This window comes from Salvelinus sp. IW2-2015, unplaced genomic scaffold (genome assembly GCF_002910315.2).
Source record: "Salvelinus sp. IW2-2015 unplaced genomic scaffold, ASM291031v2 Un_scaffold2247, whole genome shotgun sequence".
In the NCBI taxonomy this organism is placed as follows: domain Eukaryota; kingdom Metazoa; phylum Chordata; class Actinopteri; order Salmoniformes; family Salmonidae; genus Salvelinus; species Salvelinus sp. IW2-2015.
The window spans coordinates 1-120,287 of record NW_019943576.1 but is presented as its reverse complement, the minus strand read 5'-3'; the positions used below and the strand labels follow the sequence as shown (position 1 = coordinate 120,287).

General features: G+C 42.9%; 4 protein-coding genes and 1 pseudogene across 6 annotated transcripts; 3 read left to right on the top strand and 2 right to left on the bottom strand.

Annotated features, from left to right (window-relative positions):
• Positions 1–5: 5 nt before the first annotated feature.
• Positions 6–37,258, bottom strand: ubr5 (ubiquitin protein ligase E3 component n-recognin 5; the record flags this gene model as incomplete). The annotated part of the gene is made up of 42 exons (XM_024140681.2): positions 37,024–37,258; positions 33,900–33,944; positions 33,661–33,742; positions 33,320–33,396; positions 31,040–31,162; positions 30,108–30,408; positions 29,679–29,838; positions 29,217–29,366; positions 28,387–28,598; positions 27,981–28,097; positions 21,370–21,635; positions 20,909–21,026; positions 20,546–20,730; positions 20,198–20,307; positions 19,726–19,838; positions 19,248–19,409; positions 18,927–19,038; positions 18,636–18,790; positions 18,295–18,492; positions 17,793–18,003; positions 17,372–17,498; positions 16,806–17,053; positions 15,375–15,495; positions 15,005–15,102; positions 14,620–14,777; positions 14,390–14,481; positions 14,107–14,253; positions 13,836–13,954; positions 13,574–13,700; positions 13,154–13,283; positions 12,659–12,819; positions 12,192–12,431; positions 11,864–11,987; positions 11,542–11,653; positions 11,283–11,414; positions 9,703–9,960; positions 9,190–9,458; positions 8,523–8,734; positions 8,140–8,373; positions 7,834–7,907; positions 2,893–3,065; positions 6–56 (listed from the first exon to the last, which is right to left on the bottom strand). Coding segments are annotated over exons 1-42 (6,366 nt in total), but the record flags the coding sequence as incomplete, so codon positions are not given.
• On the top strand, positions 36,744–52,925 carry LOC112073383 (Krueppel-like factor 10). Of its 3 annotated transcripts, none has more exons than XM_070440121.1 (4): positions 36,744–36,877; positions 50,367–50,615; positions 50,779–51,601; positions 51,922–52,925. In XM_070440121.1, exons 2-4 carry the CDS (start codon positions 50,376–50,378, stop codon positions 52,224–52,226), a joined length of 1,368 nt encoding a protein of 455 aa, XP_070296222.1. In that variant the 5' UTR covers positions 36,744–36,877; positions 50,367–50,375; the 3' UTR covers positions 52,227–52,925. The 3 variants fall into 3 exon arrangements, with proteins under 3 accessions (XP_070296222.1, XP_023996448.1, XP_023996447.1); XM_024140680.2 differs by lacking the exon at positions 36,744–36,877 and adding an exon at positions 46,028–46,228 and having other exon boundaries at positions 50,367–50,600; XM_024140679.2 differs by lacking the exon at positions 36,744–36,877 and adding an exon at positions 46,029–46,228.
• Positions 52,926–55,674: 2,749 nt separating this feature from the next.
• Positions 55,675–66,004, bottom strand: LOC112073385 (antizyme inhibitor 1). Its single transcript, XM_070440120.1, has 10 exons — positions 65,737–66,004; positions 64,856–64,978; positions 63,187–63,470; positions 62,558–62,731; positions 62,014–62,186; positions 61,752–61,886; positions 60,805–60,886; positions 60,622–60,672; positions 56,926–57,045; positions 55,675–55,746 (listed from the first exon to the last, which is right to left on the bottom strand). Exons 3-10 carry the CDS (start codon positions 63,286–63,288, stop codon positions 55,675–55,677), a joined length of 909 nt encoding a protein of 302 aa, XP_070296221.1. The 5' UTR covers positions 63,289–63,470; positions 64,856–64,978; positions 65,737–66,004.
• A 5,326-nt stretch (positions 66,005–71,330) lies between these two features.
• Positions 71,331–81,665, top strand: LOC112073382 (V-type proton ATPase subunit C 1-A-like; annotated as a pseudogene).
• Positions 81,666–82,196: 531 nt separating this feature from the next.
• On the top strand, positions 82,197–118,178 carry spire1a (spire-type actin nucleation factor 1a; the record flags this gene model as incomplete). Its single annotated transcript, XM_024140683.2, has 5 exons — positions 82,197–82,748; positions 89,565–89,593; positions 109,231–109,467; positions 113,155–113,280; positions 118,104–118,178. Coding segments are annotated over exons 1-5 (822 nt in total), but the record flags the coding sequence as incomplete, so codon positions are not given.
• Between the last annotated feature and the right edge of the window lie 2,109 nt (positions 118,179–120,287).

Sequence of the window (120,287 nt, the reverse complement as noted above, 5' to 3'; positions counted from 1 at the left end):
GACGAGTACAGGCCCTGACTAGGACGGCCAAACAGATCCTCCTTCCTTGCATTGGGCTGGGAGGTAGAAAAATGTAAAATAAGTTGCAGTGTCATATTATTGTAACAAACTAAAAAACAGAGTTTAGCAACGTATTGGTAGTGGTGGATTTATTGACTTCTAGAGTAGATTGCACAGCTTGCTCCATAAAGCTATAAGTAGGCAAAGAAGCTCTATAGCTGTGTTTTAACATAATTACTGTCGTAACACTGCATTGAGGATTGTGCAGAACAGGCTGTTTTGGGAGCCCGTTAGGACTTCACCTGCACATGTCACTTGAATTCCACTTTGTTAACTTCTTATGGATGGGGGGCAGTATTGAGTAGCTTGGATGAATAAGGTGCCCAGAGTAAACTACCTGCTACTCAGTCCCAGAAGCTAAGATATGCATATTATTAGTAGATTTGGATAGAAAACTCTGAAGTTTCTAAAACGATTTGAATAATGTCTGTGAGTATAACAGAACTCATATGGCAGGTAGAAACCTGAGAAAAAATCCAACCAGGAAGTGGGAAATCTGAGGTTTGTAGTTTTTCAACTCATTGCCTATCCAAGATAGTGGAAATTTGGTCCGATTGCACTTCCTAAGGCTTCCACTAGATGTCAACAGTCTTTAGAACCTTGTTTGAGGCTTCTACTGTGAAGGGGGAGAGAATGAGAGCTGTTTCAACCAGAGGTCTGGCAGAGTGCCATGAGCTCAGTCTCGCGCACGCCCGTGAGAGTTAGCTGCGTTCCATTGCATTTCTAAAGGCAAAGGAATTCTCCAGTTGAAACATTATTGAAGATTTGTTAAAAACATCCTAAAGATTGATTCTATACATCGTTTGACATGTTTCTACGAACTGTAACGGAACTTTTTGACTTTGTCTGGACCTAGTGCTCGCGCCTCATGAATTTGGATTTGTGACCTAAACGCGAACAAAAAGGAGGTATTTGGACATAAATGATGGACTTTATCGAACAAAACAAACATTTAGTGGAACTGGGATTCCTGGGAGTGAATTCTGATGAAGTTCATCAAAGGTAAGGAAATATTTATAATGCTATTTCTGACTTCTGTTGACTCCACAACATGGCGGGTATCTGTATGGCTTGTTTTGGTCTCTGAGCACTGTACTCAGATTATTGCATGGTGTGCTTTTTCCGTAAAGTTTTTTTGAAATCTGACAGTGGTTGCATTAAGGAGAAGTGGATCTATAATTCCATGTATAACATGAGTATTTCTGAAAATTGATGTGGCTCTCTGCAAAATCACCGGATGTAAACTGAGATTTTTGGATATAAATATGAACTTTATCGAACAAAACATACATGTATTGTGTAACATGAAGTCCCATGAGTGTCAAAGGTTAGTGATTCATTTTATCTCTTTCTGCTTTTTGTGACTCCTCTCTTTGGCTGGAAAAATGGCTGTGTTTTTCTGTGACTAGTTGCTGACCTAACATAATCGTTTGGTGTGCTTTCGTCGTAAAGACTTTTTGAAATCGGACACTGTGGTGGGATTAACAAGTATCTTTAAAATGGTGTAAAATACTTTTATGTTTGAGGAATTTTAATGAGATTTCTGTTGTTTGAATTTGGCGCCCTGCACTTCCACTAGCTGTTGTCATATCGATCCCGTTAGCAGGATTTCAACCGTAAGAAGTTAATAGAATTTCCCTCTTATACGTAGTTATCAATAAAATGTCACAATAAGATGCAGAGTGTTATATTTGCCTGCTGGGGGGCAAGGAGACCCCCAACTCCGTTAAAACCATTGACAACTAAAATCAGTTTAAGGGGTTGTTAAATGGTATTAAAACCAAATAGTTATAACATCACCTTGAAGAGTATAGTCAGAACTACACAGTTCAGATTACTCCACATTTAGCTCTACCATCAGAGTTATACAGCAAGTACCTGCATGCTTGTCATGATCAGTAAACATCAATTGATCATGTAATTTCAGATACGTGAAGGTAGACTCACAATATCTCAATATTGGCCACCATTAATTGGATAATTGAATTATAAGTGAACTACACCTGATTAGTATGAGTGGTTTAGGTTCACTTCACCATCCTTTGTAGGCTCTGCCTGTCAAGCAGCAGAAGGGCGCATTTGCCGACGTAAGCCTATTGTTAGCTGATAATGACTTACTTTGCAAGCCACAGGTACAAACTTTGTACAGTTGGCTAAACATAGTGCTAAGTAGAGTTAATGTACTTTTTTCTCCAACCAACACAGACCTACTTAGTGAAGTTAGCTAACATCAACCCTTTAACATTTTTTGGTGTTTAATCGCAATTGCTGCTGACAGACATGATTTATGGACCGTCAAATTGGCTAGCCAATAACAGATGACATCAATATGGCTAGTTAACAAGCCAACTTTCAGAGGATAAACTAAAAGTCTCTATCGTTTCATTTGCTTGGCATCTATAGAGGTGAAGACAGTAGTCCGAATGACAATTTGACAAGGACTTGCCGATGTCAAGCTCTTCCAAAAGCCTAACCTCTGATGAAGCAAGCTAAGGGAAACTTAGCTAGCTAGCTACATGCCAAATGATAGGCTACCTTCACGAATCTGAAAATACATGATCAATTGACGTTGACTGATCATGAATGCATGCAGTTACTTGCTGTATAACTCTGATAGAGCTAAATGTGGAATAATCTGAACTGTGTAGTTCTGACTATACTCTTCAAGGTGATGGTATTACATCCAAATAGGTATAACATTTAACAACCCCTTAACAGCATGTAGTTGTCAATGGTTTTAGTCGAGCTGGACCGTAACGCTCTGCACAGTATTGTGACGTTTTATTGATAACAACCTATACTGGTCAGTGCAAATGAAAGACATGTGCTAACCTGCAAGAGGTGAGGCTGGTCTGCCAGGGGGATGGCCTCAGCCAGGGGGACCTCGAAGGGGTTGGGGGGGATACAGCCCAAGAAGGTCATGGAGTCAGAGCGCCGGAAGAACGGGTGGTTCTGTCCCATCTCAGCAGGGACCGGGTCATCCTCCTTATCCTGGAGCGTGGAACCTGAGAGGGAGAGAGGTCAGCATTGCTTCCCTGCATTTCTCAACACTGCAAAAGACCATTGGGAAAGACTGACCAAAAAACGACAGTACATAGTTCAAACAACTACATCAGGGCTCTTCAACCCAGTTCCTGGAGAGCTACCGTCCTGTAGGTTCACGGCAACTGTAATCACAAGCACCGGATTCTAATAATTAGATGGTTGATAATCTGAATCAGGTTACTTAACTGGGGTTGGAGTGAAAACCTACGAGGGTAGCTCTCCGTGAACAGGTTTGGAGAGCCATGACCTACAGTAACGTGAAATTATTTGCCCCTTTTCTGATTTTCGCTATTGAATGTTATCAGATCATCAACTACAAGATAATATTAGATAAAGTGAACCTGTGCTTACAAATAATTAAAATAAGTACACATTTTGGTTAACAAAGTGACGCAACACCCAATTCCCCTTTGTGAAAAACTAATTGCCCCCTTACACTCAATAACTGGTTGTGCCACCTTGAACTGCAATCAAATGCTTCCTGTAGTTGTTAAGTCTCTCACGTCGCTGTGGAGGAATTTTGGCAAAATCAAAGGATGTTTTGGAACTTCTGAACCTAAGGCGCCAATGTAAACTCAGATTTTTGGATATAAATATGAACTTTACTGAACAAAACATACATGTATTGTGTAACATGAAGTCCTATGAGTGTCATCTGATGAAGATCAAAGGTTAGTGATTAATTTGATCTATATTTCTGCTTTTAGTGAATCCTCTCTTTGGCTGGAAAAATGGCTGTGTTATTCTGTGAATAGGCACTCACCTAACATAATCGTTTGGTTTGCTTTCGTCGTAAAGCCTTTTTGAAATCGGACACTGTGGCTGGATTTACAACAAGTGTATCTTTAAAATGGTGTAAAATACATGTATGTTTGAGGAATTTTAATTATGGGATTTCTGTTGTTTTGAATTTGGCGCCCTGCAGTTTCACTGGCTGTTGAAGAGGTGGGACGCCACCATCTCACCTACCCTAGAGAGGTTAAACATATCTTGTAAAAAAAAATCAATCTTAACATAATCACTAGTTAACTACACATGGTTGATGATTTTACTAGTTTATCTAGCTTGTCCTGCGTTGCAAATAAACAATGCAGTGCCTGTTAATTTATCATCGAATCACAGCTTACTTCGCCAAACAGGTGATGATTTAACAAGCGCATTCGCGAACAAAAGCACTGTTATTGCACCAATGTACCTAACCATAAACATCAATGCCTTTCCTAAAATCAATACACAAGTATATATTTTTTAAACCTGCATATTTAGTTAAGAAATTCATGTTAGCAGGCAATATTAACTAGGGAAATTGTGTCACTTCTCTTGCGTTCTGTGCAAGCAAAGTCAAGGTATATGCAGCCATTTGGGCCGCCGGGCTCGTTGCAAACTGCGTGAAGACCATTTCTTCCTAACAAAGACCGTAATTCATTTGCCTGAATTTTACATAATTATGACATAACATTGAAGGTTGTGCAATGTAACAGCAATATTAAGACTTAGGGATGCCACCCGTTCGATAAAATACAGAACGGTTCCGTATTTCACTGAAAGAATAAACATTTTGTTTTCGAATGATAGGTCATTAATATAGTAAAATCCGTAAACTAAGGCTCGTATTTCTGTGTGATTAATATATTATAATTAAGTCTATGATTTGACATTTCATAGAGCAGTCTGACTGAGCGGTGGTCGGCAGCAGCAGGCATTCATTCAAACAGCACTTTCCTGCATTTGCCAGCAGCTCTTCACAATGCTTGAAGCACAGCGCTGTTTATGTTTTCAAGCCTATCATCTCCCGAGATTAGGCTGGCAATACTATAGTGCCTATAAGAAAATCCAATAGTCAAAGGTAATGAAATACAAATGGTAGAGAGAAATAGTCCTATAATAACTACAACCTAAAACTTCTTACCTGGGAATATTTAAGACTCATGTTAAAAGGAACCACCAGCTTTCATATGTTCTCATGTTCTGAGCAAGGAACTTAAACGTTAGCTTTTTTTCCATGGCACATGTTGCACTTTTACTTTCTTCTCCAACACGTTTTTTTTTGCATTATTTCAACCAAATTGAACATGTTTAATAATTTATTTTAGACTAAATAGATTTTTATTTATGTATTATATTAAGTTAAAATACGTTTTAAATCAGTATTGTTGTAATTGTCATTACAACAATATATATAAAATTAAAATTAAAAATAAAATAAAAATCGCCCGATTAAATCGGTATCGGCTTTTTTGGCCCTCCAATAATCGGTATCGGTGTTGAAAAATCATAATCGGTCGACCTTTATTTTTGATACTGACTGTTAGCACTTGGTGGCCTGTAGCAACACCAAAAGAAAAGGCTTTAGATGTGCCAAGTGAACTTACAACCACAACACTTAAAATAACACTTGACATAAGGTCTTCTCTAAGCATTACAGGGATAYGGCTCTGAATATATACAGCAACTCTGAGGACCAGACAGGTAATGTAGCCAGGACTCTTACAATAAGTGCCATGGGATCTTTAGTGACCAGAGTCAGGACACCCGTTTAACATCCCACCCGAAAGACTGCACCCTACACAGGGCAATGTCCCCAATCACTGCCCTGAGGCATTGAGATATATAAAAAAGTTAGACCAGAGGAAATGGTGCCTCCTATTGGCCCTCCAACACCACTTCCAGCAGCATCTGGACTCCCAATCCAGGGACCGACCAGGACCAACCCTGCTTAGCTTCAGAAGCAAGCCCGCAGTGGGATGCAGAGTGGAAGCACAGCATGTGGTGTTAGTGTGATAGTTTGGGGATGCTTTGCTGCCTCAGGACCTGGACGACTTGCCTTAATAGAAGGAACCATGAATTCTGCTCTGTATCAGAGAATTCTACAGGAGAATGTCAGGCCATCCGTCTGTGAGCTGAAGCGCAGCTGGGTCACGCAGCAAGATAATGATCCAAAACACACATTCATGTCTACATGAAAGTGGCAAAAAAGCAACACATTTTAAGTTTTGGAATGGTCTAGTCCTGTGGTTCCCAAACTTTTTATAGTCCCGTACCCCTTCAAACATTCAACCTCTAGCTGCGTACCCCCTCTAGCATTAGGGTCAGGGCACTCTCAAATGTTGTTTTTTGCCATCATTGTAAGCCTGCCACACACACACACTATACAATAAATTGATTAAACATGAGTCAGTTTGTCACAACACGGCTAGTGGGAAGTGACAAAGAGCTCTTATAGGACCAGGGCACAAATAATATCAATACTTTTGCTCTTTATTTAACCATCTTACATATAAAACCTTATTCATCAAAAATTGTGACTAACTCACCACAGGTTAATGAGAAGGGTGTGCTTGAAAGGATGCTCATAACTCTGCAATGTTGGATTGTATTGGAGGGGGTCGGTCTTAAATCATTTCACACACAGTCTTTACGAGTTTGTAACACGACTGGCCTCATGCAATCGGTCAGACAAGTGAAAATTATGGTAAGTAAATAAAACTAAGCTTGTCTCTCAATTCCAAAAAACGTGTCAATACTTTGCCCCTTGATAACCAGCGCACTTCTTCTGTATGTTGTAAAAGTTTTACATGGTCACTGCCCATATCATTGCATAATGCAGAAAATAAACGAGAGTTCAGGGGCCTTGCTTTAACAAAGTTAACCATTTTCACTGTAGTGTCCATAACATATTTCAAGCTGTCAGGCATTCTCTTGGTAGCAAGAGTCTCTCGGTGGATGCTGCAGTGTACCCAAGTGGCGCCGGGGGCAACTGCTTCGCCCGCGCATTACCACTCCACTATCTCCCTGTCATGGCTTTTGCGCCATCTGTACAGATACCAACACATCTTGACCACCAAAGTCCATTTGATGTCACAAAGTTGTCCAGTACCTTAAAAATATCCTCTCATGTTGTCCTGGTTTCCGGTAGTTTGCATAAGGATGTCTTCCTTAATTGACCCCCCATAAATGTAACGGACAAATACCAGGAGCTGAGCCAGGCCCACCACGTCTGTTGACTCATCCAGCTGTAACGCATATAATTCACTGGCTTGTAAACGAAGGAGTAATTGTTTCAAAACATCTCCTGCCATGTCACTGATGCGTCGTGAAACAGTGTTTGATGAAGGCATTGTCTGTATAGTTTTTCTGGGCCTTTTCCCCCAGCATTGTCCCAGCAATATCCATGGCAGCAGGAAGAATTAAGTCCTCCACAATAGTATGGTGCTTGCCTGTCCTAGCCACTCAGTAGGTCACCATATAAGACGCTTCTAGCCCCTTCTTATTAATGGTATATGTTGATTTCATACATGTCTTACTACTTGAAAGTCGTCTTTATTCTCGCTCAAGAAAACTTGCTGTATTTTTCAAATTGCCCGTTTCATTTCTAAATGTCTGCGCAAGAGTGAAGGTTTCCTGCGAGAGAGTAATGGTTAATGTGATTGGATGTTAATTATTTGACTAGGTTTCCTGTATTTAACATTGTGTTGTTATTTCGATTAACACTAGATGGTTTAAGTCTATTAGTGGCAGTGAAACGAGGCTACTCAGGTGAGAAAACCTCACCCAGATGTATAGCCCCGTTGGAAAACATAAAATGTACTGTTTGGAAATGTCAAGAATTTATATATTTTTTGGTGTCAAACTGAGATGAAAAATAATAGGTTAAGACAACTGTATGAGAACACTTCAAACAGCACACACAAATATAAAAGCATATCATTCATATTTCGATTAACTTACTTTGATTGGTGTCCTCGTCATTCTCATGTTCAGAATCTTCATTGTCCAGTCCCAGTTCCAGAATCTCTCGGCTCCTGTGTGGTAAACGAATAGAGTTAAATCACACTGAATATTTGACATGCGGGTCATTTTCTAATGTGAGTCAGTGGCTCCTTCAATTAGGCTTTCCTTGATTCCTCACGTCCTTCTCAAAAAGCATTGCAGAAGAAGCCAAGGTCAGAGGTGAGGAACCATGGAGGAATGGAGAAAAGACAGTAGAGAAAGAGTCAGTGTAAACATGTCCATCCATTCCAGGGGAGTCAGTACCTCTTGCGGTCCATCTGTGTTGTGTCTAGAGTTGTCTGCTGGTTCATGGCTTTGATCCAGTAGATGAGGGCCTGGAAGACGTAGGCCACGTGTTTGAGAGAACACACATCCAGCACAGGCAGAACGTCAGAGTGCTCGTCATTATGGGAACGCATCAGAGACAGGGCGTAGTTCAGGAAGTCACCCCGCGCTGACATCATCCCCTGACGCACTGTCAGCAAAGTGGCCGCACGTCTGGGAGGAAGAAACACACGTCAGCACAGATAGTGACTTGAAATATAATCCATAAACAATTAGAAACTAGTGGTGGCCTATGAAACACTGCTGATTGCAAATAAAGCATTCTATTCTCCTATTTTGGGTTACACTTATTTTACCCAGACCTGCGTCCCTCCAAGGTGCGGAGGCTGGCTTCCTCACGGGCAGTCATGCGCTCCCTGCGGGCAGAGTGCTGCGAGGCGTGGAGGGGGTGGGATGGGTGCCCGGGGTCGCCTGCTGAGGACAGGGCCGAGCCGTAACGCAGCTGAGCCTCTGTAGAGTCCATGATGGACACCATCCAGTTCCACGTAGGGATCAGCTTCTCCTCAACAAAGTTCTGGTGGTTTAACACACAGATAAGGTTGTTTCAGTCAGATCGTCAATAACACTTGTGTAGTGTAAAAGTCCAAATGTGCATCTCATCAAATCAGTTTGATTCAGAAAGTTGTGGCTTCTTATCCCATAGGTACAACAGAATAATTACTATATAAAATACTTCCAGAACCACTTTGTTGACACCAACATGTGACCATTGGTAGGTAACATAATGCATTTTTTTATTTAATTTTTAACCTTTTTTTAACTAGGCAAATCGGTTAATTAAGAACAAATTCTTATTTTCAATGACAGCCTTGGAACAGTGGGTTAACTGCCTTGTTCAGGGGCAGAACAGATTTTTACATTGTCAGCTCAGGGATTCGATCTTGCAACCTTTCGGTTACTAGTCCAACGCACTAACCACTAGGCTACCTGCCACCCCCGCAATGTGATCTGTATGTGGGTCTGTGTCACCTGCAGGTTGACAGCATCCTGGTAGGTGAGTTTAACTGCAGCAGGGTACTGGGAGTAGACCAGGTGATTGTACTTGGGGATGAGGCTCATCAGGTCAGAGATCTGTCTGATGACGATGCTGTAGGCCCGGGCTAAGCTGGAGGCTGACGTCAGGTAGCTGGACGAGTTGGAGGCCTCCAGAGCTGCAGCCGCAGCGGCCGCGCTGGTGCTGATGGCACTGCTGCGCCGCAGGTTGGACGGGTCGATGTAGATCAGACCTGTGGAGCTCGCTGCCGGGCAGAGACATGAGCGTCAGCACAGACAGACCTCACCAACATAGTCCCCAGCAAAACATAACACCAAAAAACTTCCCACTGACTCAGTCCAATATGCTCTTGCGATAGAATGACAGACAAAATATATTTTAAAAAATCAATACAAGACTGTCCTAAATGCAGTCCATCTTGGATGTGTCAATATGAGAGTACTGGTGTGTGCGGCACAGATTGTGTGTGTAGTAGTATTAGTGCTGACCAGCAGGGGTGGAGGAGCTGGAGGGGGCGCTGCCCGTGGCTCTCTGGCTGGGGGTGTTGCGTACAGCCCACTGCATGGAGCGCGGCGCCTGGGCAGCACTGTTGACGTGGGAGGCGGTGGTGGTCCTCTCCAAGGGCTCGTCCAATAGAAAGGTCTCCTGGTCCACGTCGTCGCTCTGGCTGCTGCTGCTGTCCGAGTCGCTCGAGTCGTTGGACTGGGAGTCGTCCTCTGAAAAGAAGGCAGGGACACTGCTGGCACCTTGGAGGAGAGGGATGGGAAGAGGAAGGGGAACAGGAGGAGAGGAGGGATGGGGAAACAGAGGAGAGAGGAGTTTGAGCGGCTGCTCACCTTGCCAGGTAGCAGGAGTGCAGGTTAGTGTTCCACAAGACCAGATATCACCACTGCTAGCTAGCTACCACGCTACATTGAGAGGCTCAACTCAGCACAAACAACGCTGCTTCGTGTTGTTCAAATTAGGCTAAAGTACCAGTTACACCAGGGCGCAGTTTTTCAAAAGTTATCTGATTTCACCTATAGGATAGGAATAACCACATAGAAATAGAAATTAGTGAACAGACAAATCATTGACTTTAAAAATGGGGACTTGTTTTATTCATTCTGTTTCCAGCTATGCATTTAATCCAATCTGATGGGCTAAATCCAGATCGATCACGCTGAAAAACTGGGCCCAGGGCATTGGTTCCATCATAGGTTTTTATTTCTATTGTTTGTCTTATTTCTGAGTGATCTCAGTGTCTGAGGGGATGAGACACCATAATTATAAATATTTCCTGCCATTTCAAACGCAATTACAACCACAAACAAAGAATGAAAGGCAAAATGGAGATGAACACCAGGGGGGAACCCCACACCAGTTAGCAAGACTAAAGATAGTGATTAGTTTGTTATTCAGGGGGAAACGCCAACAAGACAGTTAGACTTGGGAGTAAGACATTATTAGTTGATGAGAACCATGGTGATGTGTAAGGATGGAGGGCAACTGTGAGACCTCCTTAGGAGAAGCTATGTGTGCACCTCAAAAATGTCACTCTAGCCCTGACATTTTATGCATTGTAGTAAAAAACAGCCCATACCAACACTTTGAAAAGCCAGGGACATTCTACTTCCTGCAAATGAAATACATTGAGTATTGAGTAATGATACTCATGGAGTAATAAGCCCTAGTAGTAGACTAGTTTGTCCGCAGTCTTAAGCCATGTTGTCAACAGTGGTAAGAACAATGTGACCTAAAAAGGAACGTTTTGTTTTTGTATCAAAAGGGCCTCTTCCCTTTTACTGGCTGGTGTGACGRCCAGTCAAGACTGGTGATAATGTGACAGAAAAATAATTAGTYAGCCTGAACAGCAACTGAATATTAAAGAGGGTGGTGAGGCAGAAAGCRATTTCCATTTAGCAGTCTCTAGAACTCATGTAGGATCGTTAAATGAGGYCATTTAGACGGGTGGCTGGCCAGTGGCCACATCACAGAAGAAAATAAACCAGAGATTTAAATTTAATTAAAATGACAAGGACTTAAACTACAATGTGAATACAAAAGACAATGGTGGGAATTATAATACCTGCTTCGGAGCCAGCAGTTGCTGCGGTGACAACACTCCTCCGACCGCTGGCATTGTCCTGGTTGCTATGGTTACTCTCGCTGTCACTCTCTGTCTCCGCAGCAGCCAGCAGATCCAACTCCATGTCGCTTCCTAGAGAGGAAAGGACATCACCCTCTTCAACCGCCATCGTCATCATTGTTAATCATTTGTAGAAAGATTGTATTATTCTACCACATTAGTGGTAGAAAAAAAGATGGAGTCCAGTCTAGGTTCTCACCATCCTCATCATGTTCATCATGCTGTCCCTCTGCCTCAGCGTTCTCCTCTCCCTGTTCCTCCTGGTCTTCATGGTGATCCTCCTCCCCGGCAACGCCCTCGACAACCTCTACCTGCCACAGACAGAGGTAGACAGCTGGGAATCAGTACAGAGAAAGCACATGACAATCAAGTGTTGGGCTCAATTCCATTTTAATTCAGTCAATTTCAGAAGTAAATTGAAATTCCAATTAAACTGACAGCAACCCTGATTACACCCAAAACTTTGATCTTTGCCCCCCCCCCCCCAAGTGATATGTTCCTTTTCTAGTTAGACTCTTCACCTCTTCAACATCAGCAGACACAATGTCATCCTGCTCCTCGTCTCTCCCTCTGACCGGCTGGGACTGGCTGCTGCGGCGAGGCTGGGGGTTCCTGATGATGTAGGACGATGCAGTCTGACTAGAACTGACACACACAGACAAACAAGACCATTTGAGTTAACAATGCCAATTTCTAAATCCAAGCCACTTTAAACCAATTTATACATGACAGAAATGTTTCCCTAGATTATATTTTCCCAGAGGAAGGTCACAAAGACCTCCAAATCAACAGAGCTGGGGAACACAGTCTACATGTCTGTCTGTGCGAATGCAGAGTAAAACCACTCACTTGCTRGACTGGTCTGGGGAGGGTCTCGGTGGCAASGGTTCCACAGAGAAGAGTTCCTCGCTGCCCTGCACGGCGTCGATGCTGGTGCTGGCCAGGGTGAAGGGRGCGGTGGGCCGGGCGATGCCCATCCTYACAGGCACGATGAGAGACTCCGCCACGTTGCACAGCTCCTCCACCGCATAGGGCAGCAGGGCCTGGAACACACGCCTGCACTTCCCAATGGGCTGGGGGATGAAGTTACTGGAAGAAACAACGAGAAAGGAGATTAGATGTAAACAACTGGAAGTATCAAATCAGTCCTTGCTGCTATGTATATATTCACCTAGGAGTGGGGAGGAGTACAAGACAAATACAATCTGTGTTTAAATCCACTAAAGGACTAGTCCAGTCCTTTAAAACCACCTAAACTAAAGGACTAGCCCTGTACAACAGGAAAATGGAGCTCAATCTAGATTTGGCACTCATACTTTTTCTTTTTGGAYGAAGCCATCTCGACGCTGAGGATGACAAACACCCTGGCCACGGAGCGCAGGAACCTCCTGGTGACGACGATGGCCTCCTCTCTCCGGCCAGGAGTGTACTTGTTCTGCAGCTCCTTCACCAAGGTCCCCAGCAGGGTGTCAATAAACTACAGGAGACAGAGAAGATTGAGGGATGGTTAACTAACACACACGGACCACCTTCAAGGTTGACTCCACATCGCTAGAACACCTAGAGGGATAATGTTGCACTTGCCACATAGATAGATGGTGTACCCTCTGGGCAAGTTTCTCTGACCCAAATTAAATTCTCCAATGAAATAGGTGGAGTCCAGGACTACGCTTAATCTGTGTGAGAATCCGACCCAGAGAGAAGACTTGCAACAGAAGATGGGAGGTGCGTCCTGTAGGTGTTACAACTGTGGTTGACTGACTCCAGAAGATTTGAGTAATTTAAGGGGGGGGTAGACTGACCCGACTTACTGTAATGTCAGGGGCACACTTGACRATGAGGCAGTGTGTGAAGCAGTCCAGGCGGATGGTGCCACTCTGCTGGTTCAGGTACACCTGCTCCTCTGGAAGGAGATGGGCGATACGGCTGCTGGCACTCAACCTAGAACACACAACCAGGAAGCCAGAGTTATAAAKGTGACACTRYTAAGAGGACTCGTAACTGGTWAAACAGCTGSTCATCCGATRWGGTACATTTCMKGAAGAAAATGTGCRTGCTTGCTTCAGCTGTCTAAAATAGTTAAGGTAATGGAAGTATAAATTGGACAAATTAGAGGGATGTACACAAAGGTTGGAGGGATGGCGGGATAAAAAGAAAGAGGTTGGAGGAATGGACAGAGGTTTGAGAGGTGACACTGAGCTGGTSAAGGCAGGCAGGGCTAGAGAACTCACGGGTCTTTATTCTCCTGGGATCCGAACATTATCATGGACTTGAGAGCATTCCAGTCCTGCAGCACCCTCTCCAGGGCCAGCTGGGCGAAGCGCGGAGGCTCCAGGTCATGGTCCGGCATGTCAGAGTCTGACACACAGGGAGGACAACATTAAAAAAACTATTAGAATTGATGTGAATGAAAATAAACATTGAGCCATCATGCTAGATTTGCAGTGTTGCTTGAAGTGAAACCAGGCCTGACAACAGTAGTAAACCATCCACCTTCAGCATTGGCAGCCTTGCGGTTCCTGTCCTCTCTGATGCGAGGGGGYCGGTACTGGCAGTGCTCCACACTCTGCCTAGCAACAGTCTGCACCAGGAACAGAAGGATATGCTCCCCCCTGTTGACCAGCCAGAGGAAAAACACATTACTAAAGCCCCTGAAAAAACACCTTACAGTTTGAATGAAGAGAACCAACATTGGATTTAAAAGAAATACATGTTGACACTGAACACAAAATACAGCCTACAGTCAGTCAGTGTGTGTGTTTACCGGCTGTTTGGACTGGTGACCAGGTTAGTGGTGGTGAGCAGTCTGTACAGCAGGTCCAGGCGAGCAGCTTTCTGTCCAGCAATCAGCGTCTTACACTTACACTTCTCCCAGCAGTCACAGTACGCAGTGGGAGAGGTCCTCTTGAGTCTGAGGAGAAAGACATTAACATTAAAGGCCTGGTGCAAATCACCTGTATCAGATGCAGTGATGCATTACAACAGTATAAAACCGGGATGTAAGTAATGAAATCCACTAACACCAGTATGAAGAGTGAAGTACATACTTGCAGTCGTGTCCTTTGTGACACACCCTGGCGCACTCAGTGCAGCAGCAGAGAGACTCCAACAGGCCGCAGGTCCGGCACTCAAAGATATCCTAGATGGGAGAGAGAGTAAATGGTCAGCAAAGATTCCCATCTGTGAAAAGGTAAACCAGTGTGAACGGCTGACTCATTTGTTGTGCGTGTTGCATTGTCCTCCCAAGTGACCCACCTGGTGTGTGTGTCCCCCTCACCTGGTTGATGTGTTCAGCTCCTGTCCAGGTGAAGCTGCAGGTGTCGTTGCAGCAGAGGACGTAGAGAGGAGAGTCGTCAGGGTTGGTCCCCGAGGGACAAATCATCTCCATGAACACAGAGTCTGCATCCACCTTCTCAGTCATGCCGGGGTCTCCSACTACACAACAGGTTTTGCAACGGAATATTAAAATCTGGATTTTGGTAGTATCTCCCCAGTTTTTTATTCTGCTCTCCTTAAAACACAGCACATATATAAATCACTTAATGTATAAATTAATGACTTCAGATGTCATTACATCAACATGTCAGCGTTTATATCCATTAGTAGTGCTGCCAAAGTCTCTTTCTCAACTAAAGGCATGAACAGTGTAGTGAGTGACATACCCTTGGCCATTTTCTGCGCAGCCTCCAGAACAGTAATGGCAGCTGGGTAAGCTCTCCCGCTGACTGCCAGCATGAACGGGGTCATTCCACGGGCATCCCTGTCAAACACAGTTTAGCAACATAAAGGGGGGAGGGGGGACAAACAAGAGAAAGCATCTTTTGAGCTTGAGAGCAATAGTTTAGTTCAGTATTTTAATGAAACAAGGCATTACTGTGTTATAAAATTAAAAAGGCTTGCCCAGACCCACTGGCCTTATCTCTCAATCTCATCCAAATCTCCTTCAAATCACACCTGCCTATATCATAAACAAAACAAGAATGGAATGCTCCTTCCGTTTTTTAAGGAAAGAAAAAAACAATGAGTCTTTACTTGGCGGAGAGCAGCTCGCGGAGGTGTGGCCTGAGAACCATGCTGTCACACATCAGTTTGAGGATGAGGTGGGCGTTGGCCTTGCGGTCTTTAGACTCCACCACCGAAGGCTCAGAGGGGCCTGTGGCAGGAGGATGGAACAGGTCAGAGACATTGGGGAGAGTTGGAGAACAACAATAGGGTAACCCCAACTAACTCCACATCTGAGCATGTATGGTGGTATAGTGAGGAAGTAGCTAGTCATTGGTTGGTTCCAGATGGAACCCTATTCCTTATATACAGGCTCTGGCCATAAGTAGTATTCTAAACAGGGAATTCGGTGACATTTAGTACCACACAGGCTAGGTATTTGACCTGGTACAGTGGTGGAGTAGCTAGCTAGGTGTGGTTGTATGTTGAGGAATAAGTTATCTAGATAGGTATCTGACCTGGTATAGTGGATGTGCTGGGGCCCTGGCTGGTCCCTGTTGAGGCTGTGGTGAGAGATCCCACTGCAGGGGCCAGGATGAAGTCTATGTCACCGTCTGGGTCCATGGGAGGGGGGTCGGGCACCCAGCTGGGAGGGGCGATGGGTGGGGACACGGGGTCCTGGTGGTCGCTGGAGGAGGGGCCGGACTCGTGACGGCCAAGCCCAGCTGCTCTCAGAGAGCGCCTCATCATCTCCCTCAGACGCAGCCTGCGCCAGACAGAAGACACTTAACAGGTTACATGAGTGGTGGAAAGACACAATGGGACTGACATGTAGACATAAATGGGCACCAAGATAGTGTTCTTGGTCTCAAGTGTCCTAAATGGCATCCTGACAGGTTTTCTAAGAACGGAAAAAAAGCCAATAGGCTCAGTAAACTTATTTCACTTATTGGGCTTTATGGAACAATCAGTTAGTATAATCCAGTTCTTCAGTGTTTTTCATCATGAACATGTAGCCTGAAAGAAAATAGTCAACCTAAAAACTTGTATAAGTTAGTTACCCTCTGCTGCTAGAAGAGCCGGTCCTGTTCCCAGAGCTGTTGCTAGACACCACAGAGATAGCATTGGCGATGGCCTCCACTGCTGACAGTCTCTCTGCAAACGTATTCCTCTCAGACCGTTCAGCTTCTGGAAAACACCAGCCCAACAGTTACCACACATATACAGACACAGGGAGANCGGAGGTGTGGCCTGAGAACCATGCTGTCACACATCAGTTTGAGGATGAGGTGGGCGTTGGCCTTGCGGTCTTTAGACTCCACCACCGAAGGCTCGGAGGAGGGGCCTGGGGCAGCAGGAGAAACAGGGATGGAGCAGGTCATTAGAGACATTGGGGAGAGTGCGGGAGGTGTTCTAAACAGAGAATTGGGTGACATTTGGTACCACACAGGCTAGGTATTTGACCTGGTATAGTGGTGGAGTAGCTAGCTAGGTGTGGTTGTATCTAAATAGGTATCTGACCTGGTATAGTGGAGGTGCTGGGGCCCTGGCTGGTCCCTGTTGAGGCTGTGGTGAGAGATCCCACTGCAGGGGCCAGGATGAAGTCTATGTCACCGTCTGGGTCCATGGGAGGGGGGTCAGGCACCCAGCTGGGAGGGGCGATGGGTGGGGACACGGGGTCCTGGTGGTCGCTGGAGGAGGGGCCAGACTCGTGACGGCCAAGCCCCGCTGCTCTCAGAGAGCGCCTCATCATCTCCCTCAGACGCAGCCTGCGCCAGACAGAACACACTTAACAGGTTACATGAGTGGTGGAAAGACACAATGGGACTGACATGTAGACATAAATGGGCACCAAGATAGTGTTCTTGGTCTCAAGTGTCTTAAATGGCATCCTGACAGGAATTCTGACAGATTTTCTCATTGGAAAAAAAGCCAATAGGCTCAGTAATATTATTTCACTTATTGTGCATTATGGAACAATCAGTTAGTATAATCCAGTTCTTTAGTGTTTTTCATCATGAACATGTACCCTGAAATAAAATAGTCAACTTAAAAACAGTACACTTAGATTTGTATAAGTTAGTTACCCTCTGCTGCTAGAAGAGCCGGTCCTGTTCCCAGAGCTGTTGCTAGACACCACGGAGATTGCATTGGCGATGGCCTCCACTGCTGACAGTCTCTCTGCAAACGTATTCCTCTCAGACCGTTCAGCTTCTGGAAAACACCAGCCCAACAGTTACCACACATATACAGACACAGGGAGACGGAGAATGGTGAAATAATGGAAGTCAAACAGGAGACGGGAAAGATAACAGAGGATGGCTCAAAACTGACACTGCGTCTTGAGACTTTAGGAGTCTTGACGCTGGGTTAACCTCACAGAACGTTCAGACTGGAATATATTGTGTAGAACAGATATGATTGTCTTTCAGGTAGAACTCCATTTGTTTGACTTTGCAAGGTTTCATCTCGCTGTATACACCACCCAGCACTCAGGCCGTGGTTTACCTTCCTCCTCCTTGGTCTCCTTGTTGCTGACGGGGAAGCAGACGGAGACGCAGGCGTGGAGGATGTTGCGGTTGCCGTCGCAGCGGTGGCCCAGGAAGGAGTGGAGGACGTGGGGACTCTGCTCCAGTAGAACAGCCTGCTCCAGGTTGACCAGGTACTGACGACAGGCCTCAAAGTCACAACGCAGCACGTGCTGCATCAACGTCTGCTTCTGGAAACACAAGTTGAACAATGTTAATTAAAGCGCATCAGCACAGCGTATCAATACACTTTACAGCGGGAATAAAAACATGCAAAATACAAAAGCATTTAGTCATCAAAAGAACACAATAAGGGACATTTTCTTGGATTAAAAACACTTTCAACATAGATCCTATATTGAGCATGTTTTTGTCTAGAAGTAAGCTCAATCTAGGGAAACCTGTGAAAGTTATGATCCTCCCAGTAACAAATTGACCATCAACTAAATAATCCCCATTGACCTATAAATCATTTTGCTAACCTCCACAGCTAATATGATAATAGCAGCTTTCTTCTTGATGGTTGAGTTGGTGGGGAGGTTGGCCAAGGAGTGTACCCCCATGCCCAGGCTGGCGATGGGCGGCAGGTCCAACCACTCAGGGTCTCGGATCCCGCCCATACAGTCTTTGGCCATTGGGTAAATTGTGCCGTTTCCATCCCGAAGGATGACTGGAGAGTCCTGGAAATAAAATGATGAAAATCAAAATGTGCTTAGAAAATGGGGAAATTGTTGGATATGCAATTGCCTACACAACCTTTTCGCAATACATGAAGCATGGCTATATTAGAAAAGGTTGTATTGAGTACTGGAGAAGTGCTGACCTGTCCTGCGGTGAAGATTGCTACATTGCGCTCACTCTGCCCCAGGAAGGCCAGGTTACTGGTGGGGAAGTTATTCTCCTGCTCTGCTTTGCCTGTGGCCAGGTCAAAGATACAGTACCTCACCCAGTTACCAGTCTTCAGCACTGCGTGAACTCCTGAAGGGGCAGATAACACAGCAAGACAGAAATACACAGAATTCATTAATATCCACACTTAAACACCCAGTAGTACATTATCGGCATTCGGCACCAACATGAATTACTACATTGTATTGTTATGCAGATGTCTTACCTTTGGAGTCAACATTCACAGCCAGAATCTCAGCCTTCTCTGGGATGCAGAGTTTTTTAGGTGTACGCTGGAAGCAATCTGGAACTTTAGGAGTTCCACCAGTTTTCACCACCTGTTGATTAAAAGAGAGGCACCAGTTTTTAGACAACAGATGTAACACTACAATGACAGATACTTTTATTGTAAAATTGTGCTTAGATTCATTAAATAATTGCACAAACATTAAACCATCACTGAAATAACACATTTGTATGGGAGTAATAATAACTACACTATAATGTTATAAGTATGTGAGTGTAAGTGAGCGTCCAGTAGTCGTACCTGTAACTCGTCTATTCTGAGCAGCCTACAGTCCTGCAGCAGTGAGGAGGGGTCAGAGTCAGTGATGGGAGCTGGAGCACTAGGTAGACTCGGCTGTGTGCTCACGCTGCTTGACGTCCCTGGAAACTTCACAGCTACATACGCGCCGTCCACTTTCAGCACCTGAAGTTAAAAGATGGAGCTGTTGCAAATAGGGCCGTCGTGAAGACACCACAATAACACAACGAACAGACAATACACAGGATACAAAACATGAAACTACGGCTTTGAGTTCTGCTCTTAGGCATTTCTTTAAATGTAATGAAAACAGAAATATTAAATTACTCTGAAAAATATAGACTAGAAGGTTCAAGAAATAACTATAAAATATGTGATAAAACTAAATATTTTACAGTGTTAATAAAAACAAACAATGGCGTCTATCCCCCAGCCTGCCAGAGAGTGTTAGGGTCTGGTCCCTTCCTGTAGCCACACCCACCTTTCCCACAGGGACGTTTTTAACATCCTCCACAAACACCACTTCCCGAAGAGGCCACTGCTCCTCGTTCACCTTCTCCTCCTCTTTGGGAGCCGGGGTCGAGCGTCTTCGTTCTGTAAGGGCAGACGACACGTTAGGATATTTATACAACAGCAGACCAGACCTGGGTTAACAAACATGTAAAATACTTGAGGTGTGCTTGATTTAGCTTGTCCGCTGTGCAAGATGGGCAGCGTTTGCAATTTTAGCACTAATCTATTGGGGTTCCATTGTACCAGGCAAGCTAAAAAAGTATTTAACCCAGGTCTCATAAGCCGATATGGCAGATTTCATTATCAGACACAACTAGAGACATTTTTTTAAAGTTTGTCTGTTTGTTTATATATAAATCTTAAATTAAAAAGAGACCAATGAGTCATGACAATATTACAGCAAAACAGAGGTTAGTATAGTAGCTAGTAATGTGACATACTGTAGGGCAGCGAGGCACTGCTAGCAATGGAGGAGGTGTCACTGCAGGTGGAGGCCGGGGAAGGAGGGGGCCCCATCTCAGTCTTTACCAACTCCGGCTTGCTCTCCGTTCTAAGGAGAGAATGGGTAGGACTGAGTTCATCATGAGTGTTGGAGACGAGGGCCATTGATTTACATTTGTAGTGGCTTAAAAAAGGGAACAGCTGGACCCAATTCACTCCCTAGCCCTTCCCGTTGGGCCTAACCCTTTGATATTTGCAAATCTGCAAACATAGAAGGGTTAGGGCAAAAGGAAAGGGGCAGGGAGCGAATTGAGACCAGCTGCTCTCTGAAATGGAAGCTAACTCACTTGATCTCCTGTGTCTTGGTGGTCTTGTCCATGTTCTTGAGGCTCTCTGGTGATCGCAGCTGGAACCTGCAGCTGTCGTTCATGTTCCAGACAGACTCGAGGAGCAGTCCCACCTTGGGGATCCCAGCGTTGACAGAAAAGGCAACGGCACCGGCGTGGTAGAGGGGGTTATTCCTCAGGCACACCTGGAGAGAGGACACAAACACCTGTTCACATTCGTTCAAAAGCAGTGTACGAGTGTACGCAACAGACATCCAACCGGATTCACAGGTGCAGAGAACAAAAACATTTCAGGATGAAGGAACATTTATACACAGGGTTCTAATGCTCCCATAGTCTTGGTTTTATGTTATGTTTTGTCACCTGCGTTCCCACGGTGATGTTGGGTATTGAGGAGATGCCGGCACTCGACTTTGGCTTCTTGTTCTTGGCTCTAGCCTTTTCAAGCATCTTTTTCCGTTGACTAAAAGGCACAACACCCCTGAGGAAACACAAACATTTCAAAACATAAACCACTAACATCCAGCTTAACCTTCTTGTACGCATATATCTCTCAAGGACCGAGTTCCACATTTGCACTGGACATTTGAGTAGAGCAAGGGCCTCTGGCCAGCCACTGCCTGAGTTCAACCAGTAATTGTTATTTTTCTAATACTTTAGCTGCACTTGATTGAGCTTGCTTGGCACAATCCCAGTGCAAATCCAGCCAATCTGGCACTTCAGGAAAGCTCAATCAAAATGCAAACTATTTCAAGAAAAACAAATACCATTTGAACCCAGGTGTGCCACTGTCCGAGAGGAGAGGATTAACTGCTGTAACTCACCACCAGTACAGGCTGCTCTCCAACTGGGCGCATGTGTAGAGGGCACAGCAGTGCAAAGACACAACGCGCTCCCCCTGCAGCTCAGGGTAGGCCTGGGCACTGTGCTCCAGCTTGGACGCCACGCTGCTCAGGGTGTCATCCAACCAGGTCGCCACCTTATTTGTTTCCGTGGCCACGGTGGCTCTGATGCTGTTAGCAGACAGCAGGGTGATCTTCTCATTGGTCAGGCCCAGGAAGGACACCCGGGGGTGGCGGATAGAAGGGTTCTGATTGGAAGAGTTGATTTAGAATATATATATAGAAATATACACACACATACAGTTGAAGTCAGAAGTTCACATATACCTTACCCAAATATATTTAAACTACGTTCTTCATAATCCTGACATTTAATAGTAAAAATTCCCTGTCTTAGGTCAGTTAGGATCACCACTTTATTTTAAGAATGTGAAATGTCAGAATAATAGTAGAGAATTATTTATTTCAGCTTTTATTTCTTTCATCACATTCCCAGTGGGTAAGAAGTTTACATACACTCAATTAGTATTTAGTAGCATTGCCTTTAAATTGTTTAACTTGGGTCAAACGTTTCAGGTAGCCTTCTAAAGCTTCCCACAATAAGTTGGGTGAATTTTGGCCCATTCCTCCTGACAGAGCTGGTGTAACGAAGTCAGGTTTGTAGGCCTCCTTGCTCAAACACCATTTTTCAGTTCTGCCCACAAATGTTCTATAGGATTGAGGTCAGGGCTTTGTGATGGCCACTCCAATACCTTGACTTTGTTGTCCTTAAGCCATTTTGCACCAACTTTGGAAGTATGCTTGGGGTCATTGTCCATTTGAAATACCCATTTGCGACCAAGCTTTACGTTCCTGACTGATGTCTTGAGATGTTGCTTCAATATATCAACATAATTTCCCCTCATGATGCCATCTATTTTGTAACGTGCACCAGTCCCTCCTGCAGCAAAGCACCCCCTCAACATGATACTGCCACCCCCTTGCTTCACAGTTGGGATGGTGTTCTTTGGCTTGCAAGCCACCTCCTTTTTCCTCCAAACATAACTATGGTCATTATGGCCAAACAGTTCTATTTTTGTTTCATCAGACCAGAGCACATTTCTCCAAAAAAGTACAATCTTTGTCCCCATGTGCAGTTGCAAACCGCAGTCTGGCTTTTTTAATGGCAGTTTTGGAGCAGTGGCTTCTTCCTTGCTGAGCTGCCTTTCAGGTTATGTCGATATAGGACTTGTTTTACTGTGGCTATAGATACTTTGTACCTGTTTCCTACAGCATCTTCACAAGGCCCTTTGCTGTTGTTCTGGGATTGATTTGCACTTTTTGCACCAAAGTACGTTCTTCTCTAGGAGATGGAACGTGTCTCCTTCCTGAGCGGTATGACGGCTGCGCGGTCCCATGGTGTTTATACTTGCGTGCTATTGTTTGCACAGATGAACGTGGTACCTTCAGGTGTTTGGAAATTGCTCCCAAGGATGAACCAGACTTGTGGAGGTCTACAATTTTTCTACAAGAGGTCTTGGCTGATTTCTTTTGATTTTCCCATGATGTCAATCAGAGGCACTGAGTTTGAAGGTAAGCCTTGAAATACATCCACAGGTACACCTCCAATTGACTCAAATTATGTCAATTAGCCTATAAGAAGCTTCTAAAGCCATGACATCATTTTCGGGAATTTTCCAAGCTGTTTAAAGGCACAGTCAACTTAGTGTATGTAAACTTCTGACCCACTGGAATTGTGATAGTGTCTGTCTGTAAACAATTGTTGGAAAAATTACTTGTGTCATGAACAAAGTAGATGTCTTAACCGACTTGCCAAAACTATAGTTTGTTAACAAGAAATGTGTGGAGTGGTTGAAAAACAAGTGTTAATGACTCCAACCTAAGTGTATGTAAACTTCCGACTTTAACCTCTTGAAGCTAGAGGGCAGTATTTTTATGTTTGGAAAAATAATGTTCCCAATGCAAGCTGCCTATTTCTCAGGTCCAGATGCTAGAATATGCATATAATTGACAGATTAGGATAGAAAACACTCTAAAGTTTCCAAAACTGTCAAAATATTGTCTGAGTATAACAGAACTGATTTTGCAGGCGAAAACCTGAAGAAATCCAACCCAGAGGTGCCTCTTATTTTGAAAAATCCCTGTTCCATTGCCTGCCTTTCCTCCATTTAAAAGGGATATCAACCACATTCCTTTTCCTATGTCTTCCACAGGGTGTGAACAGTCTTTAGACATAGTTTCAAGCTGTTATTCTGAAAAACTAGCGAGATTTATCAAATCGCGTCAGTGGACTGCCAGATGTCCTTTGATTAGTTCATGCGCGCGAAAGTGGTAGCTCAACATTTTCAATCCTGAGGATTGATTACAAAAAACGTTTGACATGTTTCTACGAACTTTACAGATACTATTTGGAATTTGTCTGCCCTTCATGGCAAAAGCCTGTGGATTACTGAACATAACGCGCCAACCAAATGGAGGTTTTTGGATATAAAAATAATCTTTATCGAACAAAAAGGAAGATTTATTGTGTAACTGGGACTCTTGTGAGTGCAAACATCCGAAGATCAAAGGTAAGCGATTCATTTTATTGCTTTTCTGACTTTCGTGACCAATCTACAATGCTGCTAGCTGTTTGTAATGTTTTGTCTAGTGATCGATAAACTCACACAAACGCTTGGATTGCTTTCGCTGTAAAGCATATTTTCAAAATCTGACACGACAGGTGGATTAACAAGCTACGCTGTGTTTTGGTACAGTGGGGCAAAAAAGTATTTAGTCAGCCACCAATTGTGCAAGTTCTCCCACTTAAAAAGATGAGGCCTGTAATATTCATCATAGGTACACATCAACTATGACAGACAAAATGAGAAAAACAAATCCAGAAAATCACATTGTAGGATTTTTAATGAATTTATTTGCAAATTATGGTGGAAAATAAGTATTTGGTCAATAACAAAAGCTTCTCAATACTTTGTTATATACCCTTTGTTGGCAATGACAGAGGTCAAACGTTTTCTGTAAGTCTTCACAAGGTTTTCACACACTGTTGCTGGTATTTTGGCCCATTCCTCCATGCAGATCTCCTCTAGAGCAGTGATGTTTTGGGGCTGTTGCTGGGCAACACRGACTTTCAACTCCCTCCAAAGATTTTCTATGGGGTTGAGATCTGGAGACTGGCTAGGCCACTCCAAGACCTTGAAATGCTTCTTACGAAGCCACTCCTTCGTTGCCGGGCGGTGTGTTTGGGATCATTGTCATGCTGAAAGACCCAGCACGTTTCATCTTCAATGCCCTTGCTGATGGAAGGAGGTTTTCACTCAAAATCTCACAATACATGGCCCCATTCATTCTTTCTCTTTACACGGATCAGTGTCCTGGTCCCTTTGCAGAAAAACAGCCAAAGCATGATGTTTCCACCCCATGCTTCACAGTAAGTATGGTGTTCTTTGGATGCAACTCAGCATTCTTTGTCCTCCAAACACGACGAGTTGAGTTTTTACCAAAAAGTTATATTTTGGTTTCATCTGACATAATGATATTCTCCCAATCTTCTTCTGGATCATCCAAATGCTCTCTAGCAAACTTCAGACGTGCCTGGACATGTACTGGCTTAAGCAGGGGGACACGTCTGGCACTGCAGGATTTGAGTCCCGGGCGGCGTAGTGTGTTACTGATGGTAGGCTTTGTTACTTTGGTCCCAGCTCTCTGCAGGTCATTCACTAGGTCCCCCGTGTGGTTCTGGGATTTTTGCTCACCGTTCTTGTGATCATTTTGACCCCACGGGGTGAGATCTTGCGTGGAGCCCCAGATCGAGGGAGATTATCAGTGGTCTTGTATGTCTTCCATTTCCAAATAATTGTTCCCACAGTTGATTTCCTTCAAACCAAGCTGCTTACCTATTGCAGATTCAGTCTTCCCAGCCTGGTGCAGGTCTACAATTGTGTTTCTGGTCCTTTGACAGCTCTTTGGTCTTGGCCATAGTGGGATTTGGAGTGTGACTGTTTGAGGTTGTGGACAGGTGTCTTTTATACTGATAACAAGTTCAAACAGGTGCCATTAATACAGGTAACGAGTGGAGGACAGAGGAGCCTCTTAAAGAAGTTACAGGTCTGTGAGAGCCAGAAATCTTGCTTTTTTGTAGGTGACCAAATACTTATTTTCCACCATAATTTGCAAATAAATTCATTAAAAATCTACAATGTGATTTTCTGAATTTTTATTTTCTCATTTTGTCTGTCATAGTTGAAGTGTACCTATGATGAAAATTACAGGCCTCTCATCTTTTTTAAGTGGGAGAACTTGCACAATTGGTGGCTGACTAAATACTTTTTTGTCCCACTGTTATTGCACTTGTGATTTCATGAATAAAAAAAAATATAATTATCCCGCTAAAGGGATCTGTGCGCCAGAGGTTTTTAACTATGTATGCATATATATCGGTCGACCTCTAAATGTGTATGCATATACAACATTTTAGAGGTCGGCCGATTATTTCAAGTTTTCAATAACAATCGGTATTTTTGGACACCGATTGTGGACAATTGTTGTTGTTTTTTTTACTTTATTTAACTAGGCAAGTCAGTTAAGAACACATTCTTATTTTAATGACAGCCTAGGAATATGGGTTAATTGCCTTGTTCAGGGGCAGAGACAGACTTTAATCTTGTCAGCTCGGGGATTCGATCTTGCAACCCCCGGTTACTAGTCCAACGCTCTACACCACCTACCTTACATTGAGCACCACGAGGAGCCGTGTGCAGGCTGACCACCTGTTACGCGACTGCAGCCAAGAGGCCGGGTAAGTTGCTAACTAGCATTAAACTTATCTTATAAAAAACAATCAATCTTAACATAATCACTAGTTAACTACACATGGTTGATGATATTACTAGTTTATCTAGCGTGTCCTACGTTGCATATAATCGATGCGGTGCCTGTTCATTTCTCATCGAATCACAGCCTACTTTGCCAACAGGTGATGATTTAGCAAGCGCAATCGCAAATAAAGCACTGTCGTTGCACCAATGTGTACCTAACCATAAACATCAATGCCTTTCTTAAAATCAATACACAAGTGTATATATTTTTAAACCTGCATATTTAGTTAACATTGCCTGCTAACATGAATTTCTTTTAACATGAGAAATTGTGTCACTTCTCTTGCGTTCTGTGCAAGCAGAGTCGGGGTATATGCAGCAGTTTGGGCCGCCTGGCTCGTTGCGAACTGTGTGTGAACCATTTCTTCCTAACAAAGACCGTAATTAATTTGCCAGAATTGTACATAATTATGACATACCATTGAAGGTTGTGCAATGTAACAGCAATATTTAGACTTAGGGGATGCCACGCGTTAGATAAAATACGGAACGGTTCTGTATTTCACTGAAAGAATAAACGTTTTGTTTTCAAAATGATAGTTTCCAGATTTGACCATATTAATGACCTACGGCTCATATTTCTGTGTTTTATTATGTTATAATTAAGTCTATGATTTGATAGAGCAGTCTGACTGAACGGTGGTAGGCAGCAGCACGCTCGTAAGTACTCATTCAAACAGCACTTTCCTGCATTTGCCAGCAGCTCTTCGCTGTGCTTCAAGCATTGAGCCGTATATGACTTCAAGCCTATCAACTCCCGAGATTATGCTGGTGTAACCGGTGTGAAATGGCTAGCTAGTAAGCGGGGTGCGCGGTAATAGCGTTTCAATCGGTGACGTCACTCGCTCTGAGATCTTGAAGTAGTTGTTCCCCTTGCTCTGCAAGGGCCGCCACTTTTGTGGAGTGATGGGTAACAATGCTTCGAGGGTGGCTGTTGTCGATGTGTTCCTGGTTCGAGCCCAGGTAGGGGCGAGGAGAGGGACGGAGGCTATACTGTTACAATGGCAATACTATAGTGCCTATAAGAAAATCCAATAGTGAAAGGTATATGAAATACAAATGGTATAGAAAGAAATAGTCCTATAATTCCTATAATAACTACAACCTAAAACTTCGTACCTGGGAATATTGAAGACTCATGTTAAAAGGAACCACCAGCTTTCATATGTTCTGCGCAAGGAACTTAAACGTTAGCTTTTTTACTTGGCACATACTGCACTTTTACTTTCTTCAACACTTTTTTTTGCATTATTTAAACCAAATTGAACATGTTTCATTATTTATTTGAGGCTAAATTGATTTTATTGATGTATATTAAGTTAAATGAAGTGTTGATTCAGTAGTTGTAATTGTCAATATTACAAATAAATAAATAAAAATTATTTAAAAAAAAAAGTAAAACAAAAAAACGGCCGATTAATCAGTATTGGCTTTTTTTTGGTCCTCCAATAATCGGTATCGGCATTGAAAAATCATAATCGGTCGACCTCTAATACACATACACACATTAATGAGGTGGGTTTGCTAATAAAACGTGTATTTGAATGAAAACACTTATTTGCAAAGTAGTCCTCAGGAGGAGAGTTGGTGTTGTTAGTGTACAGCACTGGTCTCTGATAAATCATTTGAATTTTATTTGATAAAGGCTGCTGCTGAATCCTTCACATTTTTCATGCAATCAGTCCTGTTGGATTGTTGTACAGTACAGATGTTTACCTGTGTGTTTCTGTATGGTTCTGGTTCACTCCACTTCCACTGGTAGAGTTCCCCCTTAGAGCTCACTGCCACCAGCTCAGAGAACAAGGACCCGATGCTCACAAACTTCACACCATCCTGGACCAAAACACCAACAGAAACATTACCTAGAAATATTTGCTAACCTGATCTGTGCATATTAATTAACCCAAAACAATATTGAGCATATAGACCTAGCGAAAACTATTAAAACATACTGATATAAATAAACCAAGTGGGAAATCCATTAATGTGATAAATGAATGCTGTCATGTTCCCTGAACAAGCTTTATTGACATCACATCTGAATGAACACCAAAATGAGTGGACCTTCCCCATTAATCAAATTATTCCATCAACCAATCGATCAATGTCCCTATCCTCCCACCTTGTCAGGCCACCACTGCAGCTCCTCGCCCAGAGAGACAGGGCTCTGGACAGGGATGTTCTTCTTGTCCAGGCTGGGCTCCCCCTCGCGGCTGGTGGAGCCCCTCTCTGTGTCAAACGAGGCCCCATCCAGCCACCTCCGCTCCCGCAACCTCAACACAGACTCGCGCTCACGCAACAGCTCTGAGTCACGCTCTAAGGGAAGAAGGAGAACTGGTATGGCAATGGGGTCACACCAGTGGGATAAAAGTAAGCCACTCTCTGGGGAAGACCCGTCAACAATTTTTTTTTTATTATTATGCAAATAAGAGGGTTTTGGCAGTAAAACGGTGAAAGTTAGTTAATAGTGGTGTCTGTCTGCACGCTCACATGTTAAAATGTGAGGTAGGAAGACAGGTCAGGATAGATTAGAGATAGACATGCATTACGAGGGAGAGGGTTTATCCTACAGCATAAGGCTGCAGTAGAGAGTGGTGCCTGTAATGACAGGGTCTAGCGGGCCTTTCTCAGAGGGCTCACTGAAGAACAGATATTGTGGCCATGCAGCACATTCACAACACCACACACATTCACAACACCACATCCACATGGGCTTTGCCGACAGGTTGAAAAGGAAAGACTAGCTTTGACTTTAACGATATACCTCAACTATCAGAGAACTAAAAGCATATACTATGTATGGTGAAAAGTAATCTTACATCCATTTAGATAACTTGTTACTACAACTACTATTATTTAGGAAGAGAAATATGATTTAAATCTCAACCTCCTGACTACAGAAGAGGATGATGGTCCCTAGGCAGCAGCTCTGAGTGCCGTATGGTCAGTTACCTCGCGAGGAGCCCAGGCGGGACAGGGAGGAGCGTCTGAAGGAGGGGTAGCCAAAGTAGCTGATGTCCTCAGAGAACATGGCGTCAGCATCGATGATGACACTGGGGTGGGCTGAGTGGATGTCAGCATCCAGCAGGGACATCAGGTCCTCTGTAAGGTCCAACACAAAAGAGGGATGTTTTTGACATGACTATTACTGTCCCATCAGGCAAGGGTCAAACCCATAGGTTAATAGAGACTTTTGCATTTAGAATTTTTGGGACAACTCCATTGGTTCCACAAATGTAGCAAATACCAACTATCTACATAAAGCTTTCACATAACCCCCTTAAACCAGACCAAACTGTTTAAGAGCCCTCTGCTCATTCATACAAAGCTGTCATGTTGAGTCTTTCTTGCAATAGAGATTATCTTAATGAGACAAAGCTGTAGAATACACATCAAGGTGAAATAAAGTGGTACCTCCAGGGAGGTAGGACTCGCTGGCTGTGTCATCGCCATCGTCACCGTCCTCATCGTCTCTGCTCAGTAGGTTGTTGACGGCCAAGTTGACATCCAGGTTGGTCCTCTGGAGCTCCCGGATGATCACACTCCTAGACTTCCCCTGAAGGACCACCTGAGCCTGGGGAAGAGGGGAGGCAACATGAAGATCACCACCCAGAAATCAACCATGTTGTGACGGTGGTGACTGAGCACCAGAGAGAAGTGAAGGCCATGTGTTGAGGACCTTGTTATAATTAACGAGGGGCTCTGGTCAAGAAATAAATCGATCAAATCTGATTTGTTAAGTGTTTCTTTAAAATGGTATATTCAGTGATAAGAAACTCTCATATGGTGGGGTCACTTCCAGAATTTAAATCAATGTAGTTGAGGACAGACAGTGGGTCTAACCTGGGAGATGAGTTCTTCTGGGATGACCGAGGCAGGGATGACAGGCTGGGGCTGGCTGCCTAGGAGACCAGAGCCCCGGTCCCTCCCTGTGCGGATCACCCTGGTCTGACGTCTCGAGTCCCTGGCAGCTGTAGACGACCTCCCAGAGGAGCCTCCACCACCTCCTCCACTGACAGCTCCTCCTACACCTCCACCCCCTGCACCTCCTACACTACTGCTGCTGCCGCCGCCACCACCACCACCTCCTCCTCCTCCTCCTCCTCCACCTGATCCACCATTCACCCCGGAGCTCCAGCGACTCCTGTTATAGCACAAGGCGAAGGTCAGGCACAGCAGTCAGCCACACAGCAGAAACTCTCTCAAATCAACACACGGCTGCCTGCCTGCGCACTGGATTAGCAATTAACTGTGGGACAGCTGGCTTTCACAGAGAGAGCAGAGGTCCTAGGGTATTTATGCATACTGCAATTTGGAAGCAATAGTTTGGTAGCAAATGTCTTTTGTAATTTGAGAGATGAATTTGACCACATTAAATCTCATAATTTAGGGGCCAGTAAGGTAAGAAAAAATAAGGAGGAAAAAACAATGGATGGTAGATTGCTTTCACCTAGTGTTATTCAAAATCAGCCCACTTCTATCAAAGCTCAATAGGCATTTTATGTTTATGCCTTTAACCTCAGAGCTGCTGCTGCCTTGGTTTGAAGGTCCCAATTTCCAGGACAACTCTGTAGTACAAGTAGATTCTGACTGCGCCATCTCATTTTACATGGACAATACCTGAATCCTGGATAATAATAATGGCTTCAGCTGTCCTCCTGCAGCAGTCTTTGTCTAGGCCTAAGTGGCGCTAATGCACATGAAGCCGTATAACGACTTTACCTGAGTGTGTCTAGGGGAGGTTTTTCCTGAGGGCCCTTACTGCCAGAACTTACCCAAGGGTGTTGCCTGCCAGTCTGCCCAGTGTGTCAGAGCCAGACAGGAACCAGGGAGGATCACTAGTCCTGCCTGGCCTGGAGCTCCTTCCTGTCCCTGAACCACTGCCACTCAACTTTGAACTGGAAACAAAAGACGGGAAGACGGGAGATCAGATCAGTTACTACAAACCTAGTAGTCCCACATGGGACCAAAAATTAAGACAACCTGGGAGTGGAAATCCCAGGTTGTGGCCCATGTCTAGGGCTTTTACATTTCTATGTTTAAGGTTAAAAACAACAGGGGAAATGGAGGCTAGCATGGCAACACCCTCGGGAATCAGAATTGGCTGCAACTCATTCCGCCTTCAAGACTTATTCCTTTTTAAAAGGTACTTGTTTTTTTTAGGGCTGCGATTGCTAACTCCTACAATAAGATAATATGATCGGAGTGTATTGTGTTAAATGTGATGTCTATTGTACATGGATGTATGAATTTGCTGCAGTCTACGTTTAATTAAGTCAACTGCATTACATACTTGCCACCAAATCATGAACAACGCCTGAGACTGACCATAACAGCATTGTCCTGTCGGATTCAAACCCATGACTCCTTTGTACATAGTATCTCAATATATTGGTAATTGCTTCCCAATGAAAGAATGCAGATAGATTTTACTATTAGGCATTTTAGCAACACACAAAATATAGAAGTGTTTTATTTAGCAACTGAGTATAGTAGGCCTAACAATGAATTGTGCAGACTTCTGCAGAAATAAAATATAAATAACCTGTAAAAATGTACATTTGTTTACCATTTATTACACTGTAAAAACTTGAAATGCATAGTGCGGAGTGTGACTGGATAGTATTCCGAGTGGAAGCTTTGTTCCGTCAGCTGTCAAAGTTACTGATTGAAAATGTGCAGTGCTCGTTTCCACAGTAAGGCTTTCCAGAAACCCACAATGCGGCTGACTGCAAAGCTATTACCATCTGAAACCATCTCATTTTCTTTTGAAAAGTTCAGCTTATTTCACCGTACCAGGCAACAAAACATGTGCTCTGCAGAAAATCTTAAAGTATACCAGTCACATTATTCACCAGTCTTTCTCAGGCTGATTCACTTGCATGCTTTGCAACTAGAGGGCCTAGTTCACGGTTTGATGCTGTTCTGCTGGTAAGACATATGGGATCAATGAAACTCACAAATGCATGCTGGCCACCAACACAAACCCTAGCAACAGCTAAAAAGGCATTCTTGCTCATACAAAATAAAATAAAAGCAAAGAGCAGATTCATAAATGCAATTGGCTTTCAGAACACGGCCTTGATTTCTTAAGTGCTAAGATACCATTGCGAGCTTTGTTTTGCCTAGTTTTTTGGGGGACAATAAATTGCAGAAATGGAATAAAATACCAATTACTTATCTATAGAACATACATTGTCCATGATGCAAAACACCTCAACACAGTCAACACTTTCTGGTCTTTCATTTGTCATAGTGTTTTAAGTGACTAAATAATAACACATTGAAACCGTTCAACTAGTAGGCCTAAGTACTTAGTAAGAACTCTGTGGAACTCAACTCGCAGGACTCACCATTGCTAGGCAGCAGTCAAGGCAGACAAATATCTTGCTGCGTTTTGTAAATGCAGATCTAAAACGCTTCTTATTGTCAATTCTGCTCAGCTTCAGTCAGGATTCGCTCTAAATCAAGAATGTAAAAGGACTCATTTTGTGCTTCAGTTGCACTTCTCCACTCGGATGAAATATCTTTGCTCTCTCATTGGATCGCCAGACAGCGCTCTGACTGATGTGATGAGTACGGTACTTTCCTCCGGCGTAGTATTTACAGTAACAAGTTACAAAGCAAGATTAACATCAAGCAAAATGTTAGAAAGAATGTAGCCAGCTACATTTCCTATGACAAACATCACAAATATGATGGCCACCCATCGTTTTTGCAAAAAATACCTTGCTTTTTCATTGCAAACTAATTTACTAGCCTAATAGCTTTGCACTTCTGTGGTCATATGATGAAAAAATTATACCGAATGTGTTGCAATAATGTATTTTGTGTGAAGAAATACTATGTAGTTACACACCCCTTATCACTCTACTGAAGCAAAAAAAAACTTGACTTTCAATATAAAAACGCATGTGAAATGGTTAAAACGCAGATTTTTTTATGGTATATGTTTTGAAAATACAGATTTCTGAAAGCTAATGCAACCCTTGGTATAGAAAGTTCTCTTAAACTCCACTAGGATGAAACTATTTTCCTAGTGTAAACAGTCTCACCCATCGTTGCCATCTGGTTTGGTCAGCTCTAGACGATCAGGCTGGACAGCAAAGCTGATCCGACACACACGTCCATCCTGGAAAGAAAGAAATTACTCCATATTATCAAAACAGAAAAGGTGATGGCATGTCACAAAAGACGGCACTAAAATATATTTTTTTATTAACTCATGGTGCTCTTATTCATTTTTTTTTTAAGTGGACACTTGACTTTTTACCCCAAAAGTAGTGCATTGTAAGTAGTGCACTTTTTAGTTCAAATCACAATCTCCATCAAAAATGTAGAGGCAGTACAGCTCAAATGTTAATGATTGTAATATACATAAATCCTTCAATGTTACCTCAAGCAGAAAGCCAGCATGGTTTGGTCCAACTACACACTGTTTTAAGGTGGCCTGCTCCAGCAGGTTGAGGTGTGGATGACTGCATTGGAGACAGACAATGTAGTGAATGTTAACATGTAAAAAAGCTATAAGATCGCTATATATCTGTGGAGTGTGGTCCCCGCTGAAAGACATGGCTGAATAATACATTTGCTGATAATTCCACAGTTAAAATGTAATTTTTTTTAATGTCTTACCTGTTAAAGTTGTATTTGTTGAGTTTCTCCGACACTTCACGAAGTCTGTTAAGTATAAAAATTCAATAAAAAACATTGACAGTGAGATCGTTCATTTCCGTTCACGGTGTGAATTTGTGCAATTAATGGTCTGGAAATTCATGGCCAATAAGGACATTTCTACTAGTCTGTACTCTGTGTACACTATAATGAGCATGGCATCTGCTTACACGACGTTAACAAGAAGTCCAATGAGAATCTCAAATACATGAATGCTGATGACAACAGTATCAAAATTACTCACCAGCTACAAAAGAAACCATCTAAATAACAGTAAAGCTAAACAGTTAGAGCATGGTGCGTATAACCATCTGCACTGCATTGGGACTGTTGCCTTCACTCACGCAGAGGATACTAGTGGGTGGGTAGGTCATTCCCCCAGTCAAAGAAACAGGGCATGTGCAGAGCTACATCCAACAGAGGAGACATCAGTACTATTGTGACCATTCTTTTTAGTTCAAGTTGAGCAGAGTTACTATTTAGTACAACTCCAAGTCCTTAACTGTCACCTTCCTAGACCAGAAAAATCTTTGATTGTAGCGAAGTCTAAAAAACATGTCACGTAAAACATGACAGGCTGACAGCTTTACTTATTGTTTCAGCTCTAGCATCTATTCTCTCAATGAGTGAACCAGGCACATGCCTTACTCGTTTTGCCTGCTATGAAATGAGAGGTCAAATATGGTCAACAATTGTTTAAACAGCGCTTCAACTGCTATAGGCTACACTACTGAAAGCATTGATTCTCATTCTAATGGCTTAAGTACAACAATGGTTATGGTGACAGGAAACAGGTGACGTGAACAAACATTTAATGAATCTATATACTCAAGGGAGCAAGACAATACACAAAGGCTGTTATCATACAAAAAGTCAGCCACAGAAAGTGGACAAATCTTGTCAAAGATGCAATATTACCTGTTGCAAAGGGAGGAAAGGATATCAGACAGTTGCATGCAAGCTGTAAGGGGTGAAAATTCAAGTAATAGGCCTACGCCAAATGACATTTTCTGTCAAGCAAGCCCAGTGGACAAGCCAATGGATGGCAATGACTTATAAGGCATGGCCCAGCCGGTTGTCCAGTGACAGTAACCAGTCCCTCTGCAGAAGATAAACAATGAGCCAGCCACACTGTCTTGATATATGACACACACCACCCAGAGCCATTAATAACCAACATCAACAGGACAGAAGGGCTCCTTTAGTCTGCAAGAAATGTGTGTGTATACTAAACCTAATTTCCCCTCCTAACCTGTACAAAAATAATAAATACTGTTCTATCCATGTGGGTCAGAAAAGAATGTGTGTCCTCAGCCAGGGCATGAAAAGACATCCTAAACAGTCGAGGCACGAGCAGTACATAAGACTGGCGTATTGTGAGTCACAACCTATTCTTGTAAGCAAATATCTTATTTATTTGGGATAAAAGTATGCCTCTTGACAACTAAGGTAAGAAACACCTCTTTGGTAAGACAAATAACTGCAGTTGAGCAGTAGGGGGATATATTAGCACATGGTGACCATATAGCAAATGTGAATGCAAGCCATTGCCTGTGCTAGCAGCTTGTAAAAGATATAGCTTACTTGGGGATTGATTGTCATTCCACATCAGACAATTCTATCGCTAGATGAGTGAACATGATTGTATTAGGAACCAGTCAAGTCAACTTAACCATCTTGATGGTTAATTAGGCCCAAGCAGGTGGCCAATGGTACAGACCCTGGGCTCTACACAAGTACAAAATCCTATCTTCAAATGTCATATCCTGGATTTTAATTTAATGTCGTTCAAGATGTGCTTTTCCAACTTCCCAATCTCTGTCTTAAAGTATAACGGCCCATTAATCAGTTCAATCTCAATGGATGATATAAATAGGTTTACTATATATCACCTGCAGAGCAAAATGCAGGTCACAATACACAGTCAACTGTTCATAGCTAGTCCTTGCCTCTCTTAAGCTAACGTCTGTGAAAATGTTTTGTAATTTAAAGGCCAACTCCACCACTTTCAACCTAATTTATATTTGTCCAGCATATATGTGAAAACGGCGCATTTCTAAGTTTTGTACTTATAAAATAATAAAGTTAAAAAGTTCTAGCTACCCGATGACATCAACATTGATTTTCAAACAGTGATTCACCCTGACATGGGGACCAAGAAAATACACCCTTGGCCTAGAAACTCGTTGCAGGTTTTGAAAATCATTATTTTTTTTACTTTTAATCTTACCTGCAATGTCACAGAGAAACATTTTTAGGACCTTTATATTTTTAAACCACAGATCATAGAAAAGCGCTGTTTTCTCATACTGTATGTTGTATGCTGGAGATTAAGAATAAGAGGTTGAAAACGAGCTGATGTTTATTCACGAGGAACAATATTAGTTGGACGACTAACGTTAGTTAGCTAACTAAGTCGAAGCAAATAAGCAATCCAATGTTAACTTACAATTGGTTGGCTGGATAACGGTACCTAACTAGCAAGCAAACATATTAGCACAAGTGTGGCTAGTTTAGCTAACGTTATCAAGCAATGACTAGCTAATATATTAGCTATTTTATTAGCCACTTAACTAGCTAACTTAGCTACATCTTCAATGGTTCCGTTGAGCTAGCCAGCTGGATAGTCGACAATAAGATATCCAAAAGGTAGCTGACATGACATATACAATGTCAAATGCAAAAAAAAACAACAATGACGGATCATTACAATGCCATAATCACGGACGTTCCCTCTTTTTTCCCCCCCATCCCCCAACCCGCATTGTCCGTCTCAACTTTGACCATCGGCCAATCATTCCAGGCAGAGTCAGAGAACGAACGAAACAGCTCCGTTAACTGCTGCTAGCTCTGGCTAACTAGCTTGTTAGCCTAGCAGACTAGCTAACGTCGTTAGCTACGTTGAAGAGGCTTGTTCAAGATGCCGGGCCTTGCTTCAAGTACGGTAATGTGGTCGAAAATTGTTTGATTGAAATACACATGACAATATTAATATTGCAACGAAACAAATAGATAATCGTCGGTCACCACACCCTACACATATATATTGATTTAAAACCTTATTTTCCACGCCCGCAACAAATACCTGTCATTGAGCTGGTCCTCAGTCCCGGGCAACGGGTGAACCACGAAGTGTATGGATGTCATGGATCCAATCCAAATTAACACACAAATGTGTCAAGTGTGTGGGAAATGTTATTTTCTCGATATCTGTATATGTAAGGATTCATATAAATATTTTATGACAAAAAATCCCGAGCTTACAACTACAGCCTCCTCACCCACATGCCGCCATCTTAACTCTACCAAGCTTTTTCGTTCTGTATGTTGATTAACGTTAGCACACACGAAAACTGGACGCTGGTTGGACCTTGAACAGAAACAGGGAATATGTTAAACGGAACGGGATTGGTTTAAAGAAGAAAGGCAATGAAGAGAAAGGAAATGAACATTTCTAGACGTCTAGCTCGTGCTATTTTAAATGTTTTATTGGATTGTGATAAGTCTATTGGATAGAAAGCAATAGTTTCATGATCTATGTTTTGTTACAGACATTGTCTCTATAACATCTTTATATACATTGGTTGACAATTTTGCCAACAGTCTAACAAGTAAGACAAAAACAGTTCCCCCAGGGACACTGTCTGGAGCCTCTCCCTATTATAAGTCTCTAAGTCTACCCTAAATAAAAAGGAACAATAAAATAACACCAAGGGTTCACTCAGAGTTTGAGTGTGTGTTATTTGGGTATTTTATTAGGATCCCCATTAGCTGTTGCGAAAGCAGGAACTACTCTTCCTGGGGGTCCAAACAAAACATGAAACGTAACACAGAATGACATAATACAAAACATCAATAGACAAGAATGTGTTCATATATGATGTCTAGGATTAGTAGACTACAGTTTAAAGGAAATTGCTACTGTTTTTTTTATATTGGTCCTGATGCAAGAGGTAGGATAATTATGGCAGTCTCCTCTCCTAGAATGAAATCAAAATGTATTTGTCACGTGGGCCGAATACAACAGGTGTAGGTAGACCTTACAGTGAAATGCTCACTTACAGGCTCTAACCAATAGTGCAAAAAAGGTATTAGATGAACAATAGGTAAGTAAACAACAGTAAAAAGACAGGCTATTTACAGTAGCGAGGCTACATACAGACACGGGTTACTCAGGCTGATTGAGGTAGTATGTACATGTAGATATGGTTAAAGTGACTATGCATATATGATGAACAGAGAGTAGTAGTACCGTTAAAGAGGGGTTGGTGGGTGGCGGGACACAGTGCAGATAGCGCGGTTAGCCAATGTGCGGGAGCACTGGTTGGTCGGGCCAATTGAGGTAGTATGTACATGAATGTATAGTTAAAGTAACTATGCATATGATAAACAGAGAGTAGCAACAGCGTAAAAAATACGGGTTGGGGGGGGAACACAATGCAAATAGTCCGGGTAGCCATTTGATTACCTGTTCAGGAGTCTTATGGCTTGGGGGTAAAAACTGTTGAGAAGCCTTTTTGTCCTAGACTTGGCACTCTGGTACCGCTTGCCATGCGGTAGTAGAGAGAACAGTCTATGGCTGGGGTCTTCTACAATTTTTAGGGCCTTCCTCTGACACCGCCTGGTGTAGAGGTCCTGAATGGCAGGCAGCTTAGCCCCAGTGATGTACTGGGCCATACGCACTACCCTCTGTAGTGCCTTGCGGTCAGAGGCCGAGCAATTGCCGTACCAGGCAGTGATGCAACCAGTCAAGATGCTCTTGATCTTGCAGCTGTAGAACCTTTTGAGGATCTCAGGACCCATGCCAAATCTTTTTAGTTTCCTGAGGGGGAATAGGCTTTGTCGTGCCCTCTTCACGACTGTCTTGGTGTGTTTGGACTATTCTAGTTTGTTGTTGATGTGGACACCAAGGAACTTGAAGCTCTCAACCTGCTCCACTACAGCCCCGTCGATGAGAATGGGGGCATGCTCGGTCCTCCTTTTCCTGTAGTCCACAATCATCTCCTTAGTCTTGGTTACGTTGAGGGATTGGTTGTTATTCTGGCACCACCCCGCCAGGTCTCTGACCTCCACCCTAAGAAGGAAGATTATACACAATGCCTCAAGGTACAAGATAAGGATACACAAAGGAACGCTGCCAACAAATCCAAGGATGTTTGAGATAATCCATAATAAATTTGGAGCTCTGTGGGGATTTAGCAAACAATGATAATAGGTGCTTCCTCTGACAATGACAAAACTGGGTCAATAGAGCAAACAAAATCATGTTTTACATTCAGACATTTCCTTTCCACTCTGTCATTACTTTTCTGAAAAATTAACATTCTCCGTTATGCAAACTGGTATGTGGATACTATAACACGGAGATTGAGGATCACTGTCCAATATGAATTTTGTGGAGGTGTATATTAACCAATGACTGTATCCCATGCCATGTATAATCCCCATGCTCCCTCTGCTGGTTGACATCCCCACAGCTCAAGAGAAGAATTACATACTGGGCACAGACTTCAATTAAACGCCTAGTTTTGAATTACATTTGGTTGAGTTGTCAACTAACATGAATTCAACATGAAATCAAACAACATTTCACCCTGTCATAGGATTTAAGTTAAAAGTTGTGTGAATAAAATACGAAATTCTCTTATATTGATGACTTTTTGCAAATCCATTCAGTTTTCCACATTGATTCAGTCATCACATAATTTATTTTGGTTGAAATGATGTGGAAACAATGTTGATTCAACCAGTTTTTGCCCAGTGGGTATAGTGGCGTAATGAAAAAGGTCCACAGATATAGCACCTGTCTATAGACCTTCAGTAACCACTGTCAAAATCATACATGTGTCCTACGTTCTTTCAAAAGTGTTTTCTATTTTAATGCATTTATTTATTACTTCCTCCATTTAAACACATTGAAAACATTTGCTGTTTTATAATGCTATTCTAAACATTTTGTCAGGAGGTTATGAGAAAACGCTGCAGTTTTAAAGCTAATTTCCTGCATGTCTACACATTTTTCTATGGGTCAGAGAGAAAAATGTGCTATTGCTCACATTTTACCATGAGGCTGAGAGAGAATTATGATGTTCTAAATTCTACACATTTTGCTATCATAAGTTATCTGGGTGGTCCCCGACCTACAGAGGGCCCACAACCCAATTTGTTCATTTTTTTGGTGGGGGTTGGGGGCCCCCTGGGGGTCGAGCCCTGCATGCCTGTTCAGTAATCCGGCCCTGTTAATATTTAAATATCTATACATGAAAATGTAATATATTAAAGAGCCAGAATAACCAAAGGGACACTGGATATGGTTGGTTAAAAATACAATACAGATTAAAAATGCAATTCCTCTTCCTGAAATAATTAAAAATTAGGGAAATTGACAATAGAACAGCAGAGTAACCTTAGGCCAGCCTAGCTACAGTAAAAGGCACTCCTGTGCTGCTTGATTCATGTTGCCCTGGATATGAGTGCTGTGCTGGCCTAATAATGGCAGAATCCCCAAAAGAAGCATGGCAGCAGGAACCAATGGTATAATTATTTTAGCCTGTTTTGACATTTCCACACAGCAATAAAAACATGATGACAGGCTTTCACTACGCCTCCAGTGTTGTGGGACTATATGTTACAGTACATCTTTTGGGGGAAAAAAGAATTAAAACATTTTGATAGACCTGCTGTAGTTTTTTAGATAACTCTATTATGTAGCAGAAGCATTGATTGCATATACCTACTCATCTAGAAACAGCTTTGACAGCTTCAGCAGTATAGACCTATGGTCTTGAAGTTTGTTTTTTATACCAACAGATGGCAGGCTTTGTCTTTCACCATTTAATTATTTGTATTTTTTTCACCTTTTGAGAAGTGTGTTGTTGGCTGCTGATTGAGTATCCCAGAGACAGGGCCCAAATCCTACCCTTATGATTAGTACCCAATAACGCTTTGTCAAATCACAGGTATTTGCCTGTTTCTTAAAAAATAGTACCTTTTCAAGAAATATTGTCTTTTATGATCACAGTATCAGAAGAATAATTAATTTATGAAGGAATTTAATACAGAAAATAAAGATTTCTATATTTCTCCAAAAAGAAAAGATACAGTATATGCTCTGTGTTAAAAATCAACACAAATGGAAAAGGATACATCTGTGTTCTCGGGGTATAAAATTATCTAAACTGTATACAACTGCTCGTTTGAATGACAAAGAGAGGCACATAGGTAATGCTACAGGTTTGTCTGTTCGTCATCACTTTCTTATTCATCATCAGCCTATACAGTAGAGGAAATTACTAATACTCTGAAATTCATGACTGTACAGCCCCTTAGAGTATAGGAGTGGAAAATAAGGGAATAGAGAGCTCCACTTCTCTCTGCCTGCCCCTGAGGTGAATGAGTGGAGAGAGAGTCCTTCATCTGACAGACTCTCTCATTCCCTCAGAATCAACATAAACTGCAAAATTCCCAGTGAGTCAGCTGCTGTGATCTGCTTCATACTCACTTGCTTTCTTCAGTAAAGTTAGATTTGGTACAGCTGGTTGACAATTCTCTCAGCGGTATTGCAAAATGTTTCTACAAAAAAAGAAAAACATGAGGACAAATCTGGTTTATGTGGCCATTGGTCTGGTACTAGGTGTACACATAAAGTAAATGTGAGGTGAACATGTTTTAGTTTCTTATGTTGTGTTATAACCTCTATGGTCTATGGTTATAACAGGTTTATAACAAATATACGGTTTGTTTTTTACTTTCACTTCAGGTAATCTGCATTTTTGTTTTCTGAATTGTCAGTGGCAAGGTCACGTTATATATGGGGGCTTAGTTTACGTGATTAAATACATTGTTAAGATGTTGTTAAAATAGTTGGATGACAGAAAAAAGGCAAATTGATTATTCAGATGATGTACACTACCTTTCAAAAGTTTGGGTCACTTAGAAATGTCCTTGTTTTTGAAAGAAAAGCAAATTTTTGTCCATTAAAATAACATCAAATTGATCAGAAATACAGTGTAGACATTGTTAATGTTGTAAATGACTATTGTAGCTGGAACGGCTGATTTCTTATGGAATATCTACAAAGGCGTACAGAGGCCCATTATCAGCAATCATCACTCCTGTGTTCCAATGGCACGTTGTGTTAACTAATCCAAGTTTATCATTTTAAAAGGCTAATTGATCATTAGAAAACCCTTTTGCAATTATGTTAGCACAGCTGAAGGGTTTTCTAATGATCAATTAGCCTTTTAAAATGGTAAACTTGGATTAGCTAACACAACGTGCCATTGGAACACAGGAGTGATGGTTGCTGATAATGGGCCTCTGTACGCCTATGTAGATATTCCATTAAAAATCTGCCATTTCCAKCTACAATAGTAATTTACAAAATTAACAATGTCTACACTGTATTTCGGATCAATTTTATGTTATTTTAATGGACAAAAAACATGCTTTTCTTTCAAAAACAAGGACATTTCTAAGTGACCCAAACTTTTGAACGGTAGTGTATATATTTTGCAGATTATGCTTGCTAACTGTTGGACAAGACATTTTCCTAAAAATATCACCTGCAGGATAATTACCAGGAGTTTAACTGAGATTGTATAGCTGGTGGAACTGTCGCCAAAACATGTTGCTCTTCCAGAAATCCACTGTGTGCCTCTGTATATTCCTATCCTGAGGTGGTTGAACTCCATGCCAGTACCACTCTGTTGCCACTAATCCTAAATGTAACCCTTTATCAGAGCCAAGTCAAACAAGAACATAGAAATATCACTGTTATTTTTAGATTACGGGTCAATATGTTATCAAATGGCCTAAAATGGTGATCAATATGGACATACTGATAATAAAACAAACAGCAGGAAACTTGCGTCACTGTAATGGGTGCACTGCATTATACAATGCAGTAATGTAGTGCACATCCTTCAACTTTCACCTCACATATTCACATTCACATTGGTTATACAATTTAGATCAGATTACAACCAAGGCACTTAAAAGCTTAATTTGATGGGGCAGTAAAGAAGCGGAGGAATACTGTAGTTAGAGCCATATTGTGTGCGGGAGTGTTTGGAGTAAAACCCTGGTGTCCTTTACTTAAAGTAATCCACACCACACCTGGTTTCAAATAATATTTGTTTACAATGATAGACAACAAAAACTTTAGCTGCACTTGATTGAGCTTGCCTTGCACAATGGAACCAATAGAATAGCCCCAAAAGTACAAACGTCACCCATCTGGCATTCCAGGTGGACTAATTGAAATGCTCAAAAGTATTTGAAAGAAAACTAATGCTATTTGAAACGAGGTCTCACCCATTCACACAGGGGGAAGGCATCAGTAAACAGTGCCAATGTCTCCAGGATTTAAGATTTACATTTTACAGTCATCCAATGCAGAATCTGAAGACGAAACGCTGAGCGTCTCTACACTGCTTTTTCACCAACACTAAACAAGCCCACATCAGCTGTGACGACACCAGCTCTTGTCACTCAGGCCAGCACAATAAATATGAGTTATTTCCAGCTCAGTAACAAGATAGCTCACTAAGGAGTGAGGCTTTAAAATAACTGATCTGTACTGCTAGCTGGGACTTAAAAGAAAATATTTAGTTTAGGACCGGTCAGTGTGGGATAAACTGGAATAAGTCTGCGTCTAGTGTTAATGTTAGTAATCTAGTATGGGTCTGTCTAGGTCTAGAGGCATGCAACCACCTCTCACTACTCCACCCCCATGCACTACGATCTCACAAGCAACCCAGCTTCAGAGTTCAGGGTAATGTGACTGCTGGCATATACGTGAGAAAGGGGGAGGGATGGACGCTGATGGGCTTTTCCTGGTCTCTTCTTCTGAGAAAAAGGGATACATTCAGGGACTGTGCCCAGGCCCTCTTGACACGCCTCCATTCCAGCAATAATCTCAGATGAACAGCAGCAGCTCAGATAGCCTATAAGGTTCTGATCACAAGATACTGTACTGGCAGTTGCCTCAAGCCTCAAAGTTAGCCCAACACTTCAGATACGACCCCATCTATTTGCATTACAACTTGAATCTAGGACACACTATTTGGCCGAGATGTACAGTACATAAGCTTGGCACCCAGAGCTAGAGACCGCTGGCCGTCTGGAGACCGTGCATTGACACTACATGATACTGTGAACTAGTAATGGAGTTAACTCTTTTAAGGAACACTGTTCTTGATGGAAAGAGTCCAGTGAGTCACAACTGACTGGACTGAATAAAATATTTTCTTATTTGATTTATAGTCAGTTATTTTAATGGAGGTAAGATGTTAAATATTATCATTCAGTGTCAGATAGACAGTACCACCACCCAGAGGCCTGGAGATGCCGTGCTGCCTGGCTGTGGTTGTGTACCAAATAGCTCCCTATTTTCTGTATAGTGCACTAGCCTATGGGCCCTGGTCAAAAGTTGTGCATTGTTAAGGGAACAGGGGGCCTTTTGGGAGGCAGTCTGTGTGTATGTTTCACTATTGTCTCTGTCTGCAGCCTCCCATTGTTCCCAGTCTCTGACCCATGGAGGAACGTCTAGACAGCTGACACTTACCTTATCCATACAGGGAACAGATAGACCCCCCCCCCCCCATCTCTGTTGGCAAGAGAACACCAGACCTACTGAGGGCAGCAGTCCAAAAACCGCAGACACTTAATAGGGTGATGTCTCTCTCTGTACACAGCCACATTGGGGTGGCAGGTAGCCTAGTGGTTAGAGCGTTGGGCCAGTAACCTAAAAGTTGCTGAATCAAATCCCTGAGCTGACAAGGTAAAAATCTATCGTTCTGCCCCTGAACATGGCAGTTTACTTTCCCCTGTAGGCCGTCATTGTAAATAAAAATGTTTTCTTAACTGACTTGCCTAGATAAATACAATTTAGCCTTTATCTATCCAGGTTTAAATCCCTTGAGGTTAAAGGGAATAACGTAAAAAAGCTTTTGTCTGTAGCAGGTAGAGTTAAGTGCCTTGCTCAAGGGGACAATGACAGGAACACTTGAACTCCCACCAGATTGTTCCTGTCAGCTGGGATTCAAACCAGCAACTCTCCTGTTGTTGGAAACCAGATATCAAAATCAGATAGTGTATATGCAATGTGGTCTCAGAGCATTTTGTATTATTCTGTATCTGTTTGTAAATCCGAGACAATCCATTTAGTATGATATCTTACGTTTCGTATGGTATGTGTTAATTTGTGGATGTCCATCATCCATTTCAAACGATATGTTATGAATTACACTTCATATGATATGTTATGAATTGCAATTCATACAACATGTTCCGAATTTGCAAAATGTACAATGTTAGGAATTTGCTAAACGTATGATATGTTACGAATTCCAATTTGTTGTGGCTAACGTTAGCTAGGTGGGTACTAAGGCCAACATTAGTTAGCTCTAGGGGTTAGGGGTTAAGGTTAGGAGTTAGCTAAAAGGGTTAAGGTTTGGGAAAGGGTTAGCTAACATGCTAAGTAGTTGCAAAGTAGCTAAAAAGTAGTAAGTAGTTGCAAAGTTGGTAATTAGCTAAAATGCTGAAGAGATCCATGATGAGTTTTGAACACACAACCTTTGAGTTGCTAGATGTTCATGTTATACACCTACCCAACCACCCTCCTTCTGTTTTATGTAACCATACCAAATGTAATATATCATACAAATTTGGTATCCCGGATTTACGTTTACTATATTATGTCTAGTCTATGAGACCAGTCTGCAATATAATATTGGATTTAGTCTTTATAAGTCAAGTATTCTAACCTTAAAAAAAAATATATATATATATATATAGCAATCATGTGTGTAAACGGATGTAATATAATATAACAACTAAAGTATCATCAGATGTAGTTCAGTAGACTGGAAAAACTGAGATCTTTCAAAATTCGACAATTCGTCATGTTGGGGGTTTTATGTGGCTCACTCAACTCGGTATAGGAGGATTCGCAGCGTTATTTTCACACGCTGATGCTGTTGTGTACCACGCTGTTTCCACGGACCACATCAGCCCCTGATCACGCGTTGATTCTTCTCCTATTGGTTCCTGTCTAGCACACCTTTGTGTCTGATTGGCTGAAAGTAGAGACCGGCCCCTCTGTATCCACTGTATTTGAAATTATGGTTGAATGGAACTAGAAAAAGGAAAAGGGAAACATATATTATAACATTTACCACAAGTCCGACTGTCACACATCACTTCATTAACACAGTGAAGTTACATTCGATACATTGTCTTCGAATATGAGAAAATGTATGTCGTCCTTTGTCGAGCGCCACAACAATGTAAGTAGCTACAATCGTCATTCTCACTGAAGTATTCAGGAAACCACTAACGTTAGGGTGATGTTAGATGATGAATTTTTGTTTAAAAAAAGTGCATCTTTCTCTTTGAAATACGTTTAGAATGTAAACAGAACTTTTTGAGATCTGTTTAGTAATAATAAGTGGATGTTGAGATTTAGTTGAATTTGTTGAACAGTAGATTTGAGTCCCATCTCTCTGCGTAGCCTGTGAGAGGGGGCGTGGGACTGTTAGTATAAGCAGCACGCCCGGTGCATCTGCTGGGTAACTGGGTTAAAGGCCAAAGTGCTGGGAAACACTAGCCGATCACTCACAGTTCACTAAATTCTGAACTTTGATATGGGGGGGTTAATGAAATACAAATGGTATAGAGGGAAATAGTCCTATAATTCCTATAATAACTACAACCTAAAACTTCTTACCTGGGAATATTGAAGACTTATGTTATAAGGAACTACCAGCTTTCATATGTTCTCATGTTCTGAGCAAGGAACTGAAACGTTAGCTTTCTTACATAGCACATATTGTACTTTTACTTTCTTCTCCAACACTTTGTTTTTGCATWATTTAAACCAAATTGAACATGTTTTATTATTTACTTGAGGCTAAATTGATTTTATTKATGTATTATATTAAGTTAAAATAAGTGTTCATTCAGTATTGTTGTAATTGTCATTATTACAAAGAAATGTAAAAAATCGGCCGATTAATCGGTATCGACTTTTTTGGTCCTCCAATAATCGGTATCGGCGTTGAAAAATCATAATCGGTCGACCTCTAATCCCAATTATTCGCATAAGGAAGCGACGCAGAGGAAGTAGAGCCGGATGCCTTGTCCGGATCCGCAGAAGGCGAGTAGGAAAGCTGCCGTTACCGTCAATATTACTCGCCAACGTGCAATCATTGGACAATTAACTAGACGAGGTACGATCACGAAAATCCTACCAACGGGACATCAAAAACTGTAATATCCTATATTTCACGAAATCGTGGCTGAATGACGACATGAATATTCAGCTAGCGGGATACACGCTGCACCGGCAAGATAGAACAGCACACTCCGGTAAGACGAGGGGGGGGCCGTCTAGTTTTGCTCACCTGAAGTAGAGTATATTGTGATAAATTGCAGGCCACACTACTTGCCTAGAGAGTTCTCAGCTATACTCTTTGTGGCTGTTTATTTACCACCACAAACAGATGCGGGCACTAAGACCACACTCAGTCAGCTGTATAAGGAAATAAGCAAACAGGAAACCACTCAACCAGAGGCGGCGCTCCTAGTGGCCGGAGACTTTAATGCAGGGAAACTTAAATCAGTTCTACCAAATCTCTATCAACATGTTAAATGTGCAACCAAAGGGAAAAAAATTCTAGACCACCTGTACTCCACACATAGAGACACGTACAAAGCTCTCCCTCGCCCTCCATTTGGTAAATCCGACCACAACTCTATCCTCCTGATTCCTGCCTACAAGTAAAAATGAAAGCAGGAAGCACCAGTGACTCGGTCTATAAAAAAATTGTCAGATGAAGCAGATGCTAAACTACAGGACTGTTTTGCTATCACAGACTGGAACATGTTCCGGGATTCTTCTGATGACATTGAGGAATACACCACATCAGTCACTGGCTTTATCAATAAGTGCATTGAGGACGTCGTCCCCACGGTGACTGTACGTACATACCCCAACCAGAAGCCATGGATTACAGGCAACATTCGTACTGAGCTAAGGGTAGAGCTGCCGCTTTCAAGGTGCGGGACTCTAACCCGGAAGCTTACAAGAAATCCCGCTATGCCCTGCGACGAACCATCAAACAGGCAAAGCGTCAATACAGGGCTAAGATTAAATCATACTACACCGGCTCCGATGCTCGTCGGATGTGGCAGGGCTTGCAAACTATTACAGACTACAAAGGGAAGCACAGCCACAAGCTGCCCAGTGACACGAGCCTACCAGACGAGCTAAATCACTTCTATGCTCGCTTCGAGGCAAGCAACACTGAGGCATGCATGAGAGTATCAGCTGTTCCGGACGACTGTGTGATTACGCTCTCCGTAGCCGACGTGAGTAAGACGTTTAAACAGGTCAACATACACAAGGCTGCGGGGCCAGACGGATTACCAGGACGTGTGCTCCGGGCATGTGCTGACCAACTGGCAGGTGTCTTCACTGACATTTTCAACATGTCCCTGATTGAGTCTGTAATACCAACATGCTTCAAGCAGACCACCACAGTCCCTGTGCCCAAGAACACAAAGGCAACCTGCCTAAATGACTACAGACCCGTAGCACTCGCGTCCGTAGCCATGAAGTGCTTTGAAAGGCTGGTAATGGCTCACATCAACACCATTATCCCAGAAACCCTAGACCCACTCCAATTTGCATACCGCCCAAACAGAACCACAGATGATGCAATCTCTGTTGCACTCCACACTGCCCTTTCCCACCTGGACAAAAGGAACACCTATATGTGAGAATGCTATTCATTGACTACAGCTCAGCGTTCAACACCATAGTACCCTCATAGTTCATCACTAAGCTAAGGACCCAGGGACTAAACACCTCACTCTGCAACTGGATCCTGGACTTCCTGACGGGTCGCCCCCAGGTGGTGAGGGTAGGTAGCAACACATCTGCCACACAGATCCTCAACACTGGAGCTCCCTAGGGGTGTGTGCTCAGTCCCCTCCTGTACTCCCTGTTCACCCACGACTGCATAGCCAGGCACGAGTCCAACACCATCATTAAGTGTGCAGACGACACAACAGTGGTAGGCCTGATCACCGACAACGACGAGACAGCCTATAGGGAGGAGGTCAGAGACCTGGCCGGGTGGTGCCAGAATAACAACCTATCCCTCAACGTAACCAAGACTAAGGAGATGATTGTGGACTACAGGAAAAGGAGCACCGAGCACGTCCCCATTCTCATCGACGGGGCTGTAGTGGAGCAGGTTGAGAGCTTCAAATTCCTTGGTGTCCACATCAACAACAAACTAGAATAGTCCAAACACACCAAGACAGTCGTGAAGAGGGCACGACAAAGCCTATTCCCCCTCAGGAAACTAAAAAGATTTGGCATGGGTCCTGAGATCCTCAAAAGGTTCTACAGCTGCAACATCGAGAGCATCCTGACTGGTTGCATCACTGCCTGGTACGTCAATTGCTTGGCCTCTGACCGCAAGGCACTTCAGAGGGTAGTGCGTACGGCCCAGTACATCACTGTGGCAAAGCTGCCTGCCATCCAGGACCTCTACACCAGGCGGTGTCAGAGGAAGGCCCTAAAAATTGTAAAAGACCCCAGCCACCCCAGTCATAGACTGTTCTTTCTACTACCGCATGGCAAGCGGTACCGGAGTGCCAAGTCTAGGACAAAAAGGCTTCTCAACAGTTTTTACCCCCAAGCCATAAAACTTCTGAACAGGTAACCAATGGTTACCTGGACTATTTACATTGTGTGCCCCCCCCAACCCCTCTTTTACGCTGCTGCTACTCTCTGTTTATCTTATATGCATAGTCACTTTAACCATACATCCATGTACATACTACCTCAATTGGCCCGACCAACCAGTGCTCCCGCACATTGGCTAACTGGGCTATCTGCATTGTGTCCCACCTCCCGCCAACCCCTCCTTTTACGCTACTGCTACTCTCTGTTCATCATATATGCATAGTCACTTTAACCATACCTACATGTACATACTACCTCAATAAGCCTGAGTAACCCGTGTCTGTATATAGCCTTGCTACTCTTATTTTCAAATGTATTTTTACTGTTGTTTTATTTCTTTACTTACCTATACACACACACACACACACACACACACACACACACACACACACACACACATACCTTTTTTTCGCACTATTGGTTGGAGCCTGTAAGTAAGCATTTCACTGTAAGGTGAACACCTGTTGTATTGGGCGCACATGACAAATAAACTTTGATTTGATTTGTCTCCTCCCCTTCATCTTCACTGATTGAAGTGGATTTAACAGGTGACATTAATAAGAGATCATAGCTTTCACTTGGATTCACCTGGTCAGTCTATATCATGGAAAGATCAGGTGTTCTGAATGTTTTGTACACTCAGTGTATATTCCTTTATCTGTTAACAGAGTGACACCATGGAAGTTGATGAGCTGTACTATCCTGGCCGTCAGAACCATGAAGAGTCCCAGTGTCACCCTATGGCTGTGGGAGACATGGAGGCGGTGGAGGCTCTTATGTTTATGAACACCCACTGGAAAGCCAGGACTTCCAGGAGCTTCAAGCATAGACAGTTCCGACCTCTGACCCCTTCCTCTGACTTCTCAGAGGATGACTCTCGTCTCTCATTTGAACCGGCTGAGGTTCGTGATTCTCTGGTAAATTTCCTGTGTTACTTGTGTGTGTTCTCTCAAGTTCTGTCACATACATTCACTGTGATAATCCTCCATACTAAGTGAAATGTAATAAATATAACCTCACACAATGTAGAGATTATATCGTTTCGAAACCACTTCAGGGTTTTTTCCCCCTCCGTCTCAGTGTATGACCCCGCCATACAGCCCGCCAAACTTTGAGGCCATTCACAGTCAACCTGGTCCAGAGACAGTACAGACCTCCTGGTGCCAGAGACATAACCCACAGCCAGCACAGCAGGGCTTGACACAGCCACAGATGGTCAGCCAGCCCCGATCACAGGCCACCAGTGTGATCCGTCACACTGCAGACATCTGTCCAGCCGCCCCCCTGGAGCAGAGACTGAACCAACCCCTGCCTCCCCAGCCCCAGCCAAGCCCAGACAGCATCAACAACCCCCTGGCAGATAGGCTATCTGGCAGGTGCTCCAAAGGGAACATGACACCCCTTGACTCCTCTGCTGAACCGGCTGCCATCCAGGCTCCGGTTACTGTGACTCTGCCAGCCTCTGTTGGTAAATTCCACCAACCTACATCGGTGTCCCCTGTCAACTGTAGGGTTTCTCCTGTTCCGGTTTACTGCCAGATACTACCTGCTGTGCCCATTGCAGCGAACAGTCATATTCCAATGGTAGAGACCAGTCACCAACAACAGTCAGCAGCAGTTGGTCCTCCTTCAGTCTTCTTCATGGGCGACCAGGTGACAAAGGGCCCTATCATCTTCTTGGTTCCCCGGCCAGTTGTCGGGATCCAGCTGTCAGTGCTGACATCTGGTGGCACCAAGCTGCCAGCCATCGCCCCAGCGCCAGGCTTCACCTCAGTGGTCCAGCGGAGCAGCCTGCAGCCCGCTGAGGTGTCCAGAGTCCGCAGCCATATCTGCCCCCAAGAGGACTGTGGCAAGACCTACTTTAAGTGCTCCCACCTCAAGGCTCACATGAGGACTCACACAGGTAAGACAGGGCTTGTGGGGAGTCTATTTTAAATGTTAGAAATTCAGGTAGTGGCCTTTTTGTTTACAAGTAACACAAGTATTACATATTGTGGGAATAACAACAGAGTTTATCTCAGGGTTTAAAAAAAAGTCAGTGTTCTTTTCTTTGGCTTCTTATTGCTACCTTATTGGTGCTGTAATTGCACTAAAGCCACAATGTTCAAAGACCTCCTTACATGCCGTAACAACAAGATCAGGTAATCACCCGCTTAGCCTTTATGGCTGACTGTGTGTGTGTCCTGCTGTAACACTAGTCTTTCCTCTATGTGTTCTGCTCAGGTGAGAAACCTTTCAAATGCAGGTGGGAAGGCTGTGAGAGACGCTTCGCCCGATCCGATGAGCTATCACGCCACCGTAGAACCCACACGGGAGAGAAGCGCTTCGCCTGCCCCATGTGCCACAGCCGCTTCATGCGTAGCGACCACCTGGCCAAGCACGCCCGTCGACACCTGGCCACCAAGAAGGTGCCCTGTTGGCAGATGGGAATCTGTCACAGCGTTGATGTTACACATGCGGTGTTTTCAGCACCGTTCCTTCGTCCTCTGCCCGGAATAAACTCTTGCCTTAAAGACACTGTAGAATAAGCTGTTTCTTCATTAGATGGGAAGGAACTCATTCACTGTGATACTGCTCACTGAAGATTTCAATGCACATCAATGCAATTAATTACATGTTGAATTCTTAAAAAACTAAAGTTGTTTGACATGTGTAAAATTTCTTGACTTACAGTTTCATATTTCATTCAGGTCCACTTGAGATTACATTGTTAGTGGCAGTTTAATATGTGATGAATGATAGCAGGGTTTTACTCATTTACATTAAGTTTGATCAACTCTTACTTGTTGAAGATTATACTAATATTATCGTTTACAACTGTGCTTTAAACTACTGACAAGACAAGATCAACCTCTTTGCATGTGGTTGTAGTGGTGGCAACTGTCCGCTCTTTCTGTGGCAACCTCCAAAGTGTGGAGCAAGGTACAGAAATGTAGAAGTCAAATCTGTGAACAACTAGAGGCTTAGATAGACTCTTTCTGAATCTCTGAGCCTACCAAATAAGTCAATTACCGTTATGGATTGCAAAACTATGCTTAACTATTAGATCTTGTACATTAATTGATTTTCTACCTAGTGAATGTGTTCAATACACTGTATATTTAATATTCATGAGAATTGTTTGGCCAAAGAAAGAATGTTAGAGAAGAGTTTGTATATTTAACTTGACTAAATTACATACATTTTCATTGTTTTGTTACAGGTGAAATAAAATGTGTAAAACTTTACTAGTTTGTTGTATTTGTGTTGAATTCAAATCAAATGTTATTTGTCACTTGCCAAATACAACAGGTGTAGACCTTACTTTGAAATGCTTACTTACAAGCCCTTAACCAACCAACTGGTACCGAGTCAATGTGCGGGGTTACAGGTTAGTCGAGGTAATTTGTACAAGTAGGTAGAGGTAAAGTGACTGCATAGATAATAAACAGCAAGTAGCAGCAGTGTAAAAACAAAGGTGTGGGGGGGTCAATGTAAATATTCCGGGGGGCCATTTTATTAATTGTTCAGCAGTCTTATGGCTTGGGGGTAGAAGTTGTTAAAGAGCCTTCTGGACCTAGACTTGGCGCTCCGGTACATCTTGCCGTGCGGTAGCAGAGACAACAGTCTATGACTGACACGCCTAGTATATAGGTCCTGGATGGCAGTGATGTACTGGGCTGTACACAGTGAAGCAAACGGTCAGGATGCTCTCGATGGTGCAGCTGTAGAACTTTCTGAGGTTCTGGGGACCCATGCCAAATCTTTTCAGTCTCCTGAGAGGGAAAGGGCGTTGTCATGCCCTCTTCATGACTTGGTGTGTTTGGACCATGATAATGTGTTGGTGATGTGGACACCAAGGAACTTGAAACTCTCGACCCGCTATACTACAGCCCCGTCAATGTGAATGGGGGCGTTCGGCCCTCCTTTTCCTGTAGTCCATGATCATCTCCTTTGTCTTGCTCACGTTGAGGGCGAGGTTGTTGTCCTGGCACCACACTGAGAGGATATGTGTTGCGTTACTGAACTGAGGGGTATACTACAAAGCAAGATAAAGGAGTTAGCCAGCTAGAAAAATAAACTTGAAATGGGCATGGTCTAATTGACTCAACAACCAATAACACATACACTACATGACCAAAAGAATGTGGACACCTGCTTGTCGAACATCTCATTCTAAAATCATGAGCATTAATATGGAGTTGGTCCCCCCTTTGCGGCTAAAACAGCCTCCACTCTTCTGGGAAGGCTTTCCAATAGATCCCTCAAACTCAAATCTTGACCTCGCAGCCACTTCCACTGGTTTCTTTTCATTGTTCCCCTCTAATCAGGGACTGATTTAGACCTGAGACACCAGGTGTGTGCGATTAATTATTAGGTAAAACAGAAAACCAGCAGGCTGCGGACCTCATAGAGTAAGAGTTGAATACCAATGCATCGGACATTGATGTTGGGCGATTAGGCCTGGCTCGCAGTCGGCGTTCCAATTCATCCCAAAAATGTTCGATGAGGTTGAAGTCAGGGCTCTGTGCAGGCCAGTCAAGTACTTCCACAACGATCTCGACAAACTATTTCTGTATGGACCTCGCTTTGTGCACGGGGGCATTGTCATTCTGAAACAGGAAAGGGCCTTCTCCGAACTGTTGCCACAAAGTTGGAAGCACAGAATCATCTAGAATGTCAGTGTATGCTGTAGCGCTAAGATTTCCCTTCACTGGAACTAAGGGGCCTAGCCCGAACCATGAAAAACAGCCCCAGACCATTATTCCTCCTCCACAAAACTTTACAGTCGGCACTATGCATTGGGGCAGGTTGCGTTCTCCTGGCATCTGCCAAACCCAGATTCGTCCGTTATACAGCCAGATGGTGAAGCGTGATTCACCACTCCAGCTGACGCTTGGCATTGCGCATGGTGATCTTAGGCTTGTGTGAGGCTGCTTGGCCATGGAAACCCATTTCATGAAGCTCCCGACGAACAGTTGTGCTGATGTTGCTTCCAGAGGTAGTTTAGATCTCGATAGGGAGTGCTGCAACCGAGGAGAGATTATTTTTTTACTTGCCACACGTTTCAGCACTCGGCAGTCGGCAGTCCTGTTCTGTGAGCTTGTGTGGCCTACCACTTCGCTACTGAACCATTGTTGCTCCTAGACGTTTCCACTTCACAATAACAGCACTTACAGTTGATCGGGGCAGCTCTAGCATGGCAGAAATTTGACGAAGTGACTTGTTGGAAAGGTGACATCCTATGACTGTGCCACATTGAAAGTCACTGAGCTCTTCAGTAAGGCCATTCTACTGCCAATGTTTGTCTATGGAGATTGCATAACTGTGTGCTCGATTTTATACACCTGTCAGAAACGGGTGTGGCTGAAATAGCCAAAATTCCACTAATTTTAAGGGGTGTCCACATACTTTTGTATATAAAGTGTATCTATGTTTAGCTTTCTTAATGAACCAGAAAATCACCTGTTATTTCTGGTTGTTTATTAAAGTTAGCTGCCCAAAGCTCATTGATCCTGCTTTGTAGTATACCCCTCTTTCTGGGCACATATCTGTGTCAGTTCAAGGCGGTGTTGAATAGTAGGTGAGAGGTCACCGGAGTTTCCTTCCATTGAGAGGCATTCACTTTCTGTGTAGTGTAAACATACAACCATTTACTCAACATCGTTAACCTCAGTCAAAAATAGACAACACATCCTGTTATATTGGAATATACACTCAGTGGACAGTTTATTAGGTACACCAGCACATTTCCGGAATTGGTTTGCTGATTCATGTGGCGTGCTATATAAAGCAGGCAGTCAGGCATCCAGTTACTGTTCAATTGAGCGTTAGATTGGGCAAAACGAGTGACCTAAGCGACTTTGAGCGTGTTATGATCGTCGATGCCAGGCACACCTGTTCCAGTATCTCAGAAACAGCTGGCTTCCTAGGCTTTTCATGCACGACAGTGTCTAAGGTTTACCAAGAATGGTGCGACAAACAAAAAACATCCAGTCAGCTGCAGTCCTGTGGGCGAAAACTGCTCGTTGATGAGAGGTCGAAGGAGAATGGCAAGAATCGTGCAACCTAAAAGGTGGGCCACAAACAGGCAAATAACAGCGTACAACAGTGGTGTGCAGGACGCATCTCGGAACGCACAACTCGTCGGTCCTTGTCACGAATGGGCTATAGCAGCAGATGACCACACCGGGTTCACCACTCCTATCATCTAAAAACAAGAAGAAGCGGCTCCACTGGCCATGCAATCATCAACACTGGACGATTGAGGAGTGGAAAAACTTTGCCTGGTCTGACGAATCCCGGTTCCTGTTGCATCATCCTGATGGCAGAGTCAGGATTTCGAGTAAGCAGCACTAGTCTATGGCTGTGTCAATGGTACAGGATAGTGGCGGAATGGTGTTTTCCTGGCACACATTAGGTCTCTTGACCTTGCTTCCAGACAAGCTAAACACCTTCTTCACCCACTTTGAGGATAACACGCTGCCACCGACGCGATCCGCTACCAAGGACTGTGGGTCCTCCTTCTCCGTGGCCGACGTGAGTAAGACATTTAAGCGTGTTAACCCTCGCAAGGCTGCAGGCCCAGACGGCATCCCTAGCCACGTCCTCAGAGCATGTGCAGACCAGCTGACTGGAGTGTTTACAGACATATTCAATCTCTCCCTATCCCTGTCTGCTGTCCCCACTTGCTTCAAGATGTCCACCATTGTTCCATGAAGTGCTTTGAGAGGCTAGTTAAGGATCATATCACTTCTACCTTACACCAAGACCCACTTCAATTTTCTTACCGCCCCAATAGATCCACAGACGATGCAATCGCCATCGCACTTCACTATCCCATCTGCACAAGAGGAATACCTATGTAAGAATGCTGTTCAGAGACTATAGCTCAGCATTCAACACCATAGTACCCTCCAAGCTCATAATTAAGCTCGGGGCCCTTGGTCTGAACCCCGCCCTTTGCAACTGGGTCCTGGACTTCCTGACGGACCGCCCCCAGGTGGTGAAGGTGGGAAACAACACCTCCACTTCGCTGATCCTCAACACAGGGGCCCCACAAGGTTGCGTGCTCAGCCCCCTCCTGTACTTCCTGTTCACCAATGACTGAGTGGCCACGCACGTCTCCAACTCAATAAAGTTGGCAGATGACAACATTAGTAGGCCTGATTACCAACAATGACAAGACAGCCTAAAGGGAGGAAGTGAGGGCCCTGGGAGAGTGGTGCTAGGAAAATAACCTCTCACGTCATCAAAACCAAAGAACAGCAGAAACAGCAGAGGGAGCACGCCCCTATCCACACCGACGGGACCGCAGTGGAGAAGGTGTAAAGCTTCAAGTTCCCAGGCGTACTCATCACTGACGATCTGAAATGGTCCACCCACAGACAATGTGGTGAAGAAGGCGCAACAGCACCTCTTCAACCTCAGGAGGCTGAAGAAATTTTGCTTGGCCCCTAAAACCCTCACAAACTTTTACAGATGCACAATTGAGAGTATCCTGTCGGGCTGTATCACCGCCTGGTACGGCAATTGCTACGCCCTCAACCGCAGGGCTCTCCAGAGAGGTGCAGTCTGCCCAACACATCACCGAGGGAAAACTACCTGCCCTCCAGGACACCTACAGCACCCGATGTCACAGGAAGGCCAAAAAGATCATCAATAACATCAACCACCCGAGCCACGGCCTGTTCACCCCGCTATCATCATGAAGGCGAAGTCAATACAGGTGCATATAAGCTGGGACCGAGACTGAAAAACAGCTATCTCAAGGCTATCAGACTGTGAAATAGCTATCACTAGCCGGCTTCCACCCGGTTACGCAACCCTACACCTTAGAGGCTGCTGTCACTTTAATAATGGAACACTAGTCACTTTAATGTTTCCATACTGCTTTACTTATCTTATGTATATACCGTATTCTATTCTACCGTATTTTAGTCAATGCCACTCCGACATTGCTCGATCTAATATTTATATATTTCTTCATTCCATTCTTTTACGTGTGGATTGTTAGATACTACTACACTGTTGAAGCTAGGAACACAAGCATTTCGCTACACCTGCAATAATATCTGCTAAATGTGTATGTGACCAATAACATTTTATTTTGATACCAATTGATCAATGTTTCCATGCCCCAAAGAATTCAGGCTGTTCTAGAGGCAAAAGGGATCTGACCCAGTACTAGATGGGTGTACCTAATAAACTGTCTACTGAGTATGTTTGGGTATAGTGGCTCATGTTACCGGTATAACAGCGCTGTTAATAAGCGGTGGGTGAAAATTCACATTTTACCAGCAAGAACAACATATACACATTATGATTCAGAGAGCTTTTATATTAATTTACTTTAGACAAAACTGGAGACCAATTCACAGATGTTGGACAATTCTTTCCACAGAGACTTGTAAGGAAGAGGTATTTAAAAAACAAATGAAACATCAATGTTGCATTATGATAATAGTCTCAAGACGGTTTATATTTAGTGTGAGCACATTATCAACGAGATGTTAGGTGAATGATATTCTGTACTCATATTGCTTGAATCAAATAGAGTTCCCCTTCATCTGAGGCACTGTACTGTTATATGCATCCCAAATGACTGTTCCCTAGATAGGGATCTGGTCAAAAGTAGTGCACTATGGGCCCTGTTCAAAAGTAGTGCACTAAATAGGGAATAGGGTTCCATTTGGGATGCATAATTGGCTACTGTATGCCCCCTTTTAAATACTGACTGATCATAAGTGCCAGGGGATCAGAATTCATAGCACAAAAAAAACCGACAACCAACAAAACCATAAATAAACATAAATATGTTTTAGCAAAGCATCCAAAAATGGCTTTAAAACATCAGGTTTTGTTAACTGCTCCACTTTGAGTAGGTAGACAATTGAATTTACAAGACTGGCAAAAAGGAGACGTGTAGGCAATATAATACATGTTTCAAATATTAACTTTTAAATTCCATTGTATGTATTTACTGTATGTAAACTGTAACCGCATGGGATACCCACACAGGTGGGAGTTCCATCCCTACAGACTCATCCATTTTGTTGCATACTATTTTATATTCTTGATTGAGTTATAAAGGGTGATCCTGTCTTTATGAGATAGAGAGAATTTGGTATTAGGGTTGACCCTTGCGATAAAAGTTTATTGTTATTGATTAGATGATATGAGAAAGCTTTTAGAGCAACCATCCAGATTAGGGTTTTTCTCATTGTGGAATGTTTCGGACAGGTGAGGTCAGAAGTTGAGAGATAAAAAGTGGTGATTTAAGGTATTCGCTAGGCAGAAAGAAGGGGACGTTTGTTGGTAGAGAGTAGTTTTACTATGGACAGGGCTTGTTGATGGCCGAGTGGAGAGTAAGGAGAATGTACTCTCGGCGAGGTTCTTCCTCGATGGTCCTGTGTCGGTCGTGCGAATTCAAAGTGTCAACGAAAAAAAAAAGAAATTGTTAAGATTTCTTTCAAATGATACGAAAAAGAATGTAGAAAAAAAACTGGCAAGAAAAGGTTAATGGACTATGACTGTTTAAAATAAGGCGAAATAGTAGGTCCAATAAGAATAATGAGAAATTTATCCGATTGAGTGGTGAAGTAGCATTCATAATAAGTGGGCGGAGAACGTAACACCTCAACTTAATAAAACTCGGGATTAGATAAAAATCGTAAGTGGTTATGTCTTAACGGGGAGTGCAGTGGCAGTGCTTCTTGTTCTACCAGTCTTATGAGATGGTGTAGTGAACGGGGGTCGGGTGAATTGTGAGAAGTGGCGGAGGGCAGGGTAATAGGCTCAGCGTTGTTGAGATATGATTCCCAATGAGAGAGCTCTGGTAAGCAGACACTGATAAAGCGGAGGCTGGTCACAGCTAATTAGTATTGAGATACGAAGACTGCTGGGAAACACAGGGAATACGATTGAGTTGATACAGGAATCAACGTATGACATGGGAGTCATTTCTATGCGAGCTTTGGTGGATAGTGTAGTATAAGTAGGAATAGGGTTTCCATTTTTGGGATGCCTAATTTCACGTCCAGGGTGCAGGTTGATGATAATGGTAGAATTGTTATACGTAAACATCTGGTTCGCGTGTGCAAAAATCAAAAAATGGAATGTTGTAATTGCTATGGGATCTTTCACCTGTCTATTTGTTTAGTTTATTATATGGAGTTTGGCTAGGCTTGAGCAACTGCCATTGAGAGAGCGGAGTGATTAGTGTGTTGTAGAACTTGTGTGAAGAGGCCGTGGAACAAAGCAAGTTATGATAGATAAGAGGGATGATTTTGGTATAAGTATTGGAAGATAGGTTATCTGCTAAAAGGGGCTAGTAGAAGAGTCGTGTGACGACAGATAATGAGAATGTGTGTGCTGGTCGTGGAGAGATTCTAGGTTCTTGCTAGCGGTTTACTATAGCATTGATCATATTGACCGCAGCAGGGAATCTGGCGTTTGATGATATCTGCTGAAGCTAGATGATTTGTGATGATTAGGCTAACTGTGCATTGATAGACTGGTATTGATGAAGATCTTCGGCGGGTATTCTTAGGATGATGGTTGGAAGCAGTGGTGGGAGGAGGAGTAGTATAGTGTTTGTACACGCATGATGAGACGGCAGAGAGACGATGCTGGGAAGTAAGGTCAACAAGGCCTGATATGGATGTAATTTGTTACAGAGGAAAATAGTAGGTCGTTCGCTAACAGGTTTAAGAGTGTGTTTGTGTAAGATTCAAAGGTAGTTGCTGTAGAAGGAGTTTCCTTGAGAAAATGCTTATTTAGTACAAGGCCTGACGTAGAGAGGTGAAGTGGTTTTGTGACTTGACTGATGAGTGTATTGTCTCTGAATGTAGTGGTGTGCTCTCTAATAGGATAAGGTTTATGTGAGAGTAGGTAGTGGAATATCAATAATGAGCAATAATAGCATGGTTTTTCGTTTCTGGCGTTGAATCCACCTCCAATATCCAGGATTGTCATACTGAAGCCAATATCCTCCTGAAAACAACATTAAAAGAAAAAGTAAATTACAAAACAAAATATAACAGCAGGGCGGTTCATATTTCTGGCTCTCTCCTTTACATATTATGCACATTCAAAGTCCCATAACGTAAGCACTAGCTAACTCACCCCCATGTCAAAGACACAGCGAGCGTCAGACACTGCATGGCTGTATGCCTGAGGGTCGTCACAGGAGCTGGGAATGTGGAACCTGCATCATGGGGATAATGATGACGTCATGAGAATACCATATAAAATCAGGGATTGACTGAGGAACGTAAACTGAGTAGTCGGGCAAGTTGAGTGTGCTCGGAGGTCACCCAAAGTGAGAAAAAAAAAGGGAAACAACAAAACTGCTAAAAACTCCAGTAAACCTAAAACTGATTGTCTGGTTCATCTCCATTGTTTAAGTGAAAGACGGCCAATATACGGCAGCCAGGCAGCTTCATTAGGCAGGTGATAAAAAGAAAAATAATTCCAGTAGCCATGTGTAGGGGCTACACTGGGGATTCTGACCGGCTTAACTGGAAGCTTAATGTGTGGTCAGAGCACAGAGCGCTATCCACTATGTCCTATTGATCTCGGCGGTGAGCTGCACGTTGAAATCTTGAAAATAGACCCAGAATGTAGTTCAGCGCAAACATCTTGGGGAGCAGCACGCGTACACCCAGGGTTTTGTTGAAATTAATAGGAGTGTCTCTCACACTGCGAAAGTTATACATCCAATGTAGCAGGCCCGTAAAACAGATCTCTCTACTTCCTCCCTATTGTTACGTGACCGACAAGTTACGGCAATTTGGGTGTAAACAAATATTTTCTCATTTTCGGGCAAGTGACCATATTCTTCAGGCAAACAAAAAATACTGCTGAATTATCCAATGGTCAATCCCCAATGATACAGTAAAATATTTTCTCCTCAGGGTGAAAATAGTACTGGACAGACAAGCATACAATTCTGCTGTTTGCATACAGTTTAATTTATTAGCACTTAATTAAAAGACAATAAAAAAGAGAAAAACCTAGAATATAATAATGAACTCTGACCAGAGGAACGGTGGCGTTGCAGAAGGACTCACCTGACCCCCACCACCTGCAGGCCCTGCTCTTTGGCACTCTCCAGCAGGTGTCTGCAGTCCTTCAGCTTGGAGCCAAACGCCATGCCCATTTCATCACCCTCGCTGGAAGCCTCTGTGGCCACCTGCAGCAGCAGTCTGAGCAGAGACGAGGGAGATTATCGTTTTTAGGTATTTCATATTCATACCCATTGTAGTTGTATTGTAGAGAGTATGAAATAGACTTTTAAAATAACGGTCTAATAACAGTTACATGGACACCTACTTGGCACAGGGATGGCAGCGAGCGATCTTGCGTAGCTCGGCCTCGTTGTCACACACCAGGAAGTCGATGCCGTTCTTAGCGGCATACTTGATCTGGGAGAGCTGCTTACACACACCGCTGTAGATAATGTCTTCAGAGGGAACGCCATAGCCCTGCACAAGCTCCAACTCATACTGAAAAGACACAAAAACATCAACGTTGATATTACAGCTCTAAGTTGTGAAGGAGCAATGCGGTGGCAGCGAGACATTTCTCCACTAGATGGCGCTCCTTCCTATTTTCTGTGAGTAGAGGCCATTCAACTTATGAAGCAGTTATAAAGCAGTAATTGGCCCAACAAAATGGTAAATCAGAGCTGTGAGAAGCTGCAACTGATGTAAGCCAAGAATCTATAAAAATGTATTTAACTGAAACACACATCCTAAAGCTGTGGAAAAGGACCAGTAAGTTAGTCTACACTAAAATGCAATTTCATCTGGACAGGTTGTTTGTTATGCTATTACAGTGTTATAACAGTAGTAGTGGAAGAGAGCGCTGTAGGCACCTTGTTGGTGCAAATGAAGCCAGTGCCCAGAGCAGCTAGGATCTCAATGACAGCCAAGCTGCTGTTGGCTTGGACAGCGTAGAAGGGACGCAGCTGGGGCATGTGGGTTCGCCAGCGAACATGTTGCCTCATAAGGACCCCCAAGTCTGCCACGAAGAACGCATTCTTCTCAGCCTGAGGGAAGAAAAACATGACACGACAGGTTTACTGGCTGTTTGGCCAGCTATGATGTCATTCACCTGTATCTGTCAAGTACACAATGACTGATTATTCTTACTGTCTCTCATCAAACACCATACAATTACATAAGAGCGATCCGCAACCTCATTTTTCCACTGGTGTGAATAGAAAGCATATAGAGTGTGGTCAGCGTTAATGACTCATTAACTTGCCACTTCAACCAAGTGGGACGAGACTGGCACACAGTTTTACACAGCAGCATTGTACTTTGTCACATCCTCAATCAATTTATTTATGTGGTGATTGCTAGAATTTATCAATCTATTTCTGGATTAGGCAATCAACTAATCTAATTTCCAAGGGCACAACTTCAATTCGCTATAAAGTAGCAAGACTTCAAAATGTGCAAGTATTTTAATGTACAGAGAATGTCTCTTCACAGTACTTACCAGTGTTTGTTCATAAATGTGATTCTCAACCACGTCGCTGAGGGCCGTGGCTCCCTCCAGCAGGGCGACGGAGTAGTTTGGTTCGTCAGCTAGTCCCTTCATCTCAACTGCTGTCTGCTTATCTGCCAGTCATAAAGAATTATGCCTGGGTGAAGTGGTCTCTCTCTGATCCTCTGTGTGAAGTGGTCTCTCTCTGAGCCGCTGGGTGAAGTGGTCTCTCTCTGAGCCGCTGGGTGAAGTGGTCTCTCTCTGAGCCCCTGGGGTCCTTGATAGTATGCAGCAAACTGGAAAACACAGGAAGAGAGGCAGCGTGAAATATAGCCCTAACTATTGAAGTGGATGGGGAAAATGAGTTCCATCTAATCATTACAAAAATGGAGGGAAAGAAAGGGAATTATTTTACAGAAAAAGGCAAAAGCAGTTGGTCTACTTTTCTCTAAATGTTACACTTAGTTTGACCAGTTAAGCCTTTAGGATGGTTTGTGAACCGGCTGTGAACCAAGATAGTTGTGAGGGCAGCCAATCAGAGGTCGAGGTGGAAATCACGTTATGGGGCTGTGTATGGGAAGCCCTGGGTGTCTGGACAGCCACTGTGAAAACAAGATCTCTGGGGCATGGAGTTTGTTTACCTTACCATCAATTACTCCCGACAATTAGGATTAATCCCACTGGCAGTGACCCATAAAGGTTTCTTTTGATGGCATTATCTGGGTACAATACCAGCGGCATGGGATGTCAGATCTCTGCATTCGATAATGTTAGATAATACGTCAGTCAGTAGTGCATTGTGGGCCTGTGTCTGTGGGCCTGGGTGTGTGGGGTGACACAATGTCTGGTTGGTTGGCCTCACAGACTGCAATGTCTGACGGCTGGATTGGACCAGAACACTGTCTGTGATCAGAGAGGTGCAGTGTCGCACAGCCAGGTTGGACTATTATGATCATAAGGGTGCTGTGTGTCTCCCTGTCTCTATTCTGTGGCTGGGAGCCTCGTACTGGCAGTTCAAAAACACAGAGACAGCTTCATGATAGCAAGCTGGAATGGCTCTAAGAAACAGGACAGCCGTGGCATGACTAAAACATCTCAGCAGTCTGAAAACACTGACAACAACCCACTACAATTAACACAAAAGATCAAAGGTCACAAATTATGGTCTCTTTTTGGTTGATGGATAAAAACATTTGTGCAGCTTTGAAAAATGCTTAACTCTACAGACCACCAACTTCATTGGGGTAAAGACCTGGGAGGAAATAAAAGCATATCACAAATCTAACAGTAGGCTTACAACATGACATACACAAAGAAATCATAACATGTAGGTTACAGGTGAAGACAGGAAACATTGTGTTACAACTATGACTCATAGCTGAGAGGCCCCTCCTCTCTGTTACTGGATCTAACCAGTCACCAGTAAAAACAGGGACAGAGAGCATCAGATAAAAGTAGCACAACACTATGCTATTGTTATTTCAACAGTCACCACAAGGACATGTTTGGGTTATTATGGTGTCAGCGTGACTTGGACCCATATTCACAAAGCGTCTCAGAGTAGGGGTGCTGATCTAGGATCAAGGTCCCCCTGTCCATAGTGTTTTATAATTACTATGATCCAAGAGGCTAAACTGAACCGAGATCATTACTCCTCCTACGTGACCTGATGTCTACTCACATGGACGAGTTAGGAGATGGAGCTCCCCCACTATCAGCTAGGATCCCAAGGTGGCTCGGCGTTGAAGTCGAACGGCTCTCGGCGGAGAGCCGCCCCTAAGCCCTCTGGGTAGTAATTGTACACCTGCACAGAAGACAAGATACAGTTGAGTCAAGAGGAAAGAGAGGCAAAGCTGGCTCTGAGGATTAGATGAGATCAAATTAAATATTGAATGGGAAAGCAAGACATAGGTTAATTGATCGTTAGGGACTGGTGGTTTTCACAGCTATAACAGGTGTGATTTTTTTTAAATGTTGTTATTGTTTTCATAATCCTAAATCATTTCTCAATTTTGAATGAATGCAAGTGCCACGTTGTACCTTATGTTGTCGAATATGCTAAATGTTGTTAACTAAATTCCAACCTCAACTAAATAGCTATTGATTGTACCACTGTGGTTTTCAAAATAACAACACTAAAATGTCAAAACAAACCGTCCATAGCTAGCCAGCTAACTTAAATTACATGCCAACTCAGCAGGCGAACATTAGCTAACCCTGTGTGATAAATGGCTGTAAATAAGATTGCGAGTGCTAGTTATACAGCGTCTAACGATTCGCTAGTTAGCTAGAAACACCCCGATACCGTTTTCAAAGTAATTGTAGTTAATGTTAATTATCTAGCTAGCACAGTTAGCTAGCTAGGATAATATATAATAAACTAAAATAGCTAGCTAAATAACTTTGATGAATGACGACAATAATGACAGTCAGTCGTTAGCTAGTTCGTTCATTACCTAACTATCTGCGGCTAACGCTAGCTAATTTCCCTCCTTAAACAGTTAACGTGAGCCACTTACCTAGCCAGTTAGCAAGCAAGCTAGGTAGCTAGAAGGTACTTACGTGAGAATAAAACCCAATATTTGGGGTGGATCGTTTTTTCCTTTTAGGTGGAATTTTCAAAGAGTGGCGGGGGCACTATAGGAAAGAAAAAATGCCATCAAAGCGGAGGTGCAGATCGAGATTTGAAGCTAAATCGAACCCCTTCGTAGCTACGCAGCGAACAAAACTGCCGAAGTCGACAGAGAGGAAGAAACACAGATAGAACAATGAGGCAGATATTTCACCGGATGTTTAAATGTGAAGCATTCGCTTGGCGTTTCCACTGACTACCAAATCTGGTAGTGAGAGGAAGCCCAGTGGCCAGCAGTGGGAGAAGATGGATGGAGATGGATTTTGCACTAAATTCTGCTAATTTTCTCATCGATTAAACATTTGATCTCAATACAGTTTTCTGTTCCCAAAACTAGAATCTGTTTTGAACAGAGTGGACCAAGTTTTGTAGACTTTTCCATTTGTAAACGTTTTTAAAAATCGCGTTGCTTATAAGGAGTGCAACGGCGAATTGAGTTATTGCACACGCGCACTTCATACAGTAGGAGTTCCCCAACGGAAATATGCCGATGTAGCTAGAACATGAAAATAGGATCTCGCTAGCTCGTGCTTGGCTCTGCCCACCTCTTTCCTTGTTCTTCCCACTATGACTAATTTGTTCCTATTGGAAACGACAGGCTGTGGTCTATCTTGGTTTAGTTATAAAAATCTTTGGAAAGAAAGGGGAGCGGAAAATAACGTCAGATGGGCGGGGTTTTCGAGCTGTCAAAGCAAATGAGAGTGATAGGTAAATTGTTTGTATTTTATTTCTAAGCATTATTTTATTTTATTCATGTGTGATATCTAGTTTTTGTGATAATATATACAACTATACCTATGCTATTGATATGCTGAGAATTATGTTTAAACAAACTCATATTATTTATAATTTGTATTTATTAAGGATAAGCATTTTAAAAAGTTTACTTTTAAATGAACGATCTCTACCGATCGATTATTGAAAAATAACTCATAAATGAGCTTAGTTCAACTGCCGTACCCTATCATAACCCGAAATATTTTACTTTATAGGCAAGTCAGTTAAGAAGAAATTCTTATTTTCAATGACGGCCTAGGAACAGTGGGTTAACTGCCTTGTTCAGGGGCAGAACGACAGATTTGTACCTTGTCAGCTCGGGGATTCGAACTTGCAACCTTTTGATTACTAGCCCAACGCTCTAACCACTAGGCTACCTTCCGCCCCCTAAGCTTGTTTACCACATGTTTTGTAAACAAACACTGTATATATAGCCTCAAAAGTCATTTTTATATGGTCAGAACATTTATTTCATCCATAGCTCTGTCTATGAATTTGATTTCTCCAGCCCCATTCCTCAGCTATTTACCAAAACAGTGGCGAGATAGGTGGATTGTTATTGTTTGAAATGCAGATTTCCCCTTTAATATTATATTATTTTATATTATATTCAATTATTGCCAGAATAGACTACTACGGTTCTGAGAATGTAATGTCTCAATCAGATAGTATTGTTACCTTGGTTACGTCTTCATGCTTTTTCCCATGGCACCGCGATAAATGTAAATGTTGTCCACAAATTGTCACTGGTACTCCTTTCTTGTATTCTGGCAACACATGCTTGAAGTTCAACAGTGTGAAATTAGATTGCAGGTGTTTTAACAACCTCAGCCTTGTCTGCCGAGAGTTTGTGAAGTTTTGCTTCCCTCTGAAGACGCAAAGGAGTATATTACCCACAGATGAATTTACACGCCACCCTTCTTGCCTATTGGTGGAGAAGGATGTCTATTTCAAATTGGAAAAATCAATGAATTTAGTTTCAGACAGGGGGACTGGGTACCTGCAAATTGACTCATTTGACAGTTTTTTTTATCTACCTGTTGACTGTTGTCTCAATGATAACTTGGTTATGTAGGTAATGTTAAATTTTGTTGTGATGTATTTAAAAAAATATATGTTTTTTACAGAAAATGGGATTCATAGAGTAGTTTAGTGTAGTCATCAGGGATCTGTCTGAACAGCCATCCAGACTATCCTAAAACTTGCTTCTCCTGCAGCCATAAACCTATGCTGCTCTCTGCGTACAGAGATTGTATGCGTTTACATTGTGGTATGGGCTATGATCACCTTTAGAAGTTAGTCATGGCTCCTAAGGCTTAGACACACCACCAGCATACTACACATACAGGGTTTCACAAGTGGTGTTTATCAGTTGATAGGCTAAGTGCATGTGAGAATGAAAATAGCACTTCATGAAATTGTATATTCTGAGAACTGTTTTTTATATTATATTTAGAATATATAAAAACAGGCTACTGTTATTGTACCCTTTCTTATTTTCATACACGTTGTCTTACAGGAATCCATATCAGCTGTCTTGTTTTGTGGTCAATGTCCATTTTCAGCAACCACAGTAGATGTCCACAGTACATGTTCCTTTGGTCAAAATTGGAGGCATCCAGGGCGGAAACAATGAACGTTGAAATGAAATATATGGATAACTGTCTCTTTTTGCATTACAATTCAAACATTACATTGCAATTCAAACTGTAATAATGTACATGTTTTTTTTTATAGCTAAGAACAATTATGATACTAATATTATTGGTCCCATATTATCCTCAATTGGCCCTGATCACTTTGTATTTAGCCTGCAAAGGACCAAATATGATTTAAATTCCTTATTATATAATGATGGAGTAAGTTTAGGACATGCACTTAGCTCCTATGAATAGCCACCGGTACATAGCTTATGTGCAAAGTCCAAACCCACACATGTGGCCTGTTTATCTTAGATAGACGGTGGTTAGAGGAGTGTGAACTCATAATGTCAGATGAGCTATGGGTATTGGTAAGGGAAAAATACACAATGGTTCTGTTTGTTATGCTCAAACATAAATGTTTCTTGGCCAATTGTCAAGACTTGAGAGCGAAAGTTTATCCTATGGACCAGAACACAAAAGAATCTGTTCCGAGCTTTGTGTCTGTTCTCCAAGACTGTAGATGAGGGTATGCATTGAGTCTAATCATAATCACACATAGCATCTAAAGTGGCTTCCAGAAAAACATAATGTTTGATTTCCATTGTTGTGATCATAATAGCCCGGGACACTGAGCACACTTGCTGTCGTAGTGTATACCGCCCACAGTGAGTGAAAACACTCCAGTGGCGTGCATTGTGCAACTGGAATTCTCATTTGCAAACCGGGGCCAGATTACATCAAAATATCACCCCACTGAAGCCTACATTATATACAGAGTTATTTAGTATGACCAACAGCCAGATGATATGAACACAATTACTGTTGCATGAGCAAACACCACATATTTTACACACAATGAAAGCTCCATGTTCTTTTATCAGAGGACTCTATGGATTGTGATAATAAATCATAGTGGAACTTAAAATAATCAATAACCAATGTATGTTATTGTTATTGTTCCTATAAAAGGGAAACCTATTTGTGTTAATTAGTATCCATCCTATTTGCCTTTTCAAATCACTACACCTCCAACAAAAATATAATAGTTACATTTGAGGACAAATTAAAGTATTCCTCACAGTTCTTAGATAGTGTTATGTTATGCTGCAACAAAGCACAACATCACTAGACTAGTGAACCTAGTGGAAAACTAAATTCTTCATTGAATAACTGGTATCACAGTGGTTGTCTAAGCGCATGGCCTTTGGTAGGTCAAGTGAATCCCTCCACTCTTTGTTGTGTAGAAGAGGTATGGGGAGGTTGAAATGGCTAAATCCAAATGAATATAGTCAATCATCAGTCCCTGCATTATACAATGGGGCTTGATCTAGTACTTGTTTCTAATGCTGTGAGTTGCACCATGGTGTTTCAGCCTTACGCATTTGCCAAAGAATGTTGATAAGTAAAACTACCTCTACACAGACCTTTTCTCTGAGCTGAATTTTGAGCAGGGTCAAATACAAACTGTGTAAATCCAGTAAATAATAGTAAATAAAAGCTACTGCATTCTGCTAATTTACTATAAAATACCAATATACTATTCTATTTTATTCTATATATAAAAAGTGTTTTACAGGTTACAACTCTGAATAGACACCTTGAAAAGGAAACTGTAAAAGCACTCCAGTATCCCTCTCTTCTCAAGTCTCTCTAACATTTTCCTGAAGTCAATGAGTCTGATTCTGGACTCGAGCCTTGGACATGTTGGCCTTGTAACACTAGTATCAGAGAGGTTGACAAATAGATCCAATCTGCCACTGAAACAATAATACAAGATAATGCTTATCTCACACAATTTCCCTCTTTAAAACCTTCCTCCCCCTTTCTGCCCTAGGCAGTCCATAATAATTCAGACATACTAGATTAGATTTACTGTAATGTCCCTCAGAAGGCTCAGAATAACTAGCTGGGAAAATAGAACTAACCTGAATACAGTGAAAGAAACTGAGGATACTATATGGGTCTTGAAAGTTTGTACACAGTATAAGGAATGTGTAGTTGTATATTATTTTGTAATTTACAGTTTAATCATGTCATGTTTTTGTAGTAGGATGTTTTGTCAGTGTCATGGTCACTCAAACTCATGGGTAAAAGTTCAAACATGTGATATGTAAAGTTAAGCACTGTATACAAAGCATTAGAACTAGAGGGAGCATGTGACACATGTTTCTGTTGGTAGGACTCAACAACAAACTTGGTGCTCTATTTTTGTGTAATGCTTTGGATATATTAAACCATGTAACTGAGATGGGAATGATAGAGAATGTTGACATTCATCTTTGAAATACACAAAGTTGCAGCAATGACCTTCATCCATAGGTTTTTCAGAGCTCTCACACTGTATGAATAACTTGTATTAGAGGAAGTTTTTGTTGAGGACACACTCAGTTAATACCTCTCCTCACATCATCATCCCCACTCAATGACCCAGACCCAGTCTGCGTGTCGGTAGCCCAAATGAGAGTGATTACAGTCCATGTGCCCAGACATGTCGCTGTAGACTGGCCTGCGGCCAACAGTGGGCAGCCCACCCTGGTCCCTGGCCTGTCGTTTGATCAGAGGGGTTGGCTGGTCGGCTGGCTCCAGCCAGACCAGGCATTGTATCCCAAACAATGCACCCCAGACCTACTGAACTATAAACATGTCCCTTTGTGGGGTTTTCCTTGAATTCTGAGCAGGGAGACACCCAGAGTCAGGAAACGGCTGGACTCCTGTCCAAATATAGAACGTCTACACCCCAAATTCCAGCTGACTGGGCATTTGAGACTATCTGTACCCTCAGAACTAAGATAGCAAGAATGTCACTGATATTATGGAATATCATAGCATGTACACCCACAAGAAGTACAGTACATTCTTGAGGGGATCATGCAACTACAATTCAATGGTTAAAATTACTAATTGTAAATAAATAGCACTCCTAAATTTAAATGGATCAACTGACCCCAACCCTGCTACTTTTTGTAAACGATTTCTGTAAGAAAAAAATCGTCCTACTCTGTTTTGAAATGTCGATGCTGTAGTACCTCCTCCAAACCAGCTGAGGTCGTCTGTCAAATATCGTGACGTCAAAAAGTTCCCCTCCCCCACGAGAGGCCTTTCTGTTCCTCATCTGATCAGCTGACATGAATGTGATGCTGCTGGAAAGATCTCCAGTCTTACGATTTGATTGGCAGTTATGAATATTGAACCATAGGAATTGTACGGTAGTAATTGATTAGTGTTCGAATAGTTTTGTCATTAGATCTCAGGTAAGAAATGTGAAAACTGTATTTTTTTTACTGTAAATCTACTTGATATCATGTGATGCTAGCTAGCTAGCTATGGGTCATGTTTCAATCAACTGAGAATGTCACTTGCAGTAACGTTAGTGAGGTTTAGCTAACGTTAGCAACTTTTGATGTAAAGCATAAGAAGACAAATATCCTTTATCTTGCATGCTCTCTAGCTAACCAGATATATCAGCAACACGTAGATAAGACAGGTTTGGGGAGACAGAGATTGATTAAATAGCAGTCAATGTTGTCTTGCTACCATTTATTTACTGATGTATCAACATGAAATAGAGAATAACGTTGCGATTGATAATATTGTACTACAAATTAAGTCCTGTTTAACAAGTAAAACAGTTTTTTTTCTTGTCTTACAGCGCCCATCTCTGTGCATTTTGTTGTGAGGCTGTAGTAATCAGTGTGTAGCCATGACAGAGTTCTGGTTGATCTCAGCTCCTGGAGAGAAGACCTGCCAGCAGACATGGGACCAGATGATGGTGGCCACCACCCGCAACAACAACCTGTCCACCAACAACAAGTTCAACATCCCAGACCTCAAGGTTAGCATGCAGCAGTAGCCATAGATAGTAGCTGCTACATTACCATACTAACTTGTAGGGCTGGGCGATAGATTGTGAATACCGGTATGGATTTTTACGATACCGTCTATAACAATATGTTGACAGTGCTAAATAAAATAAAAAGTTATTCACTGTCAGTTCTCCTAGTTTGGTTGAGAATAAAAATAAAAAAAACACTTAGAATTCACTTGTTGCTATCCTGCATGCACTAGTCAAATATACCATCAAAAGTGAGAAAAATATTGAATGAAAATGGCCATATCGCCCAACTAACTTATACTGAACAAATATATAAGCGCAACATGTTAAGTGTTGGTCCCATGTTTCATGGGCTGAAATAAAAGATCCCAGGAATGTTCCATATACAAAAAAAGCTTATTTCTCTCATCCCTGTTACTGAGAATATCTCCTTTGCCAAGATAATCCATCCACCTAACCGGTATGGCATTTCAAGAAGCTGATTAAACAGCAGGGTCATTACACAGGTGCACCTTGTGCTGGGGACAATTAAATGACACTCTAAAATGTGCAGTTTTGTCACACACACAATGCCACATTGTGTTGTGCAATTGGCATGCTGACTGCAGGAGTGTCCAACAGAGCTGCTGCCAGAGAATTTAATGTTAATTTCTCTACCATAAGCAGCCGTTTTAGAGAATTTGGCAGTACATCCAACCGCCCTCATAACCGCAGACCATGTGTAACTACGCCAGCCCAGGACCTCCACATCTGTCTTCACCTGCGGGATCATCTGAGGAAGGGAAGGGGGTGTGCTGAGGAGTATTTCTGTCTTTAGAAAAACTAATTCTGATTGGCTGGGCCTGGGCCTGGCTCCCCAACCCATGGCTGCGCCCCTGCCCAGTCATGTGAAATCCATAGATTAGGCTCTAATGAATTTATTTCAGTTGACTGATTTCCTTATACTGTAGTAAAATCTTTGAAATTGTTGCATGTTGTGTTTATATTTTTGTTCAGTATACTTACTAGCTCCTCTACATTCCTATGTGGGCTTCCACGAAACATTGCCATAGTTTACTCACAAATCAAATCATATTCCCCATATTACTCCAAAAGCAACTACAGAGAAATAAGTATTTTCTGCTCACTGCTCCCAATAAGTGATCTGTTAATAATGCTATGGGTCAAAGCTTTCTCCTTTCAGTACTCCATAAGTGCCATCCATCCAAAATGATTCAATGGCCATTATATTTCAGGGAAAGTATCCAGAGTCCCTAGAGGATGGTTGATGGTTATCCTCTGTGACCCTACTGACCCCTTTGCCACTTGGGGTACACGGCACGCGACGGAACATTTTGCAACACATGAAGGGGTCCCGACAAAAGCGCCGCCATCCAAAGCACATGGGCCCCTGAATGTCACTGCTGGGTGACTGACTCTCAGATGTCACTGAGAAAACAAAACACAGGCAGGCAGCACAACCAGACCCCCTGACCTCAGGACTCTCATCCAGTCTTTGCCATAGTTTGAGTTGGCCCTAGTTTGATCAAAGGCCCCCAAAGCAACATTTAGGCCTCTGGCATCAAGCCAATGAACCGATGGGCTCAGCCCATTTATAAAATGGGCTCGCCCTGGGTATATGATGGTATGGGAAATACTGTTTGAATCAAAGCTTTGACACATTTGTCCTTTTTGCATTAACAGGTGGGGACGCTAGATGTGTTAGTTGGGCTGTCAGATGACCTGGCCAAACTGGACTCCTTTATTGAAGGGTAGGCTTTTTACTACACTGCAATTTCCCCTTTCAACATTAAGTATCACTTCAGGATTACTGTACAAAATATCAAATTCATTACTATGTATACAGCTTGTCCATTGTGAATGTGTTGTGATAGACATATTATTTTTGTCAAAGTGCCTCACAAACCAGTGTGAGTCTGATGTCTTCAGAGTCCAGTCAATTCTGTAATCCCTCCGTGACCCTAACCTTGCTACAGTAAGGAATTTCACACCAACGTGAGGCTAGCAGGCCCACAGACTAAAGTTAGCAATTTACAGTTTGGTGACACACCAGCATCTCTTTACTCAGTCATATTTATCGCTCATGACTTGTGTGCTGCTGTTGGTTTGAAGTTTATTTATAATCCTTGGAAAATCTCGACGTCCAAAAATTCACACATACTAAGCAAGCCCTGCTTCCTCTGTAGACATTGACTCTCAAAAAATGCCAACATTAGCAACCCAGTTAACTCTCATAGGGTAATATCAGCCTTGTTTTGGAACTCGTCTGTAGGAAATCTGAAGATGCGAAAGCTCATGCCAAAGTAACACCTTTACAGACTGATTTTGGATTTGCTTAATCTGACCGTGTTATTAGGTGTCAGTTGTGTAGACAAACAAGCCTGAGGCTTATTGACATCAAGCATTCTGTCATTGCATGGAATTTAGTTTTTCTCCGTCATCCACTGATCACACATCAATTGGAATGTAAGCATATCAAGTATTATCCGCATCATTTTGGTTCAGGGAAGGCAACTACAGTGCTAAAAAAAAATGTTACAATCTATTTCTGTGAATAATAAGTAGTAGGCCTACAGGTCCATTTTCCATTTAAAAGGTCTTTCAAATGTATACTGTATAATGTGCACAGTTGTTAGTCTGGTGCTGTAGATGCATAAACACTCATACCCTGCCCAATGAACAGTCTGCTTAGACTTTGATGTCTTGAGCAGAGTGCTATATGAAAGCATGGTGTATTTAAGCAATAAGACCCGAGGAGGTGTGGTATATAGCCAATATATCACGGCTAAGGGCTATGGCGAACCATCAAATTCAGCAAAGCGTCAATACAGGATTAAGATCGAATCCTACTACACCGGCTCTGACGCTCGTCGGATGTGGCAGTGCTTGTAAACTATTACGGACTACAAAGGGAAACCCAGACGCGAGCTGCCCAGTGACGCTAGCCTACCAGATGAGCTAAATGCCTTTTATGCTCGCTTCGAGGCAAGCATCACTGAAGCATGCACGAGAGCACCAGCTGTTCTGGATGACTGTGTGATAATGCTCTCGGTAGCCGATGTGAACAGAACCTTCAAACAGGTCAACATTCACAAAGCCGCTGGGCCAGACGAATTACCAGGACATGTACTCAAAGCACGCGCGGACCAACTGTCAAGTGTCTTCACTGACATTTTCAAAATCTCCCTGACCGAGTCTGTAATACCTACATGTTTCAAGCAGACAACCATAGTCCCTGTGCCCAAGGAAGCGAAGGTAACCTGCCTAAATGATTACCGCCCCATGGCACTCACGTTGGTAGCCATGAAGTGCTTCGAAAGGCTGGTCATGGCTCACATCAACAGCATCCTCCCGGACACCCTAGACACACTCCAAATCGCATACCGCCCCAACAGATCCACAGATGACGCAATCTCAATCGCACTCCACACTGCCCTTTCTCACCTGGACAAAAGGAACACCAGGTGAGACTGCTGTTCATTGACTACAGCTCAGCGTTCAACACCATAGTGCCCACGAAGCTTATCACTAAGCTAAGGACTCTGGGACTTAACAACTCCCTCTGCAACTGGGTCCTGGACTTCCTGACAGGCCGTCCCCAGGTGGTAAGATTAGGCAACAACACATCTGCCACGCTGATCCTTAACACTGGGGCCCCTCAAAGGTGTGTACTTAGTCCCCTCCTGTATTCCCTGTTCACCCACGACTGCGTGGCCAAACACGACTCCAACACCATCATTAAGTTTGCTGACGACATAACAGTGGTAGGCCTGATCACCGACAACGATGAGACTGCATATAGGGAGGAGGTCAGAGAACTGGCAGTGTGGTGCCAGGACAACAACCTCTCCCTCAATGTGAGCGAGACAAAGGAGCTGATCATGGACAACAGGAAAAGGCAGGCCAAATAGGCTCACTTTTAACATCGATGGGGCTGTAGTGGAGCGGGTCGAGAGTTTCAAGTTCCTTGGTGTCCACATCACCAACGAACTATCATGGTCCAAACATACCAGGACAGTCGTGAAGAGGGCACGACAAAACCTTTTCCCCCTCAGGAGACTGAAAAGATTTGGCATGGGCCCCCAGATCCTCAAAAGGTTCTACAGCTGCACCATCGAGAGCATCCTAACCGGTGCATCACCACCTGGTATGGCAACTGCTCGGTATCTGACCGTAAGGCGCTACAGAGGGTAGTGCGAACCGCCCAGTACATCACTGGGGCCAAGCTTCCTGCCATCCAGGACCTATATAATAGGCGGTGTCAGAGGAAAGCCCATAAAATTGTCAGAGACTCCAGTCACTCAAGTTTTATAGACTGTTTTCTCTGCTACCGCACGGCAAGCGGTACCGGAGCACCAAGTCTAGGACCAAAAGGCTCCTCAATAGCTGCTACCTGCAAGCCATTAGACCGCTGAACAATTAATAAAAATCACCACCGGACAATTTACATTGATAACCCCCCCCCTTGTACGCTGCTGCTACTCGCTGTTTGTTACCTATGCATAGTCACTTCGCCCCCACCTACATGTACAGATTACCTCAACTAGCCTGTACCCCCGCACACTGACTCGGTACCGGTGCCCCCTGTATATAATGTAGCCTCGTTATTCTTATTGTCTTACTTTTTTATTACTTGTTATTTTAGTCTACTTGGTTAATATTTTCTTCTTCTTGTACTGCATTGTTGGTAAAGGGCTTGTAAGTAAGCATTTCACGGTAAAGTCTACACTTGTTGTATTCGGCGCATGTGGCAAATAAAGTTTCATTTGATTTGTTCTTAAGCACGACGCAACGCGGAGTGCCTGGATACAGCCCTTAGCCGTGGTATATTGGCCATATCACAAACCCCCGAGGTGCCTTTTGCTATTATAAACTGGTTTCCAATGTAATTAGAGTAGTAAAAATAACTGTTTTGTCATACCCGTGGTATACGGTCTGATATACCACGGCTGTCAGCCAATCAGCATTCAGAGCTCGAATCATCCAGTTTATAATCCCCTTTTGATGAGGGCTTGCTGACTGCAGCCTGACTGTGTGAATGTCTCCTGGCTGTTCACAGTGTGGTGAAGAAGGTGTCTCAGTACATGGCTGATGTGTTGGAGGACAGCCGCGACAAAGTCCAGGAGAACCTGCTGGCCAACGGAGGTACTTATCATCACATACAAGTTACTCATATGAAAACAATGCAGCTAGTTATCACATACAAGATACTGGTATGAAAACAATGGAGGCAGTTATTATCGCATAAATATAATTACAAGAATGGCCATTCCCATTCAAGTTGGTCATTCTATTTCTATCATTATCATCACATACAAGTTACTCATATGAAAACAATGGAGGACATTAGAGATTAGCTAGTTAGTTATCATCACATACAAAGGACTCCTGAAAAACAATGAATCCAGGAAGTGTGCTGCTACCTCTACTGTGCACATTGATTGACTAAGCAATTATCCTTTTAACCTGTTAATACGAAGTACTAAGGAATTACCAGCACATTTAGAAATGGTTGATAAGAGTATCTTGCAATTACCCATAAAGCCATGCATCATAGTATAAAAATGTCATTCTAACAAGTCCTTTCCTCAATAACAATGCTTTGATTCCCTCTAGTGGATCTGGTGACCTACATCACACGGTTTCAGTGGGACATGGCCAAGTACCCCATCAAGCAGTCACTGAAGAACATCTCTGATATCATATCCAAGGCAAGTCTTTCTCCTACCCTCCTCATCTGATTCTCTTGATAATTAGCTAGACGGAAACCCTTTAAAAAAATAATTGTCATGATTTCGATAGCGCATGAAAGTATATAGATATCAACAAGTAAATGATATTTCAATGGTATCAATCAACTGTATTTTCTCTACCTCTTGAGTAAATTTGTTGTTAAACACTGTGTACACAGTTTTTACGTGGGTCATATTCTGAGTACTTGACCTCTTCCTCTCTACAGCAAGTAAGCCAGATTGACAACGACCTGAAGGCCAGAGCGTCTGCCTACAACAACCTGAAAGGGAACCTGCAGAATCTGGAGGAGGACGAACGCGTGAGTCAATTTCTTTTGCTCGAGGGCATAACTATATTTCCACTGCTGCTAATCTAGCCTTCAGTGAGAATATATTTTGAACCAGTGTTGAGGAAAAGTCTTCCAATGCATATTTGCTTTGTTCAATTGTTTCTTTCAACATTTGTTTACATTATCATTAATATATCATACAATACCATGTTGTCTGTAGGGGAGCCTGCTGACCAGGAGTCTGGCTGACATTGTCAAGAAGGAGGACTTTGTGATTGACTCTGAGTATCTGATCACTATGCTGGTGGTTGTACCAAAGTAAGTACAACTTTTTCCCAGTTTACAACAGTGTCATATTTAAACTTTTTTTATAACATCAGTTTGCTGTCTAACAATTCCAAATCCTCCTAGGACGAGTTATGCTGACTGGCAGAAGACCTATGAAACGTTGTCTGAAATGGTGGTACCCCGATCCACTAAGTAAGTTTATAGGAGATTCAGAGCCCATGGTGAATGCATGTTAAATAACTACTTCAGTACATAGTCTCTTCAATCCATATCTTTCATATCTCTTTTAGTATTTTCTGCTCAGGAGGGATTTCATTGTGAGTCCATCATGCCTGTCTGACTGTTCTGTTTTGTCCCATTATTACAGCCTGCTGTTTGAGGACCATGACAGTGGTCTGTTCAGCGTCACCCTATTCAGGAAGGCCATTGATGACTTCAGACACAAGGCCAGAGAGAACAAGTAAGACACAGCACCACACACACACACACACACAACACACACACACACACACCACACACACACACACACACACACACACACACACACACACACACTCTTCTCCATATGTAATTATCTTGCTGTTTCTATCAGGTACACAGTCAGGGACTTCCAGTACAACAGCAGGAGATGAATGCGGACAAAGAGGAGATGACACGTCTCTCCACAGACAAAAAGAAGAAGCAGTTTGTAAGTCATATGACTAAAAATGTGATGCCTGACAAGGTATATGTGACCAAAACGTTACACTGTAAAGAAATGTTTCATTGCAAGTACACTTAGTGTTCGGACATCCCTGCAACCATTCTGAGGATGGGTGGGTGAATACAGTACAGCTACACCATTGGGTGGATGGAGCCTCTAACCCTAAGTGTTATTTCCCTCTGTCAGGGGCCCCTGGTGCGATGGCTGAAAGTGAACTTCAGTGAGGCCTTCATCGCATGGATTCACATCAAGCTCTGAGGGTCTCTTGTGGAGTCTGTCTTAAGGTATGACGATCACCACTGTACTAACAGTCGTCCAATTGTTAGATGTTTGTTGTGAGTGACAAGATGCTTGTTAGTGACAAGAAGTCAACCTGAATACAAATAAATATCTAACTGACTGCGTGCTGTGCCTGCTGTTAGTGATTTAACTGCCCTGCCCATGCTCCCACAGATATGGGCTGCCCGTGAACTTCCAGGCCATGCTGCTCCAGCCCAACAAGAAGAACATGAAAGAAACTGAGGGAGGTTCTCAATGACCTATACAAACACCTGGACAGCAGCGCTGCAGCTGTCATTGATGTGAGTAATTAGACCTGAATATACTGCCGTTCAAAAGTTTGGGTCATTTAGAAATGTCCTTGTTTTGAAAGAAAAGCAAAATTTTCGTCCATTAAAATAACATCAAACTAATCAGAAATACAGTGTAGACATTGTTAATTTTGTAAATGACTGTTGTAGCTGGAACGGCTGATTTTTTTATGGAATATCTACAAAGGCGTACAGAGGCCCATTATCAGCAATCAATCACTTCCTGTGTTCAATGGCATGTTGTGTTAGCTAATCCAAGTTTACCATTTAAAAGGCTAGTTGATCATTAGAAAACCTTTTGCAATTATGTTAGCACAGCTGAAGGGTTTTCTAATGATCAATTAGCCTTTTAAAATTGTAAACTTGGGTAGCTAACACAACGTTGCCATTGGACACACAGGAGTGATGGTTGCTGATAATGGGCCCTGTACGCCTATGTAGATATTCCATTAAAAATCTGCCATTTCCATCTACAATAGTAATTTTACCAAAATTAACAATGTCTACACTGTATTTCGGATCAATTTATGTTATTTTAATGGACAAAAAACATGCTTTTCTTTCAAAAACAAGGACATTTCTAAGTGACCCAGAACTTTGAACGGTAAGTGTATATACCTGTTGTGCCCAGATAAATACCCGTTGTATCTTTGTAGTAATGGGGCATTGCGATGCAAAACAAATGTGTGTATTAAAAATCTGGTACATTAGCTAAATGAGATTTGATATCGTCTGGTTCAGCAGACCTGTTAGACAACCACATTATCCCTGTCGTGTAATGTATTACCACGTAAGCTAATGGTCTGTGTTTCTTTATTCCCTTGTAGTCTGCCATGGATATCCCTGGTCTGAACCTGAGCCAGCAGGAGTACTACCCTTATGTTTACTACAAGATAGACTGYAACCTGCTGGACTTTAAATAGATTTTCACTGTACCTGACCCYTCTGTTCTGTCTTGTCTTTATGCTGAGTACACACTAACTTGTGTTTTCCCGTAAATTTTTCTCCCAGTCTTGCTCTTTTCTCCGTTCTCTGCCCTGCTATCTCCTCTCCTCTCTAATCTTCCTCTCCTCATGTCTGGGTGATACTGTTTATCCTTGCTCTCCTCAGATGTGCATGCTCATTCCTTGTGGTTTAAAGCACTTAAAGTGACCCCCTCCATTTGTACAAACTGAGGACAAACAATGGCTTGATGTAAATTTTGTTGGTTTTGTTTACAGATTTTTTTTTTAAACAGCATAATCAAAGTACACTGTATTTAAAGGCCCAGTGCAGTCAAAGCTGTGATTTCCTGTGTTTTTATATAGATTTCCACACTGAGGTTGGAACGATATTGTGGAATAAGGCCATTTTAGTGTAAGATAGGCTGAAATTTGAGTCTGTTTTGGTGGGATGGAGTTTTCGCCTGACTGGTGACAAATGAATTAATAGACCAATATGAAAGTGTTCCAAACCTCTCTGCCAATAACAGCTAGTTTACAGTTTCCATCCCCAATCCAAAACAGTCCTAGTCAAATTCTTGCTTGAGAAATTGCTCATGCTAAAATTCTATTTTTTGTTACTTTTTGACAATTTTCAATTTTTTATTGAAAACAATCACAGTATTTAATTGTTACCCAGAAATTATTTGATGTTGAGATAAAATGGCTGCATTGGGCCTTTAACTGTGTGCTGAAACGAATAAGATCTCTAAATATTTATTTATGGTAGTTTATGCATTTTCAATCATTCCATGTCTGTGTTGTGCATATTGATAGCTACATCTTTGAGTGGTACTATTCATAGATACTTGTGTATGTGACCAATTTGTTCTTTTACCTGCACATCCAAGCACATCTGGTACATGTTCATGAGGTATTGGTTCACCTTGGCAACAAATAGTGTAACAAAGATGCTATATTTGTGTGTTATCTGATGTTGTGTATATTTGATGTTAAAAGAGATATATGTATGTGTAAGCATTATGTATGCCATGAATACATAAAACAGTCAATATGAAGAAAATTGTCTGTATTTTGTCCGTGATTGGGGTTAGAGGTTGTCTGTGTTGGTAGGCTATATCTGTAGGTAAGGTTGTAAACATTACATATTGACAACATATTACAATGAACGGCCCTGCAGGAATCTTCCACGCTTACAGTTGTGTGAGAGAAAGAGAGTGAGTCATGCTTGGTCTCTGCAGAACTAAGTGCAGGGTAGTTAGAGGAAGTTCCTCCATAGAGAAGTAGGAATGTACATAACCCTTAAGAAATCCCTGCCTTCAAACATTAATATGAGGAATTCAATATGAATATAAATGTGCTCCCAAATCCATCATTGAGAAATAGTATTTGTTTGAGAGCATAACATAATTGCCAGAGTAGCCTACACGTTGCCTAGATGTATTCACATACACCGTACTCTATCAAATTGGACAGCAGATGGCACAAAATAACAGGGAAAGTGGGAAATAAMRTCCTYTAGCTGCGCMTGTCAMCTATKTATGYATTCCYCTGAAGTCGACCGAAACCTGACAGGCRTTYAGACCATGCAAACAATSCGTCATATGACTGGTACCCATACGAAAACACTGCAAGGCGGGGGAAATAATAATCATTGTCGGTGGTGGTGCTGCTGTTGCAAGGGAACCGCATCTTTTCCGATGTCTTCAGGCTGCCCGGATCGTTTGTTTATCTGCGGCTCCCCGTTTATTAGTGTCATCACCGGCCCTTCTCGGTCGATAGAATGAAAGAATGGCCAAGCGGCGAGATGCGGACAAGGAGAGCGGAGAGCTGATCGGCCCTGCTGCGGTCCAGCGAGATGAGACGCCGTATCCCGGGATGGCAAAAATGGACGGAATGGAGGAAAGAGGGGGAAGTGAACTGTCTTTAGAGGAGATTTTAATGCTCTACAGCCAACCGATAAACGAAGAGCAGGCTTGGGCAGTGTGTTACCAATGCTGCATAAACCTGGCTCAGGGACATAGGAGGAATTCTGGCCCAGCTGCCGGTGCATCAGTGGTGGATACTCCGAAAAGGATTGAGGGACCTCGGGATGTGAGGATTCAGAAAGACGGAGATGTCAAATTTCAATATGAAGGCTGTGATGGTAGGTACAATAATTATGTAATGATGATGTTTTGCAATGCGTTCATGATTTTTTCTGTCTTTTTTTAATTTCTCCAACACATTGGTAATATTACCAGTTCCTAGAATGAGAAAATCTGTAATAATGTTTTATTTATGTAGAAATTGGGTCAACAAGGCAGCTGGACACCGACTGATAGATTCATATGCCATGTTTTCCAATTGTTGGCTATTGCATTTAGTCAGCTGGCTCAGCTGTTGTTGTTTTCCCCTGTCACACATCACATGTTCATGTTCATCATTCACACTCTATAAAATAGCCTACTGAGAAAATGAAAAAACAACATATTTCCATGGCACAATGTGTTGCTGCCCAGAGTGACATACAGGGCATTCGGGAAAGTAGTCAGACCCCTTAACTTTTTCCACATTTCGTTATGTTACAGCCTTATTCTAAACTTAATTAAATAAAAACATGTTTTCATCAAGACACACAATACCCCATAATGACAAAGTGAAAACAGGTTTTTAGACATTTCTGCAAATGTATTACAAATAAAAAAAATGGATACCTTATTTACATAAGTATTCAGACCCTTTGCTATGAGACTCGAAATTGAGCTCAGGTGCATCCTGTTTACATTGATCATCCTTGAGATGTTTCTACATCTTGATTGGAGTCCACCTGTGGTAAATTCAATTGATTGGACATGATTTGGAAAGGCAAACACCTGTCTATATAAGGTCCCACAGTTGACAATGCATGTCAGAGCAAAAAACAGGCCATGAGGTTGAAGGAATTGTCTCTAGAGCTCTGAGACAGGATTGTGTCGAGGCACAGGTCTGGGGAAGGGTACCAAACTCATTTCTGTAGCATTGAAGGTCCCCAAGAACACAGTGGCCTCCATCACTCTTAAATGGAAGAAGTTTGGAACCACCATGACTATTCTAGAGCTGGCTGCTCAGCCAAACTAAGCAATCGGGGAGGTGACCAAGAACCCGATGGTCACTCAGACAGGGCTCCAGAGTTCCTCTGTGGAGATGGGAGAAACTTCCAGAAGGACAACCATCTCTGCAGCACTCCACCAATCAGGCCTTTATGGTAGAGTGGCCAGATGGAAGCCACTCCTCAGTAAAAGGCACATTACAGCCCACTTGGAGTTTGCCAAAAGGCACCTAAAGGACTCTCAGACCATAAGAAACAAGATTGTCTGGTCAGATAAAACCAAGATTGAACTCTTTGGCCTGAATGCCAAGTGTCACATCTGGAGGAAACCTGGCACCATCCCTATGGTGAAGCATGGTGGTGGCAGCATCATGCTGTGGGGATGTTTTTCAGCGACAGGGACTGGGAGACTAGTCAGGATCGAGAGAAAGATGAACGGAACAAAGTACAGAGAGATCCTTGATGAAAACCTACTCCAGAGCGCTCAGGACCTCAGACTGGGGTGAAGGTTGACCTTCCAACAGGACAATGACCCTAAGCACACAGCCAAGACAACGCAGGAGTGGCTTTGGGACAAATCACTGAATGTCCTTGAGTGGCCTAGCCAGAGCCCGGACTTGAACCCAATCAAACATCTCTGGAGAGACCTGAGCTGTACAGTGACACTCTTTTATTTATTTTTTATTTAACCTTTATTTAACTAGGCAAGTCAGTTAAGAACAAATTCTTATTTACAAATATGGGTTGCCCCGGCCAAACCTGTGCTCCGCCCTATGGGACTCCCAATCACAACCAGATGTGATACAGCCTGGATTCGAACCAGGGACTGTAGTGTCACCTCTTGTACTGAGATGCAGTGCCTTAGACTGCTGCACCACTCGGGAGCAGCTCTCCATCCAACCTGACAGAGCTTGAGAGGATCTGCAGAGACGACTCAGTAGGTTTTTGTATACGTTTGCAAAAATGTCCAAAAAACAGTTTTTGCTTTGTCATTATGGGGTATTGTGTGTGGGGTGATAAGGGGGGAAAACAATTTAATCCATTTTAGAATAAGGCTGTAACGTAACAAAATGTGGTAAAAGTCAAGGGGTCTGAATACTTTCCTGAAGGGGTCTGAATCCACTGTACAATGGGTGGGGGGGTGGAGTTATGCTACCTTGACTGATAAGATGTGGCCCCTTATCAACCTTCTTTTTTGTTATTTTGGACTTTTTTTATGGAGTGCTTTCATTGCCCCAAAGACCCTCAACCAATGGTATGACTGCATGATGGCCACAAGCCACATCATCATCACTGTAGTCATCGATAGCCTTAACAGCTAGGGCCTAGCTAAACTGTTGACATTGTCTTGTGTCACACCTGATATGACACAGCAAGTGATGTGTGTAGTCTGGGTGTGCCTTTGAAACTGCTTGGCTACCCATACTCCTTGCTCCGGCCAAACCCTAGCCTCTGTCAGGTTTTCGGGAAATGGAAAGAGAGCCTGTGACGTTAACAAGGCAACGCCAACTTAACTCCTCCTCCACATGTACTGGATTGGTTGAACAGTGCAGAATATAACCTCCCCGACAGTTTTTTTTTTTTCTCGTCTAGTCCAGTATGTAAGGGATCTAGTTTCAGACGTTAATTTTACGCCTGCTACGTTAGGTAATGCGAATGCGAACACATTCGGGGACGTCTGATTGGTCCAGAGACCAATGGATTGGGCCAAAGCCAGAACAAACATGGGTAAAGCGGTGGCTTGAAAATGTGTCATTGGCTTTCATACTCTGATAGGGCAGTGGGTAGTTTAGCGGTTAAGACCGTTGGGCCAGTAACTGAAAGGTTACTGGTTCGAGCTGACTACCTGAAAAATATGTCGACCTGCCCTTGAGCAAGGCACGTAACCCTAATTGCTCCTGTAAATCGCTCTGGATAAGAGCGTCTGCTAAATGACTAAAATGTAATTGGTTAAAGATGATCCAATCGCTAATGACTTTATTTTGTACAACGCCCCTCGTCAGCACAAACTATTTCAACGATGACAGTCTCAGACTAAAGTATGTAGCGAACAACAGAGCAGTGAAATAATTTACTGTGAGTCATCAGGCTACCTGTGAAAGTGACTATGAATTACTAGTAATGTGTCTTGTCTTGCTTGTGGAGAGTTCCTGTCGGTCTTCCTCCTTGCTAGTATCCTGTAATCAGATTCCCAGATACAGACTCAATTTCACCCGGAATATGTCTTTATTTATTTACCCATGGTGTCACAGGGAAGCTGTACCCTAGCTCTTCCTCAGTTACACACCTTGAGTCAATGTGTGCTGAGTCAATTTGATGGCTTATTTGCTTTGGACTCAATGTACTCCATACTTAATCAGCTTTTTTACATTTACATTTGAGTCATTTAGCAGACACTCTTATCCAGAGTGATTTACAGTAGTTCGTGCGTACAGTTTCGTACTTTTTCGTACTGGTCCCCAGTACGTGCTGGCGTTGCAAGCACCATCCTCTGCCAGCTGAGACACACATGACGTTTTTGGCATTTATGAACGGACTGTGCATAGTAAGGGTGGAATTTGTGGTGTACTGTATTTTATTTTTACGTGCCTTGCAGTGTATTAGTAACTCAGTAATAGTTATTGGGGATGGGAGGTTTTGCATGGTTTGCTACTGGTCTGAGGATGGCTACTCTACAGGCAATGCTGTTATTAAATGTGGTATCATCATGTGTGTTATTACACTTTATTAATCTGTGATTATTACATGAATATGACTAAAGCTAATCATCTGAGTTAATGTAGATAGACTAACTTTATTCTTACGACGCCTTTCTTTCTCTGGTGCCTTAAATTCATTATAATATCTTAAAACACTGATTTGTCACATCATATCCATATTTGATGGATTCTCAGAAGGACTGACCACTCTGATGTCTGGTTAACTGGGCTACAGAGCAAGGGGTCTCCCCCAAGGCATATCAGCCACCCCAGCTGTGTTCAGAGAGACATACAGAAAGAAAAACTGAGAGAGAGCATTCTTCCAACCAATTTGTCACAGACCCACCAACCATGTCACTATTCCAACTGACCAACTAGATGTGCCACAAAATGTAGCTACTCTTTTACTCAATTTCCCCAGTTTTCTGATCTTACCCAGATTGATACCATTTGTCATAATGTCTACTGTGTCCTCGCAGTTGTTTAGATTGTCACGCTGTAGCTCTGTGATGGATAATGCATTGCATGAGAGAGAGGGGGATAGAGAGAGAGAGAGAGAGAGAGAGAGAGAGAGAGAGCACAGGTTGTGGAAAAGGAAAGTGATTTCCTTTTCTCTGTGTGTCTGAGGCCTTGTATTGAGCAGGATTTGTCCGTTGTCTGTTTCCTGCATAGCAGTAACAAAAGCAAGTTGTTTTGTCTTACTTTGAGTGTCAAAATAAGCCTGGTTTCTTCCTAGGTTCCTGCCTTTCTTGGGAGTTTTTCCTAGCCACTGTGCTTCTTTCTACATCGGCATTGCTTGTTGTTTGGGGTTTTAGGCTGGGTATCTGTATAGCACTTTGTGACAACTGCTGATATAAAACAGGCTTTCTAAAATAAATTGGATTTGAAAATAAGGACCATTGGACATTGGTTGTGAGTAGGTCTGTTGGTCTGTTGATGTCCTGAAATATTAGGCTTCCATCGTGTTTTTTCTCATCAATGAATGGGGCAGTCACAAGCAAATGATTTGAACATGTTGTTTTGCAGGATGTTGCATTACAATAGAGCTTGTCATTGTGTATGTGGAGAGGGTCAAAAAATAATCTGCTTAGTCACGTTATTGAAGTTAATGGACATTTCATGACGATGACGTGGTGGCTTGGAGGAACATTTAGGCCTAACCAAGAAGTTTCTTGAATAAAGTCTATTGATGAATTTTAGCTGTGTGTATGCAGGCAGAGGCGGTGACAGAGGCTGACTGGCAGAGGCAGTGACAGAGGCTGACTGGCAGAGGCTGACTGGCAGAGGCAGTGACAGAAGCTGACTGGCAGAGGTAGAGGTAGAGGCAGTGACAGAGGCTGACTGGCAGAGGCAGTGACAGAGGCTGACTGGCAGAGGCTGACTGGCAGAGGAAGTGACAGAGGCTGACTGGTAGAGGGAGAGGCAGAGACTGACTGGTAGAGGGAGAGGCAGTGACAGAGGCTGACAGGCATATGCAGTGACAGAGGCTGACTGGTAGAGGCAGTGACAGAGGCTGACTGGCAGAGGTAGAGTTAGTGACAGAGACTGACTGACAGAGGCAGTGAGAGAGACTGACTGGCAGAGGTAGAGGCAGTGACAGAAACTGACTGGCAGAGGTAGAAGCAGAGGCAATGAGAGAGACAGACTGGCAGAGGTAGGGGAAGAGGCAGTGACAGAGGCTGACTGGCAGATGCAGTGACAGAGGCTGACTGGCAGATGCAGTGACAGAGGCTGACTGGCAGATGCAGTGACAGAGGCTGACGGGCAGAGTGAGTGACAGAGGCTGACGTGGCAGAGCTAGGTGACAGAGACTGACTGGCAAGAGTTGACAGAGATGACTGCAGAGGCAGTGACAGAGGCTGGGACTGGGACAGTGACAGAGACGGACTGGCAGAGGTAGAAGCAGAGGCAGTGAGAGAGACTGACTGGCAGAGGTAGAGGCAGTGAGAGAGACTGACTGGCAGAGGTAGAAGCAGAGGCAGTGAGAGAGACTGACTGGCAGAGGTAGAGGCAGTGAGAGAGACTAACTGGCAGAGGTAGAGGCACTGAGAGAGACTAACTGGCAGAGGTAGAGGCAGTGAGAGAGACTGACTGGAAGAGGTAGAGGCAGATGCAGAGACAGGGTGTCATCAGTAGTCACATGCCACCAACCAAGTGGTGAGAATGAACTGCTGCTTTCATTGACTGTGACCCAGTTAATGATGTTGTCTTCACGACACATTCCTCAATCTTCTTCCTTCTTCTTCTTCTTCTTCTTCTTCTCTTTCCATGGACCCTGTTTTTCCTGGTCAGGTTTACGGTCATATAAATAATCCTGGCCCTATTACAGCATATAGGCAAGGTTAGACCCATGGTAGTCTGTGTTATAATGCACTTGTATTGTACTTTACCTATTTTGCTCAAGATGGTGGTTCCGCCTCACTTGATTAAACAGCTTTCGTTTTCTGACGGTCTGATAATAATAACCTTGTTTGACTGAGCAGATTATCTTCATGGCTGATGGCCACTTAGTGACCCCATCATGGAGTCACCGTAGCCTTTGTTGTTCGTCGACCTTCTGACTCGGGCTGGTCGGCGTTTGAGTTCCCAGTGAGTTGCCGTGGCAACTGCGGTCAGCTGCCCAGGGGTGGTTCATGTGCGAGACCTAAATGCATACAGTATCTCATGACATATTAGGCCCAGATGAAATCAATAAAACAGGTAAAGGGGGAAAACACACTGCAGGTTCAGTAAGAATGTTCAGGCTGTATCTGAGGTGTTATCCTGTTAACCATGTTAAAACTGACGCCTCACATGCTGTTTCCTCTGCAGACAGTGTCATATTGGATTATCGACACATAAATACATCTGTCCTTCAGTTACAGTATACGGAAACAATCTCAGTGAACCAGCGGCATGATTTTCACATTTTAATTGACCTGCAATTGATTGAATTGTCGCCTCTGTTTTAGTTACAGTAAAGGTTTAGCATAAACAATACATGCCTCTATTTTGTCATGAAAGGGTGTGTTGGTTGGGCCAGTTGTTAACATCTTATTGTACCTCTGAGAGTTCATCATGTTTGCATAAGCCCTTCTCAGTCACAAATAGTTTCACATCCAGTTCATAACCAAGCCAATGTCTTTTAAGATGCTTTGCTTTAGTCATAAAGACATTAGTCATAAAATCACAACTTTTCTCTTTGTCTTCACAGGTAAATCCATCCCAGCCACATCAACAGAGGTGAGTGGCATGTTTCTGACTTCCTTGTTTCTGGGAAGATATCTGTAATAATACGAATGAGAGCTGTTGAGCAGGAGGACCGACCGTGTTCCAATGGAATTATACCTGGCGAAACCGGGCCGGCAACAGTCACAGTGGTGGATGGATAATATCTGTACATAGGGCGTGTTAATCCTGCTTGATGACATGCCTGACACTCAACCTGCTGCCAGGGGCATTGTGGTGGTGGTTTCACTAGTACTTTACCATACTGTCTGTGCAGTGCACACCTCATTCACAGCATCTAGCTCAGAGGTTAGACTAGAGAGAATGGATATGACCACACCTACACTATGTGTAACATGGGACTGTCATTGACCGTGAGGCAATTTCAAATACAGAAGCAAACATTCACTAAAACAAGAACATCTGAAAAAATATATATCATAACACCTAGAACAAAGTCCTAACAGGAGTGATGATGGAGTCTATTTGGAGATCAGTGATAGATAGACCTTCACTACAGACTCTCGAGGCTCTCAGCTGGTCTGACTGACTGGGCTGGCGAAATGAATGTCACCATGCGAGCTCTCCTCTTTGATGTTGGCTCTGGGTGACATCTCTCTCTCTCTCTCTCTGAGAATGTGCAGTGAAACTGCGTCAACAAAATCCCTACTAATCTGCTTTACGGCAGAGATGGGTTCTCCTAGTGCAGTCACTCAGTGTTTGATGTGATGTGTGAGAGCCTGGCTGAGGAAAAGAAAATACTGGAAAGTCTATCCTCATTCCAACACCCTCTTCTGACTGTCACCACATCACTGCAGATCCAGCAGTCTTATTGCATTCGCTAAGTGTGTGTGTGGTGTGTGTGTGTGTGGTGTGTGTGTGTGTGTGTGTGTGTGTGTGGTGTGTGTGTGTGTTGTGTGTGTGTGGGGACAATTTAGGTTCAGAAACATTTGGTGGTGATTGGATCACACCACTTCCCCAACACTGTCACTGACGTGATTCAATCTCTACTATGTTGCTGCCTGACACTGAACTATATGAAACCTTGTTGTTGTGGCACAATGTACTACATGAAGACAGACAGGACCGAGACAGCTGAGCCACTTTTCCTTGGTCCAGACACTGAGAGTGCAATGGAGGTACAGTAGAACCACATAAATGTAGCAGATGATAACTAGGTATCCCACCAGGTGCAGTGACGTCACCCTCCATGAGAACTAAAATAATGTTGCTCACAGCCAACTCAAATCAGAATTTTGGCTAGCTAGCAGATAGCACGTTGCTTTTGTGTGTAGATTAGTGTTAGTCATGAGTTCGCTTCCTGGTATTCAGTACAGGGGTAGAACATTGTGACTCTTGAAGAATGCTAGTCTTCTTGGTAACACTACTGTTGACGCTCCAGCGTTGGTAAACTTTTCTGGTCTCGTGATCTTGCTACTCTTACTGCTGGGTTATGTTTCATACTTACATTATGTCCCAGGCAGGCTCGTCCTCCTCTCTGTTATAGTTCAACTGTTCAGGGAGGGGGATTTTTTAGAGTAAGCCTTTGAATTTGGAGGAGGACGTATATGGCAGTTAACATAGTAATGACTAGTCAGACAGCATGGTGTTTAATGTAAACGAGAACTCTATTGGAAATGTCTGAATGGACTGATTAACTACACGATCAAAGGAAAAACTGTCTTCCTTGATCAGCTGCTGAATAGTATAATTGAATATTTTGTCAGAAAAATTATGAACATTCCCATTCATTCCATCTTGAAAATAGTTTGATGGGTTTAGTTGAATGTGTGTTAAAGTGTGTGTGTGGTTTCACGCCGGGGATCAGGGGGTGTGTCGGCTGAACCCTCAGGCGGAGCTGAACGTCAGTCATATGATTCAGAGGTCATGAGGTTGAGCACAACGTCTCTCCTCTTGCCTTTTCTCAAACCAAAATCAAATCAAATGTATTTATATAGCCCTTCTTACATCAGCTGATATCTCAAAGTGCTGTACAGAAACCCAGTCTAAAACCCCAAACAGCAAGCAATGCAGGTGTAGAAGCACGGTGGCAAGGAAAAACTCCCTAGAAAGGCAAAAACCTAGGAAGAAACCTAGAGAGGAACCAGGCTATGAGGGGTGGCCAGTCCTCTTCTGGCTGTGCTGGGTGGAGATTATAACAGAACATGGACAAGATGTTCAAATGTTCATAAATGACCAGCATGGTCAAATAATAGTAATCACAGTGAACAGGTCAGGGTTCCATAGCCACAGGCAGAACAGTTGAAACTGGAGCAGCAGCACGGCCAGGTGGACTGGGGACAACAAGGAGTCATCATGCCAGGTAGTCTTGAGGCATGGTCCTAGGGCTCAGGTCCTCCGAGAGAGAGAAAGAAAGAAAGAGAGAATTAGAAAGAGCATACTTAAATTCACACAGGACACCAGATAAGACAGGAGAAATACTCCAGATATAACAGACTGTTATATCTAGCCCCCGACACATAAAATACTGCAGCATAAATGCTGGAGGCTGAGACAGGAGGGGTCAGGAGACACTGTGGCCCCATCCGATGATACCCCCGGACAGGGCCAAACAGGCAGGATATAACCCCACCCACTTTGCCAAAGCACAAGCCCCCACACCACTAGAGGGATATCTTCAACCACCAACTTACCATCCTGAGACAAGGCCGAGTATAGCCCACAAAGATCTCCGCCGCGGCACAACCCAAGGGGGGGGTGCCAACCTAGACAGGAAGACCACGTCAGTGACTCAACCCACTCAAGTGACGCACCCCTCCTAGGGACGGCATGGAAGAGCACCAGTAAGCCAGTGACTCAGCCCCTGTAATAGGGTTAGAGGCAGAGAATCCCAGCGGAGAGAGGGGAACTGGCCAGGCAGAGACCGCAAGGGCGGTTCGTTGCTCCAGTGCCTTTCCGTTCACCTTCACACTCCTGGGCCAGACTACACTCAATCATAGGACCTACTGAAGACATGAGTCTTCGTGTAGGTATGTACGGCATGACCAAATCGGAAAGATAGGTAGGAGCAAGCCCATGTAATGCTTTGTAGGTTAGCAGTAAAACCTTGAAATCAGCCCTTGCCTTAACAGGAAGCCAGTGTAGGGAGGCTAGCACTGGAGTAATATGATCAAATTTTGGGGTTCTAGTCAGGTTAGTTAGTCCTTTATCCGGGTAGCCGGAAAGTAGAGAATTGCAGTAGTCTAACCTAGAAGTAACAAAAGCATGGATTCATTTTTCTGCATCATTTTTGGAAAGAACATTTCGGATTTTTGAAATGTTACGTAAATGAAAAAAAGCTGTCCTTGAAACAGTTCTGATATGTTTGTCAAAAGAGAGATCAGGGTCCAGAGTAACGCCGAGGTCCTTCACAGTTTTATTTGAGACGACTGTACAACCATCAAGATTAATTGTCAGATTCAACAGAAGATCTTTTTGTTTCTTGGGACCTAGAACAAGCATCTCTGTTTTGTCCGAGTTTAAAAGTAGAAAGTTTGCAGCCATCCACTTCCTTATGTCTGAAACACAGGCTTCCAGCGAGGGCAATTTTGGGGCTTCACCATGGTTCATTGAAATGTACAGCTGTGTGTCATCCGCATAGCAGTGAAAGTTAACATTATGTTTTCGAATGACATCCCCAAGAGGTAAAATATATAGTGAAAACAATAGTGGTCCTAAAACGGAACCTTGAGGAACCTTTGTCAGAGGACAAACCATTCACAGAGACAAACTGATCTAAACCAGGCCAGAACTTGTCCGTGTAGACCAATTTGGGTTTCCAATCTCTCCAAAATAATGTGGTGATCGATGGTATCAAAGCAGCACTAAGGTCTAGGAGCACGAGGACAGATGCAGAGCCTCGGTCTGACGCCATTAAAAGGTAATTTGCCACCTTCACAAGTGCAGTATCAGTGCTATGATGGGGTCTAAAACCAGACTGAAGCATTTCGTATACATTGTTTGTCTTCAGGAAGGCAGTGAGTTGCTGCGCAACAGCTTTTTCAAAAAGAATTTGAGAGGATTTGGAGATTCGATTCTAGGCCGATAGTTTTTTATATTTTCTGGGTCAAGGTTTGGCTTTTTCAAGAGAGGCTTTATTACTGCCTCTTTTAGTGAGTTTGGTACACATCCGATGGATAGAGATACATTTATTATGTTCAACATAGGAGGGCCAAGCACAGGAAGCAGCTCTTTCAGTAGTTTAGTTGGAATAGGGTCCAGTATGCAGCTTGAAGGTTTAGAGGCCATGATTATTTTCATCATTGTSTCAAGAGATATRGYACTAAAACACTTGAGTGTCTCCCTTGATCCTAGGTCCTGGCAGAGTTGTGCAGACTCAGGACAACTGAGCTTTGGAGGAATACGCAGATTTAAAGAGGAGTCCGTAATTTGCTTCTTTTCATGATCATGATCTTTTCTTCAAAGAAGTTCATGAATTTATTACTGCTGAAGTGAAAGCCATCCTCTCTTGGAGAATGCTGCTTTTTAGTTAGCTTTGCGACAGGATCAAAAATACATTTTGGATTGTTCTTATTTTCCTCAATTAAGTTGGAAAAATAGGATGATCGAGCAGCAGTGAAGATTCTTCGATACTGCACGGTACTGTCTTTCCAAGCTAGTCGGAAGACTTCCAGTTTGGTGTGGCGCCATTTCCATTCCAATTTTCTGAAAGCTTGCTTCAGAGCTCTGGTATTTTCTGTATACCAGGAAGCTAGGTTAAATTGAGTTCCTCAGTTAGGTGGTTAACTGATTTTTGTCCTCTGACGTCCTTGGGTAGGCAGAGGGAGTCGAGAAGGGCATTAAGGAATCTTTGGGTTGTCTGAGAATTTATAGCACGACTTTTGATGCTCCTTGGTTGTGGTCTTAGCAGATTATTTGTTGCGATTGCAAACGTAATAAAATGGTGGTCCGATAGTCCAGGATTATGAGGAAAAACATTAAGATCCACAACATTTATTCCATGGGACAAAACTAGGTTCAGAGCATGACTGTGGCAGTGAGTAGGTCTGGAGACATGTTGGACAAAACCCACTGAGTCGATGATGGCTCCGAAAGCCTTTTGGAGTGGGTCTGTGGACTTTTCCATGTGAATATTAAAGTCACCAAAAATTGTAATATTATCTGCTATGACTACAAGGTCCGATAGGAATTCAGGGAACTCGGTGAGGAACGCTGTAAATGGCCCAGGAGTCCTGTAAACAGTAGCTATAAAAAGTGATTGAGTAGGCTGCATAGATTTCATGACTAGAAGCTCAAAAGACTAAAACGGTGGGGTTTATTGTAAATTGAAATTTGCTATCGTAAATGTTAGCAACACCTCCGCCTTTGCGGGATGCGCAGGGGATATGGTCACTAGTGTAACCAGGAGGTCAGGCCTCATTTAACACAGTAAATTCATCAGGCTTAAGCCATGTTTCAGTCAGGCCAATTACATCAAGATTATGATCAGTGATTAGTTCATTGACTATAACTGCCTTGGAAGTGAGGGATCTAACATTAAGTAGCCCTATTTTGAGATGTGAGGTATCACGATCTCTTTCAATAATGGCAGGAATGGAGGAGGTCTTTATTCTAGTGAGATTGCCAAGGCGAAATCCGCCATGTTTAGTTTGGCCCAACCTAGGTCGATGCACAGACATGGTCTCAATGGGGATAGCTGAGCTGACTACACTGACTGTGCTAGTGTCAGACTCCACTAAACTGTCAGGCTGGCTAACAGCCTGCTGCCTGGCCTGCACCCTATTTCATTGTGGAGCTAGGGGAGTTAGAGCCCTGTCTATGTTCGTCGATAAGATGAGAGCACCCCTCCAGCTAGGATGGAGTCCGTCACTCCTCAACAGGCCAGGCTTGGTCCTGTTTGTGGGTGAGTCCCAGAAAAAGGGCCAATTATCTACAAATTCTATCTTTTGGGAGGGGCAGAAAACAGTTTTCAACTAACTGGGAGGCGGCCAGAGACAATTACTCGATGCCGACACATCTTTCTAGCTGATTTACACGCTGAAGCTATGTTGCGCTTGGTGACCTCTGACTATTTCATCCTAACATTGTTGGTGCCGACGTGGATAACAATATCCCTATACTCTCTACACTCGCCAGTTTTAGCTTTAGCCAGCACCATCTTCAGATTAACCTTAACGTCGGTAGCCCTGCCCCCTGGTAAACAGTGTATGATTGCTGGATGATTCGTTTTAAATCTAATACTGCGGGTAATGGAGTCGCCAATGACTAGGGTTTTCGATTTGTCAGAGCTAATGGTGGGAGGCCTCGGCGTCTCAGACCCCGTAACGGGAGGAGTAGAGACCAGAGAAGGCTCGGCCTCTGACTCCGACTCGCTGCTTAATGGGGAGAACCGGTTGAAAGTTTCTGTCGGCTGAATGAGCGACACCGGTTGAGCATTCCTACAGCATTTCCCTCCAGAAACAATGTGAAAGTTGTCCGGCTGCGGGGACTGTGCGAGGGGATTTATACTACTATCTGTACTTACTGGTGGCACAGACGGGGTTTCATCCTTTCCTACACTGAAATTACCCTTGCCTAACGATTTGCGTCTGAAGCTGGGCTTGAAGCACAGCTATCCTCACCGTAAGGCGACCGTTCTCCTGTATATTATGAGTACAGCGACTGCAATTAGAATGCACCATGTTAAAACCTCTACTTAATCACCCTCCCGGATCCGGGATCATCCTCATCAGAAAAGCTGACTAGCATAGCCTAGCCTAGCACCACAGGGATATCATATAATTTCATGAAATCACAAGTCCAATACAGCAAATGAAAGATAAACATCTTGTGAATCCAGCCAACATTTCCGATTTTTAAAATGTTTTACAGCGAAAACACAATATATATTTATGTTAGCTCACCACAATAGCCAAACACACAACGCCATTTTGTCACCGCAAAGATAGCTTTCACAAAACCCACAAATAGAGATAAAATTAATCACTAACCTTTGAACAACTTCATCAGATGACAGTCTTATGACATCATGTTATACAATACATTTATGTTTTGTTCGAAAATGTGCATATTTATAGCTACAAATCTGGGTTTTACAACGCAGCCATCGTCACAAATAACACCAAATTGTCCGGAGAAATTTTACACAGCGACGTAATCTAACCAAAAAACTCATCATAAACTTTGCTGAAAAATACATGTTGTACAGCAAATGAAAGATACACTTGTTCTTAATGCAACCGCTGTGTTAGATTTTTATAAATAACTTTAGTACAAAGCACAGCATGCAATAATCTGAGACAGCGCTCAGCCATTCTCCGCCATGTTGGAGTCAACATATTCCACAAAAATACGAAATAACATCATAAATATTCTCTTACCTTTGATGATCTTTCATCAGAATGCAGTGCAAGGAGTCCTAGTTCCACAATAAATCGTTGTTTTGTTTTAGAATGTCCATTTCTTCTGTCGAATTAGCAACTTTGGCTAGCATAATGGTGCTCACGTGTCCATGAACGCTTGGAACGAAAAATTCCAAAAGTCATAATAAAAGTCGAATAAACTGGTCAAACTCAGTTGAAAATCCATCTTTATGATGTTTTTCTCATATGTATCCAATAACGTCCCAGACGGAGCATTTCGTCGTGTTTACCTAACGCATTGCAGAAAATGATATGGTGCTCCCAGGTGCGCAGCAAAATACTGCCAATATGGCGGACCTGTCACTCCAAAAGCTCTCATTCGGTCCCACATCAGGCTAGACACCTCATTCAACATTCTACTGCCTGTTGACATCTAGTGGAAGGCGTATGAAGTGCATACAGATCCATAAATACAAGGCAATTGAATAGGCAAGGCCTTAGAGACCCATTTTCAGAATTTTCACTTCCTGTTTGGAAGTTTGCTGCCAAATGAGTTCTGTTTTACTCACAGATATAATTCAAACAGTTTTAGAAACTTCAGTGTGTTTTCTATCCAATAGTAATAATAATATGCATATCATATGATCTAGAACAGAGTACGAGGCCGTTTAATTTTGGCACGATTTTTTTCCCAAAGTGAAAACAGCGCCCCCTATTAAGAAGTTAATGTTACTACTTCGCTTCGGCTGTTGGAGGTCCTGACGAACCATGACCAGATAAAGCGTCCGGAGTGAAAAAGTTTAATGAAAAAAAGCTGAGTGAGGGAAAAACAAAAAATATTGTAATGAAACAGCAGGGAGCAGGTCTCGAACCCTCGACCTTCTATCCCGAGGTCCGGCGCGCTATCGACTGTGCCGCAAAAGCATGCACAAGCGGCAGAGTCGATTTCCGCGCTTATAAACCCAGGGTCGTTACAATATAAACGGTAATTAAAAAGTAAAAAACGTAAAGTTGTCAGGTAGCAAAGTAAGGTTAGCAACAAAACGCACAGCAGCACGTAAACAAGTCTGCAAGTTTTGATTCAAATCATCGCTTTGACTCTAAAGCAACTCTACTTTACCTATAAACTCTGTTATGAAATGATCATGAAAACTATTCTAAATCCCTTATCTGATGATATTAAAGAACATCAAATGGTTTCCTGCCTTCCCTCCTCTGCTATCAACCCCATCTCTTTTTCGTTGTTCATATATTTAGTCATTAAGTCTTTTCCCAGTTTTCATATTTCATATTTCAAGTTATTACACATTTAAGGATTTACAATTTCAGATTGCTTCATACAGTTACATGTACATACATTTAGATAGGTCAGAGGGTCAGGTACATTCAAGGTAATGGACATTTTGACATTGTTCAAAGGCAGTGCTTCTCACTCCTGGTCCCGGGGACCCAAAGCGGTGCACATTCCCACTACCCACCCCCTATACACCCACTCCCAATGAGAGGCTTGATGGCTCCAGGCCCAGAACCTAGAAACACAGCTCAAATGTATATAGACAGGTATGGTCACAGACTCTCAGCAGGGCCAGGCCAGCCACACATAATGGAGGCAAATCAGATATTTAAAAATAAACAATAACAATAAAAGCAACATCAATCTGTTGTTGACTGCCTCAAACCAAGTCCAGACATTAGGGGTTGAAGTCATTCATCAATTATGTATTGTATAGATTGATTTCTTGCAAAGGAGATACTTAGTCAGTTGCACAACTGAATGCATTCAACCGAAATGTGTCTGAATCAGAGAGGTGCAGGGGGCTGCCCTAATCAACTTCCACATCATCGGCGCCCGGGGAGCAGCTGTTGTTTGGGGGTTTACTGCCTTGTTCAAGGGAAGAATGGCATATTTTTCCACCTTGCCGGCTCGAGGATTCGAACCAGCGACCCTTCGGTTACTGGCTCAATGCTCTTGCAGTTCTCAATCCAATGACAACCCTATAAAAAACGATCACATTGTGAGAGATGGAGGCAGGTCTTCTGATGTCGTTCAAAGGCTCCATTGTTTAGGCAGCCCCTCCATGTGAGGTTGTGTGCTTTTTATTAAATCTTATTTCAGAAAGTCTGGAAGATGGCCCTCCCTGATTTCTCTCCCTAACGAAGAAGACTAAGCTCAAGAAGAGAGGAGACGGGAAGGGAAAGGAGAGGAGAGCTAACTAGATGACATAATCCCAACCCTAATCAGCCGCGGTAGCAGTTCAGTTCAGAGCTCTGCAGGTGGCTGGCAGTTTTTTCTGTGTCTGACGTCACCTGCAGTGTTTCTGCTGTCTTTACAAAAGTAGTACACTACATAGGGAATAGTGTGCTATTTGGGACACAACCTACTGTCTCTCCGTAACAGGAGGCCACCCCTTATGTAGCCTTTCTCAGAAATATTTACACAAATAAAGGTGGACAAAACACACATGGATCAGTTATAGGTGTTGAAATATTTTTACAATGGGTCACATTATGTGATGATGGAAAGCTTTAGTATTACTGTTGATACCCCTTCAAGTGAGTGGATTCGGTTATTTTAGCCACACCTGTTGCTGACAGGTGTATAAAATTGAGCACACAGCCATGCAATCTCCATAGACAGACATTGGCAGTAGAATGGCCTGTACTGAAGAGCTCAGTGACTTTCAACGTGGCACTGTCATAAGATGCCACCTTTCCAACAAGTCAGTTCATCAAATTTCTGCCCTGCTAGAGCTGCCCCATTCAACTGTAAGTGATGTTATTGCGAAATGGAAACTGACAGAACAAGACCGCCGAGTGCTGAAGCGCGTAGCACGTAAAAATGATCTGTCCTCTGTTGCAACACTCACTACCGACTTCCAAACTGCCTCTGGAAGCAACGTCAGCACAAGAACTGTTCTTGGGGAGCTTCATGAAATGTGTTTCCCATGGCCTAGCAGCCACACACAAGCCTAAGATCACCATGCAGAATGCCAAGCTCCATATTAATGCCCATGATTTTGGAATGAGATGTTCGACGAGCGGGTGGCCACATACTTTTGGCCATGTAGTGTATCTCTTGGAACCCAGAACCCAATATGATGTGCTCTGGCTAGGTACTATGTTAGATTTTTTGTAACATTCTATTAGGAGAGACTACTGTTGATGGTATGTAAAAACCGCTCAGACCAGAAACGCATGGTCTGACAGTGGCTTCCTGTTAGGCTGCTGCCAGCCAAAGGACTTCATGTTTACTGGGGCTGCTGTGCAGTCTGATTTATTTCCTGTGCAAACCCTTCATTCCCCAAATTATTATTTTCTCCAATAGTTGAATTATCTAAAACCTTTTAGCGTCAATTCAAATAATTGATTAGCACACTAATAGCAAAGATCTGGCCCTGCACCGAAGTACAATGTAGGCTACTACACGTGGTCAGCGTCTGAAATGGCACTCTATAGTGCACTACTCTCTACCACTCTCTGGAAAAAAAGTAGTGCCAGAGCGTAGGGATTGGAAGTAGGGTGCCATTTCATATTTGCACTTGGTCACACATATCTACACACACCCTTGTAGTGTAGGACTAGGGTTACAAAGCTAGTAAGCTACCGGTAATTTACCAAAGTTACTGGAATCTTCGGTATCTTGTCTTTGGTTTATCTTTGGGACCAAAGTTACCAGTTTGACACCAAAATATTTAGAACAAAGAGATATTGACATAGTAAAATAAATAAGTGTTAAAAAATATATATTTTGTTATTTATTTTTTTAGCATATATTTTCTTACTTAAAAAAAATTGTGCATTTTTGGTTATGGGCTTGTAAGTAAGCATTTTACGGTAAGGTCTACACCTGTTGTATTTGGCGCATGTGACAAATATAATGTCATTTGATTTGATAAGGCCACATAGAGGGCCTTTGACAGAGTCAAAGACTCCAGCCACCCTAGTCATAGACTGTTCTCTCTGCTACCGCACTGCAAGCGATACTGGAGCGCCAAGTCTAGGTCCAAGCATAGTCACTTTAAAAACTCTACCTACATGTACATATTACCTCAATTACCTTGATTAACTGGTGCCCCCGCACATTGACTCTGTACCGGTACCCCCTGTATATAGCCTCGCGATTGTTATTTTACTGCTGCCCTTTAATTATTTGTTACCTTTTTATTTCTTTTTTTTTTTTAGGTATTTTCTTAAAACTGCATTGTTGGTTAAGGGCTTGTAAGTAAACATTTCACTGTAAGGTCTACACCTGTTGGCTCTGTACTTGGCTCATATGGCAAATATAATTTGATTTGATATAATTACAGATGCCGGTGATACCCAAAATGGTCACTAGATGTCTTGTGATAGATTACATAAAATCCTTGAAAGTTACCAATATTCTGGTATTTTCTGGTAAACTTTGAAAGTTTCCAGTAATATAACCTCCAGTGGAGGCTGCTGAGGGGAGAATGGCACGGAGCAAATGGAATGGCATCAAAAACCTGGAAACCATGTGTTTGACGCATTTGATACCATTCCACCTATTCTGCTCCAGTCATTACCACATGCCTGTCCTCCCCAATTAAGGTGCCACTAACCTCCTGTTATACCCTCCTTTTGCAACCCTATGAAGGACTCTTTCCCAGCTTTCCTTGTTGTGAGCCAAACTTAGTGACCTATCATAGCCTTCTGAGAGATGGCAGTGGAACTGTCAGCCTTACAGTAGGTTGTGTCCTAAATAACATCACATTTAGGGCACTACATTGGAAATATGGTGCCATTTGGGATGCAAAGTTAATTCTCAGAGGCCAGTGGAGCTGAGACGAGCTGAGAACAACCTATCCTGAGGAGAGTGTTTTTACTCACTCACTCTCCTGTCAGAACCCTGGGCTTGATATGGGAAGACAAGATTAAAGGTTCCTCTCCCAACTGGAGTGGTTTGTTAAGCCTTCAGTTAGGTTTTGTACTATGAAATGTGATCTTGAATGTATTAAGTCCCACTGACCATAACCACTCCATGGTTTAATGATTTATATTGTTGTTTTTAAATGACCATTTTCATTATTTTATTTCACTTAGTCCTGCTTGTTGGAGCTCGAAGCCTAAGATTTTCACTGTACCCTGCAATCACACCTGCAACCCTGTGACTATTAAACACTGAATCTGGAGACAACTTGACACCTTGACACTGTAACGTCTGTTTCCAACTCACGCTCTCAAACACATAGATCCCCTGAACGCAGCTCACTCTCCAGATCCCAATCACCTGAATTCTGATCACCTGTTCACACACCTGTATGTCATTATCACACACTATTTAGTTCAGTTCTTTGCACCCCATCATTGTGAGGTATTGTTTGTTTTGTGACACACTTCTATTCGGAGTGCTGGTTTCCTGTAATTTAATCCTCCAGTGTATGATAGTTTTAGCCTGCCTCACTAACGACGCCTATTCCCTGCCTGTACTTTAGCCTATCGGATTTCCTGTTATCAACCTATTGCCTGATCTCCAGGACGACATTACTAGCCTTTTCCCTGCCTGTAATATTGTGTTTTTGGACCCCTGTGTATGATCTTCTGCCTGCCCCTGTACCCAGCTACCTGCCTCCTGTGGTCCTTTACAATAAACACTTGCTGCGCACTGCGCTTGAAACCAGGTCTCTGTCTCCCATCGTGTTCATTACAGACACAATATGCTAGTTTACACGGGTAAACTGAAGCCAGGGCGTTGTGGCAGTGGGTTATGTAAAATAAAAATCCATTATCCCACAGAAATCATTGTAGCCCTTCTCAGGAATCAAAAGTAAGAGATGGAATGGGATTTGGGCCTGAATGTGTGCCATATTAGTGTCTTTGTATGAGGCTGAATGATGCTGAGCCAGCAGACATATGACTATGGAAGAGGGAAGATTAGTATTTGTGGTTGTTGATGCACAAGAGTGGCCATGTTGACATAACTGCTAGCCTCACACAGTCACATAGCTACTGAAAAGGCACATATTTCATACAGGCCGAGCAGGTTGCTGTTTAAAATTGACAAAGTATCTATTCAATTCTAGTCACAATCAGTGGTATTCATTCACCTTCTGATTGTCTAAAGGAAACAGGTTGAGCCCATTGCAGAGGTCTAGGCAGAGGCTTGAGGGAGAAGTCTCTATGGTCAAAGAAGGTATTAAAGGGGCAGTGCAGTTAAAAACAGGATTTCCTGTTTTTTAAATTATATTTCCACACTAGGTTGAAATAACACTGAAATTGTGAAAAAATATTATGCCCTTTTGTGTAGGAGCATTTCAAGGGCCAAAAGAGGGCCAGGGAAATAAATGATACAAAATATATATTTTGGAGTTATTTTCATTAAATTAACACACAGTGATATAAATGCTTTAATGACAGAAAGCTGCACAGAGCCATCCTAACACACAGTAGTTCTATCTATCTGGACTATTTAAAACCTCTAACCTTGGTAGGGTGTGGTACGTTAAGATATTCATGTTGACCTCAGGAGGGTGTGGTTCTGGTATGGTATTTACAGGGAAAGGCTGGATTGCGTGTAAAGAAAACATGTATGCGTGTGACAGAACCATTCCCTGCCCCGTGATCAGCTCACTCTCTCTCTCTCTCGCTCTCTTTCTCGTCATCTCTGTGACACCCATGTGAGAAACACAGGCAGTCTGTTTGATGTTGTTTTACCTGCTCATGACTGCGCTTCACTGCAGTTAAAATCCACAATCTCTTGACACCCACTCCTTCCTCCCTCCTCCCCATTCCTTCACTTATTTTAGTCACAAGTCTGCAAAGAAAGGAGAGTGTGATGAATCATTAGAACAGTCATGTTTGTGTTGGCTCTCCTGACTGAGGGAATAAATAGCACTTATTGCGGTTAAAACCACCCTGTCTTCTACCTACTTAAACCATGCTATAGCTATCAATTAACAAGCTGCTCAGATCCTGGGGTTGTCTATGTAGAGCTGGAATTAATCAAATCTGCACAGTCAATGTTTAGGCATCTACCTACGATTTAGGCTACCTCCCATGCATACGTCTGTTTCTGAAAACCGGAAGGATTTAATTGTGAGTCATTATTGTCCATGCTCTAGAACATTCCCTACATGTTTATTAGGTACATCCTTCTTATGAGGGATTCTTCTCAGTGTTCTGATTCCTTTGTTCTGTCTTCGCTCTTCAGACTGGATGCAATGCATGGTTCATACTTTGACCAGCAAGGAACAATATCAAACACACCTCAACAATAGAGGCTTGAGGTTCCTCTTGACTTAACTTGGCTTGCCTAGTGTCTGTCGGGCCTATCACAGCTAGGTTCACTTTGGTTTGTTCTACAATGCAGTCTGGATGAAAGCTGCTTAGAGTTTATAGGCGGACTTTAGTATTTTGGATTTGAGAGTGACTGGTCTCATAGCACAGAGGAGAGATGGTCTTGTTGTGTGTCTCTGGCGGGGCGTGTAACAGCAGAGAGTGGAGAGTGAGGTGGGGTGTAACATCAGAGGGGAGGTAGGGAAGAGCAGGGCAGGGTGGGGTGGGGTGTAGCCAGACAAAGAGTGCTTACCCTCATCAGGGTGCAGAGGTCCCCAGGTTCCCACTGAGCCAGGGTAGTGTTCTGTGTTCTAGAGGAGGTCAGGATAGATCCACTCACATGAATCCTTCTGGATGACTATTGATCTGAACAGGGTCCTGTGACCTTGCCCATGAAGTCTGATCTACAAAAACACACCAAACCCCTCTCTCTTCTTACTTTCTTGCTCTCTTTTTCTCTCTTCCTTTCTCTCACTTAATTTTCTTTCCTTCTATCTATCTATATTCTCTGTCCCTCCATCGCTTTTTCTCTCTGTCCCTCCATCGCTTTTTCTCTCCTTTCTCACTGTTCATCAGCAGCATTGAGGTTTGCAGTGTAATCCGGTGTGATTTCTCAGTCTTTTGTCTCGGGCTTGGCACACTAGGCCGGCTCTGGCCTCATTCTCCATGATCTGCATTCAGAGGCCAGATTCACCTGATTAACAAAGGGAAGCCGCTTCACTGCATTCACTGGGACTGCTAACATCTTTCTCACACACCTATTAGAATTGGACTTAAGCTTCATTTGTAAATCAGGGGTCCAGCAACAAAAAGTGAGCGTGAGAGAGCGGTGACATGGGGAGCGCTGAGGAACGCATGAGAAAAAAAAATCATCTTTATAATAAAGCATTGCGATGCATATCATCACATTTGCGTAGTGACATAGAGCAGTAGAGTCAAGGCACTTACAGAAGTTGCACACATGGGATTTTTTTTGTGTGTGGCTTATGGTCCCTAACGTTGTTGGCCTTTTATAAACGCATTTCATGCCACTGTCATTTTACATGACTGGAGACTTTTTTTTAATGCCATGTTCAAAACAACTGTTTTGAATGGTCATCCTACTCAGAATTCCAAGTGGGGAACTCTGGCCTCTTGCTAGAGCTTCGAGTTTCCGACCTGAAGATCACTGATGTCACGATTCAACCTTTTTTCCCCCCGAGTCCCATGTGTCTTGAAAGCACCCTAATACCGAACAAACGATTGAAATGACAGGCTACTTTGACACTGACAAACTGATAATTTGAGATCAATGAAAACGACCTCGTCTTGAATCCATCAATAGCCTAGGCCTAGATTTGTGCAGACACATATTGTATGCTATAATATGAGGAAGAAATGATAGTCCTAAACATGCTTTCCAGTTTCACTGACTCACCCAATGATGCTCAGCTCACTTGCTGGTGATGGCCTACGCGTTCGTGCCAAAAGCCTCTGTTTTACTTTGCATTTGGAAAGGATTTAGACCCCTTTACTTTTTCCACATTTCGTTACGTTACAGCCTTATTCTAAAATTGATTAAATAAATGTTTTTCTTCATCAATCTACACACAATACCCCATAATGACAAAGCGAAAACAGTTTTTAGAAATTTTTGCAAATGTATTAAAATAAAAAACAGAAATACCTTATTTACATAAGTATTCAGACCCTTTGCTATGAAACTCGAAATTGAGCTCAGGTGCATCCTGTTTCCATTGATCGATCCTTGATATTGTTTCTACAACTTGATTCTACAACTTGACCTGTGGTAAATTCAATTGATTGGACATTATTTGGAAAGTCACACACCTATAAGGTCCCACAGTTGATCTGGGGAAGGTTACCAAAAAAGAGACCTGAAAATAGCTGTGCAGCGATGTTCCCCATCCAACCTGACAGAGCTTGAGAGGATCTGCAGACAAGAATGGGAGAAACTCCCCAAATACAGGTGTGCCAAGCTTGTAGCATCATACCCAAGAAGACTCAAGGCTGTAATCGCTGCCAAAGGTGCTTCAACAAAGTACTGAGTAAAGGGTCTGAATACTTAAAAAAAAAAATATAATAATGAATTTACAAAAATGTAAAAAAAAACGTTTTTGCTTTGTCATTATGGGTGGTGTTGTGGTGTTATTGATGAGGGGAAAAAACAAATTGAATCCATTTTAGAATAAGGCTATGATCGCCTATAGCTGACAGATTAGAGTCTTCTCTTTTCAGCAGGAGACATTTGCTTTCCAACCTGTGTTTTCCCGTGATTGTAGGCTATTTGAAATATTGCGAAAGGCCAGTTTTGTCTGCATGCTGTTTACTGACCGATTTGCAGCTCGTTCCCAACTGTAGGCTAGGCCTTGTTATTGGGCTACACTCCACAGCTAGGCTATTTTAAAATAAGCTATTTATCCTCTGTGGCAATATTTTGGGCTTTGTCATGGTGAATTAGGCTATTCTGAATTATTCAATTCTTTCTGAACAGACAGGAGTAACTATAACTTTGGCACATTTATGTAAATTCATCAGGCTGCTGCAGCTCCTCCAGAACCCTTTGCGCTGCTGTGATTCTATAAGGAAATACATGATGAAGTGGGTGGGGTGGGTGGGGGGGGGGCGGGGAGGATCCGGCTCATATTAAGCACTGGACTTAAGCATAAAATAAGGGGATACATATGGACATCTGTGGATTAGGCAAATGAGGGGTTGAGGTCAGGTCAGATCCCCTTAAGGGAGAAATTATGGTTTATTACCCTATTACTTCGTCTTACTTCATCTTCCTGCCGAGCCATAATAGATGTAAGGATTGGAGAGAAGGAGGAGTGCCTAAATTGAAGTATATATATATACTTGTGGTGGTGGAAATTTTTTTTTGTCTAATGCAGCTGTATTGACCCTCTGGGAGAATAAACTTGGTTAAGCTTTCATAGTGTCCGTAGAGTTTTTTACTCTGAGAATTAGAACCTAACAATATATATTGCGTACGGTATTTATGTGTCATTGTGTCATTATTATTAAGCAATAAGGCAGGGGGTGTGGTACATGGCAAATATACCACAGCTAAGGGCTGTTCTTATGCACAACGCAACACTGAGTTCCTGGACACAGCTCTTAGCCCTGGTATATTGGCCATATATCACAAACCCCCGAGGTGCCTTATTGCTATTATAAACTGTTTACAAATGTAATTAGAGCAGTAACAATAAGTGTTGTCATCTGATATACCACGGCTGTCAGCCAATCAGCATTCAGGGCTTGAACCACCCAGTTTATAATGGCCAGTATTCTCTGCTGGCTCAGTCAAGTCACGTTATTACTGACTAATCTGTTAAGGTCTGCCTTGCTTTTAAAGGTTGGGTTGTTCACTTGAATGAAAGGGTCATGTGTTTGTATAGCACATGCTACAGCTGAAAGCATGGGACAGTCTTGTGCAGGATAATGAAAGGAGATTATATATATTACATAACAGGGAACGAAGACACAAACCCATATTTACTCTTGTTTTCCAGGAGATTAACAGCTGAATAACACAAATCAAGGCAAATTATTCAAAATCCATTTATTCAAAACATGAAGACATTGTCGTTTTGGCATGATTCTTGGATGCCTATGATGAACGTACAGTGCCTTTGGAAAGTATTCAGACCCCTTGACTTTTTACACATTTTGTTACGTTACTAAATAGTTATTAAATAGTTTTTTCCTCCTCATCAATCTACACACAATACCCCATAATGACAATGCGTCGCTGCACAGCTATTTTCAGGTCTCTCCAGAGATGTTCAATCGGGTTCAAGTCCGGGCTCTGGCTAGACCACTCAAGGACATTCAGAGACTTGTTCCAAAGCCACTCCTACGTTATCTTGGCTGTGTCCTTAGGGTCGTTGTCCTGTTGGAAGGTGAACCTTCGCCACCAGTCTGAGGTCCTGAGCGCTCTGGAGCAGGTTTTCATCAAGGATCTCTCTGTACTTTGCTCCGTTCATCTTTCCCTCAATCCCAACTAGTCTCCCAGTCCCTGTCACTGAAAAACATCCCAACAGCATGATGCTGCCACCACCATGCTTCACCGTAAGGATGGTGCCAGGTTTCATCCAGACGCGACGCTTGGCATTCAGGCCAAAGAGTTCAATCTTGGTTTCATCAGAACAGAGAATCTTGTTTCTTATGGTCTGAGAGTCTTTAGGTGCCTTTTGGCAAACTCCAAGCGGGCTGTAATGTGCCTTTTACTGAGGAGTGGTTTCTGTCTGGCCACTCTACCATAAAGGCCTGATTGGTGGAGTGCTGCAGAGATGGTTGTCCTCCTGGAAGTTTCTCCCATCTCCACAGACGAACTCTAGAGTTCTGTCAGAGTGACCATCGGGTTCTTGGTCACCTCCCTGATCAAGGCCCTTCTCCCCCGATTACTTAGTTTGGCTGGGCAGCCAGCTCTAGGAAGAGTTTTGGGGGTTCCAAACTTCTTCCATTTAAGACTGATGGAGGCCACTGTGTTCTTGGGGACCTTCAATGATGCAGACATTTTTTGGTACCCTTCCCCAGATCTGTGCCTTAACACAATCCTTTCTCGGAACTCTACGGACAATTCCTTCAACCTCATGGCCTGGTTTTTGCTCTGACATGCATTGTCAACTGTGAGAGGTGTGTGCCTTTCCAAATCATGTCCAATCAATTGAATTTACCACARGTGGACTCCAATCAAGTTGTAGAAACATCTCAAGGATGATCAATGGAAACAGGATGCACCTGAGCTCAATTTCGAGTCTCATAGCAAAGTGTCTGAGTACTTATGTTAATAAGGTATTTCTGTTTTTTATACATTTGCAAAAATAAACAGTTTTTGCTTTGTCATTGTGGGGTATAGTGTGTAGATTGCTGAGGATTTGTATTTTATTTAATCCATTTTAGAATAAGGCTGTAACGTAACAAAATGTGGAAAATGTCAAGGGGTCTGAATACTTTCCGAAGGCACTGTATATGGATGGCAATATAATGATACCCAGTGTGTGTTGTTGCTTGTGTTCTGTCCTTCAGGTGATTGAGTCTCTGGGCATCATGATCTACAAGGCGTTGGACTACGGACTGAAGGAGAGCGAGGAGCGGGAGCTGAGCCCACCCCTGGAGCAGCTCATAGACCTCATGACCAACATGGGCGAGGCCGAGAGAGACGCCTGCCCTGACGAAGGTTACGAGGCCACCGAGGAAGAGGAGGAGGCCGAAGACGACCCCATCAACATCTGTAATGTTCGTGGCTACAGGGACATCCTGAGGGTAGGCAGCTGTTGATTGGGGGAGGATAGTGGTTGATGATTAAAAGCCAAAATGTCACTACATGGGTGAATGACAGGGTTAATAAGGAAATAGTAGGTTTTCTGCTGTCAAGCCATCAAGTGCAGTCAACTACAAAATGGTGGTGATCAGGTCAGGGTCATGGTACTGGAGCCTGCAATTGTTGTATATGTGTCTTTCCTCCAGTAGTGTTGAGACGATAATCTATACTAAATCCAACCAGCATGTACAGTAGTGGAGTCTATAATCTATACTAAATCCACGCAGCATGTTCAGTAGTGGAGACTATAATCTATACAAAATCCACCCAGCATGTTCAGTAGAGTTGAGACTATAATCTATACTAGATCCAACCAGCATGTACAGTAGTGGAGACTATAATCTATACTAAATCCAACCAGCATGTACAGTAGTGGAGACTATAATCTATACTAAATCCACCCAGCATGTTCAGTAGTGGAGACTATAATCTATACTAAATCCACCCAGCATGTTCAATAGTGAAGACTATCGTCTATACTAGATCCACCCAGCCATGTTCCAGTAGTGGAGACTTAATCAATACTAAATCCACCCAGCATGTTCAGTAGTGGAGACTATCGTGTATACTAGATCCACCAAGCATGTACAGTAGTGGAGACTATCGTCTATACTAGATCCACCCAGCATGTTCAGTAGTGGAGACTATAATCAATACTAAATCCACCCAGCATGTCCAGTAGTGTTGAGAACAGACATCATACTAGATCCACCAGCATGTCCAGTAGTGGTGAGAACAGACATCATATTAGATCCACCCAGCATGTCCAGTAGTGTTGAGAACAGACATCATACTAGATCCACCCAGCATGTCCAGTAGTGTTGAGAACAGACATCATATTAGATCCACCCAGCATGTCCAGTAGTGTTGAGAGAAACAGACATCATACTAGATCACCCAGCATGTCCAAGTAGTGTTGAGAACAGACATCATATTAGATCCACCCAGCATGTCCAGTAGTGTTGAGAACAGACATCACATTAGATCCACCCAGCATGTTTCAGTAGTGTGAGAGAACAGACATCATACTTGATCCACCCAGCATGTCCAGTAGTGTTGAGAGAACAGACATCATACTAGATCCACCCAGCATGTCCAGTAGTGTGAGAACAGACATCATACTAGATCCACCCAGCATGTCCAGTAGTGTTGAGAGAACAGACATCACATTAGATCCACCCAGCATTGTCAGTAGTGTTGAGAGAACAGACATCACATTAGATCCACCCAGGCATGTTCAGTAGTGTTGAGAGAACAGACATTCATACTAGAATCCACCCAGCATTGTCCAGTAGTGTTGAGAGAACAGACATCATACTAGATCCACCCAGCATGTCCAGTAGTGTTGAGAGAACAGACATCATACTAGATCCACCCAGTGAGTCCTTAGATGCCCCAATGATGTTTACATAACCATAGCAGTGGTGGGAGGACAATGTTTTTTAATGAGCATTATTTCTATTGGAGCATATTGGATGACTGTCATTCATATTCCATTCACCCATTTCAATGAGGCATCGATAGGTTCAGGCTACTACATGATACTCAAATTTTCCCTATTCCCATCATGCGGTTGCTACAACCTAGCCTATGTGTGAAAGTTTGCAACGTAGGTGCACATAGGTCGAGAGAAATTTGAGGTGACAGAAAGTGACACATGGACAGACAGTGACACATTCAATACCACCTTGCACACTCTTGTCCGCATCTAGCTGATCTGGGGTGTAATCATTAGTCCAACAGTTTCAAACGAGAGTTTCTATTGGACAAATTAATGTCTGATTATCCCCGTTTCATTCCATTTAAGAAACTTTTTTCAACAGAATCGGCGGAATGAATACACCCCTGATCAAGCATAAACACAGTTCACTTTCATAGCAGCCACTTTGTATTCCTTCTTACATCTATGCGTTTTACACCTCTCACCTTTTCCCTTCGCTTGTGGACTTCAATGCACAACACATCAGCTGTAGGAAACCAGGTTTTTAAAAAAGCATTCCAAGCCAAACCATATCATAACCACTACACACAGCCTACATCGTTGTCACCATATTAGCTAAAGTAACATCATAGTCAACATAGCTAATAGAACTAACGCATTAGTTAACCCGCTACAGTCATGCAGTAATGTTACAGTGTACAGTCAGTAAGCAGTTACACCGGTGGGCCGGGGTGACAATAAATCAGTAAAACCAAAAGCTTACCTTGACTTGGAAGAGTTCCAGTGTTGTGTTGGATAGTCAAAGCCTAGCTAGCATAGGATCCCTCTGTTTGAGCAGGGTGTTTGAGTAGGCTAATCTAGCTAGCTGCATTGTCTAGCTCCAGTGAAACTGTAGTAAGTGTAAGTGAAACTGACAGTGAAAAAAAAATGAAGAAATCACTCTTGTTTCTCCTTCATTTTTAGCGTATCCTTGCGGTACTAGATTCATTTTCTGATCCTTTGATTGTGTGGATAACATGTCAGTTCATGCTGCAAGAGCTCTGATAGGTTGAAGGACGTCCTTTGGAAGTTTTCATAATTACTGTGTAAGTCTATGGATGGTGGTGAGGATCATGAGCCACCTAGGTTTTGTATTGAAGTCACTGTACCCAGAGGAGGACGGAAGCTAGCTGTCCTCCGGCTACACATGGTGCTACCCTACAGAGTGCTGCTGAGGCTACCATAGACCTTCATTGCAAAATAGTGTGTTTTAATCAATTATTTGGTGACATGTGAATATATTTTCTATAGTTTTATCTAAAAAGGATAACTTTTTAAATGCAAAAAATATATGTTTTTGAAATTTACTGAGGATGGTCCTCCCCTTCCTCCTCTGAGGAGCCTCAACTGAACTGTAGTCTTCAGCCTTCCATCCGACCCGGCCCGAGGAGGACAGACATGACAGTGGTGAAATAATGATTCTAGAGACAGGGCCCAGGGGATGGAACCAGGTCTCCATAGCAACTGCTAGCAAGGTTATCTGAGGCTGTGGACATCTGAGCTGCCTGGGTGACAGTGTCGCTGTTGTCTTGCCAGCCCTACTGCCCGATGGCAAGATGTCTCCTCTAATAGCTGTCATCCTCTCTATCCTCCAGTCGACCCTCGTCTTTCTCTCTGTCTGATGTTAACTACAGAGCCTTGCCCTAAAGGAACTACCTGCCTCTCTCTAACTGCCTTCTAGATGTTTCACAACATTTCAGATGTCCCTGTGTGATTTGCAATCAGGGATCTGCTCCTATATCAGCATGACTATTAAAAATGAATGAGATTATGATGCTACTGGGGAAAAACTCCCTAATAACTAATTCTCAATTTCTCCTCTAGGCTTCCTCTACACAGCAGCACCATTTATCTAATGGAAATATTGTCAGTTCAGGGAATTTACTTGGTGGGCAAGATTGCAGATGAGACGGCCAACCATTCTGTTAGAATTTGAGGCGCTATATGGGATGGGAAATGCAGTGGACTACTGGTGCCAAGATCATGCCAAGAGCACCTTCTGTTCATCTCAGAGAAACAAGGACATACAGTATTTTGTCATCTACTGTCACAAGGATACGTTATGTCATCTGCTGAATTACCATATTTACAGTATCTACAATGTTTTACTTATGGTACTACTTTTCTCTCACTGTCTGTCTGTCTGTAGATGTGTGTGTCTCACCTCCCCAGCCCTGGCGACGCCCCCAGCCACTACCAGGCTGTGTGCCGTGCTCTCTACGCTGAGACCAGGGAGCTACGCTCCTTCCTGGAGAAGATCAAGAGTGCCAAAGAGGTGAGGCTACCTACACATCAATGCGTGACCAACTGGGTTCAAACCCCCTGTCTCCAACAAGACTGTGTTAGTCCACTGAGCTAATGGCTAGGAATTAGCTTGGGCAGGTAAAGAAAGTCGTCAGGGCTTAGGAAAGGTTACTCATCATGTGAGGATGGTTCACCAAACCACCTCCATTTTACCAATGCTCACAACACACTACACAGTACCTGACTGCATAGGCCCTCAGCTTGCTTACATAGTGGTTCTGTTCCATTGTCTATACTAGCATACCACATAGGATAAAGCAATATATTGGGAATACATGCTATGTGGTATACTAACCAGTGTGGATATTGGAACAGCTCTGGTCTGTTTCTGGGACCTGATTGACATCTCATTCTCAGGCTCAGTGCACATAGGACCACTAAAAGGTGAATCTGAATGGTCATTGGCATTCACCACTAGACAACCTTGTACTGTAAATGTCCAATTTGTAAGTCGCTCTGGATAAGAGCGTCTGCTAAATGACTTAAATGTAAATGTAAATGTAAATCAGACAGACATGGAGACCCGGGACATATGTTCAGAGGTCATGTGACTGGAGAGACATTCATTCAGGAGATTAAGCAGGATGACATTAAGGTGTTTCACATGCTTCAGAGAACTGATCAACATGGCACACTACGTACATGTCCTGTAATGGATACCACTGTATATCAGCCTTGAGTCGGGTCTGTGTGTGTGTGCGTGTTACAGAGGAGAAGGAATGCTGGTTACTGTGTGTGTGCATGCGTCCATGTTACAGAGAAGGAATGCAGGTTACTCTGTGTGTGTGTGTTACAGGGAAGGAATGCAGGTTACTCTATGTGTGTGTGTGTTACAGAGAAGGAATTCAGGTTACGTTTGCAGCCACAGCTGTTGTTTGTAAAACATATCCACAGCAGGGAGTCAGGATGAGACTCAGGCAGCAGTGTTGTTATCTGCCACTGTGCCTCGCACCGAGCCGCACGCATGAATTATATTTAGCATCTCATATTTCAGGACATCCCTAACCATGTCTGCCACAGGTCATCACAGTGATGTTTACTGTGGGCTAGAATGTAATATGGACAGACAATGTTGTGGACCTGGGACTGACAGAGAGGAACAACAGTACATGCTGTGTGCGTACGGGTGCATGTAGACATGCTATCCCATCCCAGCATATGAAATGTTAAAGTAGGCTAGTAAGGAACATTGATGGGAGTGATCTGTCTACTTCAGGGGAAGCTGCCTTGTAGTAGATGTAGGTTTTGTTGTCAAATATCCTGCTCAGTCTTTCACCTAGCTGGGGAGTAGAGTCCACTTCTGTCTGTACAGTTCTGTAGTACAGTATTATTGGGCTTAGTTCTGTGGTGGTACAGATGTAGGATCTTAATTTGATCACCTTGTTGCAGGAGAACTTCTGAAGTTTGTAATTTCCACTTTGAAATTTCAGACTTTTAAAATGTTTATCAACCCCTACAAAAATTTTAATTCATTATAATCCACATAATAATTTCCTGTTGCTGCAAGATTATTTTCCTGCTGTAGCAAACTTGCTCAAATTAAGGTCCTACATCTGTACATAGGTAAATCCCTAATGCTGTTATGAACATGTCTGCATACCTAAAGGCTTAGTTTAATGTCCCACAATGCACTGCTGTCTGCCACAAGGTCACATGTGCTATTTCAAATCAAAATCAAATCAAATGTTATTTGTCACATGTGCCAAATACAACAGCTTACTTAACCAACAATGCAGTTAAGAAAATAGAGATAAGAAATGATTTACTAAATAAACTCAAGTAAAAAAACAAACAATAATGAGGTTATACAGGGGGTACCGAGTCAATGTGCTGGGGTACAGGTTAGTCAAGGTAATTGATACATGTAGGTAGGGGTAAAGTGACTATGCATAGATAATAAACAGCGAGTAGCAGCAGTGTAAAACATTGGTGGGGGGTGGTGTCAATGCAAATAGTCTGGGTGGCTATTTGATTAATTGTTCAGCAGTATTATGGCTTGGGGGTAGAAGCTGTTAAGGAGCCTTTTGATCCTGGACTTGACGTCCGGTACCGCTTGCCATGCGGTAGCAGAGTGAACAGTCTATGACTTGGGTGACTGGGGTTTTTTACACCACCTAGGACCTGGATGGCAGGAAGCTTGATGTACTGGGAAATAGCTCTTCCTATTGCTCAACATGACTGAGTCGCTATAGAGAATTACAGTCAGTGGGTTTAGAGTCACAGACACAGAAGAAAATACATGTACATAGACCCACCAACGCCCCCAGTCTCAGTTGTCATATATAACGACAGGTAGGCTAGTGGTCAGAGCGTTCGACTAGTAACCAAAAGGTTGCAAGATCGAATCCCCGAGCTGACAAGGTAAAAATCTGTCATTCTGCCCCTGAACAAGGCAGTTAACCCACTGTTCCTAGGCTGTCATTGAAGATAAGAATATGTTCTTAACTGACTTGCCTAGTTAAATACAGGTAAAATAAAATATATATTTTTTAAATAACCTGTGAACCCCAAAAATGTGAGTCATTGAGGTCATACATTTTCCTGCAGGGTTTGCAATAGGAAAAATCTGTGCTCAGCTTTTGGAGTTGTCCCTATGAACCACATACTGGATGCTACTCCCCAGGGACCCATCCAGCCAAGCAGCACTTCCCCTCCACAGTAGTACGTCTGAAAGTAGCGAAGGAATTGGACAGTTATATAATTCACTGTTGCAAAAGAGAGTGGAGAGTCTTATGAGAGGATAAGAAGCTTAGCAATGAAGAAGGGGAGACAAGTGTCAAGCTCTGTGGTTCAGGGCGCTACAGACAGTGCCTCCAGTTTAGTTAGCCTATCTGGTGTGTGCAACCAGATGTGAATAGGCCAGGGTGTAGTCTAGTCTACTGTATGTGGAGGCAGAGACACCTAGGACTATAGCAGTAGGGACGGGACTAAGGATCTGCTGGACAGTGCAATCTCTGGTCAAGATGCTTGGCTGTTCAATGTGGGACAATGTTACGTTTATGTGTGTTTCTCTGTCTGTGTGTGTGTACATCTGTGTGTGTGATACCAGGAGAAGTAAGATGAGCTTTCCGCCCTTCATCATTCCCCTCCCCCACTTGTCCTCCTCTGTCTGGCAGCGAGGCAGAGACATGTTGTCCCACAGGGGATTTAGCTAGCTACAGGACAGCAGGCAGAGACGTGTTGTCCCACAGGGGATTTCGCTAGCTAGCTACAGGACAGCAGGCAGACGTTTGTTCTCCCAAGGGATTTAGCTGCTGCTTACAGGGACAGCAGGCAGAGCATTGTTGCCCACAGGTAGTTAACTAGCTAGCTACAGGACAGCAGGCAGAGACGTGTTGTCCCACAGGGGATTTAGCTAGCTAGCTACAGGACAGCAGGCAGAGAGAGAAACCCTTTCTTTCATAACAAAGAGCTCTGTAACAGGACAGAAGGACACTATTAAAAGCATAGTTGTAGCTGAATCACCAAAGCCACTGCTGTTCCTATTTGCTCAGGTTTAAATACTATAAGTTAGGAAAGGGATGGTATTGTGTTGGTCGTACAAATGAGCACCGGGTGTTAAATCCAACATCTCACCCTGGGCTCCTCTGCTCAGAAATGTCCTTTTTAAAATTGTTTGTCAACAATCATGTTGTTATTCACTGACCATGATAAGCTTTCTGTTTTATGTCATGAAAAGGGAATATGTACCAAACTGTTAATGGTAGAGAAGGCAGACACCTTAGTGAATGCCCTTCCAGTGTAGTGTGAGTTATGGCTCTGTATATCCAGTGAGAGGAGAGGCCCTATAGTAAATCTCCTGTGATTGCTCTTTCAAACACCGGTGGGATGCAGGGTGACGCCCCCTCTCTCACCACAAATAACAGGGAGAGAGAGGCTTTCCATTCTGCTGCAGAACAGATCCCTCAGTGTCCTGTACTCTAATATACTCCTGAATCAGGAAGAGAAGCGATGCAGGTTGCTCACTGCTTCATTGGTTGCATCCCAATTCTCTCAAAGTGCACTTGCTCACTCCTTCCCACACATTTAAAAGCAGTGGATTGGTGTTAGCATGGGCTAGCTAAGGGAGTTCCCACACAGTCATCTTGACCATGGCTAAAAGCTATAATCTCTGCTATGCATACACTGGCAGGACCATGCTTTGTTCCCTATGGCTGCAATGATGATTTTCAGTCACTGATGAAAACTGACTGGGCATGTGTGAGTGTACCATCATGATGCTAGTTGATAGGGACTTGGCAGGTTGTCAGGCTGCGAAGGCTCTCGTTAACTGTCATTGATAATCGAAAAGGTATTGATTTGTGGGTGTGACTGATAGCAGGGCTAGCTGCCTGTCCTATTTCTGTGGTAGTCAATGAACTTGATTAACATCTCATTTCAACATGAAAGGATGAAACCTGTGGCTTTGAGGTCAGTTACTTAAAGGTCCAATGCAATTTCTCTCAATATCAAATAATTTCTGGGTAACAAGTAATTTACGGTTTAATTAAAATGGTCAAAAACAAAAATAGTTTCTTAGCAAAGAGCAGTTTCTCAAGCATGAATTTTGCTAGGACTGTCTGGGAGTGGTTTGAGTGGGGAGGGGAAAACTGAACTATCTTTTGATGTCACCAAGCAGGCCACAACTCAATCACACAAAAACACTGAAATTTCAAACACTAAAAGGGCATGATCATTTTCACACAGTATTATTCAAACCTCAGTGTGGAAATATACAGGAAATTCACGATGTTTGACGGCACTGGGCCTTTAAGAGCTCATCTCTCTCACTGATCGCCCCCACCTCTCTCATAGAATCTTCGGAAGATGGGTGGCGAGCCGTCTGAGGATCCCAGCAGAGACCTAAATGAGCTCCAGAATGCGGACTGGGTAGGTGACCAGCTCCTTATCACAAGCCTCACAGCCCCTTTTACCTGGCAACACTCTTAGGAAAGGTTTCCCAGACTCCTACTCTTGGACATGCATGTTTGTAGCCCAGGTGTTACACCTCCTAGAGAGGGAACTCAACTCCCCGTGGAGTAAGAGAGGTATGGATTGTAGGTGCGAGTAAGGATGACAAAGGCAGAGAATTTACAATTTACTGGGAATTTATTGCTTCCTTCACACGGTAAATTTGGGGAAAAGGGGCTGAAAGGAACCAAAGCAAAGAAAGTAAATGTCGAAGCCCCCGCTCCTACCTTCCCACTGCTTACCTAACTTATCACCACCTGGCGCGCTAACCAAAATACAGGGGGTGGTCAGCCCAGGTCTTACCTAGTGTGTATAGACAGTAAATATTACGGGTTATGTATCCCGCAGGCCTCTTGCCTAAGCACTCCTAGGTGCCTTCACCTTCCCCCCTGGGAACGAAAACAGAATAATAAAAACAATCAATAATCAAAACACTGCGTCCCATTGACACAGGACATACTAATCAGCAACAACCAACACAAGACATACTAATCAGCTTCCTCAGCCAACAACCAACCAACACATCCTAATCAGCAACCACCAACACAAGACATACTAATCAGCAACAACAACACCAAGACATACTAATCAGCAACACCAACACAAGACATACTAATCAGCAACCACCAACACAAGACATACTAATCAGCAACAACCAACACAAGACATACTAATCAGCAACAACCAACACAAGACATTAATCAGCAACAACAACACAAGACATACTAATCAGCAACCACCCAACACAAAGACATACTAATCAGCAACAACCAACAAGACATACTAATCAGCAACAACCAACAAGACATACTAATCAGCACAACCACAAAGACATACATCAGCAACAACCACAAGACATACTAATCAGCAACAACCAACAAGACATACTAATCAGCAACAACCAACAAGACATACTAATCAGCAACAACCAACAAGACATACTAATCAGCTCTCAGCAACACAACACAGGACTACTAATCAGCAACAACCAACACAGGACATACTAATCAGCAACAACCAACACAAGACATACTAATCAGCAACAACCAACACAAGACATACTAATCAGCAACAACCCAACACAAGACATACTAATCAGCAACAACCAACACAAGACATACTAATCAGCAACAACCAAACAACAGACATACTAATCAGCAACAACCAACACAAGACATACTAATCAGCAACAACCAACACAAGACATACTAATCAGCAACAACCAACACAAGACATACTAATCAGCAACCACCAACACAAGACATACTAATCAGCAACACCACACAAGACATACTAATCAGCTCTCAGCAACAACAACACAGGACATACTAATCAGCAACAACCAACACAGGACATTAATCAGCAACAACCAACACAAGACATACTAATCAGCAACAACCAACACAAGACATACTAATCAGCAAACAACAACACAAGACATACTAATCAGCAACAACCAACACAAGACATACTAATCAGCAACAACCAACAAGACATACTAATCAGCAACAACCAACAAAGACATACTAATCAGCAACAACCAACAAGACATACTAATCAGCAACCACCCAACAGGACATACTAATCAGCTCTCAGCAACAACCAACACAAGACATACCAATCAGCAACAACCAACAAGACATACTAACAGCAACAACCAACACAGGACATACTAATCAGCAACAACCAACACAGGACATACTAATCAGCTCTCACAACAACCAACACAAGACATACCAATCAGCAACAACCAACACAGGACATACTAATCAGCTCTCAGCAACAACCAACACAAGACATACCAATCAGCAACAACCAACACAGGACATACTAATCAGCTCTCAGCAACAACCAACACAAGACATACCAATCAGCAACAACCAACACAGGACATACTAATCAGCTCTCAGCAACCACAACAAAGACATACTAATCAGCTCTCAGCAACAACCAACACAGGACATACTAATCAGCAAACACAACCAAACACAGGACATACTAATCAGCTCTCAGCAACAACCAACACAG

Bases quoted from the DNA above. Each gene is read 5' to 3' on its own strand.
- LOC112073383 (XM_024140679.2), top strand. From the start codon at position 46,187: ATGAGAAAATGTATGTCGTCCTTTGTCGAGCGCCACAACAAT. The intron at 46,229-50,366 runs GTAAGTAGCTAC...ATCTGTTAACAG, and splicing joins TTGTCGAGCGCCACAACAAT to AGTGACACCATGGAAGTTGA. The intron at 50,616-50,778 runs GTAAATTTCCTG...CCTCCGTCTCAG, and splicing joins CTGAGGTTCGTGATTCTCTG to TGTATGACCCCGCCATACAG.
- LOC112073385 (XM_070440120.1), bottom strand. From the start codon at position 63,288: ATGAAGGGACTAGCTGACGAACCAAACTACTCCGTCGCCCTGCTGGAG. The intron at 62,187-62,557 runs GTGCCTACAGCG...GTGTCTTTTCAG, and splicing joins GCTTCATTTGCACCAACAAG to TATGAGTTGGAGCTTGTGCA. The intron at 57,046-60,621 runs GCCAGAAACGAA...GGACCATTTCAG, and splicing joins ATATTGGAGGTGGATTCAAC to ATCGTCAGTGATGAGTACGC.